Source organism: Lithobates pipiens, unplaced genomic scaffold (genome assembly GCF_037356315.1).
Source record: "Lithobates pipiens isolate NorthernLeopardFrog02 unplaced genomic scaffold, aLitPip1_a1.2 Scaffold_13, whole genome shotgun sequence".
In the NCBI taxonomy this organism is placed as follows: Eukaryota; Metazoa; Chordata; class Amphibia; order Anura; family Ranidae; genus Lithobates; species Lithobates pipiens.
In genome coordinates this window covers 271,137,646-271,281,824 of record NW_027507718.1, presented here as the reverse complement: position 1 = coordinate 271,281,824, position 144,179 = coordinate 271,137,646, and the positions used below count along the sequence as shown (strand labels likewise).

General features: G+C 44.5%; 1 protein-coding gene across 1 annotated transcript; it reads left to right on the top strand.

Moving 5' to 3' along the window:
* The first annotated feature begins 43,388 nt into the window (after positions 1 to 43,388).
* On the top strand, positions 43,389 to 122,754 carry DNAJB14 (DnaJ heat shock protein family (Hsp40) member B14). Its single transcript, XM_077476621.1, has 8 exons — positions 43,389 to 43,695; positions 66,178 to 66,343; positions 83,435 to 83,580; positions 97,824 to 98,009; positions 98,515 to 98,609; positions 108,946 to 109,055; positions 117,447 to 117,613; positions 122,264 to 122,754. Exons 1-8 carry the CDS (start codon positions 43,563 to 43,565, stop codon positions 122,386 to 122,388), a joined length of 1,128 nt encoding a protein of 375 aa, XP_077332747.1. The 5' UTR covers positions 43,389 to 43,562; the 3' UTR covers positions 122,389 to 122,754.
* The last annotated feature ends 21,425 nt before the right edge of the window (positions 122,755 to 144,179 follow it).

The window sequence follows — 144,179 nt, the reverse complement described above, 5'->3', positions numbered from 1 at the left end:
CAGAGAAAAAGAAGTCTTTCTTTCAAGCATTGGACCATCTTTTGGCAAAAAGTGATCATGGTGGTCCACATGTAAGAGCAGGGGTTTGGGTTTGGTTCAAACCTTTTTTCACGGTACCAAAACCAAATGGACACTCTGGATCTCAAAAATCCAATTTGATTCCTGAATATCCACTCTTTTTTTGCATGGAGTCAATCCAATCAGTGGTCTCCATCCTACAAGGTGGAGAACTTCTGGCATCAATTGACATCAAAGATGCATACCTCCATGTGCCTATTTAGTTGTTCACCAGTAATATCTACTTTTCAAGGTAGAAAATCTTCATTTTCAGTGTGTAGCTCTGCTTTTCCTTCTAGCTACTGCACCTTGAGTGTATACAAAGGTTTTGGCCACTCCTCTAGCCATATTAAGGGCCCAAAGTATAACGATTATAGTTTACCTAGACGATCTGTTCTTCATAGACCAGTCAGTAGCCCGCTTAGACCAAAGTATGGTCACCACATTCAACTACCTGGAATACCTAGGATGGATTCTCAATCTAGAGAAATCTTCCTTAAAACCATGAAGAAGGCTAAAATACTTGGGTCTGATCATAGATACACCCAGAAAAGAATATTCTTGCCTCAGGCAAAGATCAGTGCCATAAGGGAACTGATTCAGGTAGTCGAAGCAAGATGAATTCTTCTATTCAGCTTGGCATGAGGTTGTTGGGAAAGATGGTGGCTTCATTCGAGGCCATTCCTTATGCTCAGTTTCATTCGAGACTGTTGCAAAACAGTATCCTATCTGCTTGGAACAAAAGGGTTCAGGTTCTATCTAGTGCCTCAGTTTATGGTTAATAATCAACAATCTGTAAGGGGGAAAATCCTTTACCTGAAAAGTGGTAACAACATATGCCAACCTTTTTGGGGTTGGGGAGCAGTCCTAGAAGAGGCAATTTTCCAAGAGAAGTGGCCCAGATCAGAAATGACCTTGCCCATTAACATTCTAGAGATTCGGGCAGAGCACTTGGCCCTGAGGGCCTGAACGTTCAGTTTACGGAATTGTCCTGCCAGGATCCAATCCGACAATGCCACAGCAATAGCCTATATCAATCACTAAGGAGGCACAAGAAGTTGTGTGGCCCAGAGAGAGGTGAATCGTATCCTATCTTGGGCAGAAAACAATGTACTTTGCCTATCGGCAGTCTTCATTCTAGGAATAGAAAATTGGCAGGCAGACTACTTGAGTCGCCAGCAGTTGTTTCTCGCGAGAATGGTTCCTTCACTCCGATATCTTCCAGTCAATATGTCAAAGATGGAGGATCCCAGACGTAGATCTGTTCAGGTGTGTCCAGGTTCAACATAGAAATCGACACCTTTGTGTCAAGAACAAAGGATCCGCTAGCATGTGGAACAGATGTCTTGCTATTCCTGTGGAATCAGTTCTCACTGATTTATGCTTTCCCTCCGGAAGCCGTAATTCTTGTCGCCCCCAGCGTGGCCCAGGAGATCTTGGTATACAGAGATCATAAGGATGGTGGTAGGGGTTCCATGGGCCCAACCACCACGTCCAGACCTTCTCTCACAAGGTCTGATATTACATCCTACCTTACAAGCACTAAATTTAACAGTTTGGCTATCGAGTCCCACATTCTGAAGAAACGTGGGCTGTCAAGTTCAGTGGTATCTACCTTGGTTAATGCAAGGAAGCTGGCCTCCAAAAATCAGATATTATAGAATGTGGAAGGCATATGTCTCCTGGGTTGAATCCAGGGGTTGGCAGCCCAGGAGGTGTGTCATAGGTAGAATCCTTCACTTTCTGCAGATGGGTTTAGAAATGAAGCTGGCCTTGAGTACTTTCAAAGGCCAGGTCTTGGCCTTATTGGTATTATTTCAACGACTACTTGCTTTGCATTCTTTGGTTCGTAGTTTATTTTCAGGTGGTAACGCAGCTTAATCCCCCTGTTAAGTCACCCCTGAACCCTTGGGACTTGAATTTAGTTCTGTCGGTGTTACAAAAACTGCCTTTTTGAGCCGATACCACATATTCCCTTGGTCATTTTGACAGGAAACTAGTTTTCTGGTATCCATATCCTCTGCAAGAAGGGTATCAGAGTTGGCTGCTCTTTCCTGTAAAGAGACATATTATTATTATTCACAAGGATAAAGTAATATTGCATCCTCATCAGAACTTTCTACCGACGGTAGTGTCAGGTTTTTATCTAAACCAGGATTTTGTTGTACCTTAATTTTTTTTCCAGAACCCTGTTTATGGTAGAAAAATCACTACATTCTCAAGAGATCAAGATGTGGTGAGAGCAGTCAAGGTCTACTTAAAGGCGACTGCTCAGTTTTGAAAAACTGATGTTTTGTTTGTGTTGCCTAAAGGTCCTAAAAAACCACAGCAGCATCGAAATCTACTATTTCTAAATGGATTCAGCAAGTAACTGTTTAGGCTTATGGTTTAAAGAGGAGGATTCCACCCTCTCAAATCAAAAGCGCACTCCACTAGTGCTTCGTGGGGGTGCATCACCAAGCTTCCATGGTTCAAATCTGCAAGGCCTCCACTTGGTCTTCAGTCCATACATTTTCCAGATTTTATCAGGTGAATGTAAAAAAACATGAGGATATCGCCTTTGGGCATAGTGTGCTGCAGGCAGCAGTATAAGTCCTCTAGTCTCATGTTGCCCTAATTCTGTTGTGTCTCCCTTCCCTCAGTTGGCATTGCTCTGGGACATCCCACATAGTAATTACTATGACTCTGTGTCCTGTGATGTACAATTAAGAAAGTAGGATTTTTATAACAGTTTAGCTGTAAAATCCTTTTCTTTGAAGTAGATCATGGGACAGACAGAGGTCCCTCCCCTTTTTCTGGTATACACGTGTATTGCTTTGGTACAAAAACTGAGGTACTCCCAGTAGTGGGAGGGGTTATATAGAGGATGGACTTCCTGTCTTAGGGTGTGCCAGTGTCCATCACGTAAAGGTGGCCTATAACCCACACAGTAATTACTATGGGCCTGTGTCCCGTGATGTACTTCAAAGAAAAGGATTTTACAGGTAAGCTGTTATAAAAATCCTATTTTTCTGGAGCTGCCCTGTCTCTCTCCCTAATCTGTCCTTTCTTGTCACAGTATGTGTCATTCCTGTTGCTTCCTCCCCACTCAGCAGCAGTAAATCTTGAGGCTATCAGCAGCTTTCCCTCTAGTGATTCACTGGTGATTAACACAGTGCCGAGAATACAGGAGGCTGTGCAGAGCAGGGTGAAACAGTGCATTACTGGATTTTAAACAGTATAGACACTTATTTTTACTGCATTACATAGCTAGCAACCAAGCATGAAGTGAATAAGAACTTAATTTTCTGACTATAGTTCCAATTATGTGTACTTTCTGACTTTAGCACAGTTGCTGTGTTTACAAGATTGCAATATTAATTAACTAGTTTGTGGTCTCCCATTGTTCTTACTGGTTCCTCCCTCTAAAATGATGTCCCTATCGTAGGTATGCACCGATATATTGGCTGCCAAAAATCATCGGCTGAAAAAAAAAAAAGTGCAGATAACGGCCATTGAAAAAAAGAGTGTGATTTTACCGCGATTTTCATTGGTCAAGTAACTCAAAAATGCAACACAGGTGCACTTATGGGGAGGTGTGTTACACCACAACAAAAGTACAACGGACCATTGTGAAGTCATACATAGAATTTAAAGGGATGCATTTTTCTTTTTTTAAGGCAAAAGCACTTCAAAAACGAATAATTAAAAAGTCTATTATAATACAATTATATATTAAAAAAATATATATTTTATAAAATGCCCATTTCAGTTTCAGTTTTCGGCCAAGTGCATCCTGAATTTTCAGTTTCGGTCCAGAATTTTCATTTCTCTGCACCCCTACACTATTGTATCCTACAATGAAGTGAGGTCAGAGGGAAGAACCAATCAAAGCTGCAGAGGACTCAGGAGCCCAACACTCATGGATTTTTCTTCTTTTACAGGTAAAAGGGAATTCAATGATAATTTTTCTCAACACGGTCACTTTAAGCACAGACCAGACATATCTACTACTGCAGAGGTCCCTTCTGGGAGCTGCTGTCTCTGCAGTACATCAGTGACTGACCTTGGCTGCCCATCTTCCTTTGCGAAACAAGAAGGGCTAGCCATTGTTCTTTATTGTCATTGCTGGAGTCCTGGTCAGCATACAAGTTCCAAGATATTGATTTAACTTGCATTGAGAGAATATGGAGCAAATGAGCCCTGAAGCTGTGATGGGAGAAAGGGCATTGCAGCTGCTGAGGTAATCTGTGGCTACAAAATTTGGCACATGTGCAGGGCTCAGAAGTTATTCTCTTTCTCTTGGTCATGTACCACTAGGTGGCGCTTGTCTCAATGGCAGATCTGTTCTAGAGAAGAGGACGGACTAGTATGTGGATAATATCAGAAGTGTTTGGAGCAGGTTTCACTTTTTTTTTTATTTTTTTTTTTTTTATTGGATTAGTTTAAAATTATAATACAACAAAGTTGGAGGTGATATTATCTGCTTCTGTAGGCCAACATCCCTAGAGTATATCAAAACAAAGTTTCCCCCTAAAAATGGGACTTTAAAGCCACAAGAGTGTCACAAAAGTTTGTCTAAAATACAAAGTTTAATTGTACCAAAACTGTAAAAGTTCTTTTGTACATATAAAGTGTAAAAAAACAATTGATAGGTTACAAGGCATAAGGTACAAATTACCACATTGTGTTGTGTGTGGCAAAGGAACATATGAAAATGTTACATACAAGACTGCATTGACAAATCCTAAATGTTTTGGAGTAATTTTGACTCCTTCCTTAGGGATAGTCACTTTTGCAATCAATATATGTATAATCTACAAGATAAAGAGAAAATTACAAAAATTGTTTACACAGCAAATAGCTGCTTATATGTCAGTAAGTGGAGCAGTTGGTGTAATACTCGCAATGCCTTGAACCCACAGCTCAGCATTGGTAAGCAAATTAAAAACAAGAAAGGCCATGTAGAATGACCACCATAGAAAGAGCGATATGGACGACTGAACAGACGAAAGCACTGGGGTTGGAGTGAGTGAAAGAAAGAAAAGAAAAGAAATGTGCAGCGTAGCACCCTGGAGTTTAGTCAGGGAGCTCCTCACAAATTTACTTGCCAAGAGTAGTTATCTTGGTTGCTTGATAGGTCAATACAGGTGATCAGAAGGCAGGTACAGGTATACAGGAGTCACTGGCTGCAAATCAAACAGCACTGTACTTGTGCAGCTGCTGTCCTTTTAAAGGCCTATTGGCGCCAAACAGCAGCTAATGCACTCGCATACGCATCCGGCACCTGCTCTTGTGCACGTGCACATGGCGCTGTCTGACTGGTACCTGTGTGTGCATGCACATACCTCCTTCCTGGCACAGCAGATCCCTGACATTGCCTCCTCCCAACGGGCAGCCTCCGGATGCCTAACTGTTTCTTCTTCTCAGGATGGGCAAGGAAAAAGGCACTGATCAATCTCCTTGCATGAACGTTACATTCAGGCTCCCAGGAATTGTCTAGACTGAGAATAGGGGCTGAGGTAGAATCGGGGCTATCACGCACATGGCGCTGTCTGAATGATACCCGTGTGCACATGTGCGCACACACGCACTTCCGTCTTGGCACAGCAGATCCCTGACACTATGATCTTGCAGCCTATCCCATGTATAGTTATCTCAAACAGTCTTCTTATCTCTACCCAGGGACCTTTGAACTACAGAATACATCCCCTCTGTAATAAAGATTGGGAGAAATGTTCTGAAGCTTTAATCCATAAATAAAATATAATTAAATAGTGTTGACTCCCCTAGGACAGGATGTGTATTATTTACCAGGTGAAAAAAAGAAAACAAATGCAGCCACCACAGGATAAATGCTTTTTCCTTGGCTCTGGTGAGTATTTATGCTTGCTCTATCCTCAATCATCTTGATCCTTGCTATATTGTTACTTGAGCTTGTTCTCTAAATAGCAAGCTCTGCATTTTCTCAGAACAAGCTTTGCAGGCTGTACCAAGATCTCACTGAACTGGATGTGCAGGCCTAGCCTGAAATGTGACCTTCAGGCACTAAATTCTGAGTTGCTGTGCTTTCCAGACCTGAATGTACTGTGTTAGCCACATAGCCTTTTGTAGGTCCAGAGCCATGCAACAGCCCAAATTGTGACCATGTCTCTGAAGCACTGGGAACTACCTCTTTGTTTACACTGCTGAGCACCTGTTTGAATTTCCTGCGACTGAGGGTTTACCACAGTAGGGGTTAGGGCTGAGGTACTGAGTGATGACATCATTGGCTGGATAGCGCACCATGCATCTGTGTTGAGAACTCTATTCCACCATTCAGCCTAGGAGAAGCACCATCCCACTGCTGATCCTGAAGCACCACATGGATCTCTAGTCTGTTTCCACTGCCAGTCTACCATTACCTTGTCACCTCTGTCCACTATTACCATCATCAGCACCAGCTGCCTGGATTTGTATCAGAGGCCCCACCTCACATTGGGCCTAGATGCATTATGGCTGCACGAGAGCAACATGTCTTCACTAAGACTGGCCATACATTATACAATTCTCTTGCACAATTTTCCTTTAGATTTACCAAAATCATATAATATGAGATTAAACCTAAACACTTTCAATTTGTATGCAATCAGGCAGGCCCTTGCACTACATAGTTAAAGGTAAATCTAAAGGAAATTGAACAAGAACATTGTATAATGTATGGTCAGCTTAATACACAGAGAACAGTTTCACTGTCACGGTTAACCTCAAGGACCTAACATCAGTAATCCATGACCTGAGACCTCTATTATAGGCTCATCATCAACAGTCCTTCTCAGCTCTGTAAGGCAAGGCTGAGTCCTCCTCCAAAGACCTCTAAATCGATTTTGGTAATTTGCGCTCAATTACTGGGCCACACCACCTGTGAAGTCTCTTTGCAACTTTGAAGCAACTTCCATTTCGACTTAATGAACCTTAGAACAGGTAGAGCCTGTGACCCCTGACGTCTCTTACTCAGATTCCCAACAGTCTATCTTTGAAAACAATATTTTTGAGGCACCGCTTTCTTCTGCCATCACTTTAGATTTATAAGGCAATATGTCAGACCTTATAGATTCAGGGTAGAATGTACTATATACCAGTGGCGGCTGGGGAAGTTTTAGGATGGGGGGGCGCAAGGCCACGCCCCTCATATTTGGCCCTTCCTACTTCTCACAGGCCACACCCCTTATCGAATCAACATCATATACCAGGCTGCACATTATACACAGGGCTCTACTAAAGCAGATGAATCATGAGGGGCGTGACCGGATGGAGAAGGAGGAGGTTGTGCATGTGTGAGTGAGCTGGCGCCTCGCCTCGCTCTCCCCTCCACGCTGGTAGTATACCGCAACGAGCGGCGTCTCTCCTCGCTGACCCGCCGACCTTTTTCGCCGCTAGCAGGACGGATGATGGACACGGAGAGTGGCGCTCAGTTGATTGAATGACCAGGACATCCCCCTCTGCTTATTGCTACGCTATGCAGCAGTGAAGGTGCTCTGTAGGAGTTCCGATGGAGGTGGGCAGGCTCCCTCTCTGACTATCACTGAAACCTCGGATTGGGCTCTGAAAGACGAGATCAATGAGGGGAGGTGGAGATTAAAACTTCTGTTACGTGCAGCAGGGGAGAGACACAACGGGAGAAAACACTCAGACAAACTCAAGGAACTGGTGAGAGTAATAACTGCCATGCAGGGTGGTGAGTTTGTATTAGCTATGTGATCTGTGACTAAGATATTATATACAGGAGAAGGAAGATGGATGATGGATCAGTTCTATTAACTCCCACCGTGTATATACCTACCTGCCTGTTGTTTCTTTACTGCCTTAACCTTGAAAGAACTTTCTGCTGATGAGAATATTGAGAACTGTAAAATTCTTTCTTGGAAGAGATTCTTCACTTGTTTAAGGGCCGGTTCACACTGCGAGCCGCAGCGAGGCGTCTCCGACTTCCTCGCCGCGACTTGCAGGGGGGGTCAGCGGCGACTTGCAGAGGACTTCTGCATAGAAGTCAATGCAAGTCGCCCCCGAAGTCGCCCCGAAGTAGTACAGGAACCTTTTTTCTGAGTCGGAGCGACTCGAGTCGCTCCTCTCAGAACGGTTCCATTGTACTCAATGGGGACGACTTGCGGGAGCGAGGCGAGGCGAGCCGTGTCGCCTCGCCTCGCGCCGCAGTGTGAACCGGCCCTTAAAGTGCCTGTTTATACATTTAAATGTATCGGTTGGAGCAGGATGTATGGAGGTCTCGGCATAGTTCAGAGTGTACATTATTGAGTGCAAAACTGTGCAGTGTGTGCCCTTCCACCCTGTGGTCCTCCTTTTCTCCCGCCCCCTGACGAGAGAGCCTGCCATTAACTCTTTCCGTATAATTTTGCTTGCATGATGCTGTTTTACTGCCTTAACCCTGAAACCTAAGAACGTTCTGCTTATAAGAGTATTGGGAAATGAAAATTCTTTCCTTAAAGGGACTCTAATCTGTTCTGAAGTGGCAGCTTACATAGGTCAACAGACAGGTTGGAGCTGGAACTGTCTCGATCCATTGGGAACTATGGAGGTTTTGGTATAGTTCGTATAAAGTGCAATTTTTGTTGTGTGTGCTCTCCTATCTCTAGGTTCCCCTCTTTTTTCTCGCCCTCGGGCGAGAGAGAAATCAAATATACGCATATATTCTGGGGATACTACTTTGGAGCAAAACAAAGTTACTATGCCATCGCACCGTGCGACTAAAGCTAGTCAAGCAGCTGCAGCCCGCAAAACTAGAAAAGTATGCCCATAATCCGGGTCAGGGGCTTAGTCAGACTCCCCCAAAGGGTCCGCAACAAGGACAGCAACCCCAAGCTAATAGGCTATCAGGTATTAAAGGCACCAGGAAAAGCCATGGGCCAAGCCATCCTCAAATGGCTTCGGAGGAAAATGAGGAAAGAGCTGATTCTCAGGGTCAAGCCAAAGATGCAAGTTTGGAGGGGGCAACTGGGTCATTGGAGGAGGGTCTGCAGGGAGGACTTGAACCAGAACTGGAGCCAACACTAAGGGAGGTTCTGATGGCAGTCAACCTTTGTAGAGAGTCCCTGGGAGGAATGAGCACCCAACTCATCTCTATTCAGGAGGAATTATCGCATACCAGACAGGATATCCAAAGGATCCAGGATAGGACCACAGCCCTAGAGGAGCGGTTGGGCCGGGTTGAAGATGATCTGGCCCCCTTGATACGAGAATTCAGGTTAATGCAAGAACAGCTAACAAAACAGTATAACAAATTAGATGAAATGGAGAACAGGATGAGGAGGAAGAACATCCGGATAGTAGGCCTGCCAGAAAACTGTGAAGGTTCAGATTCTATAGCCTTCCTGGAGAAATGGCTCAGGGATACGTTTGGTCAGGACATTTTTTCATCATTGTTCTCTATTGAAAGGGCACACAGAGTCCCCTCAAGACCCCCACAGATGGGTGCCCCTCCAAGACCATTTTTTGTCAAGTTACTGTTTTTTAAGGATAAAGAGACTATCACCCGCAAAGCTAGGGAGAGGGGTAAGATCGTATATAATGGTTCTCGTGTGTCGATCTTCCCGGACTACTCCCCAGACCTTCAAAGAAGGAGGGCTAAATTTGGGGAAGTTAAAAGGAAGCTCCGCCAAATAGACATGACATATGCGTTATTATACCCAGCAAGATTACGGATAAATGCCCCTGAAGGGACTATAATTTTCGACAATCCTGGAGGTGTGGAGGAGTGGTTGGAGTCCCACCCCCGGAGACTTTAGTAGTGGTGGACTTTTGGATTTGGTCTGTTTTCCTTTCCCCCCTCCTCTCTGTTTTTGGGGAGGGGGGAGAGGAATGTGGGCTCAAATGTATTCTTTTTTTTTTGGAGTATGGGGGGGAGAGGGGAGGGGAGGGTGAGCTGAGGGAGGAGAGCGTCACGCATGTTCCCCCTCTGGTTGGAGGGGGTGGCGGGGTGCTCCCCTCTTCTACCAGTCGTATGGGGTAATATCCTTGTTTGGAGATTTTCGGGGGGGAGGGGAGGAGTGGGGTGGGGGTGTGAGCAGGGAGTAAGGTTTAAGGAAAAGATGTGGAGTGATTTACAGGCAAGGTGTGTATGGGAAGGTCACAGAAGGAGGCCCCAGGAGATGCCTAAAGAGGCAATGGGAGAAGTGTGTGAGAAGGGAGAATGGTATGGGTGGAGAGAAAGAAGTCTATGGTGTTTAAGGTTTGACTGGCAGGTGGGAGAAGTGTGGAAGAGGTTTATCTTTGTGAGTAGAGCACTATATAGAGCACCATTATTCATAATAAAACAATGGGTAAAAATTTATCACACAAGAGAGAATAACAAAGAAGGGTTACAAGCACATGTACTTATAAGGAAACAATGGTTAAAAGTCTATCACATTAAAGGGAATAACAAAGATGAGTTATACAAACTAGTTTTTAAGTATTGGCACTATAATTAGTAATGAGTGAACGCACAGTATCAAAGGGGAGAAGTCTTACTCTATACTCTTGGAATGTTAGAGGGATGGGGGACCTGAAGAAGAGGACAGCAGTTAAGCTAACGGCTAGGTCTCACGGAGCAATGCTTCTTTTTCTTCAGGAGACACATTTTACAAAAACCACCACTACACAGTTGGGGTGGGGGGAATATCATATTCAATACCATTCGTGTTATACCTCCTTTTCCAGGGGGGTTAGTATTCTTATTAAAAGGGGGGTTTCATTCAATTGCCTCCAGGTGAAGATCGATGAACAAGGGAGGTATATCTTTCTATATGGTAATTTAGAGGGAAAGACTTTGATTTTGGCCAATGTTTATATACCACCACCATCCACTATGGATATCCTATATGACCTGGTTGAATTTGTGCTGGATAAGCCGGAAGTCCCATTGATATTAATGGGAGATTTTAATATGGTTATGGATAAAATATTGGATAGATTCCCCAATGGGAGGGCTCAGCAAAGGGGTATAAGCGAGAGCCGCTTATCGCAGTTCTTGGGAGAAATGGGTTTGAAGGACCTCTGGAGACTCCAGAATCCAAAATCTCGAACCTTCTCGTGTTTTTCCACCGCATATTCAACCTTGTCAAGGATAGACATGATTATGGGGAATGACGAGGCAGTAGCACTAATAAATAAAATAAGCTATATGCCAAGAAGCCTATCGGACCATTCAGCAACAAAGAGCTTCTTGGATATAGGAGAGAGAAGTCAGCGAAAAGGGTGGAGCTTCAACCCTACATGGTTGGAGCTTATGAGAGAACCAAAGGAAGTATTAAGCTCACTTAAAGAATTTATAGATTTGAACACAGGTTCAGCCCCGACAGGGATGGTATGGGATGCATTAAAGGCCTATCTCCGAGGTCTTTTAATACAACAGATTTCTAAAACTAAAAAACAGTTTGGGGAAAGGGAAGAGAACGCCTCAAGGAGAGTGGTAAATTTAGAAATTCAGTATATTAAAAACCCAACATTAGATAACCAGGGACAATGGATAAAAGTGCAGCAGGAATATCGCCATATAATGCTGGAGAAGGCTGAAAATAAATTTAGAAACAACTAGCATTTGGGGAAGGAGAAAGGGTAGGTCGGATGCTAGCATACCTGGTGAAAACAAACTCAGCTCCGTCCATGGTACCAAGGATTAGTATGGTAGAAGGTAGGATATCCACAAATAAATCAGATATTTTAGAGAGATTTAGAGCGTATTATGAGGACCTATATCAATCTAACCAGGCCGAGATGAGGGAGGAAATGGATACATTTTTCAGCCCGCTGGTTATCCCCCATCTTTCGAAAGAAGATGGGGATATGCTAGATGGCCCAATATCGATCGAAGAGATTCGGCATATAGTACAAGAAATGGCAGGTCAGAAAGCCCCAGGCCCAGATGGCCTCCCGGTGGAGGTCTATCGCCACTTTGGTGAGGTGTTAATCCCGGAGCTTTTAAAAGTCCTTAATTGGGCGATAGAAGCAGGAGAACTACTGCCCTCAATGAGAGAATCAAATATAATAGTGTTGCCAAAGGAAAACAAGGACCCTCTTGCCCCCTCATCATACAGACCTATCTCCCTGTTGAATCTGGATGTAAAGATCCTAGCTAAGGTCTTGGCAAATAGATTGAACGGAGTGATAGGGAAAATTATCCACCCTGATCAATCAGGATTTATTCCTGGGAGATCCACGAGTACAAATATAAGACGGGTTTTTTTGAACCTCCAGATACCAGTGGACGGAGACGGCCAGAGAGCTGTTTTATCCCTAGACCCTGCTAAAGCCTTTGATTCACTAGAGTGGAGCTATCTGTGGAGAGCCTTGAGAGAATATAAGGTGGGCCCGGTATTTATAAAATGGGTTAAAATGTTATATAGATGTCCGGAAGCAAGGATTAGAATAAACAACGAGAGCTCGGCCGGGATCCGACTGAAGAGAGGTACGAGGCAGGGGTGCCCCCTGTCTCCCCTCTTGTTCGCTATGGCGATCGAGCCTTTGGCTATATCTCTGAGATCAAATATGAGGATAAAAGGTTTTAGGAGAGGGGAGGAAGAAGAAAAATAGTATTATTCGCAGATGATCTCCTTTTGCTTCTTGGAGATGTTCAGCATTCAATAGGGGAAGTGATGTATAGAATTACTAATTTTGGACATCTTGCGGGCCTAAAAATAAACTGGGACAAATCCTGCATATTGCCTATAGACCCATTGGATAGCCCCCTACCGCGTGAAGCTGCACATATCCAAATAGTGAGTAAGATGAAATATCTGGGTATCTGCATTACTAAAGACCCTAAACAATATGTGATAAATAACTTGGCTCCATTGCTACTCAAATTTAACCACTTGCTTACTGGGCACTTAAACCCCCCTCAGTCCCAGACCAATTTTCAGCTTTCAGCGCTGATGCACTTTGAGTGACAATTGCGCGGGCATACAACACTGTACCCAAATGAAATTTTTATCATTTTTTTCCCACAAATAGAGCTTTCTTTTGGTGGTATTTAGTTACAGCTCGGAGTTTTATTTTTTGCTAAACAAACAAAAAAAGATGCAAAAAAATAAAATAAAAAAATCATGTTTTAATAGTTTGTTATAAAATTTTGCAAACGGGTCATTTTTCTCCTTCATTGAAGTGCGCTGATTAGGCGGCACTGATAGGCTGCATTGGTGGGCACTGATGGGCTGCATTGGTGGGCACTGATGGGCTGCATTGGTGGGCACTGATGGGCTGCACTGGTGGGCACTGATAGGCATAGTTAAGGCGGCACTAATAGGCACAGATAAGGCGGCACCGATGGGCACAGATAAGGCGGCACTGATGGGCAAAGATGGGCACAGATAAGATGGCACGGATGGGTGGCACGGATAAGTGGCACGGATGGGCACTGATAGGTACCACAGATAGATGGGACTGATGGGCACTGATAGGTGGCACTGATAGGTGGCTCTGATAGGTGGCACTGCTGGGCACTGATGGGCGGCACTGCTGGGCACTGATGGGCGGCACTGCTGGGCACTGGGGTGCAGCACCTTTGAGGCAGATTGGGTGGCACTGTGGGTGGCACTGTGGGGTGGCACTGTGGGTGGCACTGTGGGTGGCACTGTGGGCACTATGGGCACTGACAGGGGGCACTGACGGGGGGCACTTACTTTTTCTTTTATTTTACTTCAGGATGGCACTGCGGGAGGCAGGTGGGCACAGGCAGGTGGCAGGTGGTCCCTTGTATTGATGGCCGTGATCGGGACTGATGTCCCGATCACGGCCGCCGGTGATCGGCTTTTTTTTTCTCTCCTCGCGCTGTCAGCGCGAGGAGGAATAATAGCCGATTACCGGCTCCGTTCTATCACATGATCAGCTGTCATTGGCTGACAGCTGATCACGTGATAAGGGGTCGGGATCGACCCCTTACACGGATCGGTGATCAGGCGAGTCTCACGGACTCGCCGATCACAGAGCGCGCCGCGCGCGCCCCTCAGGGGGCGCGCAGGCCGCTCGTAACCAGGACGACGTCAATAGACGTAGTCCTGAAAATGTAGGTCCGCGCTAATGCCGTCATTTGGCAATAGCGCGGATCTGAAGTGGTTAAACAAAAAATCAAGATATGGAAGAAATTACCACTATCAGTAGCGGGTCGATGTAATCTTATTAAAATTATTTTTTTGCCACAACTTCTTTACGTCTTACACAATTCTCCAGTATGGATATATAAGGACTGGTTCCACAAGATAGACTCCATATTTAGAGAACTGATGTGGAAGGGGGGACGAGCACGTATCGGGTTAAAGACTCTGCAACTTCCAAGTAACGGGGGGGGAGTTGCGCTCCCACACCCGTTTAATTACTTCATAGCAGCTCAGCTACAACATCTGGCAGGAGAGGAAGTGGAGAGAGGGGGGTGGAAAAAGGGATCTCCCCTCGAACAATTACTCGGAAGGTCACTAGCAGTGGCATTAGAGGCAGGGGCTGTTATACGGGATGTCCCTACCCTAGGATTAATGACAAAGGTGTGGGAGACAACCAAAAAAATACTGGGTTATGGGGGATTTACAGAATACTCCCCCCTATGGGCAAACAATAAGTTGTAGGAGGTTTTAAAAATAGGACAAGTAAGGGAATGGGAAAGAAGGGGTATACATTTTGTTCACCAGATTTATCAGAATGGTAGAATGAAACAATTCCAAGAGTTAAGGAATCAGTTTCTAATTCCGAAAAAGTCCTTTTTTAGATACTTGCAGATCAGGCATGCCCTGGATAAGCAGTTCCAGGGGACAGTAATAGTATGGAGTGAGATACCCGTAATAGAGGACATATTGCGAGCGAAATCAGGGAAAGGTTTAATATCTAAAGTGTATGTAAAGCTGTGTAAGAAATCCCAGGGGAAAAAAACAGGAGAAAAAAAATAGGAAAAAATGGGAGACTGATGTGGGTGACATCTCGGAAGACCAATGGGAGAGGATTCTTGAGGTGGCACCATGGGTGTCCATTTCCCCATCTCAAAAGTTCTCACATTTACTTCTATTGTATAGAGCGTATTATACCCCTAAGAGGCTGGCTCAATTTGGTAGAAGGAGTGATGCAGCGTGTCCTAGGTGTGGAAGGACAGAAGGAGACATGATCCACATGTTCTGGAGATGTCCCAAGCTACATCGGTACTGGAGGGAGGTGGTGATGATAGTTAGTAGAGTTTTTGAGATGGTAGTAGAAATGGAACCGATGGGATGTGTATTGGGATGGATCAAGGGGAGTAGTGACCCTAAGGATAGTAATTTAGCCAAAGTGAGGTGTCTCTTTCAAGCTAGAAAACTTATAGCCCAGAAATGGCAATCCTCTACACCCCCTACGAGCGGAGAGTGGGTGCAAAATATGAATAGGGTTATCCTTAAAGAGAGAGTAGCATACACGAGACAAGGGGGTATTAAAAAATTTGATAAGATATGGAAGGAATGGTGTGTAAAAATGATGAATGAAGGTACCTCTTAGTAAGAAGGAAGTATGATGAATGGGTGTGCATGAGTGGGGAAGGTGATGAATGTAGGAAAGGGAAGGGTGGGTGAGGGATATGTAAAACAGGTATGGTGTTCTTACTTGTCTTTTATTGGAAGGTTGTATGTGTTGTTTGAATTGAAAAAGAAATTAATAAAGATATAAAGTTAAAAAAAAAGCAGATGAATCATGGCTATCTTGTGTATAACCACATCAGGCACCTTTCTGCAACCTGTAAATCACACATATCTGCATTCTGTAAATCGCACATAACTGCATTCTACAACCTGCAAATTGCACATATCTGCATTCTGTAAATTGCACATATCTGTGTTCTGCAACCTGTAAATTGCCCATATATGCATTCTGCAACATGTAAATTGCACATATCTGCATTCTGTAAATTACACATCTGCATTCTGTAAATCGCACATATCTGCATTCTGTAAATCACACATGTGCAATTCTGTAAATCGCACATATCTGCATTCTGTAAATTGCATTCTGTAAATCGCACATATCTGCAACCTGTAAATAGCAAATATCTGCATTCTGCAATATGTAAATTGCCCATATCTGCATTCTACAACATGTAAATCACACATATCTGCATTATGTAAATCACATTCTGTAAATCGCACAAAACTGCATTCTGTAAATCACACATCTGCATTCTGTAAATTGCACATATCTACAACCTGTAAATTGCACATATCTACAACATGCAATTCGCACATATCTACAACCTGTAAATTGCACATATCTACAACCTGTAAATCGCACATATCTACAACCTGTAAATTGCACATATCTACAACATGCAAATCGCACATATCTACAACCTGTAAATTGCACATATCTACAACCTGCAAATCGCACATATCTACAACCTGTAAATCGCACATATCTACAACATGCAAATCGCACATATCTACAACCTGCAAATCACATATATCTACAACCTGTGAATAGCACATATCTGCATTCTGTAAATCGCATTCTGTGAAATTGCACATATCTACAACATGCAAATCGCACATATCTACAACCTGTAAATCGCACATATCTAAAACCTGTAAATTGCACATATCTACAACCTGTAAATCGCACATATCTACAACCTGTAAATCGCACATATCTACAACCTGCAAATCGCACATATCTACAACCTGCAAATCGCACATATCTACAACCTGTAAATTGCACATATCTACAACATGTAAATTGCACATATCTACAACATGCAAATTGCACATATCTACAACATGCAAATTGCACATATCTTCAACCTGTAAATTGCACATATCTATAACCTGTAAATTGCACATATCTACAAGCTGTAAATTGCACATATCTACAACATGCAAATCGCACATATCTACAACCTGTAAATCGCACATATCTAAAACCTGTAAATCGCACATATCTTCAACCTGTAAATTGCACATATCTACAACCTGTAAATCGAACATATCTACAACCTGTAAATTGCACATATCTACAACATGCAAATCGCACATATCTACAACCTGTAAATCGCACATATCTTCAACCTGTAAATTGAACATATCTACAACCTGTAAATCGCACATATCTACAACCTGCAAATCGCACATATCTACAACCTGTAAATTGCACATATCTACAACATGTAAATTGCACATATCTACAACCTGCAAATCGCACATATCTACAACCTGTAAATTGCACATATCTACAACATGTAAATTGCACATATCTACAACATGCAAATTGCACATATCTACAACATGCAAATTGCACATATCTAAAATCTGTAAATTGCACATATCTATAACCTGTAAATTGCACATATCTACAACCTGTAAATTGCACATATCTACAACATGCAAATCGCACATATCTACAACCTGTAAATCGCACATATCTTCAACCTGTAAATTGCACATATCTACAACCTGTAAATCGCACATATCTACAACCTGTAAATTGCACATATCTACAACATGCAAATTGCACATATCTACAACCTGTAAATCGCACATATCTTCAACCTGTAAATTGCACATATCTACAACCTCTAAATCGCACATATCTACAACCTGTAAATTGCACATATCTACAACCTGCAAATCGCACATATCTACAACCTGTAAATCGCACATATCTACAACATGCAAATCGCACATATCTACAACCTGCAAATCGCACATATCTACAACCTGTAAATTGCACATATCTACAACCTGTAAATTGCACATATCTACAACATGCAAATCGCACATATCTACAACCTATAAATTGCACATATCTACAACCTGTAAATCGCACATATCTACAAGCTGTAAATTGCACATATCTACAACATGTAAATTGCACATATCTACAACATGCAAATCACACATATCTACAACCTGTAAATTGCACATATCTTCAACCTGTAAATTGCACATATCTACAACCTGTAAATCGCACATATCTACAACCTGCAAATCGCACATATCTACAACCTGTAAATTGCACATATCTACAACCTGTAAATTGCACATATCTACAACATGCAAATCGCACATATCTACAACCTATAAATTGCACATATCTACAACATGCAAATCGCACATATCTACAACCTATAAATTGCACATATCTACAACCTGTAAATCGCACATATCTACAACCTGTAAATCGCACATATCTACAACCTGTAAATTGCACATATCTACAACATGCAAATCGCACATATCTACAACCTGTAAATCGCACATATCTACAAGCTGTAAATTGCACATATCTACAACATGTAAATTGCACATATCTACAACATGCAAATCACACATATCTACAACCTGTAAATTGCACATATCTTCAACCTGTAAATTGCACATATCTACAACCTGTAAATCGCACATATCTACAACCTGCAAATCGCACATATCTACAACCTGTAAATTGCACATATCTACAACCTGTAAATTGCACATATCTTCAACCTGTAAATTGCACATATCTACAACCTGTAAATTGCACATATCTACAACCTGTAAATTGCACATATCTACAACATGCAAATCGCACATATCTACAACCTGTAAATCGCACATATCTTCAACCTGTAAATTGCACATATCTACAACCTCTAAATCGCACATATCTACAACCTGCAAATCGCACATATCTACAACCTGTAAATTGCACATATCTACAACCTGCAAATCGCACATATCTACAACCTGTAAATCGCACATATCTACAACCTGCAAATCGCACATATCTACAACCTGCAAATCGCACATATCTACAACATGCAAATCGCACATATCTACAACCTGCAAATCGCACATATCTACAACCTGTAAATTGCACATATCTACAACCTGTAAATTGCACATATCTACAACATGCAAATCGCACATATCTACAACCTATAAATTGCACATATCTACAACCTGTAAATCGCACATATCTACAAGCTGTAAATTGCACATATCTACAACATGTAAATTGCACATATCTACAACATGCAAATCACACATATCTACAACCTGTAAATTGCACATATCTTCAACCTGTAAATTGCACATATCTACAACCTGTAAATCGCACATATCTACAACCTGCAAATCGCACATATCTACAACCTGTAAATTGCACATATCTACAACCTGTAAATTGCACATATCTACAACATGCAAATCGCACATATCTACAACCTATAAATTGCACATATCTACAACCTGTAAATCGCACATATCTACAACATGTAAATTGCACATATCTACAACATGCAAATCGCACATATCTACCACCTGTAAATTGCACATATCTACAACCTGTAAATTTCACATATCTACAACCTGTAAATTGCACATACAGTGCCTTGCGAAAGTATTCGGCCCCCTTGAACTTTTCAACCTTTTGCCACATTTCAGGCTTCAAACATAAAGATATAAAATTTTAATTTTTTGTGAAGAATCACCAACAAGTGGGACACAATTGTGAAGTGGAACAAAATCTATTGGATATTTTAAACTTTTTTAGCAAATAAAAAACTGAAAAGTGGTGCGTGCAAAATTATTCGGCCCCTTTACTTTCAGTGCAGTAAACTCACTCCAGAAGTTTAGCGAGGATCTCTGAATGATCCAATGTTGTCCTAAATGAATGATGGTGATAAATAGAATCCACCTGTGTGTAATCAAGTCTCTGTATAAATGCACCTGCTCTGTGATAGTCTCAGGGTTCTGTTGAAAGCGCAGAGAGCATCATGAAGACAAAGGAACACACCAGGCAGGTCCGTAATACTGTTGTGGAGAAGTTTAAAGCCGGATTTGGATACAAAAAGATTTCCCAAGCTTTAAACATCCCAAGGAGCACTGTGCAAGCGATCATTTTGAAATGGAAGGAGTATCAGACCACTGCAAATCTACCAAGACCTGACCGTCCCTCTAAACTTTCAGCTCAGACAAGGAGAAGACCGATCAGAGATGCAGCCAAGAGGCCCATGATCACTCTGGATGAACTGCAGAGAACTACAGCTGAGGTAAGAGAGTCTGTCCATAGGACAACAATCAGTCGTATACTGCACAAATCTGGCCTTTATGGAAGAGTGGCAAGAAGAAAGCCATTTCTCAAAGATATCCATAAAAAGTCTCGTCTAATGTTTGCCACAAGCAACCTGGGAGACACACCAAACATGTGGAAGAAGGTGCTCTGGTCAGATGAAACCAAAATCGAACTTTTTGCCCACAATGCAAAACGATATGTTTGGCGTAAAAGCAACACAGCTCATCACCCTCAACACACCATCCCCACTGTCAAACATGGTGGTGGCAGCATCATGGTTTGGGCCTGCTTTTCTTCAGCAGGGACAGGGAAGATGGTTAAAATTGAGGGGAAGATGGATGCAGCCAAATACAGGACCATTCTGGATGAAAACCTGTTGGAGTCTGCAAAAGACCTGAAACTGGGACGGAGATTTATCTTCCAACAAGACGATGATCCCAAACATATAGCAAAATCTACAAAGGAATGGTTCACAAATAAACGTATCCAGGTGTTAGAATGGCCAAGTCAAAGTCCAGACCTGAATCCAATCGAGAATCGGTGGAAAGAGCCGAAAACTGCTGTTCACAAACCCTCTCCATCCAACCTCACTGAGCTCCAGCTGTTTTGCAAGGAAGAATAGGCAAGAATTTCAGTCTCTCCATGTGCAAAACTGATAGAGACATACCCCAAGCAACTTGCAGCTGTAATCGCAGCAAAAGGTGGCTCTACAAAGTATTAACGCAAGGGGGACGAATAATTTTGCACGCCCCACTTTTCATTTTTTTATTAGTTAAAAAAGTTTCAAAAATCCAATAGATTTCATTCCACTTCACAATTGTGTCCCACTTGTTGGTGATTCTTCACAAAAAATAAAAATTTTATATCTTTATGTTTGAAGCCAGAAATGTGGCAAAAGGTTGAAAAGTTCAAGGGGGCTGAATACTTTCGCAAGGCACTGTATCTACAACATGTAAATTGCCCATATCTACAACCTGTAAATTGCACATATCTACAATATGCAAATCACACATATCTACAACCTGTGAATAGCACATATCTGCATTCTGTAAATCGCATTATGTAAATCGCACATATCTACAACCTGTAAATTGCACATATCTACAACATGCAAATCGCACATATCTACAACCTATAAATCGCACATATCTGCAACATGCAAATCGCATATATCTATAACATATAAATTGCACATATCTACAACATGCAAATCGCATATATCTACAACCTATAAATTGCACATATCTACAACATGCAAATCGCACATATCTACAACCTATAAATCGCACATATCTACAACCTGTAAATCGCACATATCTACAACCTATAAATCGCACATATCTACAACATGCAAATCGCATATATCTATAACATATAAATTGCACATATCTACAACATGCAAATCGCACATATCTACAACCTATAAATTGCACATATCTACAACATGCAAATTGCACATATCTACAACCTATAAATCGCACATATCTACAACCTGTAAATCGCACATATCTACAACCTATAAATCGCACATATCTGCAACCTATCAATCGCACATATCTACAACATGTAAATCGCACATATCTACAACATGCAAATCCCACATATCTACAACCTGCAAATCGCACATATCTACAACCTATAAATCGTACATATCTACAACCTGTAAATTTCCCATATCTACAACATGCAAATCGCACATATCTACGGCATGTAAATCGCACATATCTACAACATGCAAATCGTTTTTTGTTATTATCGGTGGTCGGCAGCATACCCCCCCAACAAGATTTTTAAAAAAAAGGGTTATTATCGGTGGTCGGCAGCATTAACCCCCATACCTGCCCCTCTAAACAAGATTTAAAAAAGGGTTAATATCAGTGGTCGGAGAGCGTTAACCCCTCACCCCGCCCCCGCTAAACAAGGTTTTAAAAATAAGGATTATTATCGGTGGTCGGCCGCATACACCCCCCCCCCCGACAAGATTTAAAAAAAAAAGGGTTATTATTAATAACCCTTTTTTTTAAAGCTTCTTGGGGGGTGTATGCTGCAGGTCACTGATAACACTATTTCTTTAAATTTTGTTTAGCAGGGGGTGGGGGGGTTGGTTTGTGCTGCCATAAGATACATCGATGTGGAGGGGGTACCGGCGGCTGGACGGAATAAATGATCAAGATAGTGTAAGCTGCCATGCGGCAGCCCCTTACCTGATCCTCTCAGGCGGGCAGAAGAAAGAAGTGCGCTCACTCAAGTCTATGCACTTGCTCGGCCAGTCGATCGCGCCGGAAGCTGTGGCGCGATCGGCTGCGCCACAGAGCGCTGTTTTTTTTGGCAAATGAAGCGCCGCGTCTGCAATCTTGTGATTGCATAGACGTGGCGCTTCCTATATTGCACTGCGCCCGGCGCCAGTGCACATATTTTTTTTAACTACATGGGAGGGGGGGGGGGGGCGGTGCCCGGGCACCCCCTATGGATGGGCCTCCACTGCTATATACTACATTTGAAGGATCAGCTTGCTGTTCAAAGACTTGGCATATTTAGAACTTCTGCAGCTGCAAAGATCTGTCTGCCACACCCACTGTTTGATTCCTTCCTCTTTACGGAATGGAAATGCAACATGAAAGCTTCTGGAGCTTATCTCCATATTGATGGTGACTACTCCATTAGACAGTATCTGAATGGGTGAGATACTCTACACCACTGGCGTAGGCCCCAGTTTGATAAAGCAGGTGGAACAAATGTCTGGAGCATTATATTTCAGTTGTGATAGCTTATTACAAGCATCTAAACTTGTGTCTTTCAAGGGACAGATGTCTCTGTAGATGCGCGGAGCTCTCTGGCTACATATATTATATGCTGATGCTACATCTAAGGAGTTTTTCGACTTGCTTAGCCTTGAAGGGGGGCGATGTATATTGAACTGAGGGTTAGCTGGAAGTCCTCCCCCCTCCCCACATCTAAATCAGCTGTAGGCACTTGCAGAAATTCAGTGTTTATCCTGCAGAGCTTAGAGCCAGACTGAGTAGGTCCTCTGAAATGCTTTTTTTCATGAAGGTGCACCCTAAATCAATTAATGTGGGGCTGACTGTGCATCAGGATCAGACCTTGGGTAATTTATCTCTCAGATCCTTGAATGTAGAGCATATCTCCTTTAGCACACAGACCACTATCAGTAGATGTTCCTCACTATCCCTTCTGTACTTATGAACTCTACCCATTTCCTTGTTCCCCATAACCTTGAAGCCCTTGTGCACTTCTCTAAATTGGGATTCAGGAGTTGGAGTTGTTCTCTATCCTCACTATTTTCCTTCCTCAGAAGGATCCCCTGCTATTGGGTTTCCCTACAATCCCTTGTGGTACATGGTACCTGTTATTGTACCTCTTTCATAGAGTCTGTTCACACAGGCGCTAAGGTCTATATACAGGGAATGGGCATTTTTTTCTATGTCCCTAACTGACTGTCAGGCAGTGGCGGCTGGGACCCGCTTTGCCTATGACCTGACCTCTTTCAGAGACACCTACTGCCTCTAATGCTGCGTACACACGATCGGACTATCCCGTGTGTGGGCTCCGGCGGACTTTTTATTCCCAAAAGTCCAGCGGACTTAGAAAGAAGTTTTGACTCAAAATTGTCTGCTGGACTTGGCAGTCGGCAGCCCAGATACTGGCCCCCCACTGTAACTAATGTATCAAACCTCACAAATTTATTGGATGTTTTACTATGCGTTTTCTTGTGTATAATTTTGTTGTAATAAACGTATTCTTAATTAATTTGTGAATAAGTCCCTCTCTGGTACCGCAATAATCCATCATGTTGGTTCTCTATGTATGTAAAGTTTAAATAAGGATGGGGTACCCCCATAGCCTTAATGTTCATCTTTCTATATATGGCAGATTTAGAAGACAGATCTCGTTGGAATAATGTTAAACAGAGAGGATTCCTGAATCCATCCTGCCCGCAGATTTTCCCAGATATGCAAAAGAGCTCATGCACCTGATTATAGCAGAATGTCATGTACCTGGTGGAGATCGAGCTGGAGAGAGGGCTTATCTTGCACCTCCTGTCCGACACCCCTGATAGTGGTGACAGGGAGTGAAGGGCACAGAGTGGCACGAGGGCCCATGTAGTGGACGGTGCTGGCCAGACCTTGACAGGAACCACATGGCTGTAGAGTGCTGGACAGACTCTAAGGATCGGAGCTCCGTATCGCTGGATCAGCAGATGGAGGCGTAGCCGGGACGTAAGCCAGTAGGTCATCAACAGCCGGACAGAGCAGGTACCGAGACAAAAGGCAGAGACGGGACACAGGCTGGGTTCGGTACACAGACGGGCAGCAAGGTACAAGAGCATCAGGCAATAGCAGAGTCAAAAACAAGCCGGGATCAAGTAGGCAGGCGGAGGTCAAGGAGAAGGTTCAGATGAAGCCGGGTCAAGATACTGGAAACAAGAACAGATCAGGTTAACAAGCACTAGCTGAAAGACCACTCAGCAAGGTTCATGTGTCAGTGCTAAGTTTAAATAGCTACTTGGCAACCCATACGTGCACGTGTGGGCACATTGGCGCGCAGCTGTGTACGTGCGTGCGCATTGGCGTGCACCTGTGTGCGCATTAGCGCGCACCTGTGCGTGTCCGCTCACCTGTGTGCACACACGCCAATGCAAGTCCTTTTTTACACTGTACTTATGCGCAGGCATGCGTCTGTTAGCCGGACTTCTCTTACACAGAAGCATCACCAAGAGATATCATTATCGACAGAATACACAGGATTGCGAAAAAACCCCACCTGGCAGCGTCAGTGCCCAGAGATGTACTTATGAGGGTCCATTTATTTCACATTAAAGAAAGGCTCCTGGCAGGAGCCAGAATCAAAACGCCAGTGCCCTCGCCATATGAAGGAATGCAACCTCTCCAAATGCACACTTCAATTAAGAAGACAACTCAATCCAATTACAAAAGGGCTCAACAGCCACAAAATTCAGTACAAATGGAGATACCCTGCTACGTTACTCATCAACAAGCTCAAGGAATGGCATGCAACTCCTACATACTTGAGGAGTCATCCTGGAACCCCCAGCAACTACAAACCCACCTCTAAGTCATCATCCACCCGCCGCAACCAAGACAGAAAGCACACCTGAATAAGGTCTTGCCAAGAGTCTCAAATGGGCCAATAATTCTAGCAAACATGTTCTCCCCTTCTATGCTTTAGTCACTCCAAAGTTCTCCTCAGTTTCTTTGACTTTTTTTACCCCCAAAGCAGTTTTAGCTGAGTTCACCTTTCTTTCTCAACTCTGCTTCAAAGATTTAATACTAGATTCTTAGTACAGAAATACTTCATCACTTTCACCTGTTGTATGTGTAAATAACCTATTGTTCTTTCCGCAGCTCTAGTAACAGGACTGGCATCAACAATCAGGGGTTTCTAAAAATCCTCTACTTGGCAGCATAGCAAAACTTCAACACAGACCGCCTAAACTCACCTAACTGTAAGTGCCCACTCTTCCTTACTACACGCAAGCATCCCCAAAGATGCCACTCACCATCCTCTCATTGAACGCCAAGGGGACGCGTGTTTCCTGTGCTTAGAACAGTCCCTGCACAAAATGACAAAATTACATTTTTAAAGGAATAAAAGAAAGCTTGCGGCTTTAATGTAATGTCTGGTCCTGGCAATATGGATGAAAATCAGTGAGACAAACGGCATGCCCCCCCCCAGTCCATTAGCAGGCCCTTGTATGGATATTAAGGGGAACCCCACACCCAAATTAAAAAAAGGAAAGGCATGTGGCCCCCAGGCCCTATATACTCTGAACAGCAGTATACAGGCTGTGCAAACAAGACAGTGACTGTAGGTTTGTTAAGCAGAATCTGTTTGTAATTTTGAACTGGTAAATTTTTAAACTCTAGCTCCAGTCAAAAAATCTATTTTTATGCTTTTTGGAAAACAATGGAAGGGTTATCACCCCTGTAACATTTATTTTGCTGTCTGTGCACCTCTTCAGAAGATTTCGCCTCCCTTTCTGTCTCAATGACAAATGTTTTATTGAAAATTTGGTTTTTTTTGTGAAACAAGGATTGGTGATAAAGCATCAGTGGAGAGGAGACACGTTTTTCCCATATCAACTCTTACAGGAGACAATTTCCCTTCCTAGGGGTAGATTTCATCTCACTTTGTGTGGTGTCCTTCCGTTTGCAAGTAGGAGTCATTTGTAAGTTGGATGTTTGAAAGTAGGGGCCTGCCCTATATGCTCTGCAGAAATCTGGGCCTAAGGTGTTGGTGTTGCCACAACACTGTAAGCCCTCACAGTTACTCTTGGTGGGCGCTGGAATGCCCTGTTATGAACTATTATATCAAGAATTGTAATTACATGCAATTGTTGAACAGGGGCAGAAAAATTGGGCCTTTGGTGGTGGGGGTGCTGGTGCCACAACACTGTAAGCCCTCACAGTTACTCTTGGTGGATGCTGGAACGGGCCCTGCTGTGAAAAATTATATCAAGAATTGTAATTACATGCACCTGTTGAACAGGGGCAGAAAAATTGGGCCTTTGGTGATGATGATGGTGGTGGTGGTGGTGCTGTTGCCACAACACTGTAAGTCCTCACAGTTACTCTTGGTGGGTGCAGGAATGGGCTCTGCTGTGAAATATTAGATCAAGAATTGTAATTACATGTCCCTCTTGAACAGGGGCAGAAAAATTGGGCCTTAGGCACTGGTGCCACAACACTGCAACACCTCACAGAAACTCTAGTTGGAGCGCAGGAATGAGCCCTGCTGCAAAGTATTGCATCAAAAATTGTAATTGCATGCCCCTGTTAAACAGGGGCTGAAAAATTGGGCCTTAGGCACTGGTACTGTTGCCACAACACTGCAACCACTCACAGATATTGTTGTTGAGCGCAGCAACAAACCCTCCTGTAAAATATTGCCACTGGTGGTGGCATCCAGAACCAAAAACGTTCTTACAAGCTATCAGCATGATCATTGAGGTGAAAGAGGATAGTCACTCAGCATAACAGGATAGTAACTCAGCATCAGCATAGGCAGTCTTGAAGGGATCTGACATTTAAAAAAAAAAATGATTCGGTTACATCAGCATCAGGTGCTTGGTAGGTGGTGATCCAAGACTGATTCATTTTTATGAAGGTCAGTCGATCAACCGAGTCGGTGAATAGGCGCACCCTGTACAAAACCTCCAGCAGCACTGAATGTGCATTCCGAAAGAACGCTGGATGCAAGACAGGCCAGTAGCTCAAATGCATACTGTGCAAGCTCTGGCCAGTGATCCATCCTCAAGACCCAGTAACCCAGAGGATTTTCGGTGGGAAAGGTGTCCAAGTCTGATCTTATCCCTAGGTATTCCTGCACCATGTAAATCAGACGCTGGTGATGGTTGCTGGAACCGATTGTCACGGTACTACTTACAGCGAACCCTCAGGCGAGCAGGTGACACGGGATCCCCCAGGGCGTGGAATCTAAGAGTCAGCCGGTGTTCCACCAGTGACCCTCTCACGAAGGTTTGGACTTAGCTGCGTGCTGACCCCAGGTCAAGACCCCCGGGTTCACCCTGCTCGCTAGGGAAGTACCAAAAGACACTGTAGACAAGGATGGATGGATGAAGCAAGGAAAACCAGGTAGTGAGCCAAGGTCAGGGCGGGCTGCAGACAATGTAATCAGAACAAGCCGGGTCGGTACACAGAAGATATCAGATCACGAGAAGTCAGGTAAAACAGGTTACACAGGGGAGCTTCGGGAACAAACGTTGCTCAAGCAACCAGTAGCAGGTTTGAAAAGGATTTAAATAGAGAAGCACATTAGGGGCTGGACAGGAAGTAGCAGGAAGGAATCATATATTAGGCAACAGGTGAAGGGCATCGACACCCATAGCTGGAGAGTGCACAGAGCTGAACACCAGACAGTGGACAACAGATGCCAGCCGACCCACTGCAGTAAAGGTGAGACACAGATCAGCTCCGCGGCTGATCTGTGACAGTACCCCCCCCCCCTCTTACGAGGCCTCCCTACACATCTGGGGGCTGGCTTGGAGGGAAATATTTGATGGAAACTGGTCACCAGACGTGGGGCACAGACATCAGTGGCAGGGACCCAAGACCTCTCCTCTGGACCATAGCCCTTCCAATCAATGAGATAGAATAACTTCCCCCAGGAGTACTTGGAGTCCAATATTACTTTAATCTCATACTGATCCGAGGTATCAGCCACAGGAGCAGGGTGAGAAGAAGGGCGAGAGAAGCAATTGAGGACCAGTGGCCTGAGCAGGGAGACATGGAAGGTGTTGGGTATCCTGAGATGAGAGGGTAGACGGAGCCTGAAAGCCACTGGATTGATCTGGCGGAGAATAGGAAATGGACTAATGAAGTGAGGGGCAAATTTCATCGAGGGTACCCGGAGTCGGACGTGCTTGGTAGAGAGCCAAACTCTATCGCCAGGCAGGAACTTAGGAGCTGAACGGCGATGACGATCTGCCGCCATTTTATGCCTGCAAGCAGCTAGATGAAGATTCCCAGAGACTTCTTTCCAGATAGAGTTGAAGGAGCTTTGGGTCTTGGCTGCTGCTGGCACAACAGGAGAAATGGGAACAGGAAAGGGAACAGATGGATGCTGCCCATAAACTGTGAAAAAAGGCGATTTCCCGGGAACAGGCATTGGCATGATGGTTTAAGGCAAACTCTGCCCAGGGCAAAAGGTCCACCCAGTCATCTTGGTGAGCAGAAATGAAGGCACGGAGAAAACGTTCTACATTTTGATTGACACGTTCCGTTTGCCCATTGGACTGGGGATGAAAGGCAGATGAAAAATCCAATTTAATCCCAAAAGAGCTGGCCAAGGCTCTCCAAAACCGAGCAATAAATTGAACTCCTCTGTCAGAGACAATATGGGAAGGCATCCCATGAAGACGAAAGATCTCCTTTATGAAAGTTGTGGCAAGACTGGGAGCAGAAGGTAGGCCTGTGAGAGGAATCAAGTGACACATTTTGGAGAACCGATCCACCACTACCCAGATGACTGTAGAACCTGTTGAGGGAGGCAGATCTGAGATAAAGTCCATGGCAATACAACGCCAAGGTACATCGGGCACTGGTAAGGGCAAAAGCAACCCAGCAGGGGCGGACGTGGAAGATTTGGAAAGTACACAACCGAACAAGCTTGAATGTATTCCTTGACATCCTTACGAAGAGTGGGCCACCAATAATGACGCTGAAGAAGGTCACAAGTACGAGGAATGCCAGGATGTCCAGAGAACTTGGAGTCATGTGCCCAAGCAAGGAGTTTGGGACGAAGTGCAGGGGCTACAAAAGTTTTACCAGGAGGAGGCTGCATAGACTGGAGCTGAGTGGTGGCTAAAATACGATGAGGAGGAATGATGGGACCAGGATCTAGGTGATTCTCAGAATCATTGAGATCAAACGACCTGGACAAGGCATCGGCTCGAAGGTTCTTGGCACCTGGATGGAAAGTAATGTTAAAATTAAAGCGGGCGAAAAAGAGGGCCCAGCGAGCTTGACGTGGGTTCAAGCGTTTCGCGGATTGTAAATACTGCAGATTTTTATGGTCAGTATAGATGGTAATACAATGGGGAGAACCCTCTAGAAGATGTCGCCATTCTTGAAGAGCTAGTTTAATGGCGAGTAGCTCACGGTCCCCAATGGTATAGTTTTTCTCAGCATCAGAAAACTTCTTGGAAAATAATCCGCAAGGTTGAGACTTGCCCTGCTGAACTTGGAGTAGGACAGCCCCGACTCCTACAGAAGAGGCATCTACCTCCAAAGAAAAGGGTTTAGTAATTAGGGATGGCCGAACGGTTCGCCTGGCGGTCGTTTTGGCGGCGAATTTCGGCTGTTCGCCGTACGCCCAATCGGCGGACTTCCGTGTTTACTGTGTAAAAGAACTTTGACCTATGATGACACATCCATCATGGGGTACAGGACAGCCAATTGAGACATTACAGCACATGGACACTTGGACATTCCCCCTAACTTATAAATAGACCCGATCCGGCGGCCATTTTACATTCTTTCTTCTGTCACTATAGGGAGAGGTTGCTGTGTGAAGCAGGGAGAGACTTCAGTGACCCAAATCGCTAGCTATTAGGTCCACAAAAGTTATTTTCAGGACTGGTATGGTATAAGTGTTAGGTGTAGTTCAGGATATAGGTTTGAGGCACTGCTGTGCCAGTGATTGTTGCAGCAGCCTGTCTTTTGTCAGTGTAGAGAGAGGGACAGGACGCTGTGTGCAGCAGGGACAGTCAGTTTAATCATTAGCTGTTACTATTAGGCCCACAAAAGTCCTTTTCAGGACTGGTATGGTAAAGTAGTACAGGATATAGTTTTGAGTGCTTTTCAAGTTATTGTTGCAGCAGCCTGTGTTTTGTCAGTTTAAATAGGGACAGGCAGGGAGCTGTGTGTGGCAGTGAGGGACAGTCAGTTTAATCAGTAGCTGTTACTATTAGGTCCACAAAGGTTCTTTTCAGGACTGGTATGGTAATAGGCTTATACACGTATAATATTCTTTCTTCCAAATATAGAAAGAATATTATACTTGACTGCTGCCCTTCTGCTGCAGTAGTCCTTTATCAGTATAGGGACTGAGGTACAGTCTGCTAATCATTCACAACCTACTAGTTCCACAAAGGTCCTTATAAGGACTGGTAAGGTATAGGGTACTACAGTACATAGGGTTGAGTGAGGTACAGTCTGCTATTCCTTAAGGACTGGTATAGGTCCACAATATATAGGGTTGAGGTGCACTACTGATGACTGCTGCCCTTCTGCTGCAGTAGTCCTTTATCAGTATAGGGACTGAGGTACAGTCTGCTAATCATTCACAACCTACTAGTTCCATAAAGGTCCTTATAAGGACTGGTAAGGTATAGGGTACTACAGTACATAGGGTTGAGTGAGGTACACTCCCTGTGCTGTGCTGACTTCCTCCTGGGGCTGTACCTCTGCTGTGCATATTATGAGGGGCTCCCACCATCCCTGTGCTATGCTCATTATGAGGGGCTCCCACCATCCCTGTGCTGTGCTGACTTCCTCCTGGGGCTGCTTATTATGAGGGGCTCCCACCATCCCTGTGCTATGCTGACATCCTCCTGGGGCTGCTTATTATGAGGGGCTCCCACCATCCCTGTGCTGTGCTGACTTCCTCCTGGGGCTGTACCTCTGCTGTGCATATTATGAGGGGCTCCCACCATCCCTGTGCTATGCTGACATCCTCCTGGGGCTGCTTATTATGAGGGGCTCCCACCATCCCTGTGCTATGCTGACATCCTCCTGGGGCTGCTTATTATGAGGGGCTCCCACCATCCCTGTGCTGTGCTGACTTCCTCCCTGGGCTGCTTATTATGAGGGGCTCCCACCATCCCTGTGCTATGCTGACATCCTTCTGGGGCTGCTTATTATGAGGGGCTCCCACCATCCCTGTGCTGTGCTGACATCCTCCTGGGGTTGCTTATTATGAGGGGCTCCCACCATCCCTGTGCTATGCTCATTATGAGGGGCTCCCACCATCCCTGTGCTATGCTGACTTCCTCCTGGGGCTGCTTATGGTGCAGGTGTCAGTGCTGTATATCACGGTGCTGGTGTGAGTGCTTTATGTCACGCTGCTGATGTCAGTGCTCTCTATCACGGTGCTGGTGTCAGTGCTGTATATCACGGTGCTGGTGTCAGTGCTTTATGCCACGCTGCTGATGTCAGTGCTCTCTATCACGGTGCTGGTGTCAGATCACTCTATCACGGTGCAGGTGTCATTGCTGTATGTCACGCTGCTGATGTCAGTGCTGTATATCACGGTGCTGGTGTCAGTGCTGTATATCACGGTGCTGGTGTCAGTGCTTTATGTCACGCTGCTGATGTCAGTGCTCTCTATCACGGTGCTTGTGTCAGATCACTCTATCACGGTGCAGGTGTCATTGCTGTATGTCACGCTGCTGATGTCAGTGCTCTCTATCACGGTGCTGGTATCAGATCACTCTATCACGGTGCAAGTGTCATTGCTGTATGTCACGCTGCTGGTGATCATCTCCTGCACCCTCTTCTTTGCCTACCCTGACCTTCCATCTCCTCCATTGCCTTCATGCACTCCACAGTCCTGAATTGTCACAACAATTTCACATATAAAAAAAGAATGCTTGTAGTTGTCGATCCCAGATTCACCTCATACATGTGTTATGTCATTGGCCATGTGGTGGGACTATGTTTGCACAGCTAGTAATTATTTTGTGGCTGCAAATTTGACCTGTAGGTTTGCAAAGTTCGCCTCCCATTGAAGTCAATGGGGCCCGCCGCGAACGTTACGGCTCGCGAACGATCGGCCGCGTTCGCGAAACGTCCCGTCGGACGTTCGTCCATCACTATTAGTAATGTCCGGGCGTAGAAGAATAGGGACAGAGAGGAAGGCTGCCTTGAGTTTGCGGAAGGCTTCAATGGCTTCAGGGGACCAGAGCCGAGCATTTGCACCTTTGCGGGTGAGCGATGTAATAGGAGCCACCAAGGTGGAGTAGTTGCGAATGAATTAGCGGTAGTAATTGGTGAAGCCCAAAAAGCATTGGGTGGCTTTAAGACCAGAGGGCTGAGGCCACTCGGAGATGGCCCAAAGTTTGGCTGGGTCCATGAAGAGAGCTTGTGACGAGATTATATAGCCCAGGAATGGAACTTGTGTTTGTTCAAATAGACACTTCTCCAATTTTGCATATAGATAATTGTCCCGTAGACGCTGTAGCACAGTTTTTACGTGAAGACGATGGGTAGGTAAGTCTGGCGAGAAAATTAGAATATCATCCAGATATACAATAACACAGACATACAGAAGGTCGCAAAAGATCTTGTTAACAAAATTTTGGAAGACCGCTGGGGCATTGCATAAGCCGAAGGGCATCACAAGATACTCATAATGCCCATCCCTGGTGTTAAAGGCGGTCATCCATTCGTCTCCTTCCCAGATTCTTATTAAATTGTAGGCCCCTCTAAGATCCAATTTAGTAAAGATATGAGAACCTCGCAGTCTGTCAAAGAGTTCGGAAATTAAAGGAAGAGGGTATCGGTTCTTCACGGTGATGGTGTTAAGACCCCTGTAGTCGATGCATGGATTTGGAGGTCAGCCAGCCGAGCACTGGCATTATATGACCGGCGGAAATGCACACAGACTTTCCTGGCCTGCCTCAGGACATCCTATAAACCCGGGTACCTGCCCAAGAACCGCTGCACCACCAAGTTAAGGATGAGCGCCAAACAGGGCACATGGGTCAGTTGTCACTGTCGGAGGGTGGAGAGGAGGTTGGTGCCATTGTTGCAAACCACCATTCCTGGCTTAAGCTGGTGTGGCATCAACCACCTCTCAGCATGCCCCTGCAGAGCTGACAGAATCTCTGCCCCAGTGTGGCTCCTGTCTCCCAAGCACACCAGCGCAAGCACCGCATGGCATCTTTTTGCCTGCGTACTTGTGTAGCCCCTTGAACGACTACGAAGCACCGCTGGTTCCGAGGACAAAGCACAGGAAGAGGCCTTGCAGGAAGAAGAAGAGGAGGGGGTGGAGGAGAGAGGTGTGTCAGAATCACCAGTAGTAGCATTTTGGAGGTGTGGTGGCGTAAAAACCTCCAACACTACTGCACCTTGTCCTGCATCCTTCCCAGCTGCCAGCAGAGTCACCCAATGCACCGTGAAAGATAGGTAATGTCCCTGTCCATGCCTGCTGGACCATGAGTCAGTGGTAATATGCACCTTACCATTGACCGCCCTGTCTAGCGAGACCAAGACATTGCCTTCCACATGCCGGTAGAGAGCCGGAATCACCTTCCATGCGAAAAAGTGGCGTTTGGGAACCTGCCACTGAGGAACCGCACATTCCACAAACTCATGAAAGGGGGCAGAGTCTACCAACTGTAAAGGCAGCAGTTGAAGTGCTAGCAATTTAGCCAAGCAAGCATTCAACCGCTGGGCATGTGGATGGCTGGGAGTGAACTTCTATTGGCAGTGCAGCAGCTGGGGCAGGGAAATTTGCCTGGTACAATCTGACGTCGGTGTACCGATAGCAGATTGCCCACAAGTACTTGGCTGTGACACACCTAATTCTACACCTTCATTCCTCTCAGTGCATGTTTCAGAGAGGACTGAAGGTATAGTGGGGTTGGAGATCCCAGCTGATGAGGAGCAAGGAGAGGTCTGCCTTGTTCTTTGGTGTGGGTCTTTTAGGTACGCTTGCCAAGGAACTGCATGGCAGGTCAACATATGTCTGGTCAAGCATGTGGTGCCCAAGCGGCTGATGATTTGGCCACGCAAGATACACTTGAGACATATGTTGCAAATAGCAGTGGTGCGATCTGATGCACTCATCTCAAAAAAGGCCCACACCAAAGAACTTTTGGAATAACGCACAGAGACAGCAGCGCCCTGCACATGCGGAGCTCTGTGGTGTGATGCAGTCGGTGTGCTGCCCTTAAGCTGGCCCCTGGAGGGCATCTTGCCTCATTGGAGATGTGCCTCCTCCTCCTCCTCTTCTCTAGTATTAGGCACCCACGTGGAGTCAGTGGCCTCATCATCCCCTCCCTCCTCATCACTGGTGCAAACCTGGCAGTATGCTGCAGCTGGGGGAACATGACTGCCAGATTGCTGTCCTTCTTGGGCACCCCCTCTCTTTGGGCTCACATTACTGCCTTCCTCTAGCTGGGTACCATCATCAGAGCCTTCAAAATGCTGGGCATCCTCCTGGAGCATGTGCCCAACACTGTGATCAAACAGTTCGGGGGACTCCTCAGGGAGGACATGGTGGGGGCTAGAGAAGGAGTGACTGATGCCATTGAGCAGAGGGAAGAGGCCGCGTTGGCAGCTGCTTTGCCAGACTAAGTACCCCGAGCCTGGGTGAGAGAGGATGAGGGGGATGAGAACGGCTTAGTCATCCACTCTACCAAGTCTTCAGCATGTTGTGGCTCAACACGGCCAGCAGCCGAAAAAAAGGACGTGCGCGTCCCACAGCCACGTGCTGATGAGGATGCACCGTGTCCACAACCAGCACTGTTGCCTCTAGACACAGAGCCTGCTTGCCCTCTTTTATTGGCTCGTGACTGTCTGCTTCTCCTTGTTGGCCTTCCAGACATACTAATGGCCTGCAGGGAGATGTAGTAGCACAAAGCTGGGAAGTATATATAAACTGATTATACTGCAGCTAGCAGAAGCTACTCAACTGCCTGCCTGTAGTATTATTAGTATGAGAACACCGGCAATTGTATTCAGGTAAAGCTTTAGGTGCACACTGTGCAAAGGACACTAAAACCAAATGCTGCAGCTCCCTGCCTGTATTTGTATGAGAACACCGGCAATTGTATTCAGGTAAAGCTTTAGGTGCACACTGTGCAAAGGACAATAAAACAAAATACCTCAACTCCTGCCTGTTTTTGTATGAGAATGCCAGCAATTGTATTCAGGTAAAGCTTTAGGTGCACACTGTGCAAAGGACACTAAAACAAAATACTGCAGCTCCCTGCCTGTATATGTATGAGAACGCTGGCAAAATCAAAATGCATCTTCACCTGTGTAGCCAAAAATACTTGCACTGGCTCAGCTCGTACTGATAACCACTGCCCGACTTGCCCCCCGCCACTCCCCACCACTGCTAGCCCAATGCTGCCAGTCTGAGCTTCCATCCTCCATCAGTGTCCCCAGTGTGAGCCACTTGCTGTCAGAGCTCTCCTCCTGCACCACTATATTCCTGGGGTCAGCAATGGCTATGCTGGTTCTCCTGTCATGGGTGATCTGCTCAGGGTCCACTCACTGAGCCTGTCAATAACATCCTTTTTAAAAGCCTTTCAGGTGTTGACAGTGCAGGTCTTACATATATATATATATATATATATATATATTTATATATATATTTATATATATATCCACTGCATACAGTTTAGCTAGATCTCACTGCAGACCATTCCTGCTGTACTGTTTCAAATATGCTTCAGGCAGGCAGTTGATTCACTTAACTGCAGCGTATTTAGTATATATATATATATATATATATATATATATATATATATATATATATATATATATATATATATATATATATATATATATACACACACACACACTGTATCCAGGAAGGCATGCCAGGCAGGCTATTCAGTGATCTGCAGTGTATAAAATATATTATATATACTGTCTCCTACATATATATCCACTGCATTCTAGTCTAGCCAAGCCTATATCTGACAGCAGGTAGTTCCTGGTGTACGTTTTCAAATACACTTTCAGGCAGGCAGGCAGGCAGGCAGGTGATTCAGTGATCTGCAGTGCATAAAATATATATAAAGTCTCCTACATATATATATCCACTGCATTCTAGTCTAGCCAAGCCTATATCTGAGTGCAGGCCATTACTGATGTATATTTTCAAATATACTTTCAGGCAGGCAGGCAGGTAAGTCATTCAGTGATCTGCAGTGCATAAAGATATATATATTGAATTGTAATGTAATGTCTGCCCTAATGTTGTAAAGCGCTGCGTAAACTGTCGGCGCTATATAAATCCTGTATAATAATAATTATATATATATATATATATATATACAGTCTCCTACATATACATCCACTGCATACTAGTCTAGCCAAGCCTATACCTGACTACAGGCCATTCCTGGTGTACGTATTCAAATTCACTTTCAGGCAGGCAGACCAGGCAGGTGATTCAGTGATCTGCAGTGCATAAAGATATATATGCAGTCTCCTACATATATATCCACTGCATTCTAGTCTAGCCAAGCCTATACCTGACTGCAGGCCATTCCTGGTGTAATTTTTCTAGTAAATTTCAGGTGGTGTTTTGCTAATCCAATTTTACAGCATATCTGGAAGGCCACCAAGGAAAGGCAGACGCTCACATGCCACTAAAAGTGGGCAAGTAGGCTCTGTGTCTACAGCCAATAGTGCTGGTCGTGGACATGGTGCATTCTCAGCACTTGGCGGTGGGTCATGCTTGTCTTTTTTTTCGGCAGCTGGACGTGTTGAGCCACAGCATGCAGAAGAGTTGGTAGAGTGGATCACAAAGCCGTCTTCATCCTCTTCATCCTCTGTCACCCAGGCTAAGGTAAGTTTGGCTGCCAATGCAGCTGCCAAAAGCAGCCTATTCCATTGTCTCAATGGCATCAGTCACTGCTTCCCTAGCCCCACCATCATGTCCTGAGGAGTCCCCCGAACTGTTCGACCACAGTGTTGGGTACATGCTGCAGGAGGATGCGCAGCGGTTTGAAGGCTCCGAATATGGTACCCAAGTTGAGGATGAAGGCAGTAACGTGAGCTCAGAGAAAGGGGGTGTCTGAGAAGGACAAGAAACTGGCAGTCATATTCCCCCAGCTGCAGCCAACTGCCAGGGCGAGGAGGGAGGGGGATGATGAGATCACTGACTCTACATGGGTGCCTGATAGAAGAGAGGAGGAGGAGGCGGCACAATTCCAACAAAGCAGGATGCCATCCAGGGGCCAGCTTGAGGACAGCCAACCGAATGAATCACACTGCAGAGCTCCGCTGCTGACGCCGCACGTTTTTTCAAAAGTTCTTTGGTGTGGGCCTTTTGTGAGACGCGTGCAGCAGATCGCACCATTGCTGTTTGCAACATATGTCTGAAGTGTATGAAGCATCGGCAAAACAGCAGCCGCTTGGGCACCACATGCTTGACCAGACATATGTCGCGCTCCCATGCAGTCCGTTGGCAACAGTACTTAAAAGACCGACACCAAAGAACAAGGCGGACCTCATCAGCTGGCATCTCTAACCCCACTATACCTTCAGTCCTCTCAGAGACCTGCACTGAGAAGAATGAAGGTGTAGAATTAGTTGTTCCAAGTACTTGCGGGCAATCTGCTAGCGGTACACCTAAATCCAATTGTAGCAAGCAAATTTCCCTACCCCAGTTGCTAAACCGTCAAAAGAAATTCGGTCCCAGCCGTCCACATGCTCAGCGACTGAATTCTAGTTTGGCTAAATTGCTAGCACTCCAACTGCTGCCTTTTCAGCTGGTAGACTCTGCCCCCTTTCGAGAATATGTGGAATGTGCGGTACCTCAGTGGCAGGTCCCAAATGGCATTTTTTTCTCAGAAGGCCATTTTGGCGGTAAGGTGCATATTACTGCTGACTCATGGTCCGGGCCGTTACCTTTATTTCACAGTGCACTGGGTAACCCTGCTGGCAGCTGGGAAGGATGCTGGACAGGGTGCAGTGATGTTGGAGCTTGTTCTGGCAGAACACCTCCAAAATGCTGGTAGTGGTGATTCTGCCACAACTCTCTTCTCCACCCCCTCCTCTTCTTCTTCCCTATGGCCTCTTCCTGTGCAGATTTGTCCTTGGAACCAGCGGTGCTCCGTATTCATTCTAGGGGCTACACAAGCACTTAGGCAAAAAGAGATGCCATGCAGTGCTTGAGTTGGTCTGCTTAGGGGAAAGTTGCCAAACTGGGGCAGAGATTCTGGCAGCTCTGCAGGGGCAGGTTCAGAGGTGGTTGACATCCCGCCAGCTTCAGGCAGGAATGGTAGTTTGCAACAATGGCACCAACCTCCTCTCCACCCTCCAACAGGGACACTTGAGCCATGTTCCCTGTTTGGCTCACATCCTTAATTTGGTGGTACAGCGGTTCTTGTGCAGGTACCCAGGCTTACAGGATCTCCTGAGGCAGGCCAGGAAAGTCTGTGGGCATTTCCGCCAGTCATATAATGCCAGTGCTCAGCTGCCTGACAATTTTTGATCTAATATTTCACATGGGGCTCGTTCCTGCACTCAACAACAGAATCTGTGAGGGGTTACAGTGTTGTGGCGCCACCACCACTGGCTAAGACCCAAATGTTCTGCCCCTGATTAACAAGGGCGTGTAATTACAATTTTTTATCTAATATTTCACAGCAGGACCCGTACCTGCACCCACCAAGAGTAACTGTGATTGTGGCAACACCACCACACCACCTCCAAAGGCCCAATTTTTCTGACCCTGTTCAACAAGGGTATGTAATTACAATTCTTGATATAATATTGCACAGCAGAGCCCGTTCCAGCACCCACCAAGAGTAACTGCGAGGGCTTACAGTGTTGTGGCACCACCACTACCAAAGGCCCAATTTTTCTGCCCCTATTCAACAGGGGCATGTAATTACAATTCTTGATATAATAGCTCACAGCAGGGCCCATTCCTGCGCCCACCAATACCTATTCCTGGTACCACCAATACCTAAGGCCCAAATTTCTGCAGAGAATATAGGGCAGACCGTATAGTATATAAGGCAGTCCCTTACTTTCAAACATCCGACTTACAAATGACTCCTACTTACAAACAGAGGGAGACAACAGGAAGTGAGAAGAAATCTACCCCTAGGAAGGTAAATTTTCTCCTGTAAGAGTTAATTTGGGGAAAACGTGTCTCTACTGATGCTTTATCACCAATCTTTGTTTCCCTAAAAACCCCAAATTTTCAAACTCCAATTGTCATTGGGACAGGAAGTGAGGTGAAATCTTCTGAACAGGGGCACAGACAGCAAAACAAATGTTACAGGGGTGATGATAACCCTTCCCTATGTTATCCATAAAGCTTAAAAATAGATTTTTTGTTTGGAGCTACACTTAAAAAATGTACCTGTTCCAAATTACAAACAAGATAGGGACTGTAGGTTTGTTCTTAAGTTGAATCTGTTTGTAACTCGGGGACCGCCTATGTACTGCTGTTCAGAGTATATAGAGCCTAGGGGCCCCACACCTTTCCTTTTTTTAATTTGGGTGAAGGGTTACCCTTAATATCCATACAAGACCCAAAGGGCCTGGTAAGGGGCTGGGAGGTTACCCATTCCATTTCTCTCAATAATTTTCATCCATATTGCCAGGACCTGACATTACATTATAGCCACAAGTAGTTTTAAATGACTTTTATTCTTTTAGAAATGTCATTTTGCGCAAGGACTGTTGTAAACACGGAAAACATGCGTCACTTTACAGTTATACTATAGACACCCCCCAGGTACGATATTTAAAGGAATATTTCACTTTTATTTTTTCACTTTAAGCATCGTTAAAATCACTGCTCCCAAAAAAAACATCAGTTTTTAAAACTTTCTTTTGCTTTGATAAATGTCCCCTGGGGCAGGACCCGGTCCCCAAACCCTTTTTAGTACAATAACTTGCATATTAGCCTTTAAAATTCCCACTATTGATTTCTCACGTTCGAGTCCCATAGAATTTAACGGCGTTCGAATGTTCGCACTTTCAGTCCGTTCGCATGTTCTAGATGCGAACCGAACTGGGGGGGTGTTCGGCTCATCTCTACTCACCAGAGATTACTGAACAACTGTCTGAATTCTTAACAATAGTTCAGTAGACGACCCTAACGTGGTGTGGAATGCACACAAATCATTCATACGTGGTATATTAATGAAAATTAGCTCTCATAATAAAAAGAAGAGGACGCAGTGTATTTCACAAATAGACAATTCAGAAACTCAACTCAAAACCAATCCATATCCATCACAATCAGCACAACTGATATCCTTAAGACAGGACTCCACTCTTTTAAACACATGCAACGAAAACTGAGGGCCATCTCCTATTCCACCTCAAAGCAGGAAAAAGGATGGCACAACGCCTCAAAGTAAGGAGAGCTAAAACAAAAATATCACACCTATATCCCCCACGCATAAAGGAACATCTAACTAATCCTCAAGATATAGCAAACGCATTCAGCGACTACTATAGCGACCTATACAACCTTATCAAAGACTCGTCTATACATCAACCCTCTAAGGAAAAGCTCCGGGACCTGATGGCCTGACAGGGGAATATTACAAACAATTATCCACCCACCTAACCCTACACCTAACTAATCTGTTCTGGAAAAAAGAAAACCCGCAGCACTAGGTGAGATCAGGAAGCCAAATGATCTAGCAGGTTCTCGCCTCCGCACACAATGAAATTAGAAGAAATGGCCGCACACCACTGTAGATGAAAATCCTCTTTATTTGAACATCCCAAAAATTACAGGGGAGGACGTCCTGTGACGGCCACCCAGAAATTGAGGCCTGTGCTGTAGCCGTCATTCGGCTATGGCCTGGACCTCAAGTGATTAAAAGGAGAGGGGCAGAGGCTGGGAGAAAGAATTGACACAGCCCTGTTCATGATCTACCTGTCAGCTTCCTGCAATCAGTAGGTTGCCGACCCAGGCTACATACCATAGTTTGTAGGCGCTTTAACCACTTCAGCGCCCTGGAACAATTTACCCACTTCCTCACCAAGCCATTTTTTGCGATACGTCACTGCGTCGCTTTAACTGACAATTGCGTGTTGTGTTCGTGCGACACTGTACCCAAACAAAATTGATGAACTTTTATTCCCCACAAATAGAGCTTTCATTTGGTGGTATTTGATCACCTCTGCGGTTTTTATTTTTTGTGATATATACAAAAAAAGAGCAACAATTTTGAAAAAAAAAAACTCAATCTTTTACTTTCTGATATAAAACATTTCCAAAAGAAAAAATATAAAAACAAACAAATTTATTTATCAATGATATGTATTCTCCTACATATTTCTGGTTAAAAAAAAGAATATATATATATATATATATATATATATATATATATATATATATATATATATATATATATATATATATATATATGGTTTACAAAATAGTTATTACGTCTTTATGGCATTTTTATTATTTTTTTTTACTAGTCAGTGATTTTTAGCAGGACTGCAACATTGCGGCGGACAGATCGAACACCTAACTGATATTTTTTACACTTTTTTGGGAACCAGTGACATTATTACAGTAATCAGTGCTAAAAATATGCATTGTTATTGTACTAATGACACTGGCAGGGAAAGGGTTAGCTCCAGGGCCGATCAAGGGGTTAAATGTGTTCCCTGTTTGTGTTTACTAACTATATGGAGGGCTGTGTCACTGGGGAAACACACAGATCTGTCTTCCTATATAGCAGAAAGACATGATCTATGTGATCTCCCCTGTCAGAACGGAGATTTGCCTTGTTTACACAGGCAAATCCCATTTTGTCATTGCGGGGGAACAATCGCGGGTGGCCGCTGGACCAGCTGATTGGCTTCCTGCCCTGGCCAATCGGAGTGCGTGCGTGCCCACAAAAGCTAATTGGGTTAACCAAAGACATGTAGCAGAATACATTTTGGCTTAAAGTGATTGTATAGTCATTTTTGAGACTTTTACCTACCGGAAAGCCTATAATAAGGCTTACTTGTAGGTAAAAAAAAATATCTCCTAAACCTGTACCGTTTAGGAGATATTCCCCTCGCAATTCGCCGCTGACTGCAACGGCGCATGCGCACAGGGGATTCTCTGGCTAAAGTCCGGCAGACGCCGGACCCTGCCGGAAAGAAATCTCCCGCGTGCACGTGCGGGAGTGACGATATCACAGCTCCGGCATTCCCGGAAGAAACGCAGAGGGAACATGTCAGCTCCCTCAGCGTGGATCGGGCCAGATGTCGGGGGCCTCGTTCTAAGGTAAGTATTTCATAATGAGCTAGTATGCGGTGCATACTAGCTCATTATGCCTTTTCCTTTGCAGGTGAGTAAAAAAAAAAAAATCAGCGGATATACAACCGCTTTAAATTTATGAAGAAATTTGATTTTATTGGATTTTTTTCAACAGAAAATATTTTTTTTGGTCTTTTTTCTTTTATATCGCCAAAAAAAACAAAACAAAAAAAACCCAGTGGTAGTCAAATACCACCAAAAGAAAGCTCTATTTGTGTGAAAAAAAAATTATATCAATTTAATTTGGGTACAGTGTTGTACGGCCGTGCAATTACCAGTTAAAAAAGCGCAGTGCTGAATAGCAAAAAAATGGCCTGGTCAAGAAGGGGTAAAACCTTCCAGAGCGGAGTGGTTAAAGTGAGAGCAGGATCAACCCCTGAGGGGGCATATTCCTTTCCCCCAGCTGGACAGTACTGGCCAATAAGGAATGAGTGGAAAGGAAAGGGTTAGTGTGTATAACCACACAGACTGACAGGGCAACATAAACTCACTAGGGGTGTCACCCTCCTGTAATAATAATTTGGCACACTGCTACTGGATTGAAGCCGCTCTGCCCCGAGGGTGGAGGCGTGGTGTACAGAATCATGACGTCCATGTCAGGGGAAGAGCATTTCCGGTGCTCTGGGTGTACAAAGATGGCGGCGGCCGAAGAGTCTTTTTTTTTTTTTCTTTTCTTATAAGTAGAATCTATTAGACATTATTCTTGGGTGTACACAAATGGAGACGGAAGGTCTTTCTTGAACCGAGGGGCCAATATACATAATCTCTGGGTATAGAAAGATGGCGCCGTCAATTTTTTTTCGGGTTACCTTGCCGCCGGGTGTTCAAAGATGGCGGCGGGCCGAAGGTTTTTCTTGAAAGGAGGGGCTGGTATACATTAGCCCTCCCCTCTGTCGCTGTGTGCTGTCACTGTGTGAGCTCAGAACACCGGGGCTGGAGGGGTAGAGGAGCCCCGGATCATGGAGAGTAATAAGGATGAGGCCAATCGGTGTTTACTGATCGCCAAGACAGCGCTGCAAACCGGGCAACGGGAAAAGGCCCGAAAATTCCTGAATAAAGCTGAGAAGCTGTATCCCAACTCAGAGGCCCGGGGTGAGTCGGGGGGCCAGGGGCCCTTGTGGGTTCGTAGTGGTTAGAAGTGTACATGGGGCATTGCTTCCTGATGGCAGGCTTGGCATGGCTCATCATGGTGTATGAAGGTGATGGGAGGTGTATGATGGTGTATGGAGGCGATTGGGAGGCTTATGGAGGTGATGGGAGGTGTATGATGGTCTAGGGAGTAGATGGGAGGTGTACAATGGTCTAGGGAGGTGATGGGAGGTGTGCGATGGAGGTGTGCGATGGAGGTGATGGGAGGTGTGCGATGGCGGTGATGGGAGGTGTGCGATGGCGGTGATGGGAGGTGTGCGATGGCGGTGATGGGAGGTGTGCGATGGCGGTGATGGGAGGTGTGCGATGGCGTTTGGCCGTGATGGGAGGTGTGCGATGGCGTATGGAGGTGATGGGAGGTGTGCGATGGCGTATGGAGGTGATGGGAGGTGTGCGATGGCGTATGGAGGTGATGGGAGGTGTGCGATGGCGTATGGAGGTGATGGGAGGTGTGCGATGGCGTAGGGAGGTGTGCGATGGCGTAGGGAGGTGTGCGATGGCGTAGGGAGGTGTGCGATGGCGTAGGGAGGTGATGGGAGGTGAGTGATGGCGTACAGTATCTCAGGAAAGTCAGTACACCCCTCACATTTTTGTAAATATTTTATGTCTTTTCATGTGACAACACTGAAGAAATGACACTTTGCTACAATGTAAAGTAATGAGTGTACAGCTTGTATAACAGTTTAAATTTGTTGTCCCCTCAAAATAACTCAACACACAGTCATTAATGTCTAAACCGCTGGCAACAAAAGTGAGTACACCCCTAAGTGAAAATGTCCAAATCGGGGCCCAATTAGCCGTTTTCCCTACATGATGTCATGTAACTCGTTAGTGTTACAAGGTCTCAGGCGTGAATGGGCAGCAGCAGTTGCGTTGCTAGGGGGTTGCTTTTGGGGCTATAGCCCCGAATCTCTGGCCCAGAGTCTCTGCAGGGGTCTCCAAGGGGAGGGGAGGCTCCCCGGGGACCCCGATGCAAGGGGGAGGCTCTATGGGAATATATATACTCACGTATATTATATACATGTGTATGCCCACCCAAGCGTATGACTTTCTTTACTACGTTGCTATGGGCTGTAGACCTAGCAATGCCCCTGGGGAGTAGGTGTGTTAAATTTGGTGTTATCGCTCTCTCATACTGGTCACTGGAAGTTCAACATGGCACCTCATGGCAAAAAACTCAGCATTTGAAAGAATTGTTGCTCTACATGAGCACCTGAAAATGAGCTGCAGCACAGTGGGCAAGACCATACAGCGGTTTAACAGGACAGGTTCCACTCAGAACAGGCCTCGTCATGGTCAACCAAAGAAGTTGAATGCAAATGCTCAGTGTCATATCCAGAGGTTGTCTTTGGGGAAATAGACATATATTATTATTCATGATTTATATAACGCCAGCGGTTTACACAGCGCTTTACAATGTAGAGAGGACAGCACAATTACAGCATTGCTGCAGAGGTTTAATTACTTGCTTACTGGGCACTTAAACCCCCCTCCTGCCCAGACCAATTTTCAGCGCTGATGCACTTTGAATGAGGATTGTGCGGTCATACAACACTGTACTCAAATTAAATTTTTATAATTTTTTTTCCGCCACAAATAGAGCTTTCTTTTGGTGATATTTAATCACAGCTGGGATTTTTATTTTTTGCTAAACAAAAAAAAAGATGGAAAATGTTGAAAGAAAAAAAATCATGTTTAATAGTTTGTTATAAGATTTTGAAACCGGTAACTTCTCCTTCATTGATATGCGCTGTTAGGCGGCACGGATGGGCACTGATGTGCATCACTGTTGAGGCACTGATGGGTGGCATTGTGGGTACTGATGGGTTGCGCAGGTGGGCACTGGTAGGCGGCACTGTTGCCTATTGCTAGGTGGCACTGGCAGGGGCACAGGTGGGCACTGATGATTTGGCAGCAGCTTGCCGTGATCGGGACTGATGTCCCTTTCATGGCCACCGGTGATCGGCTGTCAGCGCAAGGAGAAAAAATAGCTGATTACCGGCTCTGTTGACATAGCATGATCAGCTGTCATTGGCACCTGCAGGGGGCCCGCAGACCGCTCGGGCACGGGATGGCACAGGTCCGCGCTGTAGCCATCACTCGGCTATAGCGTGGATCTCAAGTGGTTAAGGGGTGGGGGTCAGCTTATCAGTGCTCAGGCCATACGCCGCATCAAATTGGTCTGCATGGCTGTTGTCTCAGAGGGAAGCCTTTTCTAATGATGCTGCAAAAGAAAGCCCGCAAACAGTTTACTGAAGACAAGCAGACTAAGTTCATGGATTACTGGAACCATGTCCTGTGGTCTGATGAGACTAGGGTTGCATCGATAGTTCGATACTAGTATCGGTGCCGATACCGAGTATTTGCACAAGTATCAGTACTTGTGCAAATGCACCGATACCTGAAACCGATGCTTTCAGGCTCGGTTCTTTGAGCTGTCAGTGGGTCCCCCCAGTTTTGAAGAAGTCTGGTAATTTGTAGCTGTCAAGAAGGAGGGGGGGGGGGAAAGCAGCCAGCAATGTTTATTAACAACATTGCTCAGCCCTGAAACACTAAAATAAAAGGAAACATTGTTTCTTTTTGTATATTTCTGTTTCTTCATCTGCAGATCAAAGGGATGAACAAATGTTCTTCTGTTTAACCCCTTAATAACCCTTATTTTACTGTAATTAGCCTTAATTAACTCCCTATTCTCCTCCATTCATTTCCTGCTTTTTTTTTTTTTTCTTTTGTTCACGTCTATATTATAAACGATAAACAATTAAAACTTTATTTGCTTTCTTAGTGAATATTTTTACACATGTATATATCAACATGCTTACACATTTCACATTGAAAAAGCACTAAATGAAAAAAAAAATAAAATAATTTAATTTGTAGAAGTTAAAACAAAACGGTTGCAGTAGGTATCTGTAATTGGTATTGGCAAGTGTAAGGAAAAAAAAGTATCGGTACTTTGTAAAAAAAAAAAAATGGTATCGGTGCATCCCTACATTGTGTATTTTGCACTGGCATACATATTTTTGAGTCCACACAATGTTTTTTGATTTTGTATATCTTTTCCACTAGTATTCATTCTAGATGCTGATCCTATGGCTAGGGGGCTCACACTATATAACTAGTACATAATAGTGTGGATACCATTTCCTGTTTGTTTTTGTTTTTTGTTTTCTTGCCTTTTTTATTTTTTTGTGTTTTTGGTATATAATGGTTTTTATTATAACTATTCAGATAGCAGCACTGTTAGCACTTGCTATAGACCCCTGTATAGTACATACCAGCACTAGGAACCCACCACGCATCCAGAGGGTCTGGAACATCACATATTAAGAACAGTGCCACTTCTATCCCTCTCCTCCTATATTAATGGCTGTGTGTTGAGTTATTTTGAGGGGACAGCAAATTTACACAGTTATGCAAGCTGTACATTCAGTACTTTACATTTTAGAAAAGTGTAATTTCTTCAGTGTTTTCACATGAAAAGATATAATAAAATAGTTACAAAAAATGTGAGGGGTGTACTCATCTTGGAGTTTCCGCATGTACAGGGGACTGCTGGGCCTCTCATTTCTAACCTCCCACCTTAACCTAAAATGTGGTATTAAAATATATATAATTTTTACATTGCTTTCTATTAGGTCACATTGGTCCAGCCTGCCCCCGTTTCCCCCCATTGCAAATGATATCCCAAGAGGCATCAGAGACCTTGACACAATGCTTGAGGAAGACCTTGCCGTGCATCTTTAAAGAGGAGCTCCAGGCATTTTTGTGTTTATTAAAAGTTAGCAACTACAAAAAGTGTAATAAACACACACTCATCTGTCCCAGAATCCAGGGATGTGGCCACCCAAACCCTCAATCCTCGCCCTCTCTTCTTGCCGGTGCCGACTTTACAAGTGTGGGCACCCGGCTGTGGCAACTTGCAGTTTCAGAGCTGGGTGTGCACTGGGCATGTGTGAGTAGCGCTGTGCTTCCTGAATGGCTGGGAAATCTCCTGGGACCTGTGACATGCCCAGGAGCATTGCAGGGAGGGGGAGAACTTCCACTTGGATCGCTTAGGCAGTCTGGTCAGAAGTGGGAGCAGGTACCTGTCAAAACTAGGAGTGCTTAAAGCGGAACTGCTCCTGTTTGGGTGGAGCTCCACTTTAAGGTGTTACTAAACCCAGGACCCTGCATTCACTATATCTGGTCTCTCACAGTACACAGAACATGTAAATGCAATTATTTTAGTAAATATAAACTGCTAAATACCTTTTCTCATCAGCAGTATGTAGCAGTCTTGTGACTTCGATCAGTGTCTGGCCAAGCACTGATTAAAGCTTGTAAGAGGAATTTCCATTCTCCTACAAGCTTTAAGTTTTTCAATGTTGTGAAAAACTTGGCAGACTGCCTGTTTTTTCTTTTGACAACTGAGAGAGCAGAGAACTTTCTACGCTTGTTACATGAATGAATCTGGAAATTCTGCATAGAGGTCGTGAGGGGGGTTGAATTTTTTTTTTTTTTACCCTTATCCTCTTTCAGAACAGCAACCTACGAGAGACCTTGGCTCCTCCCTTCTTTGGAAACGCCACCCAGCCTAGATTTAAAAGGTATGCTTCCCCGCCAGCTCCTCAGTTTTGGTGTTTCCTCCGGCAAGGAGACACTGCAAGGAGCCATAGCTAAAGACAGCCTGGGAGGCTGAAGCCTGTATGTCCAGGAAGGAGACAGAGGTCTCTGGGGACTAGTGGTGCTATGCCTCGGAGAGGGGTTACTTGGCAGCCACACTGTTGTTTCTATTGCCACCCCAGCTCTCCAACAGTTGTGTCGTGGGATGCTTCGGGGGCCCGCCTTCAGGTTCTCAGTGGAGACTTAGGAGGAGGCACTGTCCCCTCCCCCCCCCCCCCTCCTTGCATTCTGGTGCAAGCCGCGATGGAGCTCACAGTGGGGCCAGGAGGCGGGTGATGTTGATTTCGGCAGGGGGTGTGCATCTTTCCTTGATCCGCGGCTTCCGGTTCCAGCCGCGGATGCTAAAGGCGGGCCGGGCTTTGGCTGATGGGGACCCAGAAAGATCGCACAGGTGGTTGGAGGTAGAGGTCGACCGATATATTGGCCGATATTTGCCGTTTTTTAAATAATCGGCATCGGCCGATTGTGCTGATAAAAAGCCGATTTAGAACTACAGCGGGACTTTGAAATGACTTCTGTATAGAAGTCAGTGTAAGTTGCCTGAGTCGTCATAGAAACACTTTCCTCCTCTCTGGGCAGCCTGACAAGAAAAGAACAGAAAGATACAATGTTTACACTTCTGAATGAAGTCATCTCTGCGTGTAGAAGTTCTCAGTTTAACCATTTAAAGACTAAATCTTTTCTGACACTTGTTGCTTACAAGTAAAAATCCTGTATTTTCTGCCAGAAAATCACTTAGACCCCCCCAAAAATTATATATATTTTTTTAGCAGAGATCCTAGGGAATAAAATAGCGGTTGTTGCAATATTTTATGTCACACGGCATTTGCACAGAGGTCTTTCAAATGCATTTTTTGGGAAAAAAATACACTATTTAAAAAAAAAAAAAAAAAAAAAAAAAAACAGTAAAGTTAGCCCATTTTTTTTTTTTTTTTCATCCAAAAGTTTTGACTACCTGTTTTTATTTAATGTATAGGTTTTTTGTTTTTTTTTATCTAAATCATACATACAAGTAAACTGATTGGAGGTTTGTTTTGTTTAATAAATGTTTAAATGTAAGAAATTTTCTGTATCACTTACGAAGACTGCTTTCACACTGGAGCGTTGATGGTAAAACGCAAGTTTTAGCGGCTCTTTACCATCATTTTAGCGGTGCTATTTGGCTGCTAGTGGGGCACATATAACCCAGCTAGCGGCCAAGGAAGAGGTTAAATGCGCCCATGAAGCACTGCTGCCAAATCGCATTGCATGCGCTTCGGCAGTGGTGCCCATTCATATCAATGGGCAGGAGTGGTGGAGGAGCGGTATACACCACTCCAAACGTGCTGCTTGCAGGACTTTTTTTTTTTTTTTTTTTTTAAGATCCTGCCAGCGCATTGCCTCAGTGTGAAAGCACTCTGTCTTTCACACAGACTGCAGGGGAGCCATTTTGCAGGCACTTTACAGGCACTATTTTTAGCCCAAAAGCGCCTGAAAAACGCCCCAGTGGGAAAGGTGTGTTAGGGGGGATTAAAAAAAAAATAAATAAATAAAAAAGGAAAAAAAAAAATAAATAAAATAAAATCGGCCTAACATATCGGCCCAAAAAAATCGGCATCATATATCGGCTATCGGCCGCTATGATTTCTAAATATCGGCATCGGCCAGAGAAAAACCCATATCGGTCGACCTCTAGTTGGAGGGCCCAGAGGCAAGACCATCATTTTACGGCGGGAGCATGCCAGAGGCAGGGGCCATCCTGGCGGCTTCTGTCGTTGCTGACATCAGCCATCTTAAGGTAAGGAGGACCAGGGGGTTGCGTCCCTTACCTGTATATCACCTGTAGGTCCACAGGTGGGGTTCCCTCTTGGTGGTCGGAGGGGAGGAGACACAGGGGACCCGGGGGCTGTTGGTTCTATGTGCTCTCCTGGGGGTGGTCCCTACGGGTCTGGCTGGTGGAAGGGGAAAGGTCCCAGGGTTTTGGACTGCCTAACAGAAACAAGGGGCAGGTGGTAAATCCCACAGCCTCAGTCTGTACCTCACCGGCGGTAGTAGGGTACCGTACCCTTTTCTTCCGGTCACCCCCTCTGGGGAGAAAGGCGGACCAGAGGTTTCCATTTCTTTGTTGCATACGAGTCGCCCCATTAGTGCGATTGCATAGGCGACATGGCGCCGTATTTTTCCCTTGCGACAGCATGGCTGGTATGTCTAGGGGAAAGAAGAAAGCTACAGCGCGCAAGGGGGCGCAGCTATTGCGCTCCAAGCTGGCCCACAGGAAGCATCCAGCGAGGTCACTTCTGGGGCATATTATGTCATCAGCTGGCACCAGTCATGCCAGTTACAGTCTCTCCATACGGCGCAAGCAGGGAGCATGGATGGTAGTCAGAGGCTAAGGGCTCTGATTGTTTTCTGGGACCTGAGTTCAAAAGCCATTCGTATCCTAGGTACTGCACAGCACCTGCACCTTCTGCTGGACATGGGGCAGCTCTGTGGCCTAGAAGTGAGAACTTCGGCTTGGCATCCCTGCTGGTATGGCTTTCAAAGGGGAAGACAGCAGCGGCTGTGGACCACCAAAGGGGTGGGATCGACTCTTCTGCGACACCTGCACAGGCAGCAGAAGCAGACCCCAGCACCTCACAGGTAAGCCTGAAGTGTTTGTACTTTCCATGCACATCCTTTGAGTGTTTTCCCCCTTGTAACCAGTAGGGACTGGGTGAAGGGGAATCTTCTTTTTGGTTTTTTTTCTCCTTCCTGCACAAGGTGTATGGAGTGGGTATGGTTGAAAGAGGTGGGCCGCTGAAAGGCAAATCATGGCTCACAATCGGTGCAGCCATGGGAGTCTGCCTGTAGACTTAGGATCTTGTCCTTATGTCAGCTCCTACTGACCTTTGACGAGTCACATTATGAAGTAACTCAGTGGTTAGTATTTCAGCTCTGGGTCACTGATTTGATGGGGCTGAGAGTCCGTTCCCTGAGCGGTCTCCTAGTGACTTGGGCCCGTCTAGCTGGGCCGAAGGCCAGGGTGGCTGACACTTCTGCTTGGCAACACTGGGGTGGTTAGTTTAGATCCCCCTAACATTCTAGTGCTTGCATCTGGTTGTGGGTGTTCCCTGTGTTTGTGTGGGGTATCCTACATGCCCCAAACTCAGGCTGACATTTGATATGCCTGGTGCATTGGCTGGAAAGATTCCACTCGTGACCAGAAGTGTCAGCTCACACAGAGTGTTTACTATAGACACTGTAGTGAAAACTTTTTGCTTGTTTAGGACCGGCAAACCAGCTTGCCTAAAATTTTCAGGCGGGGTCTTCAGGTTTTCCTGGCTGACTCACAAACAATGAGGAAAAAGAGCTTGCGTTAAAGGTGTGGCACCTAAACTGTGCCTTAAATCCTGAGGTCATGAGTTTGAATCCCAACCAAGCTAGCACCCTGCGTGTTTCACTAGTGTTTTTTGTTACAGGGTTGATGGCCGGATGGTGCCTGATGGCCACATAACCTGTATGCACCTGATATAGGAAACTAAATGGGGATCTCTGGTTTCCGATATCAGGGGGTGGCCCCTTGTATGGCATCATGGAGGGTTAAAGGCCTTCAGGTGACCAGACCCTAGTAAGATGCACTAGTTTCTAGAACACTTGTTAAGAAGTGGAAGAAGACCTGGATGGTGAATCCAGAAAACCCCCTCATTACAAAATTTCTCTGGAGGAGGTGGTTGCAGGAGGATAAGAAAAAACACTCCTGCTCCACAACCAGTTATAGAGTATTGGAGAACATGCGTTTCTGTTCATTAGGTCCGTTGGGAAGTCTAGGGTCCAGCTTCTCGGAAGGCTTTGGTTTAGTACACTCTGCTCCCTCCAGACACATTTATATTCCACAGATCCAGACTTACCGGCCTAGTCCTGGGAGATGGAGGGGTATTGTTGGATTCCATGCTCAAGAGAATGAACTTTTCTGAAAGGGGTGTCGCACATCTCAAAATATTGTCTGACGCATTAATGCATGGTCAGTAAGAGGACGGGCAACCCCCTAAGCGATGGGTAATGGACAGCATGTCCAAGACTGTGCGGTATCCCTCCGAAAGGGGACCCGTTCCTTGTCCTGGGCCGGAGGCGATTCCTGAATCGCATAACAGACTGGAACAGAGCCCTTCCTGTGAAAATAAGGAGGACCAGATCTCATCTGGTGAAGGAAGTTTTGACTGAACTCAATGGAGTCCTCTTGCAGTTGCAGGCACTTCCATAGGAACGGTCTATAGGGTAGTTAACCCTGGGATCTTTAGTTTCCCCAGGGAACTCTGATTTCCTCCCATAAAACCACCTCTTTTGGCCTAAACCAGCAAAGCTCCTGGGTAGATGCTGTCGCTCAGAGCTGGCATTTTTCCCAGGTGCTATGCCATCTCGCCCACCCACAGTCTTACTGGTGGGCATAGAACACTTCACGTCTTTCTCATTGTATCACACTGACTTAAAGGACCACGGTTCTCTGTCCTGGAGGCTCTAGGAACCGGGTGGTCTGGCTACTAAGAGGGATCCCTTAAAGATTATATTTTATGCTCCACTTACCTGAGATTTGGAGGCATTTCGGCAGCTGGACCAGTGTTAGGTCTGCAGTTTCCAAGTAGGACCAAACTTTACTCATTGTAGGCCCTAGTGGGCTCTTCCTTTGAACTTTAGTTCATGTGTCAATAAGGGGTTTCCTTCCACAAAAGTAAGGGTTAAAATCTCTAGCAGTACCTGGGCAAGATGGTATTGGCTAACAATCAGACAAGCCTATATGTAGGGAGATCTCAGAGAAGCTGATGCTACTCCACGCCAGATCTGTGCAGCGGCAACGTGATTCAGCTCTCCTACCTTTTTACCTGACACTAGAGGCTGATCTTGTTCTCAGCAAAGGGATCAAGCTCTTTGGACACAGAGTCCTGTAAGCTGTAGTCCCACCCTAAGGGTAAGAGCTCGCTTATCCTCTCATAGGTTGCTGTCCTGAAAGACGATATGGGAAAATTGGAGTTACTTACTGGTAACTTCTTTTCCGGGAGTCTTTCAGGACAGGACCCTGTACCCACCCTTGTTGGTTTTTCCTTTTGGGTTCCTGACTCAGGAACCATCAAAGTAATTTAAAGTGTATGATGTGTTCTTGTGTCTCCCCAGCTGGCTGGAGTTGCTCTTGAAGAATTGAGCTGGCGGGGAAGCATGCCTTTTAAATTTAGGCTGGGCTGTGTTTCCTAAGAAGGGAGGAGCCGAGGTCTCTCATAGGTTGCTGTCCTGAAAGACTCCCGGAAAAGATGTTATCAGTAAGTAACTCCAATTTTATTTTTTAATGATTAATCGTGCAGCTCTACTAGCAATACACACCAAATTAAGCATGTGCAGCTTATCCCCAAGGCTCTGTTCTATCAGAAGGATTGGGGCTAGTGGAAGAAGGGGAGGATCACTGAAGACAGTAGTAGCAGGAATTGGATTCCTGTTGAGGCTTTCAGAGGCTAGGTGTGGCCGCTGGCCACATTCAGTATAATGACAGGTTAGGTCAGCGACCTGTCATTTATAGTGAATCGGGCTGGTGGCCACACCTAGCCTCTGAAAGCCACAGCAGGAATCTGATTCCTGCAGCTACTGCTTGCACCAGCCCCAATCGCTGGAGTGAATGTAGCCTTACAGTGGAACTTTAATTGCACTTTAACTGTTTCCCAAAACAGATTGAGGCATGGCCTTAGAGCAGCGTTCCACCCAAAAGTGGAACTTCTGCTCATTTTGTCTCCTCTCCCCCCTCCTGTGCCATAATTGGCACCTTTCGTGGGGGGGGGAAGAGAGAGACAGGATGCCTATCTTTTGACAGGTATCCTGTTCCCACTTCCGGGAGTCCACGTCTCTGCCCATGACGTCACCGCTGACCTGTCGCCAGACCAGTAGGTAGAAGAGAGGAGCGGGGCCATGTGCATGCTTAGTAGGGTTCCTGGTGTAAAGCCATAATGCTACACTGCCGGGTTCCCTTACCTGCAATGGCGGCGTCAGCAGCTGACTGAAACGCCTGCTGTGCCAACATCGCTGGACTCTAGGACAGGCAAGCATCCTATTATTAAAAGCCAGCAGTTGCAGTATGTGTAGCTGCAGGCTTTTAATTATTATTATTTTTGGGTGAACCTCCGCTTTAATGATAAATGTAACTACAGTTGCGTTTGTGAGCTCTTAACTGAACTGTTAAGTCATGAAAAGGCTGGGGTCATAGATGATCACATGTGCAGTACCATGGCAGCTACAGATAAAACGGAGGCAAGGATGGCCGCTTCCTTGGCTGTAAATTCTACTGTAAAAGTTTGTTTAAGCCAAACTGGCCCAAACAAACTATATACTGCATTAACAGGTGCACTTCCTGTGCGCACTGTATTAACTGTATATAGCCTCTGCTACATACAGCACTGTGTTCCAGCAGTGGAATGGGTGAAAAGTGTCTCCTAGAACAAAATACTCAGCCATTCTTGGGAAGTTTTGCGTTTATGCAAATGAATACAAAGCTACCTTCTGGCTGAGGTAGACATGATGAGGTCCTCCTATCCATCTATGCGTCTCAGCATATCAGAGGAAGTTTGGACTTCATAGAATACAAAGCTTCCTGTGAATGGCTGAGCAGCACTCGGCCTGACTCGATTTTGTTCCAGGAGACAGGAAGCTCCCATTCAACTGTCTGAACACAGCTCTGTATGCTGTGTGTATCTGAGGCTATATACAGCACACACAGCTGCTGCATATCAGTGAAATAGTTCATTTGGACCAGCTTGGGCCAAACAACGTAAAGGGATGTTAAATGTGCAGTTAGGCTATAACTCAGCATAAAATGTAAAAAGGGATGAAGGACAAAAAGTGAACCAGAGATGTGAAGCTTCATCCTCGGCACTGTTTTATGAATTTACTTATTGAATTTTATTTATGGGGAAAAAAAATCAGAAAAGAGGAGAGTCCAGTCATGTGACCTGTCAAAAATGTGACAAACCTCTCCTTCTCTCAAGTAATGTTCTTTAGAGGATTATGCAGAGAACATACAGTAGGAGGCTGCACAACACTCCTTTTTTTTAGGAATGAAATGAAAAATGCAGGTACAGTGTGGAGTAAGCACTTCGGTGTATGCTTTAGGCCTTATGTCAACAGGCTTTGGGCTTGTGTTGCTGGCATCAATTTAAGTTACTTCAGCGATCATTCAGAATTCATTGACAGGTGTATTTAACCTGTACTTGATCTATTTCTAACCTGCATTTAAAGTGAAGACGGCTAGTTAACACAAGCCCCTAAAGAGGACCTTCAACCCCCCCCCCCCCCCTTTTTGAAACTTGTTAAAGGTATAGTCTGCTTTTTATGAACACTTAATACATCCACATTAATAAACAAAAAAATGCATTTTGCATTCAGGCCTGTAGAGCATTGTGACTATGATCAGTGCATCATGCTCCTGGATTGCTTAGCCCCTGGTCCATATGGGTCTGGAAAAAGTAATTGTTGGACTACAAATGTGGTGACACAACACTTGAGCTTCATTGAGATCTGCGAGTTCCTCTGACACAGGGCAGATGGGTCTTTTAGAGTTTCCATCCACAGACCCCGTGAATGGATCATGGAATGGTTAACCTGGCTATGTTGGCTCCATCCTTGCAACCATGCTAAATTAGAAACTTAAAGCGGAGTTCCACCCAAAAGTGGAAGTTCCACTTATGCGATTCCTCCCCCCTCTTCCTGTGCCACTTTTGGGACCTTTCCGGAGGGTGAAGAGCGGGTACTTGTTTTACAGTTTCCCTGTCCCCACTTCAGGGAGACCGGCCCCGGCAAATTAAGTCAGCAGCTCCTCTTCCCTCCCCTTCTGGGCCAGTGAGAGTGCCTCGTGCATGCGAAGTAGGGATCCGGCCGTGAAGCCGAAAGGCTACACTGCCGGGTTCCCTTATCCCTTACCCACAATGGCGGAGGCAGCACCCTACCAGCCAAGATGAACATCGGCTGCGGTGCCGACATCGCTGGACTCCAGGACAGGTAAGTGTCCTATTAAGTCAGCAGCTACAGTATGTGTAGCTGCTGGTTTTTAAAGGGCAGGATTACGCTTTAAGTGGACGCTTCAGGGAGAAGTATGAGGAAATTCAGGTGAGTGGGATTCAGAGAACACAACCATGTTTCATGGTATACCCTAAATATGCCTGTCATAGAAAAATGGTCACAAAGGTGAACTGAGCCTTTTTGTACTGTTGGCTGAGATTTTTCATTTTCCTACCAGTCATCCAAGCATCTAAAAGAATATTTCGTTTCTTCGACCCCTTTCACATTGAAGGTGGATTTCAGGTGGATGAGTCTGCTTCTGAGGAATCTGGGCCAGAAGATGTCCAGTTATTATCAGCCTCTCAGTCGCAGAGGCTTTTGATCCAGACTCTTACCAAGATGGTTCGTTCTGCCTTTAAATTACCTCCTGCAGAGGTTTATGAGCCTCCTTAGTCCTCTTTGGGGTCCCTGAGGCCACCTCATGCTGCACAGGCTTTCCTCTTGCACCCGCTGCTGGAACAGGCGGTGTATGCTGATTGGAAACATCCTGACAGGATTTTCATTGCTCTTAAAGAGGATTTCCCTTTTTTTATATCCCATGGAGGAAAGGTTCGTTAAGAAATGGAGCATGCCAGCCGTAGATGTGGAAGTCTCATCCTTAAACAAGAACTTGACTTGTCCAGTGGATAACGCACAGGGCTTAAAAGACCCCATTGACAAGAAAACGGGGTCATTATTAAAGGCTTCCTATTTTCTTTGGCCAGTTCAGCTATTTAGCCAGCTGTCACAGAAATTGGAGTGTGCCAGTCCTTAAAAGATCAGACAGCCTGACAGGCTTAACCAGGAGGATGAACTGGTCAGCCAATCTTCCCTGTAAGAAGTTATTGGCAGGGTTCCCATTACATGGGGAATGTTTGGTGATGATCTGGATAAATATATCCAAAAGAATTCCAGAGGAAAGAGTTCTTTACTTCCTGTAAAAAACAAAACGAAAAAAAAGAAACAGGTGTCCCTCATTTAAAGCCTCTGGGATTTCCACAGGTATTTCAGCTCCAAGGCGGTTTTGCTGCCAACAGGGTGTTAGAGCCAGGGGCAAGCCCCAGGACCAGAAAAAAACCCTGGGTCCAGAACTCTTTTAAACCTGGCACCAAGCTCTTCTTTTGAGGGGACGCTGCTTCAATTTGCAGACATTTTAGAGAACAGTGGTACAGGACAAGTGGGTCACCTACACAGTGTCCCACAGTTACAAGCTGGAATTATGGAGGTTTCCTCCTCAGAGGTTTCTAAGATCCAACGGCCCTGCGGATCCTCCAAAAAGAAATGTATTGTTTCAATCACTAGAGCAGTTGGTGCATCCAGGGAGTGATCATACAGGTTCCAGTGTCCAAAAGAGGCACAGGGCTTTATTCAAACCTGTTCACGGTTATAAAACCAAATGGGGTCATAAAGGGACATAAGGCCAATCTTGGACCTAAGATCCCTGAACCAACATCTGTTAATCCAATCCTTCAGGATGGAGTCGGTCTGCTCAGTAGCAGCCTGTCTCCAGATGGGACACTTCTCGGCCCTCATTGATATCAAGGACGTGTATTTACATGTACCTATCTCTTCACCCTCATCAGAGGTTCCTGTGATTTGCAGTAGAACGTAATTTCCAGTTTGTGGCCCTGCCCTTCAAGCTTGCCACATCACCTGAGTGTTTACAAAGATCGTAGCACCTGTACTGGGTCTTTTAGGGGCCCAGGGGATCTTGGTGCTCGAATACTTGAATGATCTCCTGCTCAGAGATCACTAACTACAGTCCCTGGAACACAGTGTAGCCTGCACAGTGCATTATTTAGAAAACCTGGGCAGGGTCATAAATACCAAAAAGTCAACCTGGAGACCAGCTTAGAGTCTCGTGTATCTAGGTCTGATCCTGGATACGGTCCAGGCAAAGATATTTCTGCCACCCATAAAAATCTGTGCCCTGAAGGATCGGGTGCGTCAGAAAAGGGGCACCAGGAAACCCTCCATTCGGCTCTATGAGAGTCTTCTGGGAAGGCTGGTGTCTTCCTTTGATGCAGTTCCCTACGCTCAATTCCATTCCAGGCTTAAACAACTAGACATCTTTTCGGCTTGGAACAGGAAAGCACAAGCCCTGGATTAACCATGTCCTTATCTCAGTGGGCAGGCTTAAGCCTAAGCTGGTGGTTGCAGGATCAGAACCTGCAAAAGGGAAGATCCTTCCTCCCGGTGTCTTTGAGAGTACTGACCAGACACCACAATCCCTCTCCTTCCATAATTGTTGCGCAGGATTCAGAGAGGGGGTTCCAGTCATCCTGGTGGCAACAGCCTGGCCCAGAAGGCCCTTGTTCCCAGAGATCTTGAGCTTGGCAATAGACGGGCCATTGACACTTCCGTGCCACCCTGATCTACTGTCTCAGGATCCTGTATTCCACTCCAATTTACAATCTCTAAATTTGATGGCATGGCTAGAAGCCAGGATGTTAAAGGATCGTGTCCTCTCGGGACCGGTGGTGTCTACCCTAGTGAATGCCAGAAAAACATTCACTAGGAAGATCTATTATAGAATCTGGAAAGCCAATGTTGCTTGGTGTGAAGCCAGAAAATGGCATCCATGGAAGTACGTGATTGGGAGAATTCTCTCTTTTCTACAGTTGGCTGTGGAAATCAGATTTGGCTTTGAGTAGAATTGGGTCAGATTTTGGCCTTGTCATTATTCTTCCAAAAGCCCTTAGCCTCCCATTCACTGACCTGAACCTTTATGCAGGGGGTAACTCGTTTGCTTCCCCCATTTAGGTTGCCTATGTGTCCTTGGGACTTAAACCTGGTACTGTCCGTGTTTAAAGAAAAAAACATTTGAGCATATCAAGGAAATTCCATTAGTCTTGCAGTCACACAAGCCAGCTTTCCTGATGACCATAACCTTGGCTAGGAGGGTGTCTGAGTTGGCATTCCTTTCTTTCCTTTTCGCCATCTGGTATCTGTGACTCAGATTTGTAAGGCTGCCACCTGGTCTTCAGTGCATACGTTCACAAGATTTTATCGCGTGTATGTTCAAACAGCCAAGGATTCTGCTTTCGTGTACAGTGTACTGCAGGCTGCCTTATAAGGTCTGATGGGTATTGTTTTGGCAGGGTGACTCCCTCCCCTTTGATTTTTTTTTTTGTGGGCAATTTGTTGGGACAAAGGCTGGTGTTAATGCTCCAATCATCATGGCATCATGGTTGATTATGGTGTCCGGTTGATTGAAGCGCATCCATTATTACATTGTTATAGAAAATTAAATAGTTAACTCCCCATAATGCAGAATCAGTGGGAGCCCTGAGCATGTCACTTGCCACTGTCGCGGGCCACCAGAGGCAACTAGTCACTTGCAACTGTCGCGGGCCACCAGATGTCTATTGTCACTGCATTGGTGGCAGCGTTGGTCCATGTAGCACAGAGGCAGACTTCTGTGCAGTGGTTGGTACTGAGTGAGTCCAGGAGAGGGGTGCGCGGTGATGTCCTCTCTCTCTGCTCCCCACCGCAGCTCCGACATTGAAGAGGCCCGGTGGTGAGCGCGGAAGAGCAGTGATGCGGGGTCGGCAGAGAGATGTCATCTCTGCTCGCCTGTGCGCTTCTCTCATCCACCTGGCTCTCTCATGCTGCCCGCCGCACCTGCGGCCTGTTGGTTGGAGACCCCTGCTTTAAAGGACTATATGGGATTTTAATGGCATTCACAAAAATGTACACAGATTAAAATGAAATTATTTATTTGTGATAAATGGTTGAAAATTGTACATAAAGCACAGTATATCGGCTGACAATATACACAGCAACTTCTATTGCTATGTCTGTACTGTCCCAGAGGTCTTATAGCAAAGGTATATTGATTAGTATTATCTGGTGAGTGTGGGAGACTGCCACATCCAACAGTGTCCCATATTCCTGCCCACTGGATGATACATTTATCGATAAAACTTTTGCTATAAGACCTCTGGGGCAGTTAAGACATCCTACATAGCAACAGACCTGATTGTGTATATTGTCAGCCGATATGCTGTGTTTTATGTAATATTTTAAAACCTTTATCGCAAATTTAATTTTAATCCGTGTATGTTTAATTGTGAATGCAGTTCAAATCCTATATATAGTCTTTTGAAGCATTATGTTGTAGGAAGCCTTTGTTTTCATAACACTATACTCCTTCATTATATATTCTACTTGCAGCTGTATCTGGTCTTAAGGTTAAAATGACATGAACATGTTGCAAGCATGTACAGTATTTGTTTATATGTACACCTGACGTTTCAGCTATGCAAGTTCATGGTGGGTCAGACTGGCCGAGCCGGTCATTGCGGTGTATGCTGACTTGACTCTCTCATTTAAATTAGTAATGTGCTATGGAGTCTTCATTAACTGATTAACACTTTGCTGAGACATGATCTAAGGTGTTGGATCACACACACGTTGCATTCTTGTGTAGTTGGAATCTACAGTACTGTAGTTGCACTTTTTGCAGTACACTGGTGTTCAGGATTTGGACCAGGCTATCACATTAAAGTAGATGAATGTTTTGCCTGGAGCTGGTCTTTAATATAAAAGTAAGAAGCTTTATTGGCCATGTTTTTTTTTTTTTGTTTTTGTTTTTTCGTATGGGAAAGTAAGATGCTCTCAGATTTTTACTGATTTCCTGGGTGGTCACTGAAACAGGAAGTGAGGGGAAATTTTCCCAAGAGCACAGTGTTTGGCTGCGGAAACCCAAGTTTCAGTCTCTGCTTTTTATCCTTGACTAAGGGCCAGTTCACACCAGATTCAGTTCTGTTTTTTTTCTGCACCAATAGTCAGTTCCGGTCACTTTCCGCACCAGAGACTGACCCGAAACTGACTGCATGGTGTGAACTAGAGCCATTGGAATACATGGAAAACACTGTGCATGCATTTTTAGGGCCAGTTCACACCAGATGCAGTTCCGTGCAATTCCGTTTTTTCTGCACCAATACAGTCAGTTCCCGGGCTGTTTCTGCACCAGAAACTGACTGCTTGGTGTGAACTGGAGCCATTGGAATACATGGAAAACACTGTGCATGCATTTTTAGTGCAGAAAAAAAAGCGCACGGAACTGCATCTAGTGTGAACTGGTCCTAAAGGAAAGTTTGGGCTGAATTTTAAAGTGATTCTTAAATCAAAAGGTTTAAAAAAACTTACCTGAGTCCAGTGCTGTGCCTGGCTGCAGCCCTTCTCCCCCCCTCTTCCTGCTCTCACAGGCTACATTGATAGGACAACTTTACAGTTGCCACAGGGTGAAAGACCGCTTTAAAGTGGTTGTAAAACCCATTCATGAAATTTTGACCTGGGCACATATATCTGTAGTGTTTTGTTGATCTCTCTCCAAAGTTCTTAGTGCTGTGTCTTTCTGCTGCGCCGTTCCTCTGATGCGCTGTTCCTCTGTTATCAGCATGATAACGTCTCACAAGTTCTCCGACAACCGAGATAAAAGCAACTGAAAATTTGTGTCGGGGAGTGAGATGAGCAGAGAGCTTGTCTATTCAGAGTACAGCTGTACACATTTCTTCATTCCTCTGCCTATGTGGAGTGGGGGGTGTGCCTTTCCTCCAATCAGCTCTCACACAGTGTAAGCCCAAACTCCACACCCAGTGCTGGAAGAGGAAACAAGATTTCTAACAGGATCTGCACTTTCCAAAGAATGTAGACACCTGAAGACAGCAGATATACATGTAGGGAGATTTGGTTCATCTCTGTATCATCTGAGGCTGTTCACTTCACTGGGTATAGGAGAGGGTTTACATCCACTTTAAGTAATCGACTCATTTAATGGTTAAATGTTTGGAGCGGCTGGGAGCGGAAATGCTGAAGAGTACCAGTTGGTCTTCACTAGAGCTGATGGTGGAGATGGGCCAGAAACCCTAGTGATCCCCGGTTTTCTTTTGCTGCAAACTAGTACCAGGTAGCGGCTGTCTAGATCACCCAACTAAGGGGTTGCTGAGATAGAAGGGCTACGGTGCAGACACTTCACAATGGGGTAGAGAAAGGGTAGTCGTGTGCAGGTGGCAAACGAGTATGCTTTCAAATTTTTTTTTTTTTTGGTTTTAGTATAATTCTTTTCCCTGTGTTTTCTTGTTTTTTTGCCTTGTAATGATAGGCTTACATCTTGTCCATGGACAAATGTCCATGTGTTGTTGCACCTAACTTGTCCCCATGCACAAAGGGGACCGGTAACTTCCTATTCTGGGTCATACAGCTTCCAATAAATGCTTCATCAACCCTTCTGTGTTTCATCACCATTAGCACTCCCGTAATTGTGATGCAACACTTCATGAGTGCGCTCGCTGTGTCTGTGAATACTTTGCCTGTTTGCGGCTGTGTCTGATCTTATTACCTGGTTTAATCATTGTATCACTGAGCTTGATTGGCCAGCAAACTCGCCTGACCTAAACCCCATAGAGAATCTGTTGGGCACTGTCACGAGGACAGTGTGGGGGAATGCAGATGAGCTGAAGGCTGCTATCAACGCAACCTTGGCTTCCATAACACTGCCTCCATGCCATGACGCATTGATGCAATAATTCATGCAAAAGGAGCCCTGACCAAGTATTGATTGCATACTATACTGTACGTTGACTTACTGAAAAGTATTCATTTTTTTTTTTTTTTTTTTTTTTTTAATTGGTCTTATGTAATATATAAAATTTGGGTTTTCACTAGCTGTAAGCCATATTCATCAAAATAAAAGAAATTCTTGAAATATATATATGTGTGTGTGTATCTATCTATCTATCTATCTATCTATCTATCTATCTATCTATAGTGTGTGTGTGTGTGTGGCACCTATAGAAGTATCTATATCACTTTTTGAACTGAAATAAACGTTTTGATGTTATTCTAATTTTATGAGATGTACCTGTATCCTGCGGGTCTAGTGCGTTCTGATCCCACCCTGTAACAGACCTACATGGATGTACACTCTGCGATGTGCATGAAGATGCCTGCACGGGTCTGCACTGAAGACCTGTGCATCCCACATGGCGTTTTGAATTGATACGCCACTGTAAATGAGTCCTGATACATTAGCACGTTTTTTAAATAAATGGATACAAATATTGGCCTTTGGTAAAAAATAGCCACTCTTCGGTTTTAGTAAATGAACCTCAAAGTAAGCAGTCATTATCCTAAGCTCTCTCTAATAAAAAATATATAAAGTATAAATGCTGAAAGGATCTCCAACTAACGTTGACCAAACCTTTGACCAGTAGACATAGTGTTCTCCCAGGAATTTCTGTTGTCTGTTCTGTTGCTTTTGTGCCCTCCGTCGAAAAGTGCCTGCACATGCGCAGAACAGAAGGGCACTCCAGCTGATTTCCCGATCGGTTGGCTTGACTTCACCATAGCACATGCGGACATCGTAGGAAGCTTTTTTTTAGTTGGGCAATACCATTTGAAGGACACAATTGAATGCTATGCAAACAGCGGAGGGACACTGTATTTGTCACATTGTGCCTCGCTGTTGCGCCGCGGGTTTACAGTGTGCTCAGGGTCGGGTTTTGTCTGCGTCTAAGGGTGGGTTGCAACACAGCAAAACCCGACCTTCAACACACCCAAAACCTGCCCTGCAGTAGCCGGAGTCTCCTTCCGTTCTGCGCATGCATGGGCACTCTTTGACAGAGGGCACAAATCGATAGAACACCGGGTTGGATAAACAAGTAGCTGGGTTGTCAGTTTAAAAAACTAAAACTAAAAGGGGCAGTGCACTGTTTAATGAAAACCTTGCTAAACTCAAAATAGTGTTTTTACAATGAATGCCAGATGTTGTGTTTTTTTTGTTTTTTTTGTTTTTGTTTTTTTGTTTTGTTTTTTCAGCTTTTTCAAAGTAAGGCCCCTTTCACACTGACGTCCCGTTCAGGCCCACCTGTCAGTTTTTCAGGCGGACCTGAACGGGTGCTCCATAGAGCTCTATGGAGCGTCGGATGTCAGCGGTGACATGTCCGCTGACATCCGACCCGCTCCGATCCGAAAAAGTGGTGTAACGGAGGAAAAAGCTATTTTTCCATCCGTCTGCGGATCGGATCGGGTGACGACGGGCACTGCGGCCTGTCGTCATCCGATCTCCCATAGGGGAGAGCGGCGCTGTGACAGGTCCGTCCCTGCGCAGTATGCAGAGACGGACATGTCATCTCCCTGCTCAGCGGGGATCGGCGGAGTGATCCCCGCTGAGCAAACGGATATCCACGGGGTGGATCAGAACTGATCCGCCCCATGTGAAAGGACCCTTAAAGCAGAGTTCCAGCTGGACTCATGTTGATTTAAGTCAGCAGCTACAAAAAGTGTAGCTGCTGACTTTTAATAAACGCACACTCACCTGTCCCACAGTGCAGCGATGCGGCTACCCGAACCCTTCTCTCCCTCTTCTCTTCCTGACGCTGGCATCACAAGTGTGGGCACCCGGCTGTGACAGCTTGCGGCTTCACAGCCGGGTGTGCACTGCGCATGTGCGTCCTGAATGGCCGGGCAATCTTCTGGGACCTGTGATGTGTCTCAGAAGATTGCAGGGAGGGAGGGGGAGAGGAGGAGTCACCTAGACGGTGTGTAAGTGGGAGCTGGCTCCCTGCTTTGAATGGCAGTGTATTGTAACACTCATTTACCGTGCGTTGCACTAATATGCATTATAAGACATATGGCTTGCATTATGGTGTGAACTGGCTTTAACTGTTCTTCTTTACAGCAAGCCCTCAAATTTTGTGCTTTCTCCTTTCCACTGACTGTTATTACAACAGCCGTGTCCTATTTAAAGCCACAAACCCTTTTGCCCCTTTCACACGAGTGGACCGATTGGGTCCGCCTAAAAAAACTGACCGATTGCCCTCCAGTAGAGCTGCGAATATCAACGGACATGTCTGACACTCGCCGACATCCAATCAAATCTTCTCCACTAAAAACAGATGGCTGGGGCTCTGTTCCCCATGGCAGAACAGAGCGGACATGGACCTGTCTTCTGCCTGCTCAATGGGGATCAGTAGACGGATTGCCTGCTGAGCATGCTGATCTACTGCTGGAGTCCACCCTGTGTGAAAGGGTCTTGGCTGGCCATGAATGAGTCCTTCTTTCTTCTTCCTTCTTCTTTTTATTCTTTCTTTCTTTCCTTTCCTTCCTTCCCCCACCTACATATTCGAGGTGGACAGGGGAATCCTTGCTGTATCTTTACATGCTGACAGCAGTGAAACTTCCTCGCCATCAGAATACACAGATCAGCGATGCGCTCTATAGCCTACGGCATTGATCGAACAGAAATATTCCAACAAGGTGGTTGAACAGGAGTTGAACTGTACATGGATCAAAATTGATCCAGCCCCTGCAGATCTGTATGGCCAGCTTTACACGTGGATGTGGCCTGCTCTGTTTTATGCAAAGCACACAGCCTAAAATTGTCCCTAACGCAGCACTAAAACTTTGTGTCCACTTAGGACACTGTTTCTGTTAAGGCACTTGGGATGCTTTCAGTCTGAACTATGGCTTCTTCCTTGAATGCCTGCTGTCAGAGTTCTTCGCCTTGAGGAAATGAGTTCTAAACCATTGTGGGCAGATGCTTAGAACAGCCAGGACATCTACTCTGTAAAATGGCCTTAGGGAGAATATTGTGTGCAATCTTGTAACTCGTACAGTAAAGTACCCATGCCAAGACATTAACAATGATCACCAAGCTCTTGTACGTGTTTTAAGGCTGTCATCCTTTCATTTAGATCAGATTTTGAATATGTTTTTGTTTTCTTTAAGAACTGCTGGCAAAACTTGAAAAAGATGATGGTACAACAAGGAATGGACCTCAGGCAGCAAAGCCTTCCGGTGTAGACGAGCAACTCAAGCAAAATTCAGAGAAGGAAAATGTTGCCGGGGATGCTGTAAAGAGTTACACAAAGGAACAGATGGAAGGCGTACAAAGGTAATTATGCTTTTCTGATGAAAACTTTGAGGTGGAGCATGTGTGAGGTGTGTGGGGTTTTTTGTTTGTGGTCATAGAAAATACATGTATCTTCACAGATCCTCTTACCTTATTTAATCAGATCTTCCAGTTTTTGTACAAGATTGGGAGAATGTGAATCTGTGGTTTGTCTTTCCTTAGCACCTAAACTTTTACTCCTCTGTTCATTTACTGGGAACAAAGAGAAATGCCTGGAACATCTAGATATGAAATTGGGGCATTTGACTCGGATGTGTTGGTTTCCCTCAATGTTATCACATGACTATGGGAATAAAGTTCTCAGCCCTGTATGAGTTTACCCCCCCAGTGGTAGAATGCAGTGACGGGGAGTGAAGTAGTGGTGGGAATGTTGCTGGCAGGGTGGGCAGGCCTCATGCCGCTTCGTAGGGCAGTTCGAGGAGAATGAAAATTCCTCCTACAAGCTTTAACTAGGTCTCGGCCAGACGCACTGATAGAAGTCACAAGACTGCTATATACTGCTGATGAGAAAAGGTTTTTAGCAGTTTATATTCACAAAAATTATTGCATTTCCATGTTCTGTGTACTGTGGGAGACCAGATATAGTGAATGCAGGCTCCTGTATTTAGTAACGCTTTAAATCGCAGTTACAGCTTGACCCACGTTTATTAAAAGTCAGCAGCTACAAAAAGTGTAGTTGTTGACTTTTAACCGCTTCCCGACCAGCGCACGATGATGTGCGTTGGCAGAATGGCACGGACAGGCAAATGGGTATACAGGTACGTCCCTTTGAATTTGCCATCACGTGCGCGCCACCAGCGATGCGTGGGCTGGTCGGGACCCCCGTGAGTCCGACCGTGGGTCCCGCGGACTCAATCGATGCGGGGATACCCGCGATCGTCTCACGGGGGGAAAAAAGAGGGAGATGCCGATTGTAGATGGCATCTCCCTGTTCTGCCTAGCAACAAGTGACCCTGATCTCTGCTCCCTGTGATTTGTAACGGAGATCAGTGATCTGTAAAACACAGCCTAGGACACACTTAACCCCTTCACTGCCAGTGTAATTTACACAGGAATCGGTGCATTTGTATAGCACTGATTGCTGTATAAATGACAATGGTCCCAAAAATGTCCGATGTGTCCGCCATAATGTCGCAGTCGCAATAAAAATCGCTGATCGCCACCATTACTAGTAAAAAAAAAAGTATATAAAAATGCCAATTCTTATCTTCTGGGACAAGTTGCACGTCCCAGAAGATTGCTGGGAGGGAGGGGGAGAGGAGGAGTCGCCTAGGTGGCGCAGGTGGAAGTGGGAGTTGGGAATCTGTCAACTATGTACCCGCCCCCCCCCCCCCCCCAAAAAAAAATAGAAATGCCAAATGTGGCATGCCGGGGTCAGGATACCTTCAAGCGGAAGTTCCAATTTTGGGTGGAACTCCGCGTTAAGGGAAGGAAAGGGAAAAACCTATTGGCTGCTGTTGCTGAACTCTCATTGTAAAAATGCTAGCTACCAGGTTGTCATGCTGATACATTTGCTTTAATACTTTGTGTCATGGAACAAGTAGATCAAATGTCCTGATGTCATTTGCACTTCTGCATAATTGTTCAGATCATTGACTCAGAAAGACAGCTAGCATTTTTAACAGGTGATCAACTATACCAACCCAGTACATGTTTCCTCTTAGATTTGCATGTCGCTATACTTTGGTTACACAGTGTAACTTCCTTTATCTTGTGGTGATCTACAGCATTCTGAGTGTTGGCCAGGAGTTGGGCTGTCTAAAGAGCTACAAAAACTTCCTACACTTTTGTATTACCGTAGATCCCATTCAATCCAGTTACACTCTTTGGTAGGCACATTGTTCAAAAAAAAAACAAACAACCATCTATAAGTAGAGTAAAGTTGCCGCTTCTGACATCTCCTGTTGAAAATGTTTCTTGGCTGTCTTGACTAATTTTTGAGTGGCTAACCTGGGAGGAATATGCAGATCTGGAATTTTTTACTTGTCTGCTTATTTTAAGTCAGTTACTAAAAATATTAAATTATTACCGGTATTTAATTTCTAATTATTAAATTATTATTAGTGGTTTTAACCTTGCTGCATGGATTTATCATAACAATAAAGAAATAGTTTTCATTGGAGTGCGGCCATCTGGACCTTTTTTGTTCAATTTTTTTAAAATATTGAAGCCAGAGACAGGCAGGCAACTAACATTCTTCTTTTTTTAGGATGTCGGCAATGGTAGTGTAAATGTTTCAGTTCATACAGGTGTCTGTAAACGCAGTGTTTCATTTTCATTATCCCTCATTATGTATATGGATGATGGCACTGTATTTTAATAAAAAAAAAAAACCTTAAAGTGTCTGTAAATCCTTACATATACCCAGTGAAGTAACTGGCCTCAGGTAAAACCTATCTTTATCCCTCTACGTAAGTTGTACCTGCTTATCTATGGCCATCTTTCCTCTACATCCATTCAAAGTGTAGAATTTACACAGGAGCTCTCCGCTCTGAAGAGATGGGGAAGGAGAGCTCTGAGATCTGATTGGAGGGAAGAGACACACCCCCTGCACACAGGAACAGAGCCAAGGCTGCCAATCAGCTGGAGGTCATTCCCCTGTCACTATTTTTCTCTTGGTGTCAGGAAAACTTGTCAAAAGTGAATCATGCTAATAGCAGAGGAATGAAGCGGCAGACATAAATGACACTTGGGGGTTGATTTACTAAAAGTAGAGCACTCAGAATCTGGTGCAGTTGTGCATTATAGCCAATCAGCTTCTAACTTCAGCTTGTTCAATTAAGCTTTGATAATAAAACTTGGAAGCTGATTGGTTTCTTTGCGGAGCAGCACGGGATTTTGCGCACTCCAGTTTTAGTAACTCCCCCTATTAATGTTAGTTGAGACATGTACATGCTATAAAGGGATATGCTTTTTTCATAGTTTTACAACCAGTTTAAGTAACCTTTTTTCACAATCTACAATATATACAGCTGTCATGTGACCCAGCTCTTTCCCAGACCATCTGCAGAGAAACATCAGGAGAAGGTTCCTCTAGTTCTCCGCTGCTGGTCACATGTTTAAAAAATAAAAATAAAAAATGGCTTCAATGCAAAGGAAAAATACATAATTACTATAAAATGTTTAAAATCTTCAAACATATCAAATATGTAGTATAACTCAAATCTACTCTTTGCAAAAAAAAAAAAAAAAACAGAACATGGTTTGGGCTATCTAGAGGGAGGTCTTGCTAATTACAGCCTCATTCATGCCCCCTCCGGCCTATGACCTGTTATATTGCTTTTGGTGCCACTCAAAGTAGAGGTGAAAGTAAATCCCTGTGTCCCAGAACATGGGGTGCAGGTTTGTCATGATACCAAACCAGAGGGCTAGTAAATGGAAAGGATTGCTGCTACTCCCGACCAGCGTAGGTGAATAAATGCTAAGGAGCAGCCTCAGCCTGCATGTCTCCACCACACCACACCACACGTGTGTGGTGGAGACATGTAAGCTAAGGCAGTTCCTTAGTTTATTTACCTGGGCTGGTCGGGAGTAGCAGCAATCCTGTCCTCTACATTTACTAGCCCTCCAGCCTGTGTCTATTGTTTTGTATGTTCTTAGAATTACAGGGAGGTGATGCCTTAATCAACATGTATTTGCCCACCTCCATTGTGTTTAGCTGTTTAGTGAGCAAGTCATAGGCAGGAGTGTGTGAACTGTTATTTATCTGGAGTGCATATGCCCACATGTGTGACTAGTTATGTGGGCTGCACAGGTAAGAAAAAGGAGGCAATTAACAGCTTGGAAGGGAACTGAAACTGGAACATGCTCAGTAGATGTGGCAACGGCTGGGGTACACAATCTCAGGCTACAGCAAACCAGGTAGGCAGGACAGTGAACAGCAGGATTAACCAGGATTTTTGCAGAAGTGACTGAGTAGGAATGAACAGCATGTAATACAGCATGTACTGACCATTTTAATGATGTGCGATTAATGACGCTTTAAGAGCGCAGATCTTTTGTATGATCATGAGATGTGCTACTTGCAGTGCTCTAATGTCACTGGTAATCAGAATAAAGAACTACTCCACAGAGAAAAGGCTTGAGTGTGTAAATTGCAGTAATTGGGTTCTCGATCCTTTGTGACTCTTGCCTTGATCTTCATGTGACTCAGTGATTTCCCAACATAAACCTATGGACCTAGGCCTAGCGCAAAGTTAATCAAGAGATTGGGCCAACCCAGAAATCACTCAAGTGGGTACTTTGGAGCTTCAGGTTGGCTTGCATGGGGTCTGATATAATATTGCACACGTACTGATCCCTCCCTTCATTACTATCAAGTTGCCTTTAAAAAATGAGGTAGGCAGATTGTTCCAAATAGGTCTGCAGAAATTATTTGTGAAAAGAAGCAGGAGAATTAAATCTGAACTCCAAGCAGATGTAAAAAGGCACAAATTAATTTAACTCTAATGTTTTATACAGCATTATTTTATCTGAAATGGATGCAAGCAGTGTTGCTGCCCAAATTTGACCTGGTATTGACTAGTAGAACTTGAAGAGCAGGAGGGAGAAGCGGTACAAGAAGTTACTCAGTTGTACTGCAGTGCAAGGAGCATGCAGGTGGCAGAGTAGAGCAGAGTGACAGGGAGGTGAGCACATCAGTGTGTTACAGTGGAGTTCAGCTTTAAAAGAGAAGTATGAGATTTTTGTTTATCCCATTATCATACTTGCCTAGGTGGATGCAGCAACAGTGCGATGCTGCATCTGTCCCCCGCCGCTTCTTCACTGAGAACCGGACGATCAAACATCGCAAATGGCTCGGCTCTTACCTCCCCAAGCAGAGAGTTGCTGCCAGTCAAGCAGCCGCTCTCCTGCTCTGCTCCTCCATGCTCAATGGAGCACTGAGCTGTGGAGGGGTCTCAGCGGCTTGCTGAGAGGCTGAGTCGGCTATCAGTCCAGGCACCTGGCGGATCTTGACTTCCAGAATCGGGATGACGCGATGGACTGATGTTGGTGATGTCCGCAGAGAGCAGACTTCAAACAGCTCTCTGCTGAAATCGGGTCACAGGAATGCTAAACGAATTGCACTCCTGTGACCCTTAGGAGAAGCCCAGCCAAAGAGCTCAGGCTGGACTTTTCCTTTTTAAAGTAATAACTGCATGTCCCATTATTCATTGTATTGGCATGCCCATTCATTGATAAAAAATTGTCTGACTGAAGACATGCCCCTGCATCTTCTTAGCGGAGGAGCATAGATGTGTCTTCAGTGTCTTTTTTCCAATGTGCATGTTGGCACAGGGTAACATCCACATGTTTAAATGTGGACCAAGAGCGGCACGGTGTCAGCGCCGGTCCTGGTGTAAAAAAAAAAAAAAAATTTGCTGAAAATTTGAAAAGACTTGACCTCTCAACTCGATTCAAGATTCAAATCGATTTTTTTCCCCTAGCCATATGTGGAACTGCATATTAGTTTGTCTAATACAGTTACTTTATTATCTGTTAGACTAGCTAAATGACTTGGAAGGGTGAGGCAGGTACACCGTCCTTGGGTTCAGTGATCTGCCAATGTTCACGTTTCCTGTTGACCAATGGCATCAGGGTGATCTGAGCCACTGTAGTGCCTAATCTTGGATGAAGCCTGTTTAGTACTTGAATGGGAGGCTGCCCAGGTTTCCCTCCCTAAGTGAGGGAGGCATCTGAGGTTGCTGTGTTTGATAGTATCTCGGACCATAAGATTTTAGAGCAGTCTCTGAGGTGGTTCACGCCTTCCTTAGTTGGGTCAGTATTGGCCTTGCGTTGGGTCTTGGAGCAAAAGTTATGGGCTCGTTATTATAAAAAAATTAGATGGTAGCAGCTTCAAAACTGAATAGGGACATAAGTCTTATCTTAAGATCTCAATCCGCTGGGCGTCCTTTTGTTTCAGATCAGCTTGGTCTGTTCAGTGATGACCTTTCTGCAAGAGGTAGTTTGTGGGGCTCATAATTATCTGGAAACACACAGCTTCATGTGCCGGATTGTTTCCAGCCTCAAGATTTCTGTAATTGTAGTGGAACGTCATCTGTTTTCTTTTTTGTGACCATCCTTTATGCTCACCACAGCTTCTGAGGTTAACAGAGCTCCTAGCTCTGGTCCTGGACTTGCTAAAGAGGCAGGGGGTGCCAATCTCTGTATACCTCAATAACCTTTGCTCAGGAAGCAGTTGGTGCAGATTTTCTTTCGATATATTTTGCAGTAGCAAGCTGTATCTAGGTCGAAGATCTAGGCATTAGCTTGCCAAAGGGCTCTGTTTTCGGGATGTTGCACAGCTAAAGATTGATGGTTAATGGTTCCGAATCTAGAAAGGTTGAATTCTACCTTTCAGGTATTGGTAATCGCTGATGCCAGTTTCTCCGTTTTGGTTTAAGGGTGGCAACAGCTCAGTGGACTTGGTCTCCACAGGAGAGAATACTGCCCATAAATATCTTGGAGCTCTTGGCCAGCACGCCTTGCTCTGCATTATGGTACAAACCTGTTGTAGGCTCTATCCAGAAAAGCCTGTGCAGGGGCATATAAATCAACCACCAGGGTGGCACTAGGAGTCATGCGGTTTAGAAAGGTGAACCACATTCTGTCTGGGACAGCACACGTGCTGTGTCTATCATCTGTGCATATTTCAGGTATAGAATAGTGGCAGGGGGAACTCTGCAGGTGAATCTACTAGATTCCAAAGCCGCGTACAAACGGGCGGACTGTCTGGCCAACTTAGTCCGTCGAAACACATTTCAGCGGACAGTCCGCTCGTGTGTGGGCTTCAGCGGACTTTTTCAGCGTGCAGTCCGGCGGACTAAGTATTTCGGAATTTCCGTAATACTGTCCGTCATACTTTGGTTTCAGCGGACAATCCGCTCCTGAGTAGGCTAGTTCGACGGACTAAGAATGGCGCATGCTCAGAAAGGATTTACACGGCGAAAGGTTGCATTGCTGTGTATTGGACTTCCTATTTCTAGTCCCGTCGTACGTGCTGTACACGTCATCGCGCAAGCTTTCGACGGACTGTTTGTGCATCTGTGTGTGGTCAAGTCCGTTCATTCGAAAGTATGACGGACTGTCCGTCGGATTGTCTGACGGACTAAGTAGGCCATACAGTCCACCCGTGTGTACGCGGCTCAAGTTCTACAACAAGTTGGGACAGGTTGTTTCCGGGACGAGGGTCCCACTGGCAATAGGAGTAGATGCACTGGTAACTTCTTATGGACCAGTTCTCCCCTTTTTTTATTTTTTTTTTTATTTTTTTTATTTTGACGCTTTCCCTCTGTCTTGACTTCTGCCACATCTTTTACGAAGAATCCAGAAGGGGGTAACGCTGAAAACAGTATCCGAATTAGCCCACGAGGGCTTGGTACACTGATGGTAGTGAGTCTTGCATGGGTTGCTTCTTGGACTCTGAGTCCTGTATCTCAGCACTGTTGAGCCCTGGAAGCCAGTTTCGGGGAACTTCAATTGCAGGACTTGAATTTTTTTTGCCTGTGGTGATGCCAGGAAGTGCAACCTGCAGATATATGGGAGTGGGAGATTTTTCTTTTTCTTTCTCCAATCGATAGGGGAAAGGAGATTGGCCTTAAGTAGCATTAAGGCTCAGAGTTCGTCCCTGTACGTCCCCTTTTTTTTTTTTTTTTTTTTTGCCAGAGGCCGTTGTTTCTCACTCCTTGATTCATACTTCATACTTCATACAGCATGTAACGTTAGATGGTCCTGCCTGTCAGGCAATTCTTGTGTCCTTGGGACTTGAATTTGATCTTGACTGTCCTTGCAGAAACCACTTTTTGAATCAATCGCAGGGTTCTTTTGGTGATTCTGGAGTGTCAGAGCTGACGCCTCTTTCATGCAAGGAGCCGCTCTTGGCCTAGCATCATAAGGTGATGTTGTGTCCTCATCTATTTTTTTTATTTTTTCCTAGAATGTTGTTTAGTTTTCACTTGAATCAAGACAATGGGGGTTATTTACGAAAGGCAAATCTACTTTGCACTGCAAGTGCACTTGGAATTGCAGTCGCTCTAAATCTGAGGGGTAGATCTGAAATGAGTATAAGCTCTGCTGATTTTATCATCCAATCGTGTGCAAGCTAAAATGCTGTTTTTATTTTTCCTTGCATGTCCCCCTCGGATCTACAGCGACTTTACTTTCAGTGTACTTTCAGTGTACTTTCAGTGTACTTTCAAGTGCACTTGCAGTGCAATGTGGATTTTCCTTTTGTAAATGACCCCCAATGTCTTGCCTTCTTTTCTGATCCTAAGTTGGCAGGAGTTGGATCACTACATACTTTGGAGGTAGTTGTGGCAGTCAGAATTACTCGATTTGTCGGTACAGTTTAGGGATCCTGGTTTGTGCTGCCAGTAGAGCCCAGGATGGGCAGGAGGCATCCAAGTTAACTATTTTCATTTGGATTTGCCAGTTAATTATTCAAGCCTATGGCTTTGAAAGGGCACCCTTTTTTTGTTAAAAGCGCTCACTACCAGGTGTGTGGGGGGGCATCTTGGGCCATCAGGTGTCAGTGGCTCACGATTTAAGGCCATTACATGGTCTTTCGTTCATACATAGTTACATAGTTGTGTTGATAAAGACACACATCCCATCTAGTGCAACCATAAAAATATCAAACAATCCCATATAACCAATTCTATACCCACAGTTGATCCAGAGGAAGGTGAAAAACTCCTTCCTCTGGATCAACATTCAGAGAATTTTACCAGATGGATATCAAAGCCAATGGCGGATACTGCTTTGGCCACAATATGTTTTGGGCGGCAGAAGGAAGTGGCAATTTCTGTGATTGTGTCTCCCTCCCCTCAAGTGCATTGCTTTAGGACACCCCATATAGTCATTTTTATGGTTTCTCTGTGTCCCGTGATGTACGATAAAGAAAATAGTATTTTTTTTGTCATACTTACCTGTAAAATCATTTTCTTGGAGTACTTTTTTGGGATATTCATTGCTTTGCTATAAAACTGAGGTCCTTCCTGTGTAGGAGGGGGTTATATAGGGGTGAACTTCCTGTTTTGACTATGTGCCAGTGTCCATCCACCAGTACGTGGCGTATAACCAATATAGATATAATTATGGTTGCACTGTGTCCCATGATGTACTCCAAGAAAAGGATTTTACAGGTAAGTATGAGGGGGAAAAAAAAATCATATTTTACACCGATCAGCCATAACATAACTACCCATGATAATCAGTCAAGGCATTGACTCCACCAAACTTCCGAAGGTAACTTGCAAGTGGTGACAATATTATGGCTGATCGGTGTATATCACACCAAAAGTCCCCTATGTGATATCTTTGTGACATCAGGACATTATCACTACAGAAGGTGAGTTGGTGTGTAAAATCCCCATCTACCACCAACATTTGACATTTGATTTACAGTAAGTGGCAGTAAAGGGGTTAAAATCGCTTTGACTATTCTTCCTATAGTAGACTATGATAGAGAGATATATCTAGCTCTCAAAAAAAAAAAAATATATATATATATATATATGTATGTATGTATGTATGTATGTGTGTGTGTATATATATATATATATATATATATATATATATATATATATATATATATATATATATATATATATATATATATATATATATATATATATATATATATATATATATATATATATATATATATATATATAATATATATGTGTGTGTGTATATATATATATATAATATTATTATAATTTTCTCTATTTCTTGAAGTCTTGTTGCATGCAAATTTCTACGAATATTAATTTTGCTAATTTAATTAATATACAAGTGGGCCTTCATGCCTTCTGAGGGTGTTTGCTTTTTGAATGCAGATAAAAAATAGAAAGTAGGTTCCATGGTTTTCAATGGCATAGTTCACACCAGTGCTTGCAGTTTCCATGCGTTCCGTTTCCAGAAATAAAAATTAGAACATGCTGCATTTCTCCTGCACAGAACTGTACTGGAACACAGTAAAACGAATCAACAATGCACTGGACCCCAGTACAGTGGGGAAAAAAAAGACATAGTGCACCAAAATTAAAATTCTGGACTGAAACCAAAAATTCAGGATGCGCTTGGTCGAAAAACCAAAACTGAAAAGCGCTGTTTTTGAATATAAATATATTTTTTTTATGTTTATATTCAAATTTTTAATATCCATAGATATGAATTCATTTATGGCCATTATCGGCTTTTTTTTATTTACATTTTTTTTGGCAAACTGCGATAACCCTATTTTCAGCTGATGAATTTTTGCTGTCTATTATTGGCATCTTCTTTCCGACCCCCGCCGCCCCCCCCCTTTTTTTTCTTGACAAAACGCAGATCATTTTCGGCAACCAAAAAAAAAATTACTGGAAGTGGGCAGAAATGCATTAAAAATATGTGTTAAAAATGCGTGGGCATTTTGTGGTGTGAGCTGCCACTTTTAATTATACTGGTCTAAATGGTTTATATAGAATATATGCCAATCTTTAATGTTTCTGTGGCAGCTAAGAATTGCTGAAGTCTGTCCTTTTGGGTATTGACAATTGCAATGCTTTTGCAAGGCTTGCATAATCACTGTGGCATAGGTTTCTTCTGCAATCACCTGCAAGAGCCTATATGTGTATCTGGGGATGTTTCTTTATGTCCTCCTTCAGTAGATTTCCTTTAGAGAAGACAAAATAAAACCATACCGAACATTCTGTTCTGACAACGCTCAAGGTTAGGGACTTTCCTATAAAGAGTTTGAGATGTTCTCCTTCAGCAACCTTACTCATTAGATCACAGCCTAAAGAAATGTGCTTTTCTGAGTCGCACATTCCTATGTCTCGGAGTAAAGAAATGACGAGTTCTACAAAAGATGAATGTCGCCAGAAAAACCGATCTGTATTGCTGGAGGTTTTTCTATGATTTTTCTCTAAAATAAAGAAAACTTATATTCACATGTCTGATTATTCATCTTCATTTCTTCAGCTCTTACACCTGTACGCTGCCTAAGGACCAGAGAAAGGTTTACATTATGCTATAAGCCTGTGTTTTATTCCACAATAATGGACGATTATTAATACAAATCTTCTGGTGATCTCTTACAAAAATGATTTTAATGCCTTTCATATATAATTTTTTATTTTTTCTTTTATTTTTTTTATCTGTGTGCTTTTTTTTTTTTTCTTTTAAATGCAAATATGCTCAAAAAAATTTGGAAAATATTTAGTAGGCAAAAATAGGTAAAAATTTCCATTCTGCGACGGATTGGCTGACTTTCTACTCGTTGATGCCCAGCAAGTAACGCCCAATATTGATATTTTGAATGAAAAAGACAGATTAAAAAATTGTGTTAAATCGTTAACGAATGATATTCTATTCGCTGGTGTGACGGTCATCCGTAAAACAGTTTGTGAACGTTATTGAGCATGAGCGGGACGACGACCCCACTTGTACATGAGACGTCAACACTACATACGAAATTGATTGCTCTTTTAAAGATATTTTTTTTTTTTTTTTTTTTAGATTTAATGTTGACCACTATTTCGACCAACGATCACTGTTTCATTGGTTGAATGTCGAGCAATCGGTCATTTTTTAAATTTTACTTTTTTTTCTAACCGCCTATTGTTGCTGTAAATTAAGAATTAATAAGGTATAAAATTGAGATATATATATACATACACAATTTTATTTTTATACTTTAAAAATAGCAGGGGTCGTCTTATACACTGGGTATAAAATGCAGCCGGCTGTATGTCAGCTCGCCGGATGTGCAGTAATACTGTACGTAGCTTCGGCTACATAAAGTATACACCGCTGAGCCAATCCCTGCAAGCGATACAGAGCCTGCTCAGATTGGAGTAACTTACAGTAGCCTGCTCAGATTGGCTTTGAGAGTCAGAGGCGTGGGCTGATGATGTTACAGCCTCTGCCATTCCGAGCAGGCTTTGTATTCATTAATAGAATACAATGCTTGCCATGTTTGTTTCAGTGTGGTATGGCTCCAGCAAGAATGAAATATAGGAAATATGAAGCCTCAGATTTGTGGGGGGTAGGTCATCTATACAGTGAGTATAGGCAAAAACTGTATAAATACAGTAAAATTCGGGAGTCGTCTTATACACTGGGAAATACTAATTACACACATTTTTTATATATCTATATATATATATATATATTTTTTTTTTACCCTTTATCTGCGTATATTACGCTCCCCAAGTTTTTGAGGGAATTTTAAGGAAAAAAAAAAACTTGCATTTAAATGCCCATCAATGCAGTCTTATCAGTGTCCATCTGCAGCCTTGCCCAGTGTCTTTTGCAGCATTGCTCTGATTTAAAATTGGCGCCGAACTGAGCGGAGAGGAGCGAGCAGAGCCCAGATACACAAAGCCGAGTGTACTTCGGCTAGATTTGGCTCTGCTCACAGTCAGGGATGAGTCTAGCCGAAGTACACTTGGATTTCTGTATCTTGGCTCCGCTCGCTCCTTTCCTCATAAATCCGTGGGAGTTCGGCGGGGATCCGCGTATAACACGCACCCACTGATTTTAGAGGGGAAAAAGTGCTTATACGCCGATTTTTATTTGTTTTTTTTTTTTTTGTTTTTTAAATACGGTAATTTTTTTGTTATTTTGCTTCACCTGACATTGTATGCAGATCAAAAGTAATAATGTTATTTCATGTCTATTTGAGCACCTTTCACATAGGGTGGACTCTGTCAAGCGGATCTGCCTGGGGGGCGGGTCTGGCAGACGTGATGTCTGGAGAGCAATAGAATAGCAGTCTGCCAATGTAAACAAGGCTGCTAATCAGGAACACGGATCACTCTGTTCATCTAGTGAGTCCATCCCCCCCATAATCCCATAATCTCATAATCATACTTCCCTAGGTGAATACAGCATTGGTCCCCCGCTGCCTCTTCACTGAGAACCGAACATCGCAGATGGTTCGGTTCTCTCACCTCCCCGAGCGGAAAGCTGCTGCCTGTCAGTCAGCATCTCTCCTGCTCTGCTTCTCCACGTTCATTGGAGCACGGAGCTTTGGAGGGGCAGGGAGCGGCCACCTCAGCGGCTCAATGAGATTGCTATATATGGGGTTGTATAGGCTATGGGAATACCTCATCTTTATAGTATTTTAAAATATAGGACTGCTATCAGTTCAGGCACCTGGCGGATCGAGACTTCTGAAGTCGGGAGGACGCGATGCCTGGACTGATCCTGGTGATATCAGCAGAGAGCGACATCAGACCGCTCTCTGCTGAAAACAGGTCACAAGAGTGCAAAATGAATTACACTCCTGGGACCCTTAGGAGAAGCCCAGCCAAATGAGCTTGGGCTGGATTTATCCTTTAACCCTTTGGTTGGCCCTGGTGTTAACCTCTTCCCTGCCAGTGTCAGTTCCCAAAAAAGGTGTCTATTAGGTGTCTGATCTATCACAGTCCTGCTAAAAAAAATTGTGATCGCCACCATTACTAGTAAAAAAAAAATAAAAAATTGCCTTAAATCTATCCCCCCCAGTTTGTAGATGCAATATAATTTTTTTTTTTTTTTTTTTTCTAGCACAAAAAATAAAAACCGAGGAGGTGATCAAATACCACCAAAAGAAAGCTCTATTTGTGAGAAAAAAAAACATCAATTTTATTTTGGTAGAGCTTTGCATGTCTGCACAATTGTCAGTTAAAGTAATGTAGTGCTGTATCGCAAAAAATTCCTGGTTATTAAGGGAGTTAAAGTGGTTAACCACTTCAATACAGGGCACCCTGTGGTATTTGATCACCATTGGGTTTTGTGTTTGCTAAAAAAAAAAAATTACAATTTTAAATGCAAATAAAAAAAAAAAAAAACCATTTTTGTTATATAAAATGTTATACTAATGTTTTCTACCTCACTGATGAGGCTGCACTAATGGGCACGGATGAGGAGGTACTAATATGTAGCATTTATGAGGACTGATAGGTGGCACTGATAGTTGGCACTGATAATGTGTTACTGAAGGGCACTGATTGGCATTGTGGGCAACTCTGATGGGGGCTGTGCTGATAATCAACGTGCTGATTACTGACACTTCCTGGTTTATTGGTCACCGCTGATAACGTGGTAAAGAGCCTCCATCAGAGGCTCTATACCACGATCAGAGATGCGGTGTGTGAGTGACACCACCGATCGCTGCGCGCCCCTGGTTTATGCTGCTGGAAGTCATGACACCCAGTCAGGATAACTGAACCACTTCCTGGCTGTCATTTTGCTATAGGCTGGCTAGGAATTGGTTAATGTGGCAGAATGAGCGGTGAAGACCAGAGTGCATTAACCCGCAGCAGTGAAATTTTACCTCAAATGATAACATTTCAGGAACCTTTTACGAATACTTGGAGAACTTTCACTTTATTCTGCTGTAGCCAATGACAGGCCGACTTGGCCTTGTGTTTTGGATCATTGTCATGTTGTCATGTTGGAATGTCCAAGTATGTCCCATGCGCAGCTTCCTGGCTGATGAATGCAAATTTTCCTCTAGTAATTTTTGATAATATACTGCATTCGTCTTGCCATCAATTTTGACCAAATTTCCTGTGCTTTTGTAGCTCACACATCCCCAAAAATCAGTGATCCACCTCTGTGTTTCACAGTAGGAATGGTGTACCTTAAAGTGGAGGGCCACCCTGAAAACCAAAAAATGTTAAAAATGACAAAAAAATCTAAAAAAAATAAAATGAGAAATTTTTTTTTTTTTTTTTTTTTTACTTACCAGAAATGCCTGTTGCTAGGCACTTTATCCTAATCCTCCTCTTCCTCCTCCGCGGAGATCTTCCGTCTTCTGTCTTCGTCGCGGCGTCTTCTGGGTAATGGGTCGCGCTGTGTTCTGGGAACTGTGTGTTCCAGAACACAGCGCGTCCCATTAAGAAAGCGCTGCGGGACTCGCGTATGCGCAGTAGTTCCGGGACTCGCGCATGCGCAGTAGGAAACGGGCAGTGAAGCCGTAAGGCTCCGCTGCCTGTTTCCCTTACAGGGAATGGCGGCGCCGGGACCCGAGAGCCGAGGGACGGCTCGGCCTCGGGCGGCCGACATCGCGGGCGCCCTGGACAGGTAAGTGATTTTATTAAGTCAGCAGCTGCAGTGTTTGCAGCTGCTGACTTTTTTTTTTTTTTTTTTTTTTTTTTTTTTTAAACTGGCCCTCCTCTTTAAGTCATCGGCCTTGTTGCCTCCTCTCCAAATGTAGTGTTTATGGTTGTGACCAAAAAGCTCAATTTTGGTCTCATTACTCCAAATGACTTTGTGCCAGATGGTTTGAGGCTTGTCTCTGTGCTGTTTGGCGTATTATAAGCTGTATACTTTGAGGCATTTGCGTAGTAATGGCTTTATTCTGGTGACTCGCACATGCAGCCCATGTTTCCTCAAGTGCCTCCTTATTGTGCATCTTGAAACAGCCACACCACATGTTTTCAGAGAGTCCTGTATTTCACCTGATCGTTCAGAACGAGGTGACGTAGAACACATATGACAGGACTATAAACGGGCCAGTAGCCAATAGCTTTTGTCTAGTAATTTATTCTGAGCATGCGTGGCATTTTGTCTGTTGGAATTGTCTACACATGATTTGGAATTTAAATGATCGGATTTTGTTGTTGGAAAATTTTAGATCCTGCTCTCAAACTTTGTGTGTTGGATATTCCGATGGAAAAAGTCTGATGGAGCCCACACACGATTGGATTTTCCGACGACAAGATCCGATTGCACGTTTTCTGTCAAAGTCCAACCATGTGTGCAGGGTATTAGTCCAATTTTATGTATGTACATATATGTGTGTGTGTGTGTGTGTGTGTGTGTGTGTGTGTGTGTGTGTGTGTGTGTGTGTATATATGTGTGTATATATGTGTGTATATATGTGTGTATATATGTGTGTATATATGTATGTATATATGTATGTATATATATATATATATATATATATATATATGTGTATGTATGTATATGTATATATATGTGTGTGTGTGTGTATGTATATATATATATATATATATATATATATATATATATATATATATATATATATATATATATATATATATATATATATATATATATATATATATATATATATATATATATATATATATATATATAAATTTCATTGACTTCCAAAATGTTTATTATATCTTTATTGTATCCTATTATATCTATAGGTATGCTATCCTTCTTGGGCTTTATACATGAAACAAATGTTGCCCAGAGCAATTTGTCAGCAACTTTTTATTTTTATTTTTTTATGTGGTCTTAGAAGTGCCTGTGTATTAATGCTCATTATACATATTGTGTTAGCAAGTTTTAAAGGTCTCCTGATTTTTATTAGGGACTTCTTAGAATGCTGTTTTTTTAATGGCTAAAGCTTTTTTTTTTTTTTTTTTTTCTTTATACTGTGGACAGAGTAGAAGAGGGTTACATTTGCCATCTGTCATATTTTGCGGACTTCCTGTCCTATAGACTCAACAGAAAGTGAAATTACATATTTTCAATGGGAGAGAGATCCTCTTGGAGACAGTTGCACTAGGAACAAGTGCCCAGATTTGAAAATGTGTCTCTATCCCTGTTAAAAAATTTGGATTTAGGCTCCATTCACACTTGTGCCACTTGTCATACAACTTGGGACATCAGTCGCAGCCCAATCTTTTCAATGACGACCATTCAAATCTGTGTGACTTTGAAAAGGTGCCTGCACTACTTTTAATGCGACTTTGATCCACAGAGTGTAAAGTCGTATCAAAGTTGCCCGGGAAATCGCATGACTTTGGAGTCTCGCTAGTGTGAATGGAGCCTTACCTTCATTTTTCTTCCTGGTGACGTAGGTGGTCAGGCCAGTTACTGAGGGTTAATCTCTCCAAACCGGGACACAAATGGCATTAAATTATTTTTATTTATTTTTATTTTTTTTGAATGCCTCAAGGTACAAATGTGTATAATCAGGAAATGCATACAATTTTTCAAACTCTTATGTGTGACTTCCTTGTAGCTGATTTGAAGCCTCAGAACTAGTGGCAGTCAGTGCATAGACAAACTTTGGCACACTGGTCAATGATTTACCAATACTACATTTCTACCATGCTAAGTGTGTGTGTCATTTTTCAGGATAAAGAGCTGTAAAACATATTACGAAGTTCTGGGTGTGAGTAATGATGCTGGAGAAGAAGACCTAAAGAAAGCTTACAGGAAACTTGCACTAAAATTTCATCCAGATAAAAACCATGCACCTGGGGCTACAGATGCTTTTAAAAGTAAGTGTATGTGTGTGTGTGTGTTTTTTGTTCGCCTGTTTGTACATCATGTGTAGTAGCATGCTGTGTCACGGCACCACCTTCCCGAGAGGCTTGCAATGCAGAACTTCTGTAAAAGCATCAAATTCTCCCTCACAGCACAATCTTAAAATAACTTTTTTATGCTGCTGTGGGGGAATGACATTTCAAGGACTTGAAGTGGAATTTTTCACAGGTCGTATACAGCCCTTGTTGTTGTTTTTTTTTTTTTTTTTTTTATTGATTTTCAATGCTACTTTTACTGCATAATAGAAAGTCCCGTCTCACGTCATTTTAACATTTCTGATAAACACTAGTATATTGGAAAGCTGCTCTAATGTTGTATGCGTATGACATATTAAATAGCTGGCATAGTTACATTTTCACTGTAGTCTACATTTGAGAACTGTGTGTGTGTGTGTGTGTGTGTTTTGCAATTTAGGAGCTTGCTGATTGTTACCACACAGGAGAATGGCTACAAGGTCTTCTTTCAATGATATCGTACACCCTCCTTGCTACACAAATATTAACCTTCATATTCCAGTTTTGTTGGCGATGGTGAGAGGAAGTTGGAACCATGCTCCACGTATGGTGGACGTGCCCCAGACTTGGAGGAAGTAAACTCTCCCACTCTGAAGCTTTTCTTCATTTAGTCCATTATAATAAAAAATTATCAGACTATAGCCACTGTAATCCAGCCAAAATCGCATATTACTTACTGTTTAAAGAAACTTTAAAAAAACTTGCTTCCAGGGGTTAGGCAGCGCCATTTTAAGTATTGTTTTCTGAGTCCACAGTGGAGTGTATTTCCGCCCTTACATTGAGCACTTCCTGTACTGTTAACCAAGCCTCCTTCTCAATCCAACGTTTCTATGGCAACCCTGCTTTACTGTTGATAGCTGACTTGTTTTATTTCATAGTATTTACTTGTGCCGATGTCTAATGTTTCCCTTTGTCAGTCTTGTCTTAGCTTCAGCGGATAAGACTGCAGTAATTGCCAAGTTTACGCTGCATGTCATGTCACATGGGTACATGGTGTGTAGGAGGAAGCTCTGAATGATTCTGAAGTCTCCTGGGAGTTCAGTGTTGTGCTGTAGGAAGTCCTGATAACGGATAGATAAGCACATAGAGAGTGTGCCGTAAATCAGGGGAGACTTGGGCATGCTCAGCGACTTGATTCTAAGGAACAAAAGATTACAACAATACTAAGCAAGTAAGGAGATATCTACAAGCAGTGTTCATTAGGGTTTTTTTATGCTGATTTACATGGGACAAAGTTGTGGGGGAGGGTTTACAACCACTTTAAGCCCTTTTGGACACAGTATAATTGCTAAAGTTACGACCTATGCGCTGGACTTCACGCCAGCACAATATTTGCTCCACCATGCCACACTTTTTTAATGAGTATAATGAGTAGTTGATCCCCGATTAAATCAGCAAGATTTCTGGCTCCCAGGTACAGGTAACGAGCTGAGATTAGGAGCGTTCTCTTAAAGGGTGTGCTCTTAATCTCAGCTTGTTACCTGTATAAGACACCTGTCCACAGGAGCAGTCAGATTCCAAACTCTCCATCATGGCTAAGACCAAAGCGCTGTCTAAGGATGTTGGGGACAAGATTGTAGACCTACACAAGGCTGGAATGGGCTACAAGACAATTGCCAAGCAGCTTATTGAGAGGGTGACAACAGTTGGTGCGATTATTTGCAAATGGAAGGAACAAAATAACTGTCGATCCCTCTCGGTTTGGGGCTCCATGCAAAATCTCACCTCGTGGAGTTTTAATGATCATGAAAACGGGTAGGAATCGGCCTAGAATTACACAGGAGAATCTTGTCAATGATCCCAAGGCAGCTGGCACAATGGTCACCAAGAAAACAATTGGTAATACGGTACAACGTGAAGGATTGAAATCCTGCAGCCGTCTTTTAGCTATAGCGCTGACACCTAGTGTTTAAAATGTAAACGGGTGAGGCCCCCTATTGGGTGGGGCCCATGGGCTTGAGCCCAGTCAAGTCTGGCTCTGCATGCACTCTTCGTTGGATCATTAAGTAAGGGGCCTCCTCCTCTCCTTACCTGGAGTGGTGTGCAGGTACTCCCTGGGATGGTCGGTCTCTCTGGGGTTCTCCACTCCCCCCTTTCCCGGGTGAGGCCAAGGCTTCTGGCCTGGGTGCTTCAGACACTCGTGCACCCTGCATCTGCCCTCCATTCCTTAGCTCTGCTTGGTCTGGTCCCCTCCAGCAGACCTGTGCACTCGCAGTAGGCAGCCAAAAATTTAGGTTGCAGCTTCTGCAGCCTACTAGTCTGCGCGGCCATGCCGGATACCACCTTCCAATGGGACAGTGCTGTGGGGGCTCTGAGGGCGACCCCCCCCCACCCCTTTGGGGGGTTCTTTAAGTGGTCCCTCCATATGCGCCCCCCTGTGCGGGGCCTTAGTGGATGCCCCCTGTGAAGGGCCTCAGCCAGTGCCCCCTGTGCAGGGCATCTGTAGGCGTCCCCTGTACGGGGTCTCAGCCAGTGCCCCTTCTGAGTTTTGTTTTTCACAGGTGTTGCTTAGGCAAATAACATAGTAAATGGTGCACCCCGTCCCCTACCCTGCCTTATCGGTCTCTGCTGATCCTATATCTGGCTCTGCCGCCATGGACGTGGCCCACCTTGTGGGATGGTGGACACGCTCCCTGTCCTGTCAGTGAGGATGTTCCGCCACAACTGCAGTGGTGCACAAGAGGGTGCTGTTTTTTTCATCCTTATTACCTCCTGAGTGTATGAAACTTTAAAGAGGGAGGATGCAGCTGCGGCAGAGGCGCCGGTCCCCTTGGCACTCATAAGCTGTCTCGCGCGGCGAAAGTATTCCCTTCTCCCTCCTGTTTTGGAAAATTTGTCTGTAAAGAATGAGAGTGTCCAAAGCACTCCTTTGTGGTTCCAAAGATGCTTATCTGTGAGGTCTTCTTCGGGTATTCACAAAAGGTGTTGGCCCCCCCGATTCTGGCATGGATACATCAGCAGGGGATTGCAGTCCTTGTTTGCCTGGACGACCTTCTTCTGTGAGCGCAGTCCTGAAGGGTAACGTAGCTCGCTATACAGACCGCAGATTTCAGTTTGCTTATGTATTACTCGAAGTCTGCTCTGGCTACTTCCAGAAAATTGGATTATCTGGGCCTGACTCTGGCTTCAACTCTGGCCAGAGCGTTTCAGCTTCTGGACAAACTCCAGAAGTTGCATGCTGCGCTTAATCTACTGTTGTCTAGCAGGCGGCCTCCCTGTGGTACTGCATGCGGGTGTTGGGCCTGATGGTATCTACCTTCGAGGCGATTCCATACTGTCATAATGGGAAAAGTGCCCATGGTCTCTGGGCAATCTGATTCGGCTGAGCCAGGAAACCAGGTGGTCCCTGGTCTGGTGGCTTTGCTCTCCGGTATTTTGGCAGGGCACATCCTTTCTCCCTTTGTATTGGATAGTGGTCACCACCAAAGCCAGTCTCTCTGGGTGGGGAGGTGTCCTGGGACAGAGTTCTGCTCAGGGTCATTGGATGGTGGAGGAATCCAGACTGCTGATCAACATCCTGGAACTTTGAGTGATCAGACTATGTATGGGTCATGGATGGGCCGACTTCGGCGCTCCTGGTACAGATCCAGTTGCACAATGCCACGGTGGTGACCTATGTCAATCACCAGGGCGGAACATAGTGTGTTGGCAGCCCTGACAGAAGCCAGCATCCTCCGGTGGGCAGAATGTCTCGGTCCGACCCTCTCCATCGTATGCAGTCTAGAAGTGGAAAACTGGCAAGTGGGTACCTCAGTCAGCTAGAGTTGGACCATGACATGGTCCCTTCACCAGGACGTTTCATTGGGTGTTTTCGATGGGGCACTCCTGAGGTAGATCCGTTGGCATCACGGTTTAATGTGGTTGTAAAGGCTTCTGTTTTTTCATCCTATGCATTAAAGTGAAAAAACAACTTGCAGTGACAAGCCCCCTCGGCCCCCCTGTTTTACTAACCTGAGTCTCAAATTTCCGTCAGCGCGTCTCCGCCGTCCCTCTCTCAACAGGTTCCTGGCTCTTCATTGGATAGATTGATAGCAGCGCAGCCATTGGCTCCCGCTGCGGTCAATCAAATCCAATGACGCGGGCGCCGGGGGCGCAGCCAAGTCCTGCATTCGGCCTCTATGGACACCAAATGCTGGACTCGGGAGCGCGCCCGCAAGGTAACCCTCTCGGGAGATCGCTTCTCCGAGGGGGTTATCTAATGCGGGGTAGAGCCGCCAAGGGACCCCAGAAATGGATGTTCGGGGCCACTCTGTGCAAAACGAGCTGCACAGTGGAGGTAAGTATGATATGTTTGTTATTTAAAAAAATGTAAAAACGATCCTTTAGTATCACTTTAACAGAACGGTACTCAGGTTTCTGGCAAGGTCACGGGATCCTCTAGTGGACACCAGAGATGTTTTGGTGGGGCCAGTATAATCTGATCTATGCCCTTCTTCTGAAGTTTCTGCTGCAGCTTTTGAGCAGGATCGAGGTCGAAGGGATTCTGGTCATTCTAGTGGCCCGGATGGCCTTATCGGTCTTGGTACGCTGACCGGGTCACCATCGTTCTATGGCGACTGCCTTTCAGGGAGAATCTACTGTCCATAGGGCCGTTCTTCCATCCTGCTTAAGTCGCTGGTTTTGAAGGCCTGGCTGTTATGAGCACGGTGCTGAAGTTACGACGCTGCTGAAGGCTAGTACGGTAAGTCTTTCTCTAGGAAGATTTACCACCTGACATGGATAGCATACATATCCTGGTGTGAGTCGCTTGGCATTTACCCTCGTTCTTTCTTTGTGGCTCGGATTTTGAACTTGGCCTTGAGTACCATCAAGGGCCAGGTGTTGGCCTTGGCGGTCTTCTTGGGAGTCCCCTGGTCTTGCACTCCCTGGTGCGTACGTTTTAATCAAGGGGTTCAACATCTGCCTCCACCGATGCCGTCTATTCTCCTGCCGTGGGATCTGCTCTTGGTGCTTTCGGTTCTACAGAAGCCTCCCTTTTGAAAATATTCAGAAGATTCCTCTGCTTACTTTGTCCCAGAAGGTGGCCTATTTTGGTGTCTATCACCTCTGCTCGCAGAGTGTAGGCGTTATCCTGTCATACACCTTACCTGGTGATCCACAAAGATGAGGTGGTTCTTCGTCATTGTTGGTTGTTCCCTCCTGTGATTTCTATTTTGACTAGGATTATTGTGTTGCCTTCCCTGTTTACCAGGTCAAAATTTCCTAAGGGATTTACCTTGCATACCCTTGATGTGTTCAGGCAATTCAGGTGCATTTGGCAGCCACAGAGTATTTTTGGAGGTCTGACTGTTTGATCACGGACGGGCCAAAACTGCGACCTTTTCTAGATGGATCCGACAGATGACTCTGGCCTATTCTATCAGGGGTTGGGTTCCTCCTTTCCCTGTTACGGCGCATTCTACTTGGGAGCTTACTGTTTTTTGGGCCTTCCGTCCTCAAGCGTCAGCTGCACTAGTTTGCAAGGTGGCCCCTTGGTCCTCGGTGTACACTTTCACAAAATTCTATGAAGTGGATGTGCTGGCATCTGAGGATGCTTTATTTGGCTGAAAGGTTTTGCAGGCTGCTGTTTAGAGGGTCTAATCCCTCTTGAGGGTGTATAATTTTTTTTTTTTTTTTTTTTTAACAAAGTGAACTTTATTTGAACAAAGAAACATACAGGTCAGCTCAAGACATACATTCCATCAATAAATTATCCATGTACATATAGCAAACCGGACATTATTACTAGATAAAGAGCATACCACAAATCTGTGCATATAATTAATCACTGTACACCGAAGTGAGCGGCGTCTGGTAGAGGAAAAAAAAAAAGAGGGGGGGAGAAAGAAGGATACGCCATGTTCCGGAGGCGTAGGGGGGGACAGTAGTGGGAGAGTGGGAGAAGGGAAAAGCAAGGGGGGGCCAGGAAATCAGGGGGGGGCCAGGTTAAGCCACAAGCCCACCCAATGTGACAGAGGGAGAGGGGGGGGGGAGTAGGAAAAAAGGGGGGGGGAAAGGGAGGATCAAAATGGGCCATCCGGGGAACAGGTAACAGTCACCAGACGCACATCCCACGCTCCCCGCCGGTGGATCCTCACTCCCCCTCTGGAACAGGAGGAGGAGTCACCACCGACAGAGAGCCCCACAAGTCTATCCAAGAGGACCAGACCTTGTCAAATTTGTGTGGGCAGTTTCTATTGATATATGTAATTTTGTACAGCGGCAAAACAGCATTCAAGGTATTTCTCCAGGCAGTGACAGTGGGCGGGAGCTCAGACCTCCATTTCAGCAACACCTCCCGTCTAGCGTAGTAAGCGGCAAAAGCCACAAATAGTCTTCCATATTTCCCCACAGTCTGGTCATCCACCACATTCAGAAGCATGAGTTCTGGCTTCAACTGCAGAGAGCCCTCAACAGCCTGATTAATGTCAGTCAAAATCTGAGCCCAAAATGTTTGTAGCTCTGGGCAGGACCACACCATATGCATAAATGTGGCCTCTTCGTTACCGCATCCAGCACATGCTGGGGATCTATCCTTATATATAAACGCCAATCTCTGCGGCGTATAATAAGTCCGATGCAGAAACTTTAGCTGAATAAAACGGTCCCTAGCCGATATCAAGGTTGATACATAGGAGGAGACACAAGACTCCCAGTCTTCTTCCCTCAGGGACGGAATATCCCTCTTCCATTTAGCGTAAAGCCGGGGCAGACTAGGCTTCCTAGAGGCAGTCAGGTGAAAGTAGATTGTGGATAGGGGGGCCATTAGAAGTTTAGCAGTTAACAACGTTTCCACCGGGTCTTTCCCAAGCGTCACCCCGTCCGGGAACTGGTGCTGAAAGGCGTTCCTCAGCTGTAGAAACCGGAAAAACATCCAGTTCGGTAGTTCAAATTTAGCTTTGAGTTCGGGGAACGTACCCAACCTACCCCCTATCACCACATGCTTTAAAGTGACTATCCCCTTTCTAGCCCACACCTGGGGGTCCGGAATACTCCGAAAGTGAGACAGACTCGGATTACCCCACAGGGGCATGTGGGGGGAGACTACCCCAGAAATCCGATGGGCCTTCCCCACCCGACTCCACACCCGGACTGTCGTACGCATCAGGGAGGTAATGCGAGGATGCGCTCCCACACCCCGGTAGGGCAAGTTGCTTAGAGCTGCGTAAGACCCCAGAATCGCAGCCTCCAGAGTCACCTCTGGGTTGTCCCTCGGCTGCGAGAACCACCACCGGGCAGTAACCAACACCGCTGCCCAGTAGTAGCGCTGGAAGTCAGGAAGGGCGAGCCCGCCCTGCCCAACCGCCAGTTGCAGGGTGGACAGTGCCAAACGCGGCACTTTGCCCAGCCACACAAAGGAGGTGATAATAGATCTTAGCTTGTTGAAGTAAGTCACCGGGATCTCGATCGGGGTGTTTCTAAAGAGGTAAAGAAACTTCGGCAGGTAGACCATCTTAATGAGGTTCACTCTCCCCACCGGGGACAGGGGCAGCGCCCTCCAGTCCATACAGCGCCTAGAGAATTGGGCCAATAGCGGTTTCAGGTTAAGCTCCATATACCGAGCCATTGGGCCACCCATCCATATCCCTAAGTATTTAAAGCTTTCCACCCAGACTAGCGAGTTCTGCAGAGTGGGCCTAGGCCCGGACGGGCTCAAAGGGAAGATTAAGGACTTCCCCCAGTTGACTTTAACACCCGAGTACGTCCCAAAGTCGTCGACCAACTGCAAAGCCGCAGGGAGTGAAGAGGAGACCTCCGTTAGATACAGAATAGTGTCATCCGCATATAAGGATATCTTCTCCTCTAACACTCCCACCCGAATGCCCCGCACCTCGGACGCATCCCGGATTTTAGTGGCCAGCGGCTCCACCGCCAGGGCGAAAAGCCCGGGCGACAGCGGGCATCCCTGTCGGGTGCCCCTTCCCAGGGGGAAGGCCCGCGAGAGGGAGTTGTTCGTACGTATACGAGCAGTCGGGGAAGCATACATCAACTGCAGCCACTGAATAAACACAGGACCAAACCCAAATTTGCGAAGGACAGCCCAGAGGTAATCCCATTCTACTGAATCAAAAGCCTTTTCGGCATCCAGGGACACCACCACCCCCGGGCTGTCCTCCCGTGCTCCATCCAAGTGTGTCAGCAATCTACGTATGTTGATGTCAGTCCCTCTGCCCGGCATGAAACCGGACTGGTCCGGGTGTACTAAAGCTGTGATCACCGTGTTCAGGCGCGCCGCCAGAACCTTCGCCAGGATTTTCAGATCCACATTCAGGAGAGATATGGGCCTGTACGAGGAACACAGTTCAGGATTCTTGCCAGGCTTAGGGAGGACTATAATAACCGCCTCTGACATGGACCCAGGGAGCACCCCGTCTCGCGCCCGCAACAGAACCTCTCTAAAGACAGGTAGAACGTCGTCCGCATAATATTTAAAAAACTCCGCAGGGAACCCGTCCGGGCCAGGCGTCTTCCCCCCCTGCAACGATTTAACTGCCCGTTGGACTTCCGACAATGTTAGGGGGGCTATCCAAAGTTTCCCTGGCCGTGTCAGTGAGACACGGCAGGTCTACTTGCGCCAGGTAGGAACTCAGTTCCTCCCCCGTATACCGAACCCTAGAGCTATAAAGCTCTTGATAGTAAGAGGCAAATCTAGCATTAATCAGAGACGGATCAGTTAGAATTTCCCCATCAGACGCCTGAATGCGCGAGATCGTTACCGGAGAAGAATGCTCCCGAGACAGCCAGGCCAACAGCCTGCCACTGCGCTCACCCTGCTCAAAAATTCTCTGGCTCTGGTGGAGCAAGCAGACTTTTGTAGCGGAGGCCCGTAAAAGTTCGACATCCCTCAGAGCTTCCCTGAAACAGGCGTAGGTCTGAGGCGATCGGTCCCTAACATAGCTAGACTCCAATAGGAGGACTCTGTCCTCAGCTTCCTGAAGGTCCCTCCCGATTGCCCTGCGAACCCCACCAATGCGAGCCTGCAAGTGCCCACGCATACACACTTTGAAGGCATCCCACGTATCCGGAATGGGCACCTCCCTATCTCGCGTGCTCCAGAAGTCAGCAATATCTGCCCTGCCCGGTACAGTTATCCGCGGGTCAGCAAGCCAGAATCTGGAGAGGCGCCAAAGGCTCTCTGAGGGGGGACAAGACAATTCCAGCGTCAGGGAGACCGGGGCATGGTCCGAGATCCCCCTGGGTAAGATGGAGATCCCCCGCACCCTGGATAAGACAGGACCCCCCGAGTACACCAGGTCTATTCTGGAGAAAGTCTTGTAGGTCGCTGAGTGACAGGTGTAAGCCCTCAGCTGGGGATGTCGCCAACGCCAAACGTCAGTGAGGTTAAACACCTCGGCCCACGCCCCCAGCGCCGAGGCGGCGCTCGAGGCCTGCGACATTCTGTCCACTGCGGGGTCCGGGACCATGTTGAAGTCCCCCATCAGCAGGATATTGTCCGTGCCATATTGCGTTAGTTTCGTCACAATCTGGTACAGCAATGACACCGAGGCAGGTATAACCCCACCAACACCACCTCCAGGGACATAATACTGGCATGGACAATGACAAACCTCCCCATGGGGTCTACCTCCAGGGCCAATAGTTGGAAAGAAAGAGATTTGCGGATAAGTATACTCACTCCCCTCGCTAGATTCGAGTAGGTTGAATGATAGGAGTGCCCTACCCAATTTCTGCGCAAACTCAGAACTCTGCTGCCTATTAGGTGTGTCTCTTGCAAAATACAGACGTGGGGAGAGTGCTTCTGCAAAAACTGGAACACCAGCGACCTCTTAACCTTAGAGTTCAGTCCCCTGGTGTTCCAGGATATAATTTTACAGGAAGACAGAGCACTACATACCACTTCACAAGGTCAGGCCGAGCTCCCGCCACACCGCCATCTCGTGGCCGCACCAGTACAGTATCAATGGAAGACAGAAAACAATAATGACATTTAACAAGCTGACTCATACAAACTTCAACATGTTGGAATAAAACAATAACCCCAACCCCAATCCCCCCTCCCCCCACCCCGCCACCCCCCACCCAACCCGGAGGGGGCTTCACTCCCAAACCAAAAAGGGACAACAGGCCCCCGTGGGGACGTGCACTGCAAGAGGGCACCAGAGACCCGTCCTCTGGAGAACAGTACATGGAGCGGGTATCGGAGTCCGGCAAGTCATTACAAACTAATCTCCCGGCCAAGGCCGGGGGCACGTAACTTAGAGGCCAAACCTGACAGGGGAGGTGGAATGGCAAGAGGGCCGCCCGCCCCCAACACAGTCAACTCGGGCAGAACCCACGGATCCGAGAGGCCGGGGGCACCCCAACATCACAGGGGCCCCAGGGACCATCCGGCTCAACCCAGCAGGGGTCCAATGTCAGAGATCCAGCAAGCCCCTTCAGGATCTAACCAAGGCCAGGCTACCCCACACCCCGGGACAATCAGCACAGTTCCCAACCCACCAGAACCCCCAGAGAAGCAGGATAACCGGGGATGCCCACGCAACCGTCAGGGCGGCCAGCAGACACTACGTGCCGGCTAGACAAAAATGGGGGGGGGGGGAGCAGCCGGGCGAGGGCGGTAAGGCGGCCCATTTGGGATCACCGTACTTCAGGATACCGGCCATGTCCAGTTCCAAAGTCCAACGGGGCCGGAGTCAAAAGTCAGCCGAGCCGGGGGCCTACTCCGACAGGGAGGGGGGGAGGGAGGTGATCCACCATAGAATACTGGCCCGATCGGGCCGCCGGTCCACAGGATCCTAGCGATTGGCCCCCCCGCCCCCCCCCAAAAAAACCCACCCCCCCCCAAAAAAACCACCCCCCAAACAAGTAAAAAAGAAAAACAGGATAAGGTCAAGTGGCCAACTGAGTGGCAGCAAGGTCAGGTCACTGGTAAATTAATGCCGCTGCACCGTTTCAATCCAGGAGGAGGCCTCCTCCGGGGAAGTAAAGAATCTCACCCGCTCCCCATCCTCCACCCGCAGTCGGGCCGGGAAAAGCATGCTGTATTTCAAGCCCTTGGAACGCAGCTTGGCTCGGACCCCATCAAAGGACTTGCGCTGACGTTGCGTTTCCACGGTGTAGTCCGGGAAGATCATTAGCCGTGCGTTTTCAAACTTCAGCTCCTGGACCCCTCTAGCCTCCCGCAGCACCACATCTCGATCTTTATAATGCAGAAGTTTAAAAATAAAGGTGCGAGGGGGAGCGCCCGGTGGGCCTCTGGTAGCCGGCATACGGTGGGCTCTCTCCACTGTAAAGAAGGGGGAGAACTGGGCCCTTGGTAGCAGTTCTTTAAGCAGCCTTTCTATGAATGAAACAGGGTCAGTACCTTCAGAACCCTCCGGAAGGCCGACGACGCGCAGATTGTTGCGCTGGTTCCGGTTCTCGGCATCCTCCGCACGGGACTCCAGGGCCTTGACTCTGATTTTCAGGGTATGGATGTCACCGGCATGGTCCCGTACCGCATCCTCCGTTGCGGACACCCGCTGCTCCACCTCCGCAACTCTGCCGCGGAAGGAGTCCAAATCGCGGCGAATAAAGTCCACGTTGGTCTGCAGGTGATCCATTTTGTCCATCAGTGCTGCCTGACCCGTGGCTATGGTTTGTAGAGCTGCAGCGATGTCCGCCGCGGCCGCAGGAGGAGCGTCCGCGGCCTCCGTCTGAGACGCCATGTGACTCGAGGATTCGGCCCGGCCGCCCGCCGGGGCCCTGTCTCGTACGGCGGTAGGCTGCGAAAATCTCCGTGAGCGGCCGCCGGGCATGACCCGGGAGTCCCCGCTGCCGTCGGAACACACACCGCCACTCAGGGCCACACCAATGCCGCCTAACAAGCAGGATAAGTGGCCGGACTCCGGGAGCTCTGTTACTGAGCGTCCTCTCCCAGCGCCATCTTGGACACGCCCCCCGAGGGTGTATTATTTAGGTTGGGCTCCAGTTGTTCAGTGTTGAGCTCCTATTACCTGGTTGGCTCTTCTGTTAGCCTAGTTTTTTTTTTTTTTTTTTGTCCCACCCCTCATGTTTGACATTGCTTTGGGGCGTCCCTATGGTTCTGAAGAATCGATTGTTGTCTGTCAATGAACCAAAGTGAAAATGGGATTTTTTTGACTTGCTGTAAAATCCATTTCTCGGAGTTCAATGATAAACACAGCACCCACCCATCTAAGGAGTTTTGATACTTCTAACACTGCTACTAAACTGAAGGCCTATAGCAGAGGGGGCTAGAGGGTGGGTGTATACTATCTAGGACTGCCAATAGGCAAGTCTTGTGGGCAGTCAAGTCCTTTATTTATTTTTTCTGCCTAGGCAAAGCCAAGTCTTGTTTTGTTTTTATTTTTTTCTGCCTCGTGTCTTACTACTGTAGGGGGCGATATAACCCTATGGTTCTGAATAATGCAGTGCTGTGTTTGTCAATGAACTCAGAAAAATGTATTTTACGGTAAGTCAAAAATCCAATTTTTCTTTCACTGTAGGAGAGTATAACAAATCTTTGGCGATGTGCATGACCAATGCGGTTAAACAATGTATACCCTGTCACTGGCGTTCTATTGACACCGCCATGATACGGTAGTGGTTCCGCAGGGGCAATAACATGGAGGAGATGGAAAAACTGTTCCACGCAGCCCAGGATGTCTAGGTTCACCAACACGTGTTTTTTCTGGGTGGGCTTTAAGACCTCAGTCAATTGCTTTTGTGTACAAACTTAGTGAATACATATGATGGCCTTCAGTGCCACAAACCTAAACTGTTTCAGGCAAATCTAATTTAAATGGTGCATAAATGTAAATGTATTTAGTTTGGATTAGGGCTTTCTCCGAACCTGACGTCATTAAAGTAGAATTCCAGCCTAAAGCAGGTCATAGACCATTCAAATCTCAGCCGGTTTCTGCTGAACTGGCTGAGATTTGAATAGTCTCTAGCCGGTTTTAGGCTGGATTTGAACCATGTGTGGGCAGGCTGAATGTACCAAGTTGATTTGATTAACTTGGGTACAACCAGCCTTCCTGATTCACCTGCAATTACTGCTAACGGCTGCTATGGCCGCCAACAAGAATTACGGCATTCCATGACCTCCTCCTGAGTCAATACAATATCTCAGAGAGCAGGATTCCCCTGTCAGCACTGTCAAGTGTTGATGGCGGAATCGTGCATATTTCTTTCCTGAATAAAAACCACATGCTTGGTTTTTATCCCTCTGTGTACAGAGCTGGCCCTAGGCTGTGTGTTGTGTTAGTAGAAATCTGTTGAACACAGCACCCTTCAGATCAGTATGTTATAACAGCACCATTAACAAATTCTTCCTATTTCTCACATGCTTGGCTATCCGTGAGAATCAAACCTGATAATTAGGCTTTGGTTTTAAATGTTACTGGCCATATAGCTTGTAAATCTGTACTTGCAAACCTGTTGCACTCTTCTTTCCTCACTGAATAAAATAGTTTGGGTTTGGAACACAATTATTTTTATTATTTATACAGGATTTATATAAAGTGAAAAGTTAACGCAGCGCTTTACAATATAAAAGTGAGGCTATTGCCCTACAACACAATAAAATTTAAGATGGCCCTGCTCAGAAGAACTTAGGCCGCGTACACACGCGCGGACTGTTCGCCCAACTTTGTCCGTCCAACAGTTTCGGCAAACAGTCCGCTCAAACTTAGCATGGACGGACATGGCCACACACGACGGACGAACAGTTTGCTGAAACCGTGCGCGATGACGTGAACGGCACGTACGACGGGACGAAAAATACGACGTCCTATACACTGCATTATAGCTTTCGGCGTGAAAATCCTTTCTGAGCATGCGCGCAACTTTGTTTGACGAACAAGCCTACACACGGGCGGACTGTTCGCTCAAACAAGGTTTCAGCGGACAGTTTTTTTCGGAAATTCCGAAAAACCTTGTCCGTCCAACTGTCCGCTGAAAGCCCACACACGAGCGGACTGTCCGCCCAAACACTGTTCAGCGGACAAAGTTGGGCGAACAGTCCGCCCGTGTGTACGCGGCCTCAGTCTAAGAAGTCTTAAGTATACATTTTGCTCTCAGCCTGCATCCAGTTCTCTCCTCGAAAGCTATAATGAATAATTCTAAGTTGATCTCTCCTTTTTTTTTTTTTTGTATCTGAAAATACAGATATTTGTACCTCATTGTAGAGTTTAAAAAGTACTGATGTATCAATGAAACCATTTCTTGGTTCTCTGTTCCAGAAATTGGAAATGCATATGCGGTATTAAGTAATCCAGAGAAACGTAAGCAATATGACCTGTCTGGATGTGAGGAACGCACGAATACCAACCACAGAAATGGCGGCTTTGATTATCACCGAGGATTTGAGGCAGATATAACTCCTGAAGATCTCTTTAACATGTTCTTTGGAGGAGGCTTCCCTTCAGGTAAAACTATTAAAATTATGTGATTTCATGCTACAAACTGCTTTGATCACTTGTATTTCTGCAGGTTGAAAGTGTGAGGGAGTTGCTTTCATGGTCATCGCAATCGCAACCTGTACACACTAATTAAAAAAATAAAAATAAATCAAATAGCTCTGTGTTTTTCCGTTTTTGTTTTTGCGGCAGTGACATAAGATTTAAATGTAAAACTGATATTTAAGTGTGCTTGTCATTGAATGAATGACAATGGAGGTAGTGTTTTTGTTAGCTGAGCCAATATAATAAATGTACCCTTTTCACTAAAGGTTAGTGGCAACAATGGAATGACTTTGAATACTACTGTTTAACTTTAGCTACATTTATGGTACATACAGTGGCTACTACCTCAATTGTATTAGGTTGCCAATCACAGCTAAAAAGCCCTAGGTATGTTTATAGCCTTTTTCTAGAGAAAGATTTGTAGCTTAAAGTTTTTTTTTTTTTTTTTTTTCTTTCTTTTCCTGATCAGCAAATGTTCGTACATATTCGAATGGACGCACAACATATAGCCAGCACCAGCACCAGCATCATAGTGGTCATGACAGGGAAGATGAAAGAGGGGATGTAAGTATGACTAATTTATTGAACTCTTGGATCATTTTATTTTTTTTTTTTCTTTTTTAAAGGTGTTTTGTTAATACAAAACTTAAATATTAGTGCCGTTCACACCGAGCACGCACAGGAATTCACACATTCTCATAAAAGTGGTTGTAAACCCCCCAAAAAAAAAAATCTGCACGACAAAGGCATAATGAGCTAGTATGCATAAGCATACTAGCTCATTATGAATTACTTACCTGAGATTCAAGCCACCGCAGCAGTCCTCGTTCACCACTCTTGCGGCCAAAATCTCTCCCAGGGGTTACTTCTGGGTATCGCGGCTCCAGTGTTGTAATTGGCCGGAGCTGCGATGACGTCGCTCCCGTGCATGTGAGCGGGAGCCGCTAGTAACGGCACAGTCTGTTTGCTTAAGTGCACACGTGCCGATGACATCGGCACATGCAAATACAGTGATATCTCCTAAACTGGGCAGGTTTAGGTGATATCCAGTGTAGCTACAGGTAAGCCTAATTTATAGGCTTGCCTGTAGTAAAAAGTGGTTGTAAAGGGTTTACATCCACTTTAAACCCCCACACGTTCCTGTGTGATGTTGTTTTGATAGCCTATTTGAATGGGCTGCAAGATGTACTGAACCCAAAAAAATAATAATAATAATAATAAAAAAAAAGTGCATCGTATCACCTGGTACTAAGGTTTCATGCGTTTCATGCTCATGGAGGGACACGGAGCAGATGGGAGCATGTGAGTATGGTTGACACAGGCATTCCCAGGCAAACATTTACTGAGCCTTGATAGCAGCGGCAGTTGCTGGACTATATTGCTCAGCAGTGGGTGCATTTCTGGTAGTACCTCTGCATTTTGTGCTTGGCACTATGGGCAGAAGGGGAGTTACAAATAGCAGGAAGTTTTTTTTTCCTCAATCATAAGTGGATTCGAGGAAAGATTAATGGCCTTAATCGCATCTTCACAAAGTGGAAGAAAATGCATTAGGTCTCAGTCTACCAACCAGGACCCTCAAACAGAGGAACTCCGGGAAATGGGACACAAATCCCCCTCAGAGCAACGGGATGTGACTGATGACTCCTTCTGAGGAGCTCTCTTCGGCTTCACAGAAATGGTCCGCTTCACATTTAATTTACCCGTAACTGAGCTGGTTGAAAACCCCACTACTTGTTTGGGTTCACTGAAGCGTCCTCAAACTGCGCATGCCTTTCCCATTTTTTTTTCCCCCTCCTAAAAAGTTTTTAACACTTTATCCTATGGAGGAAAAATTCACGAAGATGTCGGTATACCCCACAATTGACGCCATTATATCCTCTGGGAATAAAAGTCTGACTTGTCCTGTTGACAACGCTCAAATGCTTAGGGATCCAACTGATAAATTGGAATTCCTGTTAAACATTATTTTTTTTTGGCAGGTTTAGTAGCCCAACCTGCAGTGGTGGCAATTGGGGTATATCAATCCTTGAGAGACCATTTGAAACAGGTGCGCAAGGTTTTCCCTCAACAGCAGGCCCGGGGGTTAGCCAACCTGCAAGCGGTTTTGTGTTTTGCAGTTGACACAATCAGATTCTATCCTCCAGACCTCTTGCCTTAATCTTGGGTTGGTGCATATGCCTAGAATCTTATGGTTGAAAAATCAGTCAGCCGAAACGCCATGTAAAAAGCTCCTGGCTGGTTTTCCCTTCTGTGGGAAGGCTGTTTGGGGAGGATTTGGACAATTATATCCAAATAATCTCTAGTGGGAAAAGTACGCTTTTGCCAGTTAAGAAAAGGGGTAAACGTCCCTCATTTAAACTGGCTCTTTCTCCAGTGACAGGTGCATCGGCCACCAGGCAGTCATGAGGGCCTCCACCGTCAGGCTTAAGAGAGAAAACTTTGTCCACCCCAGAGACAAAAGAAATCCTGGGGGAGGAAACCTACCACACAGAACGCTAAGGCCTCTTTATGAAGGGCTCGTTCAAGTGGGGGGAAGACCGCTACAGTTCTCAAGGTTCTGGCAGGAGGATTTTCAGGACAGATGGGTGGTCTCCACAATAACTCCAGGTTACAAACTAGAGTTCAGAGAATTTCTGTCTCCTCGTTTTCTTAGATCAAATGTTCCTAAAGATAAATAAGTCTCTCTTTGAAGCTTTGGAGTGACTTTTGCCACAAAAAGTTATCGATTCAAACCTTTTCACTGTGCCAAAGCCAAATGGAGATGTCCGACCCATTCTAGATCTCAAAGATCTAAACCGGTTCCTAAAAATTTGATCTTTTCACATGGAATCAGTCCAATCAGTAGTCTCCATCCTACAAGGAGAACGTCTGGCATCAATAGACATTAAGGATGCATACCTACATGTACCCATTTTCCCCGCTCATCAGAAATATCTGCATCTTGAAGTGGAAAAACGTAATTTTCTTTTCTTAGATCAGGGGACACAGAGCCATAGTAATTACTATGTTGGTTATATCGGACCGACGGGTGCCTTCACACTGGCATGCCCCTAAAGGCTTGTACTCCCCTATATAACCCCTTCCATTACTGGGAGTCCTCAGTTTTTTTTTTCTCCAGTGTCTAAGGTGTTAGTCATGAGTAAAGATGTGCTGTGCTGAGCTCCACAGGTAGTAATCCTTGATGAGGGCTAGCCATGCTGACCGGATCTGTTCTGATGTCTTTTCATGGGCTAAATGAATGGTACCTGGGCCTCGTGTCCGAAGAAACGAGGTTTTGCTTGCGAGCGCTTCTCTTTAGAGACCTGGGCCCGGGATCCAGTACTTTTTTGGTAGTGAGGCCATAAAGTTTTTACTGACAGGGTGCTGTCGCAGGTCCAGGATTGTGGGATAACTTAAGAGTTCCCCGGTTCCTGAAGAATTTGGAGCCTACCGTGAAGGGTGAAGATTGGGTTTTTATCTTTGATAAAACCCTGCTGCAAGGATAAGGTAAGGGAGACTTTTTCTCAGGAATTTCTCCTTCTGTGTATAGTGTTGTCATGCCTATGTGTCACCACTGGGGGCTGTATTGAGCACTCACCGTCCTGACTCTGGAAACAGCAGAAGCCTTCATTCTCCTGTCCTCTAGCTGGAACAGACCATCTGGTAAGAAAAGGGAGTCTAGTCTCTTCCTGTGCCCCCAGATTGGCTTTATTCTCCTTCGGGGGACATGCCAGAACAGTTGCCTCTTTTGTTTTGAAAAAAAAAATTTTTTTTTTTTCAAAGGGCAGACCTCGACTGCGCAGCGAAGGATTTACCCCCGCCATGCTTACAGGTCCACAGGACGCCGCTAAGAGCGGGAAAACGCCTTCCTTAAAAGGAAGGAGGGTGTAATTCGCGGGGGGGAGGGGGCGTGGCTAACGGCGTCAGACGTCGGCCACACATGGAAGAAGCTGTCTCAGCGCTGTGTATGGGAAAGCTACTGCTGGCTGTGGAGGGACAAAGCAGGTGGATGGCTTGGGCAGGTTAGCGTACACAGGCCTACTCCTTTGACACATTATACTTTACTGTAGCTAGGGTTAATAGCAGCTAATGGTGCTGAACTATAGCCTAGCTATGTACATTATTTTGCATAGTGCCTCTGCTTTATGCCTCAGGCTATGAATGGTAATGAGACCAGGGACTTCTCCAAAAGGTCATTTGTTTGCACTGTAAACTAAATGCATTTCCAAAAGAATGTCATCCTCCTCTGAGAGGGATACGGCTAGTCAAATTGAGGGGTAGAACACTGAAGTATATATCATACTAATGGGTTTGTTTCTTCTACCATTTAAAAGTTTGAAAATAAGATTAATGCTATGCTATGATGTCTCTCCATAGTAGGACTAAACATATTATAGCAGATTCCCATCTAGTCCTCAGGGCCCTTTTATTGAGGTGCGGGAGGCTGGGGATCAGGTAGATCTTCCCAAAATATTGGAAGATACTTATTTATCCTATTCGGTGGATACTAAGATGGTAGGAGTAGCATCACATTTCGGGTGCTTGTGTACTCCCTTACTTAACGCTTTTGTTGCCTGCAGCACAAGCTCTTGAGGTATCTACCTCTAATTGGGTTCATTAGAACCTCCCCCACCTGGGCAATTGATGCTGCAATCACCTCAGTGAGCAGAGTCTAACATGTCCGGTGGATAATGCACTGATGTTAAAGGATCAACAAATTAAAATTGGAACTTCCTATTTAAGACTAGATGCCTTTTGCAGTTCAGTAGCGCAGCTGGTTCTTGCTGCAATTGGTGTATCTCAGTCCATTAACCCTTTAATGTCTGCTCCACCATTTTGGTAAAGCACATTTTGAGTCACGCTAACTCCTTGAAAAATGTGGACTCCAAAGGGTTAAGGAACAGTTTGTGGAGATATCTGAAATTCTGCCTAATCAGCAGGCCCCCGGCAATGGGCTGGTGTATCTGACGCACTAAGTCTCACAGTAGATGCTATGAAAGACTCTATAATTTAAGCCTCATGGTTTATGTTTGGACTAGTGCATTCTCGCAGAGTTCTGTGGCTGAAATATTGGTCAGCCGAAGCACCATGTGAAAGCTATTAGTCAGTTTGTTTCCCTTCCTGGGGTACGGCTATTTAGAGTGGATAAGTACATCCAAAAGACCTCTAATAGGGTGAAGCTCTCTTTACCAGTAAAAAGAGGTTCAAACATTTCTCCTTTTTATCGTGCTGCCTCTCCTATGCCTGGGGCATCTGCCTCTGGGCAGTCTTGCAGGCCTCGACCATCAGGTTCAAGGGAAAGTCCCCAGGGGTAGCACCAGGATCCTGGGGCAGAAAGCCCACAAAGCAGAATGCTAAAGCCTTCTTATGAAGGGGCACCCCCACTCGTTCGGGTGAGGGGAAAGGTCCTGCGACTCTCAAGATCTGGCAGGAACAATGTCAGGACAGATGGCTTTCTGCAATTTTTTTCTCTAGGTTACGACTAGAGTTTCCGAGAGCCCAGATGGCTCAGTTGGTAGAGCATCAGACTTTTAATCTGAGGGTTCGGGTCACTGTTTGGGTGCCACCTGTGGGGTCCTTGGGCTGCTGATGGGGCAGTCTTTATGCAAGAGTTTCCGTCTCCTTTGAGAATGTTCCTAAGGATCCAGAAAAAAAAAAGGTCTCTCTTTCTGGCCTTTGGATCAGCTGTTATCCCAGTCGATGATATCAGAGGTTTCCTTAGTGGAACAGGGGGTTTTGGCCTGAAACCGTTTAGGGTTCCAGAACCAAACAGAGGTAAGACCCATTCTAGAGCTCGAAGATCTGAATTGGCACTTAGACATCCGATCCTTTCATAATTCGATCGGCTGTGTCCATCCTGCAAGGAGGGGAGTTGCATATCTCCATGTGCCAAATTTTCCCGCTTACTAGAAATGTCTGCGGTTTGAAATATAACTTTTTTTTTCAGTTGTGGCACTGGCATTCGGCTTAGCCACAACACAAGTGTTCTGAAAGATTCTGGCACCTCCTTTAGCCAGGTTAGGGGCTCAAGGCATAGCGGTCCTAGCCTGTTCATCTTCATCTACTTTTAATAGATCATTCAGTCTCAGGTCTAAAACCAGAGTCTGATCTCAGCCGTAAAAATCTGAAATCTCTAGGTTGGATTCTCAACCTAGGAAGATTCTCCTTAAAACCATGAAGAAGATTATGGTACTCGGGGGCTAGTTATAGATACCATACAGAAGAAGGTATTCTTAACCCAGACGAGAATCAGTTCCATTGTAGGACTAATTCAATTTATCAGGACAAAGGAAAATTCCTTCATTTGGCTGCAAGAGATTTTTAGGGGAAATGGTGGCCTCCTTTAAGGCCGTCCCTTACGCGCAGTTTTACTCAAGGACTGCTTCAAGACACCATCCTGTTGGTCTGGAATAAAGAAGATTCAGGCCTTGTTTGTTTCCAATACGCTTGACTCCCAACGTAGGTGCGAGCCTAAATTGATGGTGGTTATCCAGCAAGACGGAAAATCTTTATCCTGGAAGGTGTTAACAACAGATGCCAGCCTTCTAGGCTGGGGAGCAGCCCTGGAAGAAGATTCTGTCCAGGGGAGATGGACCAGGTTAGAGGACCTTGCCTATAAACTTTTTTGGAAGTTTCAGGCAGTACATGTGGCCCTAGAATCTTGGCGGTCAGACTACGCCACTGTCCTGACAGGATTCAGTCTGACAGGGCCACGGTGGTGGCTTACATCGATCACCAGGGGAGGCATGAGAAATCGTGCAGCCCAAAAAGTGGGTAAATAATGTTCTAGCTTTGGCAAAACACAACACTCCTTGCCTATCGGTAATTCTAATTTTTCAGGCGTACTACTTGAGATGCCAATAATTATTTCCAGGAGAATGATCTCTTTACCCCGACATCTTCCTAGCAATATGTCAGAAGATGGGGTATTCCGGACATTCTATACCTATTCGCGTACAGATTCATTAACAAGGTCGACAACTTTGTCGAACAACAAGGGGTCCACTAGCAGGCGGAACAGATGCACTAGTCTTCCCAGGGTATCAGTTTTCTCTGATCTATGCATTTCCTCCAGTTCTGCTACTTCCGTGCCTTCTCTGCAAGATCAAGCAGGAACAAAGAGAGAGGTGATTCTGGCGGACCCAGCGGGTCCCGGAAGATCATAAAGATAGCAGTAGAAGGCCATTATAGCCAGACCTTCTTGCACAAGGTCCGGTACTTCATCCTACCTTACGGACAAAAAGTTTAACAGGCTTGACTGTTGAATCCCACTCTATAAAAGATTGTGGGTGATCTTCTACGGTAGTGTCTACTTTGACTAATGCCAGGAAGCCGGCTTCCAGAGTCACTTACTTTAGACTCTGGAAGGCATAGGTTTCTTGGTGTGGATCCAGGGGTTGGCACCCCAGGAAGTATATCAATAGGCAGGATTCCTATTGCATATGGGATCTGAAATTAAGCTGGCCTTGACTTCTATCAAGAGCCAGATCCAGGCCTTGTCAGTGTTTATTCCTATGGCCTCTTGCTTCCCACTCTTGGTGCGTAGCTTATTCAGGGGGTAACATGGCTTATTCCCCCTATCAAGGCACCTCTAAATCCTTGGGATTTAAATTTTGGTCTTATTGGTTTTGCCATATCAGCTGTTTGAACCTTACGAGAAGTTCCCTTGGTTCTGTGACAGGAAAGATAATATTTTCTGCTTACCATTTCTTCTGCTAGAAGAGTATCGGAACTAACGGCTCTGTATTGTAAGAGCCATATTTCATCATGCATAAGGATGAGGTGGTTTTATGTCCTCATCCTGAATTCTTACCAAAGGTGGTAACAGGTTTTCATTTAAACCAAGATATTATTCTTTTTCCCCACAGCCTTTATCTGGGGAAGAGAGAACACTACATTCTCTTGATGTAGTAAGAGCGATCAGAGTATAATTAAAGGCGACCGCTCAGGTTCGCAAAACACAGGTTTTATTTGTACTGCCAGAGGGTCCAAGATGTGGACAAGCAGCATCAAGATCCACTATTTTCCAAATGGATTCCTCAAGTGATCAAGCTTCAGCGTAAAGAAGAAAATTCTTCCTTCTCATATTAAGAGCACACTCATCCAGGGCGATTAGTGCCTCTTGGGTGGTACATCATCAGGCCTCTATGGCTCAGATCTGTAAGGCCGCAACTTGGTCTTTGGTTCATACGTTTATCCAATTTGATCAAATCGATATTAAAGTGGATGTAAACCCAATGTCATCCTTTCTACACTACTGCCATAGGGGTTATCTATAAGGATACACATGCCTCCTGCATGTATCTTTACCTGTCAAATGTCAGCTATGAGACTAATATCTCTGCTATGAGACCCAAAAAACTGCAGATTCTGTGGGTGGGTTTGTTGTCTGGAGATTGGTGGGTGGAGTCGTGATGTCACTAGACTCCCCACCCACCTCTACCCTCCCCTTGTCACTATGCATATTGTCCTGTGTGTTTCTTACACTGAACTTCTGCTATGATCTCTAACATCCAGTGAAAAGACAGGAAAGTAACCACATGACTTCAGCATGCCCAATCATGCTGAGGTGGGGAACATCCAATTCTGGCAGAGCAACAGAAGAAAGGAGTGGGAGGGAATTAAAAAATAATGCATGTCTCTTAGGCTAGTGCACAAGATATGTAAATCACCTGTCACTCACAGCAAGGGGGAGGATTTGACAAAGTTTTTTTCTCTGTTTGTCAAGATTTATCTGACTGAACAATAGATGATTCCTCAGAGATGATGGATTAACTCTTTGTGGCAAGACTGGGCTCAAATGATAGGAAATCTTATACTCTACGTTGCTATGGGACATCCCATATAGTTATTACTATGGCTCTGTGTCCCCTGATGTAAGAAAAGAAAATAGGATTTTTAAAACGGCTTACCTGTAAAATCCTTTTCTTTGATGTACATCAGGGAACAAAGAGGTCCCCCCCCCCTTCTTATACACTTATATTGCTTGGCTACAAAACTGAGGACTCCCAGTAGTGGGAGGGGTTATATGGGGGAAGTTCACGCCTTAAGGGGTGTGCCAATGTCCTGCACCTGATACGCCCATATAACCACATATAGTTATTACTATGGCTCTGTGTCCCCTGATGTACATCAAAGAAAAGGATTTTACAGGTAAGCGGCTTTAAAAATCCTATTTTTTTTTTCACCCTAGGAAGTGCACTTCTGTTGGGACTTCATGCCGGCATGCAGATTCCAGCCAGATTGCCCATGTGATTCATTCTCCACTATTTAAGGAAAAAAACTCAATTTTTATATCAGAACAATCTGCGTGTCTCCCGCTTAGGTGTGCACACAATGACAAGGAAGTTATTATATTCATCAAATAACGTGTGTAAAAATAACTGCGCTGTGTCCTATAAACCCTAAAATCTGCAGCAGCTCTAAGTTATAGATATACACAAAAAATACCTATAAAATGAGAGCTGCGCTCTGTTAACAATTCTAATACATGACAAATTGCAACATGAATAAGTAAGTGACCATATGTGAGTCAACCCCATGGGTTATTGAGTCCCAAGAAATCGGCAACATGAGCAAAAATTCTGATATTGATGCTGATAGAAAAAAAGGCGAGGACCAAGTGTTTGGAGTCGTCCTTGTGCAGATGACAAGTTCACACTAACGTGCAAAGTGTAGCCTCCACCACATGAAATGCACGCTTACCAGCTACCACAAGCTGAATCGCTTGCGGCTAATACCTAGCCAGGGCCTTTGTCTCCAGGGCTGGCAAACGGAGACTACAACCAGAAACAACCTCCAAACGCCTCTTGCAAGCTGATGGGGCATAAACTAGGAGCTCAAAAGGATCCAGAGTCCTCAGTTCCTGTATTCATGGTAACCTACAGAAAGGGAAAAGCTCGCCATAGATAAAGGTACTGATGTCGCTGCGCTGTTCAACGTTCCGGAGGAACGGGCGTTTGTATTCCATGCAATACTGTTTTTATAGTAAATATCAGTCCGTTTTTAACTATGGCTAGCTCTTTCCTTTCTTTGGGTTACCATGAATATGGGAACCGAGGACCCTGGATCCTTTTTGAGCTTTTATTTTATGTTTTAGTTCATTCTGCACTCCTGTGAACCGTTTTCAGCATACAGCAGGCTGAAGCAAGATGACATCACAGAGCCAGCCAGTCTCAGGCAAGATGGTGACAATAAATTCTGGATCTGCCCACATGCCTGGACCGGTGTCCTATCACATTGTGTCCGCTGTGTACTGTGCATGCGCAGTACACAGGACACACAGATTCCAAAAATAGCCGAAGATGAACGGCCCCTGCGCTGTGAGTCCAGGTCCTAGCGCCACCATCCAAGTGGACATAGAGTTGGAATAAAAAGAGCCGAGTGCAGAAAGGCCATGCACGAAGCCTGGCGAGCGAAGCGAGGGGCCGTCTAATATTTTCAACCCTATGTCCACTTGGATGGTGGGGCTAGCACCTCCACTCACGGCGCAGGAGCTGTACGTCTTCGGAGATTTTCCGAATCTCCTTCTGCTCCGTACTGCGCAAACGATGCGCCTGCGCAGTACTTGGCGGACACTATCCGATGAACGGACACTATATGCCATAACACCGGCACCTGGCTCAGCCTTTCAGCGAGCCGCTGAGAGCCTGAACCAGCTGCTCCCACCCCCTCTACAGACCAGCGCTCCAGTGAGCACGAGGGGTCAGAGCAGAGAGCGGTGACTGGCAATATTGGGTTTTGACATTGGGGAACAAATGGTTTTTAATGTAATTGCCGATGTAACATGCCTGATAATAAAATTGCAGTAATTTTTTATTAAAATCTTAAAAAATAAAATGATTTTCATTACTCTGTTTAATGGCCTTTCATGTTGTCCTATAGTAACACTAATTTGTTTGTTTTTTTTCTTCTTCCACAGGGTGGCTTCTCCATGCTTATTCAACTAATGCCTATAATTGTATTGATACTAGTGTCTTTGCTTAGCCAATTAATGGTCTCCAATCCTCCATACAGTTTATACCCCAGATCGTAAGTGAACAGCTTCAGATTCATTTAAATGAACACACACATTGCATACTCAATATTGTACCCTGCATTCATTTTGTGGCTAACTTTCTAACGCAATTGTGTCTATCTGCTCTGTCACTGTAAGGGTTGATTTAACATGTATAAATTTGTTATAAATGCTACAATTTAAAATTGAAAAGGGGCAGAATGCCACACAGGGATTCTCTTGCTTTGATCCACCATCACCTCACAGCACTTCAGTGATTTGTTCTCAAAATATCCAGGGATTTAAATCTGCCATACAGAGAACCAAAGCCTTCCCATACTTTAAATCTCATGAGGGTAGATATTGTTTGTTCACAGGATGCCAGGTTTCATTCTGCAAAGCTTCTACTGGGGGAAAGGTTGGTGAAGTCAATAGCTTTTTTCTTTTCCTTGGAGCTGGTGGACCCTATAGACATATGCTTTTACAGGGCAAATTGTATGATCAGGAAGTGATCTCTTACTACGCTCCCAACCTGTTTCTGACTAAGGGTTTTTTTGTCGTTCCATGCCCCAACCCCCCCCCCCCCCCCCCCCCCCCCCCCCACAAAAAAGGCACATTTGTCTTGTTAGGCGACTCTAATATAGCTTTAATTTCGGCCCCTGATCTTCAATACACCTCAGGAAGCGACTACATTTATAATGCATTCTCTCCTTCAGACATTTAGCTTTGTGGATGTTATGAGTTGGATCTTTGGACCAAGAACTTTTACTTTTTACTATAATCCCCAACATATTTTTTGCAGAATTGAACGTGTTTTCATGCCAATATAACAAATGCCCTTGGTTGCACAGGATGGCTATCTGTGCTACCCCCTCCCCAGACAGATCAAAGCCCTAGCCTGTTGTGTTTTTTGTGTCTTCTGACATATCAATTTTTAAATGGCGTCCCTCCTTTAAAGTGGATGTAAACCCACCACCATGGTGCACAATTACTCCCACTAAAACAAACTATGGGGCATTGTTTTTTCCCACTAACGTTGGGACCTTTTCTACTCCCAATAGCCACAGTCCAGTCCCCCTAAAGTCTGAAGGACAGAAAACTTCTGTTGTATAGCAAACCTTCCTCTTTTTGTATTGCCAAAGCAAATAGATATTTCCCAACCTTTTTGGTGTAGGCTTAGGCTTTAGTATAAAAAATATTGCTCACTGTTAGCTAACTTTTTCGAAAACCCTCACAACAGGAGCCTGTACCTCTCCATCCTCTTTATAGACATTAGAAGCAGCCTGTCTGAAGCCAGTTGCCTACGGGCTCAGAAGCCACTTCTGATCCCCCCCCCCCCAACAATGCTTTTGAATTTCTTTCCACCATTAACAATGTGTTACTCCTGTATTTATAACATCTAACGTGAAGAGCCCACCTCCCTGTTATATCGGTGATATCATATGGGATTACTCTTCCCCCCCGCAGCCACTGTCACCCTTAAAATTGGCATGGCAGTGTGAACTTTGCATTCATTTATTTAGAGATCTGTGTATTAATAAACTATAACTCATGTCTGCCACCGCAGAAGACAGTCTTGTATTCCTCAGTGAGATAGAATAAGATTTGCTTTAATCACTGCGTTTAGTCCATTGACACTTCCTCTAGCTCTCTAAAGCCTGGAACACACGATGAGATCAGACAAATGGTCATTTGTTTTTTGGGTTTTTTTTCATACTAGTCTCTATTGAAAATGAAGAGGTTACTAAAGTTACGAACACTCTCGTGTGACCGAATAAAAATGAGTATTCTGCTTTCCGACCAACTGTTCTGATTAAATGAAAATCATACGATCTGGGAGTTTGCAGCTTGGTGGACCTCCCTACTTTCCGACCAGTGGGTCTGCGAACTGGTTTCATCAGGATACAAGATAGTTTCTTCTTGTCTGCCAAACAGATTTTTTTTTTTCCCTCCAACCTTCATCTTCTTCTGGCGCGTCGGGAAGCCCTGTTCGGGGCAGTACAGGACCTGCTGCTGCGCGAGGTGATGGTGCCTGTACCGACTCCAGAAAGGTTTCAGGGATTCTACTCCAATCTTTTTGTTGTCCCAAAGAAGGAAGGGGTCCGTCCGGTCCTCTATCTCAAGTCCCTCAACAGTTTTGTGAAAATACAAAGGTTCAGGATGGAATCAGTTTGCTCAGTGGTCACTGCACTCCATCAGGGGGATTTTCTGGCGTCCCTGGACATCAAGGTTACTTGCATGTCCCCATATGCATCAAGCATCAGAGGTTTCTGCAATTTGCGGTTGGGGATGAGCACTACCAATTTGGAACTCTCTTTTGGCCTGGCGTCGGCACCTAGGGTCTTCACCAAGGTGCTAGCCCAAATTTTGGCTTTGCTAAGGCAGCGAGGGATCGCAATTGTGGGTTACCTGGATGACCTCCTTCTGAGAGCAGCTTCTGCCTCAGAATTAAGGGAGGATGTGGCAATCGCCATGCAAACTCTCCGGGAGCTTGGTTGGGTACAGAACCTCCAGAAGTCTGTGTTGGTGCTGACTCAGCGGAGTACCTGGGCTTGCTTCTGGACTCCTCAGAGGTGAGAGTCTTTCTCCCTTCAGACAAGCTGCAGACTGTTCAAGCTGTGGTGAAGTTGTTGGTGTCCCACAGGTGGTCGTCGCTGAGTTTTTGCATGCGAGTCCTGGGTCTCATGGTAGCCACTTTCCAGGCGGTACCGTATGCTCAATTCCAGTCTTGAAATAGGAGATCCTGTCAAACTGGGAAAAATCTCTGTTGTCCCTGGATTGTCAAATTCGGGTGAGCCAGCTAGTCAGGGATTCCCTGCTGTGGTGGCTGAGGTTGCCAGCCCTTCGGTCCGGGAAATCATTCCTTCCTCTTCGTTGGACGGTTGGCACGACGGACGCCAGCCTGACCGGTTGGGGGGGGGGGAGTTTGGGGCGTACAGTCGGCCCACAGTCACTGGACGCAGGAAGTATCCCGCCTGCCAATCAATTTGCTGGAGCTTCTGGCAATCAGGCGGTTCCTCTCCACTTGGTCATAGAGGCTGCAGGGACATCCGGTCAGGATCCAGTCGGAAAACACCACGACAGTGGCGTATGTCAATCATCAAGGAGGAACAAGGAACTCGGCTGCAACACTGGAGGTCGCTCACATCATGAGGTGGGCAGAGCAGCGCATACCGGCTCTGTCAGCCATGTACATTCCGGGCATAGAAAACTGGCAAGTTGTCAGATGCTGGATCAAGGGGAATGGTCACTGCATCCACATGTATTTCAGCTCCTTTGCCTAAATTGGGGCACGCCAGATGTGGATCTCCTGGCCTCTCGATTCAATCGGAAGGTACAGAGGTTTGTGGCCAGGTCAAAAAGTCCCTGGGCGGACGCGGCAGACACGTTGGTTGCTCCATGGAGGCATTATCTGCTGATTTGTGGCCCCCCCCCACTCAAAATTTTACCACGTCTGCTTCAGAGTGGAGGCCTAGGGGGGATTCCGGTGATTCTAATTGCCCGATTGGTGTACCGACATAGGAAGAATGGTGGCAGATGTTCCTTGGCGGCTGCCGATGCGAGAGGACCTTCTGTCGCAAGGTCCAATACTTCATCCTGCTTTAACGGCATGGCTGTTGAAAGCCAGGTGCCAGAGGACCGAGGTCTGTCGGATTCAGTAATCTCCACTATGCTGAGGGCACGGAAGTCATCTTCTCTGAAGATTTATTATTGTACGTGGAAGGCCTACATGTCCATGTGTGAGGAGATAGGAGGGCGTCCGCGCACATACTCAGTTTCCAGGATCCTGCTGTTTTTGCAGCGAGGAGTGGATCAGAAACTTGCTTTAAGCACCATTAAGGTGCAAATATCAGCTTTGACTGTCTTTTTTTTTTTTTTTTTTCAGCAACCCTTGGCGACTCATTCATTGGTGAGTACATTTGTTCAGGGGGTTCTACATGTGGCCCCTCCAGTTCGACCACCGCTGCCTCCATGGGATTTGAACCTGGTGCTCTCGGAGCTTCAGAAACCTCTGTTTGAAAACAGGGAGATCCCCTTATTGACCCCCTCTCAGAAAGTAGTCTTTCTAGTGGCTATTACATCTGCCAGGAGGGTTTCTGAGTTGGCGGCCTTGTCATGCAAGCCTCCCTACTTGGTTCTTCACAAGGATAAGGTGGTACTGCGCCTGTAGCCTTTGTTTCTTCCAAAGGTTGTTTCGGTCTTTCATCTAAATGAGGACATTGTGCTTCCGTCCTTATGTCCTCGGCCGTCACACCCCAAAGAGGTTGCTTTGCATTCCTTGCATGGGGTCCAGGCTCTGCAGGTGTATCTGTCTGCTATGACTCCTTTTCGGAGGTCGGCCTTGCTGTTTGTATTGGTGGCTGGTTCGAAGAAGGGCCTGGTGGTCTCGTCTGCCACAATTTTTCGGTGGATCAGACAGCTTGTGGTTCAGGCTTATGCAATAAGGAGGTGGGCGCCTCCCTTTCCTGTCATGGCATATTATACCAGGGCAATTGGTGCCTCTTGGGCTTTCTGACATCAAGCTTCTGTTTCTCAGATGGGTACGGCGGTGACCTGGTCATCCGTTCACACTTTCACCAAGTGTTACAAGGTTGATGTGAGCGCATCTTCGGATGCTTGCTTCGGCCACAAGGTTTTGCAGACGGCTGTTTAAGATTGCAACTCCTCCGTTGAGGAGCTCTGGGTGTTATGGGTGGAGTTACTTTCTTGCTGTTCTCACCCATCGTTTTTTTTTACACTGCTTGGGGAAGTCCCTAAGGTCAATATGAAGATGTGTCCATCAATGAACGAAAGAGAAAATAGGATTTTTGTACTCGCCGTAAAATCCTTTTCTCTGAAGTTCATTGACGGACACAGCACCCACCCCCCCTATTTTTTTGTACTGCTTTTGACTAACTGAGCTGCTGGATGCAGTGTGAGGGGTTATAGCCAGTAGGACCGCCCCTGGGCAATACGGTGCTGTTTTTAACATATATTCTGCCTAGCCTTCTCCTAAAGGGGTGATATAACCCTAAGGTCAAGATGAAGATGCTGTATCCGTCGAACTTCAGAGAAAAGGATTTTACGGCAAGTACAAAAATCCTATTTTTTTTCATCAGATTTCTACTAGGTTTAACTGAAGGCCTGTAAAGGTGAACTTGGTAAAATCCTTGGTTCCTGGATTAAAAATTAACTCCCCTCTCTTATCCACAGAGACCAAGCCCCTGTAGGCTACACTAATTATAATATCCGAAAGGCTGTTCCATACTTCATAGATATATCTCCTTCCGCCACAGTTCGATATGCAGGGTATATCTCCCAACCATTTTGAATCTTCTGAGGCCTTATCTCCTATCCTTTACACTTGTAGTTCTGCAACAGCTGGAGGTCTGCTAATTGCATATCTCTGCTTTACACCCTTATCTCCTTTCCTTTTTATCCTGTCCATTGAGCCTTTGCTATGGTGATCAGGGACAATCATGACATCACTGGTGTCTTGAATGCATCTTTGGACAAATCTTCAGACCCTAGACCTATTTGTTTCCCTTTCAAGCTTTAGTCAATCAGAATAAATCCACAGCCCTGAACATCGCATTTTCACCCAAGATGGTTTCCCAAATCTGTCCCACTGCCTTTACCGCTGGATGTCTTTTTTTGCATTGGACTATCTGTGTAATAAACTTTCACCTCGTTGTACTTTATTTTTTTTTCTGTGAATTATTACCCATTCCTGAGATCCGTGACTACACGACTACGGTCTTGGAAATTCTAGTCCCTCTCAAGGATAGGCCACATAAATATAGTAAAAAAAATGACTCTCCTCCCAAGAGCATTATACATGTTGGTGTCCCCTCCTTTTATCTGCGTCTGCTTCAGAAATGCATTTTTTCCGTTATTTGGACTTCTAAAGACTCTGGGTCCCTCACTACACTCTTTACACACATAGACTGCAGAGCAGTTTGCTTGTTCTAATTTTATAGAGCTATAGTATAAAGCAGCACAGGCTTCCCAACATTACTTGCTACATACTACCATAGATGTGCCTCTCTGAACCTTTTTTAAATTTGCTGTGGTTCAACCCCTATCACGGTCTTTCTTTGGCTACCTAACAAGGATTACCCATCCTCCTTGATCCCCTTGATGTTGCACAGCCTAAGGTTTTGAGACACCCTTCAATATTTAGGTAAACTGATGCTTTCCTTTATTTCTGATTCTCGACCCCTTATTCCGTCAGACATGGAACAACCGAGAACTTTTGGCTGGTGGACCACCAACAGTTTTACTCATGTACCTCACTTTCATACATGGTCGAAGATACAAGTACATTATAAGGCTCCTGGGTTGTAATATTACTTCTGTTTGCAACTTAAACATTGATTCTTGACCCTTGGAAGGAATTCAAAATTTCTTTATAAGAAATTAGTCTAAGCATGTTATCCTGTACTATCTGGGATCCCCTAGACCAGTGATGGTGAACCTTGGCACCCCAGATGTTTTGGAACTACATTTCCCATGATGCTCAACTACACTGGAGCAGATTAATTCACTCGAATTGGAAAATCGGTTCCAGAATAGCAAAATGTTCTTTTAGCGTGATTGATGGAAGCTGCTTACAAGTTTCTCTTTTGGTGGTATTGTATACTTGCCCAAATATCTCATTCTGTCTTGAATCTTAGTAACAGGTGTTTAAGGGGCTGACAGCATTGTGGTGATGTATTGCACATTCGGTGGTCAAAATCTATCCTTTTATCTTCTGGTCTGGAATATTTGGCCATCCTCCAAACCTTGTTCAATGTAGTACTCACACAGGACCCTGGGATGGCCCTTCTCCATTACACAATCCTGGAACCTTTTTCTTATCGACAGTTAAACGGAATCTAGCAACCGGTTTGTGCCTGGTTGTTAAACACACTATGTCCAGAGCATGGAAGAAATTCAGTGTCCATGTACAAGAGGTTAAGTAATGATGCAAGTTAGTGAAAAACTGTCTAATATATCCTTAATATTTTGAAAGCTAAATTATTTAGCATATGGGGAGCATGGCCTACCTACACCTTCCCATTTTTTAACTCCTCAAGCCTGAGTTATGTCTGGCTCTTTATTTTTCCTTGGACACTGAGTGCATTTGGGAGGCGTTTTATGTGCCCATCTTTCCTTGTCTTTTTCCCTACCCCCATTCTTTCCCCTCTGTCGCTCATTTCTGCCTCCTTGTTTCTTCCGCGCCATCATCACCTTTCCTCTTTTTCCCTGCATCACACGTAAGCTGGCCATACACTGTTCGACTCTCCCGAAATGCAAATCCTGTATTGGCAGTCTGAATGTAACCAAGTTGATTAACTGGCTTTCCCTGCAGGGAGAACACAATGGCTCCGCAGGAAGGGATTCCCTTATTAACATTGTTTGTGTTGATGGAGGAAAAGAGCTGCAGGAAAGAAACTCGCTCCGTCTAAGGCTGGCCTTAGTCTGGAGAATTCTCTGTATTGGATGACCTCTGTAGGGCTCACCCATTTCTTCTACATATAGGTTTCAGATGATTACATATATGTGTTTATGGACATTTTGTCCTCATTGTTACCTTAACCAGTTTTAGGCACTGCATGGACATCATTGTTCTGTTTCTGTAACCAGTAAAAATGATTGCAACAGAAAATACTGACGGGTGCAATGGTGTTCCATTGGAGGAGGGGAAAGGTGATTACTGGCTTTAAAATCTTTATGCTTAGAAAAAAAAAAAGATTCCATATATCTTATCTAAAGCTTATGGAGTCTTCTAAGCAAACTGAGGCCAGCCACAGACCAGTCCAAAACCAAATGTTGTGTCCTCTGAAAAACGAAAATGACGCATGTAATTGTGTCATCCTTTTTTGTTTTGCTTTTCTAAACAAAAACCAGCATGTTGGGTCAGGCACTTCCGATTGCAAAATGAAAATTGCGTGTCGCAGCTGGCAGACTAATGATGTGGGTTAAAGAATTTTCGTTTGGTTTTTGACTCTATGGCCTGCTTTATGATTTGCTCTGTGGTGAAGTAAAAATGCAATATTCATTAGTGACTAGCATGTAGTTTAAGACCTGCAAATTGTTTGAAAAAAAAAAAGTGCACTTTTAGCAATTGTCAAAGCTTTGTGCACGTCTTAATAGATTTCTCAACCTCATGTGAATTCATGATTCCCAAGCTGTGACCTAGACATTCCTTTTCACATTCATGAAGTATTCACAAGGCTGTGACTATGGATTGTGAATTCTGTAAACCAAATCATTCTGACTTAGAAATGCAATGATTTTGTTAAATGTCAGAGCTATTTATGCACCAAAAGCACCATCATAGTGGAGGAGAGTACATGCAATAAGCAACATTTTAATGCAAGAATGCAACATTTCCTCTGTGTCATTGGAGCAATGCTAATGCTATTGTTGGTTTATTGATAAGGTTCTCTGTCTCTCCTCAGTGGTCAAACCATCAAGCGCCTAACAGAAAATCTTCAAGTATCATACTACGTAAGCAAGGATTTTCAGTCTGACTATAGTGGTATGTCACTGCAGAAGTTGGAAAAGAATATTGAAGAAGATTATGTGGCTAATGTAAGGAATAATTGCTGGCGAGAAAAACAACAGAGTAAGTATTTGTAGAATTTTTTTTTTTTGAGTTGCACTATATGGCCATCATAACTTTATGAGCTTTTGACATCCCATGCCAAAATCATGGCAATTAATAAAATAGTTTTACCCCTTCCTCCTTTTGCAGCCAACAACCTCCCACTCTTCTGCAAAGGCTTTTCAAAAGAGTTTAAACATGTCTATGGGCATTTGTGCCCATTCAGGAAAAAGAGCATTTGTTAGGTTGGGTACAGATGTTGAAGACCTGGCTCACAACAGGTATACGATCAGTAAGATTGAGGTCAGGGGTTCTGTGCACACTGCTCAAGTTCCTACAGACTAAACCCCCGCAACCCTTGTCTTTATGGGCCTGGCTTTGTGCACAGGGACAGTCTTGCTGGCACAGAAGTGTCTTCCCAAAACTGCTGCCACACGTTTGATTTAAAAATGCCAAGTGTGAATAGGGCTTTAAGGCTTAAACAACTGTGAAAAATATGGAATTAAAAAGAAAATATGGCACAGTATTATGTTATTCTCTTGGGTGGTTACATCTACTGTTTAACCTAAGTTGACTCTGGTGCGGTGCAGGGAACAAAATGTGATTCGGACAGGAACCGCCCCGCATTCCCATTCAAATCGCATGTGATTCTTTGCAGTGCTATTTGCGCCTACCGGTATTTATTTTGTATGGCTCAAATCGCACCGCATCTGGAAGAAAAAGGGTTGTGCACAAATTTTTTTATTTTTATTTATTTATTTATTTATTTTTTTTTCTGCACTGAAATTAATCACATGGGTGTTCACTGTCAGTGGTACTATACCTCATCCTGACACATGACTTGTCCAACCTAACTAGTTTTTTCTGAAGACTGCTTTTTGAATGCAACTTACCTGCATGTACCTAACCAGGCCCAAGTTTCTTGCTTAGATAGGGTGCACTAGTCATTGTATGGAAAGACACTTTGACTCCGGGCAGCGTAAAAGACAATATAGGATGTGCATATGAGCATCTCCACTCTGTAAAATCTTGTGCTGATGCAGCTCATGTGACTTGGCACACCAGCAAACAGAATCAAGTGTTTTTTTTTTTTGTTTTTTTTTGTTTTTTCTTTTAGCTAGACTTTCTGCAATGTTTAGAAGAAAGTGTGTGACTGGTTGGCTTTGCAGGTTGGTTATTTAGTTTACTGGCTGTGTGCAAGAACAATGAAGTAGATACCTTTTTGTTGTATGTCTAGAGACTCAGCGTCATTGGGTTTTCACTCCATTCTAGGAGGAGGCTAATGTTGAGGTATAGCCAAAGCTATATCTCCTGGGGATCACAGGAGTGCACTTCAGTCTGCACTCTTCACCTGTTTTCAGCCTTCAGTGACTTAGTCCCCATTCACACCTGAGCGTTTTGTAGCTTGACGCCTGAAGCTACAAAATGCCGGAGGGGAAAAAAATCCATTATTCTCAATGGAGATGGTTCACATCTCCACTCCAAGTCGCTTGAAGCCCTACGCCTGAAGCTCAAACAAGTTCCGGACCCTTTTTTGTCGTGCGAATCGGGCTGATTTTGGCGTTTTTTCTTCTTTTAACATTGGTGACCTTTTGCCCTGCACAAATTCGCGGTAAAAATTTGCGGTGAAAACGCAGTAAAAAAACCGCCGCAAATCGTGGTAAAAAACGCTTGAAAACGCCACGCTCAGGTGTGAATGCAGCTTAAAGCTAGCTGTCGGCGGATGTCGGTGCCCGACCAGGCTCTGAAAAGATTACGACTTTATGGTCACAATCGGCCCAGAAGCCTCGAAAAGCCTGATCCAGCCATTCCCGCCCCTTCCACAGCCCAGCACTTCAGTGAGCACTGAAGGGGCAGAGAAAAGAGCTGTTGACTGACTGTACACTGAGTGTATTTTACGTGAGGCGTGTCATTGCAAAGATAATACATGCATTATTTCTGTAAATTTTATTTGATATCGCAATCAGATGGGATCATCCATGATTGAGAAATGGATAATATATGCTAAAGAATAATGATGGTGATGATGATAATCTAATGGGAAGATTAACATACCACATATGATAATAAATATTTAATAAAGATATTCAAGCATGATTGGTACAAAGAACCATGATACGGATCATCATAACATAATTTAACAGGGTAAATAGTTCATACATCCTAAATAAAAGCCAAAACATGGTTTAATTAGAAAATTCAAAATTTGGGCAGGCTAGTTTTGGCACCCTGAGTTGGAAACTGTACGCCTTTCACTCTTTCACGTCACATGGGACAGCTCACTCTGCTGCTGCAAGCCACTGATCCTACACAGGGATTGCTTTTTCTGACATCCCTTTTCACATATCTGCAGTTTTGCACACACTCCTCCTTGGCCTTATTCTCCTTCCTATCATCGTAACAGTATAATCTTACATCTTACTCCTGATGAGTGGCAGTAATCCATGAAACGTGTAGAGTTTCCAACTTAGGTTGCGAAGGCTAGTCTGCCCAAATTATGAATTTTGAGTTTTCAAATTAACCCTGTATTGGCTTTTATTTAGGGTATATGACCCATTTACCCTGCTGTGTTTTATATGATGATCTGTATCATTGTTTCTGAATTCCTTGTACCAATAATATTTATTGATTATCTTTATTAAATATTATCATATTTGGTATGTTAATCTTCTATGGTTTAATCCAATTCTATTATTATCACTTTCAATATATTATGCATTTCTCAATCGTGAATTATCCTATTTGATTGTGTTATCAAATTATATTTATATAAATCATGCATCATCATTGCAATGACACGTCTCATCACCTTTCCTTTCTTCTGTACCAACAGATAAAAAGGTGACCGGGGAGGGAGCTTCAGCATGCAGCCTATGATTGACAACCTCAGCTCTGTTCCTATGTCTTGTGTGAAGGGTGTGTGTCCCTTCCCTCCAGTCCACACACTCTGCAGTGCTCAGTGAGGAGAAACTTCAGCTCCTCACTCACTGCTTTCTGAAATCTCAGACTAGCTGTATAAAATATGTACTTTGCAGGGCTGTAGAGAAGAGATAGCTGCAGATAAACAGGTACAACGTATGTACTGTAGGAGGATTTCTTTCATCTCTGGCCAGTCACTTCACTGGATATATGTATGGGTGGTATTCATATAAGGGTTTACAATAAATTTAAGAATGTGTGCAAAAAAAGAACTAGCAGCAAAAGAGTTAGTGGTTGTAACTACTTTTAACCCTTGTGCTGCTATAGCCTTTTTGCTTTTTTTGCACACATGCTTAAATTGATTGTAGACCCTTATATGTATACCCAGTGGAGTGACTGACCTCAGGTGATACATAGAGATAAAACAAATTCTCCTTCATAAGTTATACCTGTTTATCTGCAGTCTTCTCTTCTCTACAGCCATTCAAAGTCCAGATTTTATAAATCTTATCTGAGCATTCAAAAAAAAAGGGGGGGGGGGCAGAGCTCAGTGAAGAGAGCTCTGAATGCTGATTGGAGGGAAGGGACACACCCTCCTCTCACAGGAACAGAGCCAAGGCTGTCAATCAGCTGGAGATTCCTCCCCCGTCACCATTTTTTTTTCTCTTGGTGTCGGGAAAACGTGTCAGGATTTGACTCGTGCTGATAGCAGAGGAATAAAGCAGCAGACAGAAATTTTAGTTCTGAAAGAAAAAAGAAAAAAAGTTAAACACCCCCCTCCCAAAAAAAAAATATAACAAAAAAAATATATATTTTCTGAAAGCAGCAACTCTAGAGAATAAAATGGTGGTAATTGCACACAGTTTATTAAACATAATTTCAGGAAAAAATACACTAAAATCCTTTTATGCACACAACCATAATAGATGATGGCGTGTGTGTGTGTGTGTGTGTGTGTGTGTGTGTGTGTGTACACCTGATTATTATTATTACTAGAAAATGCGTTTCCTGGAGAAAATGCGTGGGAATGCTGAATAGCATCAAAACTGCCTCATCACATTACCCCCATCAAAACTGCCCATCATATTCCTCTATTATAAATCGGTACATGGTGTGTCTGTGCTCTCCCCCACCGCCCATCACTGTGTATAAGAAGCTTTGGTAACCATGGAAACAAAACGGACAACAGCCTGGATGCCCTTAATTTTCTGAAATTTTCTGAAATGATCACTAAACTTAAACCGCTTTTTCACAAAAACTGTAAAAGATATCAAACTGAAAATATATAGCCAGATAGTTGAATATTTTGTGAACATTTTTTCAAAAGTTTGTTTGGTGTCTGTAGGTGAAAGTATGAAGGAGTTGAAACTTTTGGTAGTAGAAGAAGATTTTAAGGATTTTAAGCATGCTCTCATTGACTTCAATGTTAAAAAAAAAAAAAAAAAGTGTTTAAAAAGCTTAATATTTTAAAAAGTATAAATAGTAGAAAAAATGTTGAAGTCCCATCAGCTGATAGCTGAACATTTTAAAAGTTGAATGTCTTTAATTGCTGAAAGTATGCAGAGGTTGCGCAGAGCCAAAAAAAGTACGGAATAATAATAAAAAGATGATGATTAATAAAAAACGAATAACAATAGTGGGACTGCTAAAGCAGTCCCGCTAATTATTATCTTAATTGCTGAAAGCGAAAATCAAGTTCTTCTGGCTTAAATATATATGACAATGTTCTAATCAAAATGCTTTTATTTACAGAAGCTGATCTAATACATGCAGCAAAAGTCTACCGAGATGATAGACTGCGAGTGAAAGCAGAGACGATAGCTATGCAATACTGCAAAGAACTTGAGCGATTAAATTCAATCTATCGAGGAGGATGATGAGCCACAAACTATTGTCTGCATACAAATAGATATACTTTCTTCCTTGTAATATAAGAACTACTTTACTGTGGACGGTGAGGCAAGGAGAGAAACCTGACCCGACTATCAAGCTCGTTGTATATTCCTGATACAACTTGCAGGTCACAGAGTCATTTTTATGGTTTTATGTTTTTTGACTTTAGTTCCAATGACATGTAACTAAATTCCGACAGTGTGTAAAATTTAGATACAACACAATGACCACATTTTTCCAGGTTCGTGTGTGTAATGTAAATATTTCAGAGATGTCTTGTATATAAGAGTTGACGCATTTATATGTACATTTTTCTGTCCCCGTGATTAAAAGAATCCATTTAATGTGAATCTAACACCAAAAAAGTATTTGTGTTAATTGATAATCTTCTTGTAGCTGGTAAATTTTAAATTGACCTTTCACACTAAACATTTCTTAAAAGGTCCATCTACTATTCTTGTTAAAGTTTAACCTGCAAGCCATTTTAAATAAAACCAAAAGTTCTGTTGTAGAGGAAGCAGCACAAAATGCACGTTATTTCTGAGCCTCCTCTGTGTGCCTTATTTTCAATTTCTTACAAATACCTGAAATTCCTCATTTTTGGGCTAGGCACTGCCCACCTCCCTTCACCCTGTCCATTAAGAGTGCCGTTAATGACCATTGACTTTCTCTCCATTGACAGGAGGATAGGAGTTGGGCTGAGCTTGTCCTTTAAATTCTGGGAAGCCGGGCTTCTATAACAAAATATAACCAAATCTGAGAGATGCACAGAGGAGGTTTTTTGGCTAAGAATAGTTATGTCGGACACCTTATGATGCCTGCTATTAGGCAGGAACTAAGTGAATAAGGTTTTTAGAATGGCTTACGGTTTTTTAATTAAGCCAGCTAGACCCTTTAACAGCCGCTGAAGTCATTCCCTTTCATTTTCTATACTGCATAATCTAACCTTGTGTTGCACACAGCACCATAAATGGAGGACATTAAAAGGTCTGCTAAAACACAAGTTGTTCAGTAAATGAAGCAGCCACAACTATCGTGTACAAAAAGTATGCAAACCTGTATAGAAATTAGGATATTTTACATTTAGGTCTATTCTCTGTTTAGGTTATTGCTATGTTGTGCTAAAGGATGCAACAAAATCATGGTGGCAATTTTCTTGTAAGGTTTTCTGAACATGGCGTTAGCTGGGTGTTTTTAGACTGGATTTACACCATTGCTTTGTGGTATTGCACTTCATGTGGGTTGGTGTGGTACAGTTCCATTTATTTTGGATGACAACCCCACACTACTCCACAACACACCTTGAAACATGGTAAAAAAAAAAAAGCTTGTCAGAGTTTGACCTAATTAACTATAATTGAGGAAAGTGGAAAGAGAGCGTAGGACCCGTAGTCTTATTTTACTGATTATCTTAAAGTGGATGTAAACCCTGTCCTACACCCAGTGAAGTGAATAGCCTCAGATTGTACACAGAGATTAAACAAATCTCCCTACATAAGTTGTACATGTATATCTGCTTTATATATTCTTTAGAATTCTTACATTGTGTTAGAATTTTGACTTCCTCATTCGGCAGTAGGCTTGTATTCTGGGCATACACTGTGTGACAGCTGATTGGAGGAAAGGCACACACCCCCACTCCACATAGGCAGAGAAAAGAAAATGCTTTCAGAGCTGTGCTGTAACAAGATGAGCTCTCTGCTAATATATTTATAGCACCCACCCTGACACAAATTTCAGGCTGGTTTTATCTCCCGTCTCTGAGAACTTGTCAGAAGTTATGCTGATAACAGAGGAACAAAATAGCAGAAAGTCACGAGACTAAGGGCTTTGGAGATAGATAAGTAAACACTACAGATGTATGTGCTTGGGTCGAATTTCATGACTCGGGTTTATATCCACTTTAAGGTATTACTGTTGGTGTAAATAATCTGATTATGGGGGCAGGTGGCTTCTACACCCCAGAGAATCTTCAGTCTCCTTGGCTTGTAGCGTGATGTAAAAAGGGTTAAAATAGAAGCGCCAAGCCACTTCTAAGGGGTCCAGATACAACTCTATTCCATTAAAGGTTGGGGGTACAATTCAAAAGGTAGCCAAAGCGTTGGCTGCCTTTTTTTAAATTGTACCCTTGACATTTAATGGAATAAAGTTGTATCTGGAACTCTTAGCAGTGGTGTGGAGCTTTGATTTTAGCCCTTTTTTAAATATAAGGATGTAAGCTTTCCCTATATAGCTCACTTCGTGTCCTTTTTAACCTCTTTGCAAGAGAAACTGTACCTAGTCTTTTCCCAGCCTTTATGACTTAAAGTTGACCTGTATTAAAAACAAATGTTTAAATTGACTCTCCAACTGTGTAGAAGGTAACCACAGTTACTTGCCCCCTACAGCTGTCTGCTGACCTTAATTCTGTTGGGACCACTATCAAAATCCAATACAAATACTGACTGTACGTTTTTGGTTAATACTAGAGCTCAGTAATGCATGTCGCTTCCCTGCTCCCCCCAACATTCACAATGTGACCACACTCGGGTCTGGTGGTTGGGGGGCTTATTCTGAAAGGTTACTGATAGATCCATATCTAATTATCTGCAGATTTTTACCAGGGTAGTGGACGGGATAATGGAACATAAGTAAAGGTGATGGAGAGTGTCTTCTTTACAGTGTGGGCATTGGTCTGCTATTATTTTCTGTGGGTTTACTTTAAAATGGTGCATTGGACTTTTGGCTACAATTCAAACATTAGTACATTGTAAATGTCATGGCTATACTTTTCCTGTGATATGTTTTCAGCTGACAGTGGGCCGAAGCCCACTGTCAGCTGACATCAGATCATGGCTGGGGAAAGATTGCGACCATATGGTTGGGATCCACCCAGGAGCCTGGACCGGCACCTGACACAGCCTCTCTGAGAGCCTGAGCCACCAGCTCTCTTCCCCCCCCTCCATGGCCACCAGCTCTCTTCCCCCCTCCATGGCCACCAGCTCTCTTCCCCCCTCCATGGCCACCAGCTCTCTTCCCCCCTCCATGGCCACCAGCTCTCTTCCCCCCTCCATGGCCACCAGCTCTCTTCCCCCCTCCATGGCCACCAGCTCTCTTCCCCCCTCCATGGCCACCAGCTCTCTTCCCCCCTCCATGGCCACCAGCTCTCTTCCCCCTCCATGGCCACCAGCTCTCTTCCCCCTCCATGGCCACCAGCTCTCTTCCCCCTCCATGGCCACCAGCTCTCTTCCCCCTCCATGGCCACCAGCTCTCTTCCCCCTCCATGGCCACCAGCTCTCTTCCCCCTCCATGGCCACCAGCTCTCTTCCCCCTCCATGGCCACCAGCTCTCTTCCCCCTCCATGGCCACCAGCTCTCTTCCCCCTCCATGGCCACCAGCTCTCTTCCCCCTCCATGGCCACCAGCTCTCTTCCCCCTCCATGGCCACCAGCTCTCTTCCCCCTCCATGGCCACCAGCTCTCTTCCCCCTCCATGGCCACCAGCTCTCTTCCCCCTCCATGGCCACCAGCTCTCTTCCCCCTCCATGGCCACCAGCTCTCTTCCCCCTCCATGGCCACCAGCTCTCTTCCCCCTCCATGGCCACCAGCTCTCTTCCCCCTCCATGGCCACCAGCTCTCTTCCCCCTCCATGGCCACCAGCTCTCTTCCCCCTCCATGGCCACCAGCTCTCTTCCCCCTCCATGGCCACCAGCTCTCTTCCCCCTCCATGGCCACCAGCTCTCTTCCCCCTCCATGGCCACCAGCTCTCTTCCCCCTCCATGGCCACCAGCTCTCTTCCCCCTCCATGGCCACCAGCTCTCTTCCCCCTCCATGGCCACCAGCTCTCTTCCCCCTCCATGGCCACCAGCTCTCTTCCCCCTCCATGGCCACCAGCTCTCTGCTCACGGAGCTCTTAGAACTGAGTGATCAGCGATGTTTGACTCAGTCAGTCTTGTTAGGCAGGGATCATATGCAGCATCTGATCAGTGCTGCATCCACCTGGGTAAGTATGAATCCAAAAATAATTTAAAAAAAAACAACTTCTCTAAGTTTTGTTGCCCATTTAGGTTTTTATTTTAGGGGATGTTGTGTAGTTGTCTAAGTACATTCAAAAGTGATTTTTTTTTCTTTAGAACATAATGATCATTCCCTGTCTGGTAAAAAAAAAAAAAAAAAATTGTCTTCATGTTTTCAAAGATTTTATCTACTGATAATGGGACAGGATAAATCATTCCTTTATGTATTTATTTCGGCCTTTGGTCAATTGAAATGTGCAATGTTTTCTTCTCACTTGTTTTGTCTTTTCTGAGAATTTTTGGGCACTTTTAAAAAGCCTATTCTGTTTTAGGTGCCCATTGCTTAAGTGAAATGAACAGGTTGAGACGGGTACTAAGCACTAAATGATATACCTTACTCTCCATACCAGAGTACAGCCAAAGTGTTTTTTTGTTTTGTTTTTTAGTTTTGGATAGAACATGGTGAAATCCCATGTAAATGTATTTTTTTGTTTGCTATGTGTGTGGTTAGGGAGATTTTCCTTTTACTTTGTGTCCCGGAGATGTAACAGTAAGTGAGCGGAAATCTCTACAAAGTTAGAGCTGGAAATTTCCATCTTGGACACTTGTCACCAGATCAGGTGTCCCTGAAGGAAGATTCCCCTCCATTCCTGTTGTGGTAACGACTGTAAAATTTTGGATTTCCCATCTTTGTTTGCCTCCATGACTATGGTTAGGGGACAAATAGGGTAGATTTTCGCAGCAGGGGCACAGGCAGCAACAAAAGTCTGATTGAGGTACTAATCCTTCCATGCGCTATCCAAAACAAGAAAATAGTTTTGGCTATGTACACACTGTAAGTTGGGTAACTTTTTTTTTTTTTGTCTATATACATACCACCTCTGCAATGGTAATTGGCAACAAGCTCAGGGCAGCTGCACTCTCTCAATGCAGATACATTGGTTTTGTAAGGGACAAATGGTATAAATACCATGGTTTATGGTATTTATGGTTTATACCATTTTGTCTCTTATAAGTAGCGTACCACCGGGTACCTTACATTTTTACAATAAATGAGCAGACATCACCCACCAAGAGCAGTTGGGGAAAGAGTAACCAGACAGGTTAAGAGAGAAGTTTGGCCAAAGCTTTTTAGCCCATACTTCTCTTGCGGGTCACAGGAGTGCCCTTACTTGTGCTGGCCTGTGGCCGCTCCAAACTCTGGAAGGATCCCTACAATAATGTCGGGATTCACCCAGATGTCTGGCTGATCCTTTCCGAGAGCCTAAGGCTGGCCATAGATGAAGTGACTTTCTTTCCTGCAGCCCTAGAAAATAGCTTGATTCCCCCATCAACAGTCAGTTTTGATGGGGGAATCTCTCCCGCGGAGCCATTGTGTTCTCCTGGTGGGGCAACACAGCGATTACTGCTAGCGGCTATAATAGCCACTTGCAATAATCACATGTAAATTCTGACAGGCTAGTTGCACCAAAGTTCATGATCAACCAACTTGGGTACATTCAACCTGCCCGTACATGGTTCGAATCTCAGCCAGTTCCTTCTGAACCAGCTGAGATTCGAAGAGTCAATGGCCAGCCTAAGTCAACTGCTCCTGCTTTCTCCACAGCCTGGTGCTCCAGTGAAAGCTGGAGGGGCAGAGCAGAAAGCGGACAGTCATCTCTCACTGCTCAAATCTGACTGAAAACTGATCAGCGGTCATGTGATCACTCAGTTCTTGGGTTTAGAGCCAGCAGGGGACAGCTGCAGCATCGGACCAATTCTGCAGAAGGGAAAAGAGTATAGAGTATAGATTTATTTTTTTCAGAACCCCACACTTCTCCTTTCTGAGTACCAGCAGTGGCTATGGCTGATTTTATATTTTTCTTTTGATTAGTTGACCTTCTCTACTATGATAGAAAACATTTTTACATCCTATGTTAACCTATGGATTCAAGTGTGTCATTTTAGGTTGCATCCAAAAAAAGTTCAGATTTTGCCTCTACATTGCATTTTTCTGTCTATGGGTAATATCAGTGGTAGATTCCACAAGCCCACTTAGAAGTCAACCTGAGCTTTGGCCATTTTGAGCGACTGAATGAGTGGCAGGGAAGCAAAAGAAAGAAAGACAGACTAGTATAGGCATCTGTAGAGGTGTTCGGTAAAGTGACGCTGTCAGGAAAATTTAAAATGTCCACAAAGAATGCCCCTCATGAGAGATGGTAAATGTTTACCTTTCCTGCCACTCTGATGTCTGCAGAAACTGATATTTTGAGAGTTTTGATCTCTTGGTCACCCGCAGCACTCGCTGGTACCTCCAAACAACTATAGAGGTTGGTGCTGTGAGGAACTGGGAGATTCATACTCCCAAGAATGTCGATTTCTGTGAAAGGCTTCAGTGGATGGTTGCATTTGAATGGAGTGGCATAAGCAGAGTATTCTCTGTTGGCACTTCCTGATAGGATCATTTTATAAAGTGAACCCATTGCTTTGCCCTGCATGGGGAAATAAATACAAAATATGATAATTCGGTAATTTACATATATGTACAATAACACTATCATTCTGTTAGCGTGCTTTATCTTCCCTACTGTTGCATTTCCGAACATGCATCCCCCTTCCCCACAGTCAGTGAGTGAACGTCAGTCTCTATAGGTTGGTTTGGAGATTGGTCTTCTTTAAAGTAAAAAGCTAGTATGACAGATGTTGTAATAATATTATTATTTTTTTTTTTTTTTGCTAAAACCATTTTGTGATGTTAGAAGCAGTTTTGTGCATTCTCCAAGGCAGACAAAATGCACGTTAAATCAATTGTCCTAAATGTGTAATGGAAATAAAGGTAGCCTGCATTGCACAGACTTGCATTTCCTATTCAAGTCAGTTGGATAGGTTCCTTCACAATGCATGCAAAATATGCATGCAAACATATATGTATCCATTTCCACACTTTACCTTCTAGTGCAATGTTAATGGGGTTCTATCTATGTATTGAACATAGCCATATGCTACACATAAAGTGCTTTGTCAAGAAGAAAAGTGGAGACTTAATGTTTCTATTGTGCCTATTGTTCTACACCAACTGCGTTTTTTTTTTTTTTTGGTTTTAACTGTATGACCACTGTTCCTTTTACAATGACTGTGCCTTTTTCATCTCTGCATGTATATTTTCATCATTCCTCTTATAATTGACCAATAATAACTGGCGATATTATGTGTTCTCTTTAAAATGTATACTTTCAGTTAACATTAAACTTGCTGTTATTTTGGCTTTGTCTCTCCTAACTTTGGATTCATATTTTTCCATTTGTCATTCAAAGACTTGGATTTTAGAAGTATGAAATTGATTCACCCATATCAAGTGGTACCAGATACAATTTCTCTTATCTTTTCTGCTGCCGTACACCACTCTGTCCTTCAAAAAAAAAAAAAAAAAAAGTTTCTGCTGAATTTTATCTCTTGGACCCCACAGCACTCCCTCATACGGACCTCCATGTCAGTACGGAGGTCATTGAACCGGTGAAGGTTTCTGGTGAAGCGCAGCCCATGCTTACTCGCCTAGGCAAGAGTGCTTTTGATCCCTACCCACCCCCCCCCCCCCAACATCCCCTCTATCTGGGATACCCCATATCGTGTATCCGAGGAGGCTTGGGGGCAATATACATCACACTGCAGCAATTTTATCAGGGGATCAGCTGCAAGAAACAAAAGAAACAGCCCCCCCCCCCCCCCCCCCCGATGTCAGTGGGTTCACTGGGCATGCAAGTATGTTATTTTGACTAAAACCCAGCAGACAAGGTAAGAGGAAAAAGTAATAAAAATGAATGAGGGGCACTGACGTTCCACCTTCATTACTTTTTTGTTTTTGTTTTTTTGTACTGTGACATGTATGCAGATATGGCAACTTGGCAAAGCTCAATTGACATAAAGCTCTGCCAAAAGTACAACTCCAGCTCGCTGCTGATTGGAAAGTTCTAGCTTAGTAGTGGGTGTTTTAGAGCTCTAAAAAGAGATCACTTCCTCTGCACAGAGAGCAACAGTCGTTCTTTACATCATGCTGCCAGGGAACAGTCTTTTCTATTCAAGCTATGGCTGCTTTCTAATTGTAAACTAAGATTTTGCAAACTTTCGTTTAGAAGCACCAGGGATGTATGTAGCTGATTTAAGGTGAAAGTTTAGTTGGACTTTAAAGTGACTTGTGATAAAATATATCAATGCAGTTTTAATCTGGAATGCAATTGCATGTATGTATAAAGTCTTTATAGTTATCATGGTAAAGGGAGGAGTGTCCCTTCAAAGTGAACCTGTGGCCAGATGCATACTAAAGTATTTACATATTCTGAACAAACATCTCTACCTATAAGCATGGTGGAACAATTGGGTTTCAAAATTTTTCAACTCCGGAACCAAATTCTTATCTTGCAGCTTATCAGCCTTTTGTTTCTAAGTTGTTAGAAATTGACTTTAATGTCTTTTGTAGTGATATTTGACAATTTTATTTATTTTTACTGCTTGTTAACTACTTAATCCTCAGAGCCATTTTAAAATTTTGCAGGGATGGCAGTTCATCTCAGAGCAGCCCAGTGGCATTTAAAGCGGGAACTAAACCCTTCTATCCTTTTCAGTCAAGGACACTGGCATATTAATTTCTGTTTGATCTGTAACTGCCTTGTTGCTGCACATGTGATCAGTTAGGACTCCCTCCATTTGATGGTTTGATAGTTTGGTTGAGTGCACTAGCATTTGTGACCATTATCATTCCCAGCATGCCAGGAATGTAATTTTTTTTTTTTTATAATATATCATGGGACACAGAGTTAGGCTAATATTCATTATCTTGTTACAAAACTGAAGTACTTCATGTATGGGAGGGGGTTATATTGCTTCCTGTCTAAAGACCTTTAGTTTATCAGTGTCCATTCACCTGGAGATGGAAGTATAACCCAGTCAGTAAAAAATATTGGCCTAAATCTGTATCCCGTAATGTATTCAAAGAAAAGGATTTTACAGGTAAGGATGACGAAAAAATCTTTTTTTTTTTTTTTTTTTTTTTAACGGTTAAACCAATGGGTTTAGTTCCACTTTAAAATTGCACCTGGTCTCAGCAGTTTCAGAGGCTCATGCTGCCTTTCAATTAAAGCTGGCAACTGGTGCTTTGCTCCCAGGCTTCCGATCTCGCTACACAGCACTCCCATGGCGTGCCTTTAGCAGATCACTAAGAACACACACTGCTTTTGCATTCTGTTTACAGTGGATGGGGAAATACCCTGGCAGGTGGAAACCCCCCACACTGCTAGAGTTAATTGCTTGTTAAATCACAAGGTGGGTTTTTTTTGTTATTTGTTATTCTTTCCTGAAATTGGGTTTAATTCTTACTGTGTGGGAGATCTCCACTATGGGGGTATCTATCATACAAAGATTTTTATAGAGTTAGGGTCCTTTCACACGGGGCGGATCAGTGCGGATCCGCCCCGTGGATATCCGCTTGCTAAAATATAAGGACCCTTACCTGTCCAGGGATCCAGCAATGTCTTCACCCAAGCTGAATCTTTAATTGGCCTCGGGTGCAGCCACCAGCATCGTAGGGAAAACCAGCAGTGAAGCCTTGCGGCTTCACAACCAGTTACCTGTTGTGCATGCGCTAGTCACGCTGCTTTTGGTGAATGGTCCCATAGGCCTCTTTCACACGGGGCGGATCAGTAATGATCCGCCCCGTGATGATCCGCTCGCTCAGAGGGGATCGCTCCGTTGTCCCCGCTGAGCCGCCGGCGGACAGGGCGGTCTCCGCACACTGTGCAGGGACCGCCCTGTCAGCTCTCCGCTTTCCTCTATGGGGATCGGATGAGCACAGACCGTCTGCCCGTGTTCATCCGATCCGCTCTGCAGACGGACAGAAAAATAGGATTTTCCTCCGTCTGCAGAATCGGACAGTTGCGGAGGCGGACAATAGCGGGTGTCTGCGGATGCTCATCCGCAGACACCCGCTATCCCATAGGGATGAATGTATGCCGCAAACGGATGGATGAAATACGAACATACCATCCGCATGTGTGAAAGGGGCCATAGTCTTTCGGGACCTGTGATGTGTGCCAGAAGGCTGCAGAGGAAGGAGGGGGTGAATTTCCGGTTCAGATCGCCACGGCGCCTCTGACCGCAAATAGGAGTGGCTACCTGTCAAAACCAGCTACCTGCTGTCCCCCCCCCCCCCCAAAAAAAAGATGGCAAAAGTGGCAGTGGATGGGGGGAGAATGCAAACAAGCGGCGCTTCCCTTTTTGGGTTCCCCTTTAAGTAAAAAGCGCCTCTAAGTTGTCCGCAGGCAAGAAAAACAAATTGATTTAGAATGATTCTGTGCTGGGTTAGGCTAAATTTGGTGTTGGCAGCTTGCAGAAATTGTACCAAGCAGTTGGAACATGAAGGATACATACAATGTAGTAAGGCCACCGTGCATGCTAAAGTCATCCACCAATTACATTCCAGTCACTACATACTGGTATGATTTACCAAAGCCAAATAGTGTGCACTTTACAAGTGCAGTTGCACTCAATTTCCCCAGAGCTTAGGGAATGTTGTGAAGCTCTGCTGAATTCAATCATCTAATCATGTGCAAACAAATTAGTGCAACTGTATTTGCAAAGTGCACAGTCAATTTGCCTTTAGTAAATCCGCTCATTAAATCTTATAATAATCTCCAACATGACCCAATCCACTGTAGATAAGATCGAAACCGTATGCAAAAGTCCTCAAAACTATAAAGCCCCATACACACTATCAGATTTTCTGCTGATTTCTGTCTTCAGATTTACCAAAACCGTGTGGTGCAAGGGCCTGCCTGATTGCATACAAACTGAAACTCCCTAAGGTTTGACCCAATTTACATGGTTTTGGTAAATCTGAAGACAAAAATCAGCAGGAAACCTGTTGTGTGTATGGGGCTTTAGAGTGGATCAAAACCTCAACCCATATACATGGCAGCTTACTATACTAGTCCTTTGTGTGGTGGGTGCATTTGTTTTCTTTTTTTCAAGTTTCCTTAGCTTTATTTTCACTGAATAATCATGCAAAAACCCACTTCCTGTCACTGGATGGCTATGTCACTCCTCCACTGTATGAAAGGAGGGAGCCAGGGTTGTGACCTTATGTTGCTCTCCTGATTAGGACTGCAAAGGTGTCAGTATCTCTTTATCTTCATTCCATTAGGGCAGGCATGCTCAACCTAGGGCTCTCCAGCTGTTGCGGAACTACAAGTCCCATGAGGCATTGCAAGGCTGACAGATACAAACATAACTCTCAAAGGCAAGGGCATGATGGGATTTGTAGTTCCGCAACAGCTTGAGGGCCACAGGTTCAGCACCCATGCATTAGGGGAAAGGCAATTGGTAGTTTACAAAAGATAGCTAAGAATGAAGATATTCTTCAGTGCAGCTCACAGGAAATGACAAGGACACTGCAATTCTGGCAAGATGAACAGGTATTTTCTGTATTTGCTGATTTTATCCTAAAGAAAAAGAACGAATGCAGCCACCCCATCTAGCGACTGTAATATATTGTATTTTGATCTTGGGTTTAATTCTCTTTTAAGGACAAATTCATTGTTTTTGTGTCCCTTTCTGGACCTTCACACTTCAGAGTACATTGGTCTTTCAAGACTAAGGTTTTTATACAGTGTATTCCAATGGTTGTGATGTTGTTCACCAATATATCATTCTAATAACTGTATAGTTTTCAGCATCATTTACATAATTTTTGCATTTTATGATGGCAGCTCTTGAACACACCTTAGTGCATGCTAATGAAAGAAAGCCTTGTACAGGGTAAAAAACAGAAATTCAGGAGGAGGGTTAGTATAGGACTGCCTGGAAAAAAAATGTAAAACATAATTTATATTTATTTGTGAATTTCAATTTCTGTATCATACATAACATATGAATAAAATTATTTTCAATGAAAATTTGTCTATTTGCCTTTTTTTATTTTATTTTGAAGGTTTGTGGAGAATTGCATAAATGATTAACCATTTTCAAACTGGACCATTTTGCTGGCTTAAAGTGGTTGTAAACCCTTACAAACCACTTTGACCTACAGGTAAGCCTAGATTAAGGCTTACCTGTAGGTCCAAGCAATATCTCCTAAACCTATATGGTTTAGGAGATATTTGCCTGAAAACGGGCACCGCTGTCTACGGTGCATGCGCCGTAGACAGAGGCGCACTGAGCGCGGCATTCTCAGCGACGGAGCTGCCGCGTGTGTCGGCTCCCGTACGCATGCACGGGAGTGACGTCATCGCCGAATGACAGCGGCGGAGCTGCGAGACCCCACCAACAAGATGGATGCGGCAGACTACAGGGGACAGCGGCGACTTCGCTGGCTCCTGTGTCAGGTAAGTGACACATAATGGGCTACTATGCGATGCATAGTAGTCCATTATGCTTTGCCTTTGCAGGGAATGAAAGAGGAAGTAAACCCATCGGGTTTACCAGACCACTTTTTGCGATTCGTCACTGCCTCGCTTTAACTGACAATTGCGCGGTCGTGTGACGTGGCTCCCAAACAAAAATGACATCCTTTTTTTTCCCCCCCCCCCCCACAAATACAGCTTTCTTTTGGTGGTATTTGGTCACCCTTGCGTTTTTTTTCTTTTTTTGCAGTATAATCAAAAAAAGAGCGACAATTTTGAAAAAACGCATTTTTTACTTTTTTCTATAATATCCCCCAAAAATGTATAAAAAAAAAAGTTTTCCTTAGTTTAGGCCGATACGAATTCTTCTACATATTTTTGGTAAAAAAAAAAAAAAAATCTCAATAAGCTATTGATTGGTTTGCGCAAAATTTATAGCGTTTAGAAAATAGGGGATAGTTTTATGGCATTTTTATTATTATTATTATTATTATTATTATTATTTTTTTATTAGTAATGGCGGCGATCAGCGAGTTTTATTTTGACTGCGACATTATGGCGGACACATCAGACATTTTTGACACATTTTTGGGACCATTGTCATTTATACAGCAATCGGTGTGCTATACAAATGCACTGATTCTTGTGTAAATGACACTGGCAGTGAAAGGGTTAACCAGGACGTGGTAATGTAGGGGTTAAGTGTGTCCTAGGGGCATGCTGCTAACCGTGGGGGGGGGGTGTGGCTGTGTTTTACACTTCATTGGTCTCTGCTCTAATCACAAGGAGAAGAGATCAGTGTCACTATTGCTAGGCAGAACGGGACGATGCTTGTTTACTTTAGCATCTCCCCGTTCTTCCTTCTCGTGAGACGATCGTGGGTATCCCCGCGGTGATAGTCCGCAGGACTCACGATCGGACTCACGGAGGTCCCGACCGACCCAAGCTGGCACGGCTGCACATTTAAAGGGACGTACCCGTGCCTGTCTGTGCCATTCTGCCGACGTATATCGTCGTGCGCCGGTCGGGAAGCGGTTAACATTTCTAATTAATCTGCTGGCAGCTAGAGACTTGTGGAGTTTAACCAATTTAGTACTGGGTACTTTCGCCCCCTTCCTGCCCAGGCCAATTTTCAACTGTCGCACTTTGAATGACAATTGCGCGGCCATGTAACACTGTACCAATTTGACTTTATTAGGTAGAACTTTGTTTTGGTGGTATACAATCACCACTGGGATTTCTATTTTTAGCTAAACAAACGAAAGACTGAAAATTTTTAAAAGAAAAAAAAAAAAGGTTTTTGCGAATAAGTCATTTTTTTTCTTTATTTTTTTTTTTCTTTATTCCTTCACTAATGGGCGTTGGTGAGGCTGCACTTAGGATCAGGGCACTGTAAATGTGACCTGTCAGACTTGCCCTTTACCGGCTCTCCTTTTCTCAAGCACTGTCACACAAAGGAAATGCGAACTCCTGTCAAGTTGGTTTACATGTGATCAGCTGTTATTTGACACAGCTGATCACATGGTGGAGGGTCGCTGTGAATTGCCTCTTTACTTGAACAGTGATCAGCTGTGTCCAAAGGACACAGCGATCACAGAACATACCCCAGGAGTACATGGACGCTCTCCCAGAACAACAGAGCCATGCTGTTGCCATTTTTCAGCCATGGTGTGGTATGGAAGTTGTTAATTAAAGGTCTAAGATAAAAATGTACTTTAATTTGTTTAGTCAGTTGCCATAGGTTACTGCACATGAGTCTTTACTGGTTCAAATAGGAGCCATAACATACAGTGCATATGTCACCAGAAAGACCATCAATTCAAGAGTAGAATGCTACCAATACATCTCCCATTAAACGAAAGGCTTATATTAATATTCTATTGTGACATAACTAGCTCAAATGTCTCTGGATCTTGCATGCAGTCTCTGATTCTAAACTAGACCCCTTCAAACCTCGTACAAAGGTGAATTCTATTGACTGTACCCGTTTATATAGAAGTATATCTAAGAGCTAACCTGACTAACCAGGGAGCCATAGTGATCTATTCATTGTTTCCACCAGACCGAGTCAATGGATGGTGTATCTGGTGCAAGAATTTTTGACACCCTAGGCCAGTGATGGAGAATCTTGGCACCCCAGATGTTTTTGAACTACATTTCCCATACACTGTGCAGTGTAGTTTGAGCATCATAGGAAATGTAGTTCCAAAACATCTGGGGTGCCAAGGTTCACCATCACTGCCCTAGGCAAAACTTCGTTTTGCTCCACCCCTTGGCTCCACCAATGTATACAGTGGAGGTGAAGATTTTTGCGGCGCATCTCCACCTATTTCTTCAGTCGCAGGCCTGTGCCTCTGGAACTGGCCTGAAGCCAAATGGTGGCAACACCGTAATGGTGCGCAGGTAAATGGACAAGGATCAGTCCTAGGCAGCAGGGTGCAGTGCAGTTGGGGGGCCTACTACCCATGTGTTTTAGTCATGGGGCAGTGAGGAGCACCGGCTCCCTGGGGGGGGGGGTTTGGGGTCTCGTACAGACGCTCACAGCTGTAGCGTTCCCCCTGTAGCCGGCACAGAGTTGGGGCTCAGAGGTGTGTGTGTGTGTGTGTGTGTGTGTGTAGGCCAGTACTTGTACACGCGTCACTGGGGATCCTCAGCTGCCATTACCTGGGATGCTGGGATCCACCACCTGCCCGCCTGGATGGGGGGAAACACGGAGCTCAGTGGCAGGAAAAGGTCAATCAGTGCCCAGGGCGAAGATGCCAATTTTCACCCTCCCCCTTCCCGAATCCAAGAAAAGTCCCAGCATTGATGTCAGCGGACGCATTAACCACTTCAGTCCCGGAAGGATTTGCACCCTTAATAACCATGTCATTTTTTGGGATTTTTTTGCACTGTGTCGCTTTAACTGACAATTGCTCGGTCGTGCGACACTGTACCCAAACAAAATTGACGTCCTTTTTTACCCACAAAAAGAGCTTTCTTTTTGTGGTATTTAATCACCACCTGTGGTTTTTATTTTTTGCGCTATTTTATTACTTTCTCCTATAATACACATCCAAACAAAATATATATAAAAAAATGTATTCATCAGTTTAGGTCAATATATATTCTTCTACATTTTTTTGGTTAAAAAAAAAAAAAAATCACAATAGGCGTATATTGATTGGTTTGCGCAAATGTTATCACGCCTACAAACTACGGGATAGATTTAGGGACTTTTATTTTATTTTTTTATTGTTTTTACTGATAATGGCGGCGACCTGTGATTTTTAGCGGGACTGCGACATTGCGGTGGACAAATCTGACCCCAAATGACACACTTTGGGGACCAGTGACACTATTACATTGATCAGTGATATAAAAATATACTGATCAATGTAAAAATTACACTGGCCGGGAAGGGGTTAACACTAGGAGGCGATCCAGGGGTTAAGTGTGTTCCCTGGGTATGTTCTAACTGTAGGGGGGATGGACTTACTGGAACAAGACAGAGATCACTGTTCCCGATCACCTGGAACAGTAGATCTGTCATGTCATCTGGCAGAATGGGGAATCGCCTCGTTTACATAGGCAGTCCCCCATTCTGCCTCTCCTCTCCACGATCGTGGGCCACCGGCAGACATCACTAGCCCCCTTTGACGGACCAACGTACGGGTACGTTGGTTCGCGCAGGAGGACTGACCTGCTGCAGTATATATGCATAAGCTGGTCGGCAAGTGCTTAATAACCCCCTACACAGGTATCAGTGAATGCATGAATAACCCCCAAGAATTAATGTCAGTGGACACATTAATAAGCCCCAACACAGGTATCAGAGGATGCATTAAAACCCCTCAACACGGCTATCAGTGGACATATTAGTAACCCCCAGCATTGATATCAGTGGATGCATTAATAACCCCCAACACAGGTATCCATGGATGCATTAATAACTCCATGCACAGGCATCACAAGATGCATTAAAAACTTCCAGAATTTAAAGTCACCGCTTACTGGATTCAGGGAGCCCTTGGGCAAACTTGAGTACCACCCGATCTGGCAGATCGTAAAACATAGGTAGTTACGATTTAGCCACTGTCAATGGTGTTATGTTGTTAAGTCTGCATAACTGGGTGACACACCCCGTAGTAAGGATTGTGCCATGATTCCTGTTAATGCATATGCTTATGTTTGTATCTGCAATTTATCTCAAATAAAGAATTCAAAAATTGAAGAAAAAAACTTCCAGAATTGATGTCAATGGATGCATTAATAACTCCAAACACAGGTATCGGAAGACGTATTAAAAATCCCCAACATGGGTATCAGTCTACACAATAATAACCCCCAACACAGGTGTAGCGCCTACCCCAATTTTTCCAGGAGCCTGATGGTGACTATCAGAGGTAGGGAGGGCTGCCCTACTTCCTCAAGGTGCCGGGTACTAGGCATGGTGGGTGAAGAACAAATTAGGTGGCAGTCACTTTTATGCTTAAACAAGAGAAACGTTTATTTCTCAAACAGGAAAATGTGGGAGAAAGGGGATAGGGCACAGGACACCCTTAAGCCGATCGGATTTTTGGCGGGGAATTGTGTGATGACAGACTGCCTAAAATCCGACAGTTAGTACGCTCCATCAGACAATTGTCCAACTTTCCGCCAACAAATGTTGGATGACAGGCTAGTAAATTTTCATGGTCTGTTGTCATTTTCCTATCGTGTGTACACATATCTATCACACAAAAGGTCAAAGTACAAACACGCGTGCTCGGAAATCAATGCTCACCAAACACGACATTAGCAGACGGTGCCCAACGGGTGGTGCTCAAGAGCTGAAATTCCACGTAGTACGTCACTACGTTTATGTTTGTTGGCCGACAATTGTGTACCGTTTGTATGCAAGACAAGTTTCTGGCACACGCCCTTTGTACAAAAGTTTGACGCTTTGTCAGCCAACAACCGTATTGTGTTTACGAGGCTTTAGTAAAAAATAGTAACAATCAGCAGACAGGCAGATTGGCAGACTCCTTAGACAAAAATAGGTGAGATAAGGTAGACAGCAGTACAGGAAAAGAGCCTTTAAGCTGAACCAGCACATCTGTACCTTGTAGGGTAGGCTGTCTCCTATAGTAACGGAGCTTTACTAATTGCATCATACTGAATTATTTTGGATGAGTTCTCTCTTGAAGCTCTCCCAGCCACCTCATGGATCCCCGATCCATGAACAGTCACCTCTGGTGCTTCGTTAGAACTCCATCCCTCTCAGAATTGTTTCCGAATCTTTGACAGGCTTTTTTCTGCTCAATCTCAAACTCCCAAATAGGCCTCGGACAGGCCTAGCAGCCGGCGGCCACCTGGATAGGCCTCAGGCCTGAGTGGGAAGACTTATGCCCCGTACACACGACCAGACTTTTCAACATCAAAAGTCTGACGGAATGATTCCGGCAGACTATTCGAACCTGTGTGGGCTGCAGCGGACTATTGGCTACTGGCTATGAACTTCCTTATTCTAGTCCAGTCATACGTCATCACGTTAGAATCCGTCGGACTTTGGTGTGATTGTGTGTGGCCAAGTCCGTTCATTCGGAAAGTCCGTCAGAACTCTGTCAGAACTCCGTCAGAACACCGTCGAAAGTCTGCCGGACTTAAGTCCTGTCGTGTGTACGCGGCATAAGGCTGGCCATACATTATACAATTTTCTTCTATAGATTTCCTTTAGATTTACCAAAACCATATAATATGAGGTCAAATCTAAACACTTTCACACTTTCAACACTTGTGTGCAATCAGGCAGGCCCTTCTACTACGCAGTTGAAGGTAAATCTAAAGGAAATTGAATAAGAAAATTGTATGGTGTATGGCCAGCTTAACCCTGATCACCTGATTTCTCGCAGATAAATACCTTTTCCCAGCATGCACAGCAGGACATATGATTGGCTGAGAAAGATATGTAGCTCTGTAGCTCATCACTGAAAGGGTAACAGGAAAGGATAAACTTTGAGTTACAAATACGTGTGGCATTCCACATAAAAACAGATGAAAAATGCAATAAACAAATTACATTATATCCTGTCTAATATATTATATGATAAGTAGTAGAAAATATTGTTATTAAACCAATTTAGGCACCGTCTCTCCTCAGCCAAGGAAGACTCGAATATAGAATCACGCACTAGTAAATAACTATTCAATACTAATAGCAAATGAACATTACTATACAAAATTAGAGATATTGGCGGTTATTTACAAAAGGCAAATCCACTTTGCCCTACAAGTGCAAAGTACAAGTGCAAAGTGCACTTGACATTGCACTGAAAGTACACTTGAAAGTACAGTCGCTGTAGATCTGAGGGGAAGATCTGAAATGAGGGGAAGCTCTGCTGATTTTATTATCCAATCATGTGCGAGCTAGAACGCTGTTTTTTATTTTCCTTGCATGTCCCCCTCGGATCTACAGCAACTGCACTTAGAAGTGCACTTTGCACTTGTAGTGCAAAGTGGATTTGCCTTTAGTAAATAACCCCCCATTGTCTCTCCTTAGCCAAGGAAGATGCAGTGGATATATATATTTTACAACACAATATACTATATCTACCATTATAGTAATATCTGTCCTAAAGCAACATTTATGTATACGGTTGAAATGTTGTCTGTTATGGTCTTCTCTTTCCTTGTCTTGGTTTGGGCAGATTAATGCCATTAAGATGCCAATTTTACCATAATTCCTTTACCTATTTAGGGTACTCCCCATTCCAATACCTTCATACTTCTTACGTCTTACACAGCGCAGAATTATGTCATTTATTTGGGGCACCAATAAACCCTGTATCCCAAAATCGACATTGTTCCTTACTAAATTGAAGGGCGGATTAGGGTTACCAAATTTTTCTTCCTATTATTACGCAGCACAACTATCCCAATTGCCTAAATACCATTCCACTATCAAAACTCCGCTACGCTATGGGTTGCTGTCAAATCTGTTGATATTGACCCCATCTCTGTGGCTAAGATGTTATGGCTCCAGCCTAAAGATAGAGTACATATATCTAATCCTATTGTTTAGCTATTTGGGACAAATTTAAAAGTTCGCACAATCTTCAGTCCTCACATAATCCCATCCTTTCCTTCATTAAAAACTCAGCTTTCTACCCAGCTTGGAAATTCCTGACGTCATTCGCAGCTTGGTCCTCTACTAACCTAATCAGATTGCATAATTTGGTTTCCAACAACACATTATACACATTTTACAAATTATGTGAAACCTTTGGACTTCCCAGAACTGAAATTTTTCGATACCTACAAATTAAAAACTTTTATACACCCTTCATTAGGACATGTTCTCCACTCAACCAGATGTCGCACACATTAGAGGCCTGATTTCACTCCTATATTGACACATTAATATGCCCTCCAATGAAACACTGCCCTCATATACTGTCAAATGGTCACAAGATATGGATTGCACGTTTGACATAGAAGAGTGGTCTAATATCTGGTTAGCTACTAAAACTTATTCCCCGAATTGCTTTGCATTAGAAACCAACTTTAAAGTTTTGGTACGATGGTATTTAGTACCGGCCAGAATAGCAAAATTTGTTCCTTCCTATTCAGACTCCTTTTTTTCGGGGATGTCCAACGCCTAGTAGCTATGCCCGATAGCCCAAGAATTTTGGAAGCAAATATTTGAGATAGCCTCCAAAGCTCTGGGCACCTCTATTCTTCCTCACCCAGCAATGGCTCTTTTGAATCTCAAACCATTGGACCTAACGCAAACTCAATTGAAATTATTCATTAACCTTGCCACTGCAGCTAAACAAACTATAGCCAAAGCATGGAAATCTCAAAATTTGGTAGTGGCTGAGGTTAAACATAGGATGAATAGAGCCCTTACTTTTGCCAAAATGACGGCTATAGAAAATAATAATATAAATCAATTTCACGAGATTTGGCAACCTTGGGTCAAACATTACTTACCGAATTACTTTGACCAATCGTTATTACCTTGCTAAGTTTACTCTTCTTCCTTCCACTCCCTATCATTAGACATATGCACTGCCCGGGTGGGGGCCGCACCTCCACCATGAGAGACTTTCTTTCTTTCTTACTTTCTTCTCTCTCCACATATTGACTTACTAACATAAAATTAGAGGTGAGTGATACTTACGTAAAAAAAAAAATTCTCATATGTTGATTAGAGCTTGTGTTGTTCACTTCTGGTTCTATTAATAGCATCTTTCCCTTGTTTCTCCTTTCCTTTTTTCTTCTTTTTTTCCTTTTTATTATTTTCATTTTTATTATCCTCATACATGAGATCATTTAACATTTAACAGTATTGAAACTTCAGTCATACATTGTTCATTCTTCTTATAATATCACTTTTTTTTTTGTATAGACTATATTTACTCTATATGTGAAGAAACCACAAGTTATTGTCTATTTACCTTGATCACTCTAACATTCGTCAAACATTCCCTCTATCCTGTAAATGAATAATTCATTATCTTAGGCCCCTTTCACACTGGGGCGGGAGCAGCGTCGGCGGTAAAGTGGCGCTATTTATAGCGCCGCTTTACCGTTGTTTTAGCGGCGGTATACAGCCTCTAGCAGGGCGGTTTGAACCCCCGTTAGCGGCCGAAAAAGGGTTAAAACCACCCGCAAAGCTCCGCTACAGCGGCGATTTGCCGGTGGTATAGCCGCGCTGCTCCATTGATTTCAATGGGTAGGAGCAGTTTAGGAGCGGTGAATACACCGCTCCTTCACCGCTCGAAAGATGCGGCTAGCAGGACTTTTTTCACTGTCCTGCTAGCACACCGCTCCAGTGTGAAAGCCCTCCGGCTTTCACACTGGAGTGAAAGGGGCCAGATTTTTTCAGGCGCTATTTTTAGCGCTGTAACGCCTGAAAAACGCCTCAGCGTGAAAGGGGTCTAAGAGAGTCTCTGAGTGAGCTGAGATGTACTGAGCACATATATAGAGAGAGCTGGTCCTTAAGATCATGCCCCCATTCGTCCACAGTTTGATCCCATTTGGGGTGGCCGGGTGGTCTGGAGACATGACTCAATTGATGTACAGATAACTGAGGGAATTTTATTTTTGTCTCCATTTTTATTTTTCTTCTTCTTAGGATCTTATACTCTCTAATAATAGGATTGAGTTTGTTCTTGATTCTTTTTCAATTTCTTTTGCATATATGTAAGCTCTTTCTTGTATTATCTAAGTGAGATGGTATCATCAAATGTATGACAATGTTCCTTAATTTCTGAATCTTATGTACATGTCACTATAATGTTATATTCTTCTTTTTATTGTAAAATTCAATAAATATATTGAACAAGAGATGTTGTCTGTCCTCAGCCGAAGAATTATCACTATCTATTACATTAAAGAAAACACATATCTATATATTTAGAACATTGCCTACTCTCAGCCGAAGAAAA

Bases quoted from the DNA above. Each gene is read 5' to 3' on its own strand.
- DNAJB14 (XM_077476621.1), top strand. From the start codon at position 43,563: ATGGAGAGTAATAAGGATGAGGCCAATCGGTGTTTACTGATCGCCAAG. The intron at 83,581-97,823 runs GTAAGTGTATGT...TCTCTGTTCCAG, and splicing joins GGCTACAGATGCTTTTAAAA to AAATTGGAAATGCATATGCG. The intron at 98,010-98,514 runs GTAAAACTATTA...TTTCCTGATCAG, and splicing joins TGGAGGAGGCTTCCCTTCAG to CAAATGTTCGTACATATTCG.